The following is a 107,406-nucleotide window of genomic DNA, read 5'->3' on the forward strand; positions in this document are numbered from 1 at the left end:
TCTCATCCTCTGTTGTCCCCTTCTCCTCCTGCCCTCAATCTTTCCCAGCATCAGGGTCTTTTCCAATGAGTCAGCTCTTTGCATCAGGTGGCCAAAGTATTGGAGTCTCAGCTTCAACATCAGTCCTTCCAATGAACACCCAGGACTGATCTCCTTGCAGTCCAAGGGACTCTCAAGAATCTTCTCCATCACCACAGTTCAAAAGCATCAATTCTTCAGTGTTCAGCTTTCTTTAGAGTCCAACTCTCACATCCATACATGACTACTGGAAAAACCATGGCCTTGACTAGATGGACCTTTGTTGACAAAACAATGTCTCTGCTTTTTAATATGCTGTCTGCTGCTGCTGCTGCTGCTAAGTCACTTCAGTCGTGTCCGACTCTGTGTGACCCCATAGACGGCAGCCCACCAGGCTCCCCCGTCCCTGGGATTCTCCAGGCAAGAACACTGGAGTGGGTTGCCATTTCCTTCTCCAATGCTGTCTAGGTTGGTCATAACTTTCCTTCCAAGGAGTAAGCCATCTTTTAATTCCATGGCTGCAATCACCATCTACAGTGATTTTGGAGCCCCCAAAAATAAAGTCAGCCACTGTTTCCACTGTTTTCCCATCTGTTTCCCATGAAGTGATGGGACCAGATGCCATGATCTTAGTTTTCTGAATGTTGAGTTTTAAGCCAACTTTTTCACTCTCCTCTTTCACTTTCATCAAGAGGCTCTTTAGTTCTTCACTTTCTGCCATAAGGGTGGTATCATCTGCATATCTGAGGTTATTGATATTTCTCCCGGCAATCTTGATTCCAGCTTGTGCTTCTTCCAGCCCAGCGTTTCTCATGATGTACTCTGCATAGAAGTTAAATAAGCAGGGTGACAATATACAGCCTTGATGTACTCCTTTTCCTATTTGGAACCAGTCTGTTGCTCCATGCCCAGTTCTTTTTTTTTTCCATGCCCAGTTCTAACTGTTGCTTCCTGACCTGCATACAGGTTTCTCAAGAGGCAGGTCAGGTGGTCTGGTGGTATTCCCATCTTTTTCAGAATTTTCCACAGATTATTGTGATCCACACAGTCAAAGGCTTTGGCGTAGTCAACATATATATATTATGCATGTTCTTTTTCAGACTCTTTTTCATTGTAGGTTATTACAAGATGTTGGATATAGTTCTCTTCTCCTAGGGAATATTTCAAGGACTTCTTAGCTCTCTTTTAGGGGTCCAGCGACAGGCTGCAGGTGTAGGGCCGAGCGCCAGGACAAGTCCTCTGCCCCAAGGTAGCGTGGGGTCCCTAGTCAGGCGTTGTTTTCAAGGAGGACGCAGCACACCCACCAGGGACAGAAAGTGTGTCCCCAGGGAAGCCTGGGGACAGCTGAATGTGATAAAGAGCCCTTGTCTGCAGCTCCTGGCTGTCTGCTGATGGTGTGAACACAGAGAGGAAAAACGCAGCCCCGCAGAAGTACCGGGGCCTGAATTGTAACACAGCGATTACGCAGGGCAGCCCCAACTCCAAATTCTGGAGAAATGAACATGTTTTCAGGACAAAGAAGCTAAATTCATAAAGTATAGCTGGCACTGTGCCCATTGCCATGCTTTTTGGGCAAAAAAAGAAACCTACATATTCTACCAACTCTATGTGAATTTTTTGACCAATTTCTGTAACTCTTTTTGGAATTAAATATAGCACATGCTTTTAAAAATATTTTTTTTAAGATTTTTTTTTGATGTAGACCATTTAAAAAGTCTTTATTGAATTTGTTACAGTTTTGCTTCTGCTCTATGTTTTGGATTTTTGGCTGTGAGGCATGTGGGATCTTAGCTTCCCAACTAGGGAGCAAACCCATATACAGCCCCTGCATTGGAAGGTGAAGTCTTAACCACTGGACCGCCAGGGAAGGCCCTAGCATGTGCTTTTTAAACTTGACAAATAAAGTCTGAACAACACAGGGAACTATGCTTAATATCTTGTAGTAACCTATAATGGCAAAAGAAAAAAAAATATATATATGGCTTCCCTGGTGGCTCAGCCGTAAAAGAACCCACCTGCCGCACAGGGACGTGGGTTGGTGGCCTGGCAGGCTATGAGTCCACGGGGTTGCAAAAGAGTCAGATACAACTTAGTGACTAAGCAGCAACCAGCGCTCACTGTCCAACCCACATCCCCGTCAGGGTTCATCTGAGCGATCCCTTTGCCCCACTCACTTCTCCTAACTCCATGTGCTTCAGTCCCACGGCCTCCTCGCTGTTAACAGAGCCAAATGCAAATGGCCTCGGGGCCTTTGCACCTGTGGCCTCTCTGTCAAGAGCCGTCGGCCTTGGTTACCCCATGGTTCATTTTTCTCACTTTATTCGTGTCTTAGGGCAAAGCTTTCTGAGAGAGGGCTTCCCTCTCCACTCCTTTAAAAATCAGTACCCAAGGGGCTTCCCTGGTGGTCCAGTGGTTCAGACTCTCCCCTCTAATGCAGGAGCCATGGGTTCGATCCCTGGTCAGGGAACTAAGTTCCTACATGCCTCACTGCCCAAAATCCAAAATATAAAACAGAAGTAGTATTGTAACAAATTTAAGAAAGACTTTAAAAAATGGTCCATATCAAAAAAAAAAAAATCTTAACAAAATAATTAGTACCCAAATTGGCAGGACTAGTCAGGAGCTGAGCTGTGACTCAGTCTGGGTCAATCTGAAGCCACAATCTATGCTTACTGGGCGTCAGCAAACTCCAGTCCACTGGTGAAGTCTAGCTCAATGTTTGCTTTTATAAATAAAGTTTTATTGGAATACACACATACAAAAAATAAAATAGTACCATGGTTAGTTTCTCTATCAACTTCTTCTATTTTGCTTAATTGCAAATATCACCATAGGACATTATATTAGGTATGAATGTAGTCATTTAATAAATAGATCATGAACTCCTGATAGATACCAGCTGCATTCTAGAGCCTTGGGATAGAGTAGAGAATAAAACAGACAAACGTCCCTCCCTTTTTGGAGTTTATCCTTTAGTGAGGAAGCTGCAACATAAACAAGACAAATGAGTAAATATAGGGTGTGTTAATACCAAGGGTCAAAGATTAAAAAAAAAAATAGGGCAGAAAAAACAGTACAGGTTGTGATGACGGTCGACCTGAAATTTAAAGTAGGTGGCCAGTAAAGGCGACTTTTCAATAAGAATCTTAATGCTGGGAAGGGTCTAAGCTTTTGCCCCTCCATAGAAAGAAAGCTCCAGGAAGAAGGCACAGCCTCGTTATGGGTGGAGGAAGGAGAGAGCCCTTTTTTGATAAATCAGTTTATCATCCCAGTCCATGGGGTTGCAAAGAGTCGGGCACGACTGAGTGACTGAACTGAACTGAATTGAGTTTATCAGCTGATTGTCTGTCCCCTAGCGCTAGAATGAATGGTCAGGAGAGCAGGACTTTTATCTGCCTGGTGCACTGGTAAATCCTCAGAGCCTAGAACCAAGAGCTCCCACTAAGCATGTCTGAATGAATCAAACACGTTTATGCACAGTTTACAAATGAAGACATTGAGACACAGCAGTTTAGGAACCGCCCAAAGGACCCAGGTGCTCCTGGGTGGTGAACGCACTCTCTGAGTGACAGCGAAAGTCTCGGCTGCCGTCTGCGCTCACCGCTGCGTCCTCTGCTCCCCTAGGAGCCACCAGTTCTCTCTGAAGGTAAGAACACAAGGTACGCAGACTGAAGACTGAACTGGGCATCAGGAAAGGTGACGAAAAAAAGGAAAGAAAGGAACTCTCTGGATTATCTGTTTTAGTCCCAATTTTAAATTTAGATTCAGAAAGTCTAACACACATTCCCCAAGTTTTATTCGAAGATTATCTGAATTGAAGGCTGATGCGATCATTGCTTGGTGAGGAAAGAGTGGTTGGTCTTGGCTATTTTATACCATTGTGTGATTTTGGGCGATATTTCTCTCCATGACTCAGTTTATTTTGCTGCAAATAGAAAAGGTTGGACTGGATAATCCTGACATCCCTTCCCACTTTAATGGTCTCTTTTCTCTAAACATTAAGTCCTTGAAAATTTTGAACAACTCTTGTCCATTAGAGAGATAAACAATCCAATGAAACATGGGCAGAAGAATTGAATGGCTAGCTATTTTTCCAAAGAGGAAATGCCAGTGGCTCACAGGCCCATGAAAAGATGCTCAGCTTCACCACTCATCAGGGAAATGCAAATTGAAAACACAGTGAGATATCATATCACACCTATAAGAACAACTATCATCAAAATAACACAAATAACAAATCTGGGCAAAGATGTGGAGAAAAGGGAACACTTATACACTGTTTGTGGGAAGGTGCATTTGTGAAGCCACTACGGAAAACAGTGTGGAAGTTTCTCCAAGAACCGCCACGTAACCCAGCTATTATGTTCCCGGGTAAGTATCCCCAAACCCCACTAACTTAGAAAAACATATGAGCTCCAATGTTCTTAGAAGCGTTATTTACAATAGCCAAGACAGGAGACCAATCTAAGTGTCCATCAACAGAGGAGTGGATAAAAAAGATGTAGTACACATACACAGCCATAAAAAGAATAAAATTTTGTCATTTGCAACAACATGGATAAGAGCATGATGGATGAGCAACATGGATGGACAGCTTAATGCTAAGTGAAATAAGTCAGACCTAGAAAGAGAAATTGTGTGTGATATAATTTATATGTGGAATCTAAAAATTACCAAAAAAACTGAATATAAAAAAAGACAAGCAGACTCACAAATGCAGAGAACAAACGAGGGGTTACCAGTGGGGAAGAGGAGAGGGACCATACAGCGGGTAGGGGATTATACAAGCTGTTGGATATAAAATAAGCTTCAAGTATATATTGTAGAACATGAGGAATGTAGCTATTATTTTTATAATAACTATAAGTGGAATATAACCTTTGAAAGTTTGGAATCACTGTATTGTACACCTGTAAGCTATCTAATATTGTACATCAACTACATTTCATATAAAAATAAATAAAATAAAAATGAATACATAAAGAGACGAGTAGAATTTATCCATGAAAAGAAATGGACAGAAGAGTTCCAAGGAGAAAGGTATTTTTAATAAATTTTATTTTCACTTTTTCATTTTATATTGGAGTGCAGTCGATTAATAATGCGTTAATTCCAGGTGCGCAGCAAGGTGATTCAGTTCTACTCATGCATGTATCTATTCTTTTTTCAAATTCTTCTCCCATTTAGGTTTGTACATGTCAATTTGGGCTTCCCAGGTAGCTCAGTGGTAAAGAATTCCCCTACAGTGCAGGAGATGGGGGTTTGATCTCTGTCTGGGTTGGGAAGATCCCCTGGAGAAGGGCATGGCAACCCACTCCGGTATTCTTGCCTGGGAAATTCCATGAACCGAAGACCTTGGGATGCTACAGTCCATGGGGTCGCAAAAGAGTTGGACACAACTTAGCGACTGAACACCAACATGTCAATCTGAAACTCCCAATCCATCCCTCCCCCCACCCACCCCCCCACCCCCGAGAAAGGATATTTAAGAGAAGGTAACAGGGCATAACAATTTATGTGTTAGAAAAATGGTACTCAAGTATTAGGCCAGTAGCACTGGAATATATGGTGAGAAAGAGAGGCAAACTGGATGTTTGAAGATGCTAAGTTTCTGAGCTCAGAAGACAGCTTTCAACAGCCTGGTAGAAAGTTTGGACCCTATCTGATAAGTAGCAGAATGTATGCACACTTTCTACAGAAAGCCCACAGAGTTGTTCTATGTAGTTCAAGTTAGAAACAGCTTCAGCAACAATTGGTTTCTTGTCCTAAGATGCTTTCTTTAAGACAAGGTGAGAAAGAGACAGAGCTTTAAAGATTGATTAGAAGAATTATATGGATGTTAAAAAGCAACATTAGAAGAGCTTCTTTCTCCCTTCCGCTTTCTGTCCTGCGCCAGAACCTTGTAGACCGGGAGGCACGTGGTCCACACTCGCGGGCAGCTCATCCACAGGTGGGAGACACTGTTAACAGACTCAGAGTCGTATTCTCCAAGTCACTCGACAGTATACAGTCTAAGACTTAAGAGAGCAATTTCAATACGAAATTCTAGAATGTTCAAATTCTAGAAAGATAAAGCTAATTGTTAAAAAGAATCGCACACGTGTGTGGAATCCAAAGTGCCGCACACCGACTTCCTTGGTGGCTCGGTGCTTTTGGGCCAGGGGTTCTGAGTTCAGTCCCCGAGGAGCTGGGATCCCACACGCCTCGGGGCCAAAAAACCAAAAAGCAAAAAGCCCATAAAACCCAATATTTGTACCAAATTCAATCAAGACTTTAAAAATAGGCCACATAAAAAAAAATCTTAAAGGAATAAGATAAATAAAATAAAATACAATGCAGAAGAACCTCTCTATGAAACAGAATCAGACTCTGACTTAGGGAACAGACTGTTGCCAAGGCAGAGAGGGTGTGGGGGAAGGATGGACTCGGAGTTTGGGGCTGGCAGAGGCAATACCAATTACATATGGAATGGATGGGCAGCAAGGACCTCCTGTACAGCACAGGGAACTATACGCAGTGTCCTGGGATAAACCATAATGAAAAGAGTATAAAATAGAATGTGTGTACTTGTATAACTGAGTCACTTTGCTGTACAGCAGAAATGAACACAACACTGAAATCAACTATACTTTAACTTAAAAAAAAGGTTTTTAAAAAAGAGTTGCAGAGTTCTTTGAGCGGTTGCTTCAGTGGTAAAGAAGTTAAGGAACAGTAAAAGCTGCCTACTGAGCGCCCTTCCCCACCCCATCCCCCAACACCTCTTGTTTTCCCCTGCCTGCCTGCCCCCTCCTCCCACTCATTCCTTGCCAGGCTTTGCTGCAGCCATCTCCAAGATGTGCCAGTTTTTGCACAGTATTGCATTTCTTGAAGACTTACACATCGGGTCACCCATGTGTGCCCTTCATTTTTAACTGGAGATTGTGTTCCCCCGCAGACTTGTGCATAATTCACGCAGTCTGTAACACATTAATACTTCTACAATACAGTTTACAAAATTAAAGTATAGTTTCTAGTAACAGCTTGTAAAATGCACTAAGAAAATTGAGTAGAAATCCACTTATGAACAGATAAGTCAAAAAGAAAAGAAAAGGCTCTGGGTTTGGACCATATTTGAAATTGACCATTTTTATTTACTTAATAATTCATACTCCAGAAACCAGTATGAATTCATACTTTCGAATCTAAATACTTAACTCATATGAAATCCATACATTTGACTTAGGCCAAACCGAGTTACCTCTGTAAAGCAGAACGGAGAGAGTAGCCTGGAAACATATGCACTGCTGCTGCTGCTAAGTCGCTTCAGTCCTGCCCGACTCTGTGTGACCCCATAGACGGCAGCCCACCAGGCTCCTCCGTCCATGGGGTTTTCCAGGCAAGAGCACTGGAGTGGGGTGCCATTGCCTTCCCCAACATATACACTACAACCTGGAAAACAGATAGCCCGTGGGAATTTGCTTCTTGATACAGGGAGCTCATCCAGGGTTCAAGAGGGAGGGAACATATGTTTACTTATGGCTGATTCATTTTAGTGTATGGTAGAAACCAACACAATATTGTAAAGCAATTATCCTTTGATTAAAGGTAAATAAATTTAAAACATAATTTTAAAAGGCTATATTAAAAAAAAAAGAATGACAAAATTCTGCAAATGACTGCAACATCTACCATTATGTTGAATTTAGAAAAATCAAATTTGTTGTATTAGTCATTGCTTCAAAGAGGCAAAGCGATTATTGCATTGATGGTTTTGATGTGTGTGTGTGTGTGTCACACATATCAACATTTAGGTAATATACATGTACATATATTTTAAAAATAGTACCATTGCCTTGCTATAAGTAGTGAACTATTTTCAGAAGTTAATTAATTTTGCATATAAGCTTTATCTCCCCCTTCCCATTAGATCCTCTTATTTCCTGTATTTCTCATATTTAAACATTTTTTTGGGCCTCACAGTCCATTGGATCTTAGTTCCCTGATCAGGGATTGAACCCATGCCCCCTGCAGTGGCAGTGCCAAGTCCTAACCACTGGACCATCAGGGAAGTCCCTATATCCCCTTATTTCCTCAGCAATGACACTTACACCACTGCTGGGCTCTGCTCAGTCAAGTCCAACTCTCTGTGACCCCATGGACCCCAGCAGGCTCCTCTGTCCATGGGAGTTCCCAGGCAAGGACACTGGAGTGGGTTGCCATTCCTTCTCAGAGGATCTTCCTGACCCAGGGATTGAATCCGTGTCTCTGGTGTCTCTTGCACCCGCAGGTGGATTTTTGTTTTTAACCACTGTGCCACCTGGGAAGCCCAATGACACTCAAACTCCCTTGTTTTCCCCATTGTTCTTCCCTCTGCCTTCATGACTATCATTCATGTATTTTTAAATTAAAGCCTTCTTTTACTCACCTGCCCTCATATATTTTTTAGAATATATGCCTTACCTTCAAACTAATGAAAGTATTTAAGAACATCCCGGGTCTTACTTTGTGTGTCTTTGAACAATGAATATTTGGAAATGTCTGGAAGAGCACTGTTATAAAGGAAGGGCCACTTCACAAATTTGAAAACAGGCTCTGGAGAAATATAAGAATCAGAATGCACCCCTTTCAAACATAAATGATTATATCAGCAGTAAATGGCAGATGTTTTTCGGCAAAGTGGCTCTGAGAGATAACTATTTCAACTTTGTAAGGGAAAAAAATTCTATGTGATTAATTAATCCATTGCAGCAAAAACAAATTTTATTAATTTAAAGGGGAAAGTGAAGAAAAATAACCATTCTTCCTTGGAAATGAAATTATGTTATCCTAATATGTCAGGATGCTTAGATTTTTAAACTGTGTACATATTAAACTGATAAACATAGGTATGTTTATTTTTCTCTAGTGAGTTCTATTTTGCATGCATCTGAAAATATTTTGATAATATTACACCTTTATTTTACCGATAAAAAATTTTTCACTTCCTTTATTTTAGGTTTAAGCAATGATTAAGCTCTGTTCTGTATTATGCTAACAAAATTAAAATGAGTGAGTGAAATCAGTTGCACAAAAGTAAGTTTATTTAATAATTCATACTCCAGGAAAGAGGGACTATATGGGTGTGGATGGGAGTGTGTTGAAGCACAGGCTTTACAGGGGGATTAGAATAGAGGGGTCTCCCAAATATACTGTCTACCAGAGACCCCCTTCAGTCCGACAGACATATACAGACAGAAAGTGAGGCATTATGTGCAAAAGGAAATCAAAAGAAAGCTAGAGTGATAATAATCGTATCAGACAAAACAGACTTTAAAATAAAGACTATGATAAACGTCAGGGAAGAACACTACATAATGATCAAGGGATCAACCCAAGAAGAGGATATGACAATTGTAAACATTTATGCACCCAGCATAGGAGCGCCTCAGTACACGAGGCAAGTGCTAACAGCCACAGAAGGGGAAATCGACAGTTAACACAGTAATAGCGGGCTCTTTAACACCCCACTTACACTAATGGACAGATCATCCAGACAGAAAATTAATAAGGAAACACAAGAACCTTAAATGACACATTAGACTAGATGGACTAAATTGATATTTATAGGACATTCCATTCAAAAGTATACAGGGCTCTCTAGGTGGAAATGAATTCCCACAGCAGGAGAGGTAATAATAAATACACTTGTAATAAGAGGATATGATTTTCCATTTTTTTTTAGCATGAACCTAGGAAAGTATGGATTTTTTCAAAGCACCTCATTTTTTTTAAGCTATGTGTTTTAGCATTTAATGTACTTTTCTCCCCTTTCTTTTTGGAAAGACATTACACTAAAAGGGGCAAAGATATTTTGCTGAAGTGACTAGAGGGTGAAAGTTTTAGAAACAAAAGTTTAATTAATCACATTTGTACCTGTTCATCTGCATATGAGTGCCAGGAATTAGCAGCCCAGTTCTTTGACATAAACTGGGTTAATCCAAAGGATAATGAGCAGGTACCTTTAGGGGATTTCCCCCTGTGTGTTGATGCACATGTGACATTTTTCTGCACTAAAATTTTCAAAGTTGGCTAAATTACAAGTATGTCTAGTGATAAGCGCTGCATTTTTCTGTGGATAAATGATTAGCATTTGGAATCCACTAAAAAGCCCTATTATTGGGAGCTACTTATAAAGATCAGCGGAGGTGGCACCCCCTCGGGGATTCAGATCTAAAGCACCCATGCAATCTTACCTTATCAGGTCAGGACTAGCAGGAGCTGTATCTAAGCTTAAAAATATCTTTAATACTACAAAAGCATGCGTGTGCTCTAAGCTCATACTTAAGGAAACCTTGTACAATAAACTGTCCTAAGTGTAAAGAGATTAAGGTCCAGGTGATGGAGATGTGAGTTCAAACTCAACAAATCTAAAATACAAGACTTGTTCTCTTGATAAAAGAACCATAGTACAGGGCAAGCTTCATACTTCACTTATTTTTGAAAATATACATTTGGTGTAGAGAGTTCAGACTTTATCTTTCAGGGAAATACACATTATATTAACTTCAACAAAATCCAATGACATCCATGGGCTGCATAGGTTCAAAAGGACCCAGAAGACCTGAGTTTTTGCTCTAGCGCCTATCAGCTATGAAATCTTAATCAAATGATTTAACGTCTCAAAGCTCTATTGCACCAGAGAAAATGGATGGCTGCCAACTCCCCAGTAGATTTCAGGGTGTTTGGGTGAGGATTTGGTTAGCTGAGGGAGGGCAGGATCCATCACAGTTAAAAGGACTTTGGTACCAGGGAGACCTGAGTTTGATTTTTGACTTGGCTGATTTTTTAAAAAACAACTTTTTATTTTCTATTTGAGTCTATTACTGAGTGCACTGAACTGAACTGGTAGCCTACACTGCGATGGTTTCAGGAGCAAGTGAAGCAACTCAGTCATACATGTGCACATATCCATTTTCCCCCAAACTCCCCTCCCACCCGGGATGCCAGGTAACATTGAGCAGAGTTCCCTGCTCCCTTGTTACTTTTTAACCGAAGGACCCTGAACACTTAACCTCTCAAAATTTCAGTTTCATCTTCTGTAAAACAGGTATGAAAGGGTGGAGCCGGACTGACTGGTTATCTATATCTACCTGTGTGTGCGTCTGTGCTCAGCTGCTCGGTCACGTCCGACTCTGTGTGACCCCACGGACGGTAGCTCACCAGGATCCTCTGTCTATGGGGTTTTCCAGGCAAGAATACTGGATTGGGTGTCCATTCCCTTCTTCTGGGGATCTTCCCAACCCAGGGATTCAACCCATGTCCCTTGCGTCTCCCGCCTTGGTAATCAGATTCTGTACCACTTGTACCACCTGGGAAGCCCATCCATCTTCCCACTACTGGTTTATTTCTCAAGCAATCACCACATTGTGAGTTTTGGTAAATATTAATAAGGTAAAATGTTGTGGAGATCAGTATTTCACACAAGGGTGCCCTATTATTAATAGAAATAGTTTGAGAAAGATTGCCTTTTTAAAATGAGCCCTTCAAAGTATCAGCTTTACACCTACAGTTAAAATACTCAAGCAATTTCATAATTTTGAAGTTGGAGTATAGCAACTTGGATATTATATCAACATCTAATTTTTATTCCTAGAAGAAATCAATACATTGAAATAACAGAAAAATATTGTAAAATTAAAACGTATAAAAGCTGATTTCCTCCATCCTTTCTTCCATTTAAAGATGTATCCTTAGAGTTTTCATTTAACACCTAGAGGAGTAGTTGCTGAGGATACTGATTCATAGGAGTTCTTAAAAATCTTCACACCTAAAGAAAACTGAAGGCAGGACTCAAGTAGAAGCTGATATACTCATGTACAAAGCATCGCTGACAAGAATCAAATGCTGGACACAACCTACTATCCATCAACGGATTAACAAAATGCGGTTCTGTACACACAACGGAACACTATTTGGGTTTAAAGACAGGGAAAGTCCTGCCACCTCATGAATGAACCTTGAAGACACTATTCTAAGGGAAATGCGCCAGTCACAAAAGGACACATACCTCAATTCTACTTAAGTGCTTTGCTGCATGCATGCTAAGTCACTTCAGCTGAGTCTGACTCTTTGCAACCCCATGGACTGTAGCCCGCCAGGCTCCCCTGTCCATAGGATTCTCCAGGCAGAAATCCTGGAGTGGGTTGCCATTTCCTTCTCCAAAGGATCTGCCTGACCCAGGGATCAAACCTGCGTCTCTTGGGTCTCCTGCATTGGCAGGCGGATTCTTTATCACTGAGTCAGCTGGAAAATTTACAGAGACAGAAAGTAGAAGGGTGGCTGCCAGCCACTGGGATGGGGGATGGGAGGGGAGAGGGAACTTTTGTTTGAGTATAGAGTTTCAGTTTAGGAAGATGAAGAAGTTTTCTGAAGATGGAAGGTAGGGATAATTGCACAACAATGTGAATGTATTTGAAGCCACTGAACTATACACTTAAAAATGCTTAATTCCAGTTATGTGCATTTTACACCATAAAACATCTGCTATCTAATAATTTTCCGCATGCTTTTCTGCCTCCTTATATCTAAAACTGTAATTGCAATCTTCAGTTTTTGGTGTGAACATTCAATATCTCTAAAAAATCATTTGAATGGCTTAAACAGGGCATGGAAAGGGGAGTAAAATAGGTGATCTTCGCCTTGGATGAGTCCTCTAATTTCAATCCTTCTTTCCTAAGTTTAAAATAAATACATTTAATCCACATTAAGATAACCAAAAGGGTTTCTGGCTTTGCTTCCTCTTCTGCTAATGGATTTGGATAAAATGATTAATTGATTGTTTCAGCAAACCAGGAATTTCACAGAACCACCCAAATAGTTACTTATCAATGGAACTGGTGCATAGCTACAAACACCGCTTGTACAAATACTGCAAGTATCAGAGACTTTTGGGTCTTTTAAAGAAAGCACTATCTAGCCCAAAATAACATTCTTTGTATAAGGGCTTTAAGTTTTAATTTTCATATACACATCCTCAATCCACGCACAAACCTTAAGACTCAGCAAGTCCTATTCTAGCACATACCTTAGAGCTCTCTTGCCCATGTGTACCACAAGACATATACGAGGATATTTACAGCCACAGCATCCATAACTGCCGAGGAAATAACAGCTCAAAGTCAAAGAAGTTGACATGTTCCTGCTTATACTATACTTCTGTAAAAATGTAACTTCTCATTTTTATATCTGCAGGAATATTCTAAGTGCTGATTTTATTGTTGTCATTACATAAACATTCTATTAAAGTACACATTCAAATTAAAGCTTGTCTCTCCAGTGACATTTGAAACACTTGATCTAGACTGTGTGCTACTAAAGAATCCCGGCCACGGCCCTTTCAGTCATCTGTTACACGTGTTGCTCTGCCGTGTCCGACTTTTTGCCACCCCATGGACTATACCAGGCTCCTCTGCCCATGGAATTCTCCAGGCAAGAATACTGAAGTGGGTTGCAATTCCATTCTCCAGGGGAATTTTACTGATCCAGGGATCAAGCCCAGGCCTCCTGCATTGCAGGCAGATTCTTTATTGAGCCACCAGGGAAGCCCTCTGTCCGCTGTTATATGTTATAGTCACTCTCTTATATATCAGTTTAAACTGATACAAAACACGTTGCTTTGAGAAAAAATAAATTTAGCTGTAGCTCATTAATGTGGAGAAGGCAATGGCACCCCACTCCAGTACTCTTGCCTAGAAAATCCCATGGACGGAGGAGCCTGGTAGGCTGCAGTCCATGAGGTCGCTGAGGGTCGGACATGACTGAGCGACTTCACTTTCACTTTTCACTTTCATGCATTGGAGAAGGCAATGGCAACCCACTCCAGTGTTCTTGCCTGGAGAATCCCAGGGACGGGGGAGCCTGGTGGGCTGCCGTCTATGGGGTTGCACAGAGTCAGACACGACTGAAGTGACTTAGCAGCAGCAGCTCATTAATGAATACACATTCTTGATTTTCATTTAATAAGTGTCTATAGTATATTCTACACAAGAAAGATTATAATCCTAAAAACAAAAATGTGAAGAGGGATATTGCAGATAAAAAGGAAGAAAAAATTAGATAAATTAATTAAATTATAATAATGTAAACCAAAGTATACTTCTTGTCCTGCTTGATTAGGTCAACACATAAAACCAGTTTAGAAGACAATTTGCTCAACTTTTCTAGTAAAGGAGAAAAATGAGGACAAGTACAGTATGGAAGGGTTTTTAAATAAGACGTACTGACAGCTTATAATATGGTGTCTCATCAGATGACGTGGTGTTTTGACTGCATGGCTACAGAAGGGCTATAATTTAAATGCCATTAAAGACACATAAGCTCCAGCATGGAGACAGGAATACTGTAAAATTTTTTGCTCTGCAGTCACCATGCAGATAAAATCGTTCCTTTGATCTTGCAGTGCCAAAGTCCGTTGTCCAGAAGGGAAATGTCTTTGTGTTTCTGTCTTAAGCTAAGACAGGTTTCACTTTCCATCTAAGCCATTTTGTTAACGCCACATAAAAAAATGAAGTGTATTTTATCAGCAGAGCTTAGTCTTCTTCCATTGCTATTTTAGGTTACTGTATGATTATGTGCCGCTCAGAAGAGTGTGCCCAGAATACCCTCATCTGGGCTTAAAGCGCCAAAAGTCTAACCTCGAACGTCTTCACGGGGGCAGCTCTGTAGCTTTTGTGTCTGAGGAACTAAGAACACTGTAATTTTCTTCTTTTGCACACTTTTCTTCTTAAAGAAAAAGGACACATTTTGTTTATTAGACTCAGAATCACAAAAACACACACATCTGACCTTTGTGAGCAATGTTAGCAGCCAATAATCTGTAATAAAATCTATGCTCGGAACATTTGCAAAGCATGGTGAATTCTTTCCTGAGCAAGTCTCTAAATTATTTAAAATCTTGTGAAATGTTAACAATTTTTTTTACTTTAAACTGTAACTTTATATACTACATTTTAAGGGGAATATATGGTGTGGAAAATTTTTCATAATAGATTAATTATGCTTTATTCTTTGGAAAACCATGCAAAAGGAGTTAAATCACTGTGATTTTCACTTACTCCTGATGGCTCATTGTATAAGACCTGTTTACAATTATATCAAAAATCTGTATTGTTTTGGGACCATGGTACATCGATGATACTCCCCAGAATCTAGTAAACTTTAAGTCTTAAGCATTTATATTTTGACTCTTCTATATTAAAAAATGTGGAATAATCTTTTTTAAAAAATATATACTTAGTTGAAAATTCAGAATTTTGCAAGATTGAAACTAATGTTACAAACCTAATTCGTATCTATCTCTTTCTATTCCCATTGTACTTAATAAAGAGCTAGTTCAAGTTCCTCTTCTGGGTGAAATTCTGGGATGATTGAAACAAGTATGTTTAATGGCCAAAAATAACATTTTTTACCCTGTCAAATGTACGCTGTGAGGTGGGACAATACTGATAATAAACTACTGAAGTCAGGTTTGGAAAGCTTGAAAGCAAAGTATCTTCTGCATAAACAGTGTTTCTTTGATTTTTTTCTGCCTCCATACATACTATTATATCATGGCATAAGTAAATTCTAAAGTCCATTTTCTAATGAATAATTCCTTGGGAAATTAAAAGTTATTTAAAAAGTGTAAGAAAAATGTTAAAAAGCTTAATCGACACTGTTTCCAGCACAAATTCCGCTCAGAGTGAAACAAGTCTAATACACTGGGCATTCTGCAAAATGTCCAATCGACAACAAACAAGCAAAATCCAAATCCAGACCTGGAACCGAACTCCTCCTTAACAGCTGTTCTTCTCAGTATTTGAGAGAGTGGTTTGACTTCAGTAGAAACGGGGTGAAGGGGAGGGCTTTTGCTGCCTGTCCCAGCGTGGGGGCCAGTGGAGAGGTCTCTGTCGAAAGGCCTTTCCTAGCGTGTACTGCTACCCACCTGGCATGTTATGAGTGGACTCGGGAGTGTTACCCTCTGCTGTGCCAAGCACACACATCCTTCTGTGCATGTCCCCCATCAGACCTGGACCAAGGGATGGCGTCCCCACCTGCTGAATGGCGGCCCAAACTCTCCCGTGCACATGAACCCCTGTCCATTAAAAGTGCATCGATGGCATTTTACCTGAATCTCTGCACAACATAAATGCCGTGTGAAAACGCCATTAATGAAAATAATTTTGGTTTTATTGATTCTGAACATAATTCATCTATCTGTGAATGTCCAGGAACAACACAAAATTGATACAGAATGTCCTATGACTCAGTGTCTGCTGATGAAAAGTGAATTCTACTGAAGACAGTAAGAAAGGCAAGCGGCACAGATGGCAACAAAAAGCAATTGTAGAGAATACATTGGATATTTTGCATCTGATTCTAAAATTTTTTTAATATTCATATTACCATCTTTCTTAGAAACCAGAATTGTTAATGATTACAAGTATCAGCTCCAGGCAGACTGCAAAGCAAGATTTTCTAAAGTTGTAAAGGTAAACAAGCCATTTACTATGCAAACAAATATTGTTTTTATGGTTATTTAAACACTCACTCTACATTGGAGTATTGAAATCCTAGGAGAGGCACAGATCTTCTGATCATCACAGGAAGAGCTAGAAAAAATGGACAAAGTCCTTAAGCATATGTAGGATCAAGAGCATAGGGAAAATGCAGTAAACACGGTGCTCAATCATTTCTAACCAGAAGGGGAATCAGAGATTACAGTCACTAGAATAGAAGTCATAAATATTTAGAATCAACCCTTAAATTATGAGAGAGAGGATTAATTTCATCTGGTATAAAATTCCACAAGTAATAACTAAACAAAGAGAAACACTAAATTAGGTTGGAGCTGAAGGCCAATACAAATACTCACTGGGAAATACTGCTATGTTTTGGAGGAAATGTAAGAAAGAGAAAAATATATAGATAAAATGTGTAAACTAAATGCAAATCATCCATCATCGTATTTTTGCAGAGGTCTGCTCTGAATCAGAGCAGTCTTCAATCAGGTCTGCAGCAAACCAATTCAGTTTCAAGGAGATCCCTAGTAATAATTTTGATTAATGAGGTAATTGTAGGGTGTTACTAAAATCCATTTTATTCTCAACTTGCTGAATAGAAAGCACTAATGCTCTTACAATGAAGGTAATAATTATTTGTGGCCATTTCAATGATAAATTCACAGTAAATCCATCCAGTAGTTATTCTCTTCGATTCTTTAAAAAAAGATGAAAGCATTCTGATTGAACAGTATATAGATTTTATCAGTTCAAAACTTCACTGCAGATATTTCGTGAAGCCAAAGTATAGTCGAGCTTGCCCAGCAGTGAATAATTTTGCACTTCCTTTGGAGATCTCTAGCAAATCCATAAGGATCTGAAAAGTCTCTGTTAATGCGGACATTATGTGAGGCTCTCCAGCGCACAATGATTCCCACAGCACTGTGAGACTCAGGTCCTGAGCTTATATTAATTCATTTTCTTCCAACGATTTAGAGTACGACTTGAGAAAATGGCGGCACAGTGAGGTCCTCGGGTGAACAGACCATGGTGAGCACCGTGTGAACAGGGCCTCCATTAGCTCTCTCAGAAAGCACTCTGCACGTCGCACGGCTACATTTGGCACTGGCTCACCGTGTGCAGTGATGGCCATGAGGAGGAAGACAGTATCTGCTACCTCTAAGTGGTTCAGGTTGCGACAAGTTACTCCTTTGTGTACGGTTCCAAAGTGAGGTTGGTACAAAAGAGTGTACCCTTCAAGATCCAAGCTTCTTGAGCTGCCAGGAAAATCTCAAAACAATTAGGGCTCTTTGGAATGCGCGGTTAACTTCCTGCTGTAGGACAGGAACGCCAGCTGCTCCTGCAGCAGTGGGCCTCCAGACGTCAAGGCTGTGTGGATAGTGAGGTAATTGCAGGAAGGAAGGGATACAATTTTGTTATCACAGATTACCGTCCCCATTGAAAACCATGGCTACGGCATTAATATCAGTGCTTCAGAGGCACGCAGCGTGAACGCGAGGTCCCGGCGTTCAAGTGTGGAGGTTTGTACAGTTGCTGCTGTGCAAAAAGATGGGTCAGGATGATTAAATGTGGGAGCCAAAGAGAGGGAGCCCCCTCAAAGAGACAAAGAGACGGAGCCCCCCCCCCTCAGAGCTACAGGCTACCAGGCCTTATCAGTGAAAGTAGGTCTTGTAAGACCAAGAGCCAAATAACAAGGTTTAAATTTAATATAAGTGTTCTGGAACTATGGCTTGCCCATTGCATTAAGAAAAACAAAATGTTTAGACAAAAGATTAATTAATCAACAACTCCATTGAGGACTATCTTTGGTCATTAGCGACTGAATATGGGAAAATGGGTGGTGATTTTCCAGTGTTCATCCAAGAATAATCTCTTTCTCAATTTCTCCTGCTGTGTTATCAATAGACTACAAATGATCAAAAGCTCTATAGACTTTTAAAGAATATTTGTTGGAGTACAGTTGCTAAACAGTGTTGTGTTAGTTTCAGGTGTACGGTGAAGTGAATCTGTCATAAATATATATATATATATATATATATATATATATGCATCTTTTTTAGATTTTTTCCATACAGTTCCTTGCAGAGTATTGAGTAGCGTTCCCTGTGCTATACATCAGGTCCTAAGGACCTAATTCAATATTTTGGACCTAATTTATATATTGTAGTGTGTACATGTCAATCTCAATATAAACTTTTATTTCAAAGCTAGAATTAAGATGCCATATTTCTATCTGGGAATTTTAAACGACCTTCTTTTGGCGTATTCCACTGGCAAAACCAGTCTATATTTATTCCCAGATTATTAAAATTAATTAAAAAGTCAGTTTAACAATTTCTTGCCTTTCTGTCTAAGGATCTCAATTACTTATATGCTGAATGTAGAAAAAAAAATTTTTTTTTGACTCGTGGACCATTTTTTTATAGTCTTTATTGAATTTGTTCAATATTGCTTCTGTTTTATGTTTTGTTTTTTGGGCTGCCAGGCATGTGAGATCTTAGGATCGAATCCACAGCCCCTGCACTGGAAGGCGAAGTCTTGACCACTGGACTGCCAGGGAGGGCCCACAGAATGTTTTTTTAAATGCTGCTTGTAAGTGAACAGAACAGTCAGTGCTTTGGTTCACCTACGAACATGGCAGTGTCAAGGATGGGGTCTGCAAAGTGCTTGATTCTGGATTCATTCTACCAGCCATGAAGATAAAGTCCTTCTCATTTCCCCTCACTTCAAAAACTCTCTCCTACTAAAACACCCAGGTGTTCATGGCTTCTGTGGGCAATAGCATATTACTACTGGCTTACACTGAGCTAAGAGCAGTCAAATCACCTTTGCAATTCTTAAGCCAGGCCTTCCCACCCTGTAGAATTTTGGAGTTAGGACAAGACTATAAGCCTGTCTTGTTGAACCTGCCCTATTGTTTCTGACTAAGGCACAACTGATGGCATGATTCCAGGAGACCCTTGAAAATATTTTTTGAATCCTGAGTAATTTATTCAAAATATTATATTCCCTGGAGTTTAATAACATCCTAAAAATCATAAGATCTTACCAAGTGCAGTGCATTTAAGGTACAAAACATATAAGAACAAGAGCTAATGTGTACATCGGGAGGGGGAAGAATTTGAGGGTGAACAATGATAAATTCTTTTCTGACAAGTGGAAAAGCAATAATTAAGGGAAAATATGAACAAAATACTGACACCTAAGTGTTTGCTGGTGTAGGAAAACAAACTTTTACATTTTAGTAGGCATTTAAAAACGTTTTTAGCTAATTTAAATCCCTGTTTGAGAGTAGTGCATCCGTTTTGTTTTTAAGGTTTCCTGTCTTTCAATGGTACGTGAAGACTCTTATTAAAAACATTTGCTCTCATAAGTCATTCTTTCCAGTGCCAAAGATGATTTGGTCTATTGCCAATGAGTAAACCCAAATTCATACAACTCCTTTATTTCTTTATATTTAGAGCCTTTGCCATTTCCAATAAAAAGTTACCAAGTCAGACTGAGAAGCTCCATCTGAGGCTGAGCCCATCTCCAGGGCCGGGGATGTCCCTGGTCCTGGCTCACCTGATAACTTGGCAGAAATGCAGGTTCTCAGGCCCTGCTGACTAACCAGAAACCGGGCATAACACCCAGCAATTTTTATTTCAACAAGCCTTTCAACTCATCTGAGGCAATGAAATTCTGAGGAACTTTGACCTAGGACATCTGTGGTAATCAAAATGTTTCCTCAGTCACTAAACAGCAAGCAACAGTCTCATAGTATATAAGTAAAAGAAATGGCCATTTCTTTTACATTTCAACATATTTGCTATAAAAGTGTTTTGTTTAAAAAAAAAAGTGTTTTGTTACTTTTCACAATTCCCTTGTGTTGATAATTATCTCATATCCACACCCCCACCGTGTTTGCATGTTATTTATTACTGGGGAGCACCTTCACTGTAATTAAAAACATGCACATACTGAAATAAACATTGTCACTCTGAGCTCTTAGATTCCTTTTTAAAAAAAATATTTTTGAGATTCCTAGATTTTAGGTGCTGCAGAAACACTTGCATTACAGAGCTATTCTTCACCTGATACATACCAGTTGTTTATGCAGAGTTTCTACAACAGTATTGTGAAGAGCCAACCTAACTCATTTTGTAGTGAGATAGGAGAAGAAATGAAACATGTTTAGACAAGTGGTTCTCCGCCAGGGACCATGTCTGCAGACATCCATGTGGTGGGGAGGGAGCTACCCCATCTAGTGAATAGAGGCCAAGGATGCTGACAAAAACCCTGCAATGCATAGGAAATCTCCCACATCCATAATTATCTGGTTCAAAGTATCAATAGCACTTCTGTTGAGAAGTTTTGGCCTAGAGAAAAATGAAGTCATATTTCATCACACTAAATTAGTGATAGTCACTATAATTGGTGCTTGAGAAGACTCTTAAGAGTCCCTTGGACTGCAAGGAGATCAAACTAGTCAATTCTAAAAGAAATAAACCCTGGATATTCATTGGAAGGACTGATGCTGAAGCTGGAGCTCCAATACTTTGGCCACTTGATGCAAAGAGCTGACTCATCAGCAAAGACCCTAACGCTGGAAATATTGAAAGCAGAAGAGGGCAGCAGAGGATGAGATGGCTGGATGGCATCACTGACTCAATGGACATGAGTTTGAGTGAACTCTGGGAGACAGTGAAGGACAGGGAAGCCTGGTGTGCTGCAGTCCATGGGGTTGCAAAGGGTCGGACATGATTTAGCAACTGAACAACATCTATAATTTCCATGTTACCCACTTGGGAAGCCAAAGTCTTTCACCACAGCTGTACAACCCTGGAACCCTTTCTTATACTCAAAATCTCCAATTCCACACCAACCCTCAGGCCCCGAGGAGAGCTTTCCTTCTCAGCAGAGAAAGTACAGCTAATTATTACAGACCAGCATTGAATCCCCTTTTAGGAGCTCACATTTTTTTTGCATTGGCATTTTGAATTCTTGGCATGTTGCCTTGTGTGAATGTTCAGCTCTGTTAGTCAACTTCTTCTTTCCAAAAACATGTTATTTACTTGAAAGAAGACTTCATCTTGAAAAAAAAAACCCACCATTTACTTCACTATCTATAAGTTTATTGCTCTTAACAAGATTCTTTTTACATTTCATCTTTTTTCTCAATTTTCTTTATGATTGAACTCTATCAGTCAGGTTGATAAAATATTAAAGCATAGCCCAGTTACTAAACAAAACACATTTTCCATTAGCAAACATCTTTCAGTGGTCCTTTCAGCAATTCCTGCGACAGTTCTGAAAATGTTTTCCAAAGGCATGTGATGACTTTTTCTTTTGTTAGCCAAAGGATGTTTCTAGGCTTCTGTGGCTAAAGATGCCATTCAAAATGCAGTAGAATTGTGCGACATGAAATTTAACAGTGGACAGATGTTACTATGCATATATAATTTATCTGCGAGTACAAAGCACAGACTGGGAGCACTGTATTTCTGTGTAATCTGATTAGAATTTTCATGGAGCTACATCCTTGGACACTATCTCTAGAAAGCAAGCAGGTGACTCACAGCTGCACTCCACCGTTTCCGAGGATCGTAGGAAAGGCAATTCGAGGTAAAGCCTAATTAACTCTGCAATGTTTGATCCTGGATATCTTTAAGAAAAGCATAGTTCCCACCCACCTGCAAACTCTGATGTTAGCCATGAACTTCTTCGTTGCGTTAAGAAAGGAAATACTAAACCCCATTGCTACAGAATGGTACGCAGAACGGTGCGCAGGAAAGGTAACCATGCACAACCCTGTGTGTGCGGATTCCTCCCACTCTTTTCCTTAGATCCGCATTCTGTTACATTTCCTGCTCTCTGTTATATAAATTACCGGGCTTCCTGGGTGTCACTAGAGTTAAAGAACCTGCCTGCCAATGCAGGTTAGATGTAAGAGATGTGGGTTCGATCCCTGGGTTGGGAAGATGCCCTGGAGGAGGAAAATAGCATTCCATTTCTACACTCCAGTATTCTTGCTTGAAAAATCCCATGGACAGTGGGGTCTGGCAGACTGCCATCCATAGGGTCACACAGAGTCGGACACGACTGAAGCAAGTTAGCACACACGTTTGTAAATTATGACAGTAATAGAGACAACTCAGATCTTTATGCTGTTTCACTGAATTTGGAGTCCCTGAAACACATATCAAGATTGAACATGAAATCAATCCCCAAACTACTGTCTAAATCTTTTTAAAAAATTTTATTTCACTTAAATGTTTAACAAAGTTTGGAGACCGAAATTTATGCCCTGAATAAGCAGCGAGAGTTTAATTATAGAAACTGATAACCTCCTGATTTTTATTATTTCATCAAAATGCCCACTTTTAATGGAAGAGGTGGCTGTCTTTTAAATATTTTCATCAAAGTGTACTTTAAACTGAAAAGTTAACCAGCTTCTATCTATCTACCTATCTATAAGACTTGCATATTTAACCTTAAGACAGTGGGTCAGGCTTTTTGAAGGTCAGATCGTCTACTTGTTTAATTTATAAAAATACTAATTTGCAGTAACATCGATAAACACATTTCCATGTGACATTTTCAAAGATTAATCTGAGGAAATATTTCTTTTCTGAGTTGTCTGATATCCTAGACAAATTAGAAAGCCAGTTTAGGGGTATAATTAAAAATGTAAAAGCTTTGATTCTCAAACATATTTTGGGGTGTGCATAATATCTTTTTAAACAAGAAGTCTACTATGTTTTCAAGAGCAAACGGTATTTTCTCTAGAATCACCGACTGCCTTGAATAATGGGATCTCGCTGTTTATCTGCAGTAGATCCCTTCCCCTCTCCCTCTTCTGCCAGTTCTTATGAGAATACTCAGAAGTGGAAGGTAGGGATTTTTCTCATTCATTTTTTAGGAGCACAAGGTTAGTGATGGAAAAGAAGTTCTGTATTCCCAACATCCTTGGAACAACTTACCTTCTTTTCTTCTGGGAGATCCTTTTTGTTCTGATCGCAACTATGTGACTACGAGTAACACGCAATTGGGATACACAAAAGTCAAAAGGGTGTTGTACTTATACACAAAATGAATATTCATTCATGTGCGTAGTTTGTACATGGTTTACATACTTCATATGATGATTAAAGGACATTTTGTTCCGTGATTGATACCCCCAGGCAGCTTCAATATATATCGCCTACTGAATGATAGTGATATTTTATTGCAGATATATTTCCACGGTGGTATGTCTTCTCAAACATTTTTTATCCAGTCTTTGGAAAAATATTTTTCTTTTTCTAAAAATATGCAGAACTACAATTAAACCAATGGCACTTATACATAAGCAGAATGACTTTCTGGGCTTCATTTTCTTGGTTTCAATCTGAGAGACGTGTTACAAAATTTCTATGATTTCTACCGACTTTATGGCCCTATTAATTCCAATGGAAATATAAAAAGAAGGCCAGATCATGAATTGAAACACCCAGGATCACAGTGACTTATATCACCTAGACAGACACCTATATCTCACCATTTTGTGAGTGATCCTGTTACTATTATAATTTATTCTTCAGATCATGCCATCTACAAGCCAGACTGCCTGACATCCATATGTGCCTACGTGTTCTTGAAAACCATTCTGGGGGAGGGATTCTTTCTGAAAATCTACGGCCACAGCATTTTCGAAAATGAACAAGGTCAAGTGAGGACGCCTCTGAGATGCAGTGTCTTCTTTTTTTTTTAAAGTCTGTTTTGTTGCCTGGGAGGCCCCAGCATGGAGCAGTGGTCAGAGGCCAAGCAACTAGTGTCTTTGAAAAAAAAAAAAAAGTAAAAAGGGTAAAAACTGTGAGGAAGGAAAATAATACATGGAATTGTCAAAGACAGGGAGGGAATCTAAGGAAATGGGGAGTGGGAAGCAGAAACAGACAGGAACCTAGCAAGCAATCCCGACCTTGCGGAGGGTCTACACCACTGAGTCAGGAGTGTGCCGTCAAGTCCTTCCCAGACTCTGAGCCAAGTGACTGCCTCTTTAAACTGCCTCATCCAACAGCCGATTCAGTTGCCACCACAGAAATAGAAATTACAGCTTTCAACCCTTCATTTTATCCCTCTTACCTATAATCCTCTAGTTCCAGTCTGTCTGACCACTTGACAACGTTGTTGGTTTTTTTTTTTCTTTTTTAAATTAGCACGGCTTTGGGGGACCGCTTAAACATGCTTCACTCACAGACAACAGTAGATATCCCTCGAAACTCTTGATGAGGAAAAAAAAACAACCCTGCTGAGAACATAAAATGGCACAGAGAACTCACAGAACGGATTCTCATAATTGAGGCTGTCGTGTGTCTTATTAAAAGCCATCAATTTACCTGGAGGTCTTTCTTTAAAACCTGTTAAGATTCTTCACAGATTCTACATAAAGATTTTTTTTCTTTCTAAGGCTCACTCATCTCCTTTCACGTGTGTGTTGTTTGCTGGGTCCTTCAAAGGGCTTCACGCTTTACTTTCATATTTAAAAAGAGTCACGATGAAGGCCATTCTTTGAATGCAGTGCCTTCAGAGGAACCAAGATGCTTATTATAACTGCCCTGATGAGCCCGTCAGAGCCTCTTGTGACTCCCAGGCTCCTCTAATGTGTATTTAGGTGTCCTGCCGGATGGCTTGCCTAAGTGATGTGGCTCAGATTTGATGAAAGGATAGCAAATAACATCAATTATAAAGGACATATGTTAATGAGAAGAAGAAAAGAGAGAGGGAGTCTGGGGTGGGGGGAAGAAGAAATTACCCACAACAGACAGAACAAAGCATTTCAACCGAACAAAAAGAAATGCCGTACCTGAATCATGTCCTAATTTTAGGGCATGACTGTGTTCTTTAGAGGTATATGTCTTTGGAGACGTAACAGATTTCTTCAGCCTTTGTGGGACTAGCATTGAAGGTGTAGATCAAACCGCCTTCAGTTTCCTTTACGGACTTGTTGGTAATTTTGCCATGATCCCTGTACAGAACAAAGATACTATGTAAAGCTCAGGTCATGGAAAGCCAAATAGCTAAAACTGATTTTTATCTTTTTACAGAAATGTTCTCCAATCTGGCAATCCATAGAGATCTGCCAATTTTTCATATCCTAAATTTTCCCATTCTTAGGGTTACCCATTTAACCCAGAAAACATTGCATGCCACTCCTCCCCCGTAAAATAACAAGCAGAGACCCCTGAAAAGATAAAACAGATAGTTTTGCCAACCTCCACTAGGCTAATTAATTATAAGCATTAGTTTTCCTTTAGATGTACTTCCCATGTGTAAAAAGATTTTAAAATATTAAATACTATTAGCTCAATTGATAAATAAACCTAGATTTCATCCCCAAACCCATTAAATATATTTGCTTTATTTTTATCATCTAATTTCTCTAAAGAGACTAATTTATCTACCTAAATAATCCTGTGCTATATCTCTATCGTTCTTCTAGTCTACAATAATGCTTGAATTTTCAAAAATGGAAATGTCGAATGTGATTAAGCAATGTGGTCTCTTCCTTTCAAGTAAACTAAATGAAGACAAACAATGTGCTCCCCCCCTTTACTACGGAGCCAGAGAAGCCTGGCATCTTGTTGTAAAAAATACCGTACAAGACAGTGTTGTGGGTTTGTGAGTTTGTTGATCTTCTTCAGTTAGACAGTGCATTCCCTCTTTAGTAATGTATCTCTGTTACTTTTACTTAAAAAGACTACCCATGTTCTCTGTCCAGGTGACATGTGTTTCCTTCCCACACTTCTCTTCTATGCTCCTAGGCACTTGGGGTGAGGCTCTCGAGACAGTTCAGGGGCGCAGGCGAAGGATGAAGTGACAAGGAGGGGTGATGGGCGCCCACAAGTCTCCCCCTGCCACCACGAGGGGCCTCCCCAGCAGAGGCTGTGGGTGTGGCATTGCGGGGAGGCGCTTAGCACAGCTCCTGTTTTTAGCCAGGGAGCGGGAAGGGGCCGGGCTGGGGACCACTCTGATTCACGGGGGCTCACCCAGCTACTCTGTGCACATCCGCTTATAGGAGGCAAACCACTAACAAGTGGAGAAACAGTTCATTTAAAGAGATATGTCAGATATGCTTTAAGAAATTCAAAGTCCCAGTGTCAGCTTTAACATCACGGAAGGGTGAAACACTCTGAAAAGGCCACGCATACACACCCATCAACCTCTGAGGTATGGTGATGGCCGAGTTTCTTAACTGATTTATTTTACTAAATGTACAAGGAACTTCCTGTTTCTGTTCATGACACCAAATTGTTCTTCATGTGAAATTTAAAGTTTTCAGACAGGACTGGAATTTAACAAGCCCCCTGCCCCTATGCACACACATATGTCTGCATTTTGGAGCCCATGTGGCATTCGTAGGTTTACCCTCAAACAATTTTCTGTGATTGGCAAAATTCCTCCTATAATAAATTGCGAAACTGGGGCTCAGAGGCTCACTAAAATTACAGAGTGACTGAATATGCATAAAAAGTTGTGTGCCCAAAGGTGTGGAGAAAAGGGAAACTTCCTGCACTGCTGGGGGTGTACGTGGGTTCAGCCACTCTGGATAACAGTATGGAGGTTCCTTAAAAAACTGAAAATAGAGCTGCTGTGTGGTCCAGCAATCCTATTCCAGGCATCTACCTGTGGAGAGCTTGAGTTCAAGAAGATACACGTACCCCTGTCTTCACTGAAGCTCTATTCACCACAGCCAAGACATGGAAACAGTGTACATGTCTGACCACAGATGAATGGGTAATAAGACATGATGCACATATACAGTGGAATACTGCTCAGCCACAAAAAAGAATGAAGTCATGCTGTCTGCAGGACGGTGGATGGCCCTAGAGATGATCATGCGAAATGAATTAGAAAGAAAAACTCAAATACCACATGATATCATTTGTACGTGGAATCTACAGTATGCCACAAAGGGACCTGTCTATGAAGCGGATAGAGACTCACAGGCCTAGAGAACAGGTCTGTGGTTGCCAAGGAGGGAGGTTTAGGGGAGGGTGGAGTGGGAGGTTGGGATTAGACGATGTAAACTGTTTTATATATATAGGATGGAAAACAGCAAGGTCCTACCGTACAGCACTGAGAACTATATTCAGTATCCTGTGATAAACCATAATGGAGAAGAATGTCATAAAAGGGCGTATATATGTGTATAACTGAGTCACTTTGCTGTACTGTGGAAATTAACACAACCTTTTAAATCAACTATCCTTCAAATAAAAAAAAAAAATTTTAAATTATGCTCCCAAACTCCCAAACAAGCACTCCATTCACCTTATTCCCTTTTCGTGGCAAATAAGTGGGTACTAGGGGCAGTCAGATCATTGTTAATGCCACAAAGAAAACCTCGATGTTATGAACGCATGTTACAAATTTCCTGTATTTTGATTTGATTGGAAAGGAAAGCTAGAAAGTATACTGACTTGAATTTTTTAAAATTTACAATAAAGGGTTTGTGTGAAACATGTCAATGGTCATAGGACTTATCTAACACTCTCATTTTCCTTTCAGTCATCCTTAATTACACTATGCAGTTAATTTTTAGCTGCCTTTTCTCTCCACTATTCCTATTAATTAAAGAAGTATAAGAATAGCAAGAACTTGGAAGGGAGTGATAGAGGACAATAGGTGTTCTCAATTAAAAAAAATATTGCAAATTTTTAAAATTAAGACTGACAACTGCTATTAATTACATTTTAAGCTATTAATGGTCTGACACTTATTTTAAGCCCATCCTAAGTATTCCACATGGATTGAACCCATTTATGAAGAACAGAAAACCATTGAATGGTTGGGCTGGGGATGAAAATAGACTTAATTTGGGAGAGAAATGTTTACTAAAGGTTTCAGAGGAGCACTTGGTCAAAGCCCATGATATTTAAGTAAAACAAAATTCTACCAACTGGTTCGTTTAAATCTTATAGAGTTCTCTCCTGTCTAAAGGTGGTCCTGTGGTCAGTTTCCATATACGACTGAATGTGTTTGCATGGTGTATGAAATGAAAAAGATGTATAGAACAGTCTTTCAGACTCTATGGGAGAGGGAGAGGGTGGGATGATTTGGGGGAATGTCATGGAAACATGTATAATATCATATAAGAAACGAATCGCCAGTCCAGGTTCGATACAGGATGCTTGGGGCTGGTGCACTGGGATGACCTGGAGGGATGGTACGGGGAGGGAGGTGGGAGGGGGTTCAGGATGGGAACACGTGTACACCCGTGGCAGATGCATGTTGATGTGTGGCAGAACCAATACAATATTGTAAAGTAAGTAGCCTCCAATTAAAATAAATAAATTAAAAAAAAAAAGAAACACAAAGATGCACCAATGTTGACAATCTAAGAAGGCAGGTGGGGGAAGCCCCCTCCCTTGCTTTAAAGGATTATGATGAACTTTGAACTTTCTCTCTTTCTCTCTCCCTCTTTCTTGCCTTCTATAGGGACTTACAACAGATATAGAGTATCACTTGAAGGTATGTTCTAAATTAGTTCCCTAATTCACATTGTGATTTCTTTTTTTTTTCCTCTCACATTTCTCTTTTCAGCTCTGAAAGAATTTAGGGAGGAAGAAAAGCATGGGCTTCCATCGTAGTTGAGGATGCTCTTCTTTGTCTGCTGGTCCCAGCCTCTGCACCTACACACGCGGGGCACAGGGCGCGGCCAGGCAGACAGCACTTACCGTGAGATGCCGAGGGACTGTGGGAGCCAGGGGCTCACAGGCTGCAACTTGCATGCTTGGCAAGGCCCAGATGCCATGGCTTGAATCTCTAATAAACCACTTGCTGCCTCTCCAGTAATGATACCCTGAGGCTGCTGGGAGGGGATTCTTTTTATAGAAAACATACTCATAAGGATTTAATATTATCTCTCTGAACCCTTTGATTTAATAGAGTATTTTTTTTTTAACTTTCCCCTTTATTCTGTAGACCCGTGAACTGAACCAGGGTTAATTCTTGATGTAGCAGTAGGATGAAATCAACGTCTCTTTACTGAGCTCAAGACTCTTTTTCCTTTTGCACCATGTGCTTAAAAAGAAAAAAAAATAAAGTATCTTGCCACTGAATGTCTTTTTACAGACTGAAAAGACTTCTTAGGTTAAACAACATTTGTTAGGTTTTTGATGCAATCAAATGCAATTTCAATCTTCTTGAAAGATCCAGCCCTGCCTCTCGAAAATTGCACATATGTGTCAGCTTTCCATTTTTCTCACTAGTGTTTTACACATGAAGTCTATTTTCACTGAGAAAATGGAATCTTTGTGTCTTTGTCTCTGCACTCCCTGCTCTCAGGCATGTTCTGGCAGCAGCTTTGACTGTCTAAGCTCGGGGGGAGGGGCCTGGCCGTCATTTGTCAGCTCCCCTTTGCATCTGTAATTTCTGGCCACTCAGCAGTATTAGGGGGTCTCAGAAAGGGGGCGAGGAGCACGGGGTAGGGGGAGAGTTTGTCTCTGATGAAAGCTAAATTCTGCCTAAGTGCCCAAATTAACTACCAAAGAGAGAGAGGAGAGTCTGAAGAACTTTTATTGTGCTTTAATGCAAAAGGTTTTTTTTTTTTTTTTTTGGAAATGGCTAATTTACAAAATCGCACATGGTAACATTTTCAGATCTCAGCTGAGAAAGCCCCTGTCTGTATTCTGTTACAGTTTTCACTGCTTTTAGCTTGGCATTGGCTCATGAAACGATTTTAATTTTCCACCAGTGGCTTCTGGTTATTTCTGCCCTTCTTTCCTCCTAACGTAACTGACAGGTCAATTAAACATCTGCATTTTTTTAATCTGGATTTCCCCCCATAACTATTTTGCTTTTCTTCTAAAACTTCCAGATGTTTTGGCTCCTTTAGGATTTGAACGCATGCAAGTATATTTGCTCCTATTTCAAAGGCAGAGAGCTAGATGGACCGACCAGATGTTTCTCTAGGAAAAGCTTGGTAATACACCAGAAATCAGGTCAGTATTTTTGTTTCTTTATAGATAACTTTACACTGGAACCTCTCTTCCTGTCTTTGAGCACTTTACAATTTGAGTTGATCTTGGAAACATTTTTGTCAGCGTTTAGAGTTCAGACTTCATGCTGTGATCCGTTAATTAATCGTCATAAAGAACGTATCCAATTCTGTTATCTCAGTGTCTAGAGATGGGAATAGAAACTGCTGTGATTTGCTTTTTCTTAAATTATTATTATTTCTGTCTTTACCCCACCCCTCTGTGAGAGATAAGAGGTTGTAAGCTATACAAGGCAACAATGTATTTTAACTCCATTTCCGGCTTTGTACAAACATTAAAGGAATCACCAATGTCTTGCCTTGTCTGGAGGAGACTTGAAAGAGCCTCTAATGTACTTCAAGAAAACCTGCTTCCCATAATTAATAACAGGAAGCCGCGTAAACAGACATTTGCTGACACATGAAACCGAAACAGTAACATATACACAGAAACCTGGGAAATGCTGGTTATACAGAGGGCGGCTCAGTTGTAGATGTTTTTGAGTCCAGGGTAAGTGATCCTTCACTTTCCTTCACTTTACATTGCAAGGTGATCCCTGACCATTTAAACACACGCTCAGAATAGTCACTGCCCCCCCCCCGTTAGTATCTGGAAGTGCTCCTCATTCTCTTTTTAAGATTTAGGCAGAAACACATTCTTTCCTGGAATATAGATTTTCCAGAAGTAAATAGGAAGAAAGACAAACATTTCTTGTTTTTCAACATGATTTTGAAAATTTTGAGCCCATTTCACTTCTGGAAATGAAAACACTTGGTGGGAAAATCTTGGTGTGTGCAGGATTGCTTTACTGGGGAGGGGTGTATATTCGCAAGGTCTCAGCAAACTAAATGCACCAGTCGTTAGACAGAAATGAAGACCCCTGGGCCACTCAGCCCACTTGTCGTTACAGCTCCAGACCAGCTTCCCAGGGAAGTGATGTGTCTTTATTGTCCAGCTGTATTGCAGAGCGGGGACTGTCTGAGCTGAGGACTGACCTTGAACGCAGCAACCTGATGTGACATGTGGTTCCCCTGCTTCTTAGAAAACGCTGGGCTTGATTTGAATTGGGGGATTTTTGTACAGAGTCAGCTGCTCAGTGTGCAGTTAATTTTGAGGTACAAGTGACTTGGTCCTTGTCAGTGAGATTTTTTTGTTGTTGTTGCTATTAAATTTTAAAGGTCACCCTGAGAACGGTTCAGTGTAAAATTAAATTTCTTGGAATGTTTCTGGTTTTGTGGGATGAATAGGAGAATAAGGAATGATGGCAGAAGTGAGGAAATGCATGTGTTTTCAGATGTATTAGGGGATTTATTAAAGGATTAAGGATGCAAATTAAAGGATGCATTTTGACTAGTCTAGTGTAATAACATCTACACTATATCACCAGCCAGAGTGATGTACCTTCATGGTAAGTGCCCAGTGCGTCTCATCCTAGCACTAGAAAAATGCAGTGTCTTGGGTACCAGGATTAGAGGATTTTGCATCCACCCAACCGATCTCAAAACTGAAAGCCAAATGTATTGTTTTCTTAGGTAATCTGCAGTAGATATAAATTTAAAGCAGAGGTGTTATACTAAGAGCCAATTAGTTCCAGTTAAAATAAATATAAAGTGTTTCATGTTTTACATATACTAGGATGAAGCAAAGTAAATAGGAAACACTTTTATCTCCAGAATCTTCTATCGTGGAAACTGGAATCCATCCAATGGATATCTTAAGTTTAGAGAAACAACTGAGTTGGAGTGAGTGAAGCTGCGTTAATTGCAAGTGAAAACTAAGAGATTTTGTAAGCTGTAAAATGTCAGTGAGTTTGTAAAAGAGCAAGAAAGCTATGTAATGACTTAAAGTGATTAAAATTTAAAGTGTACCTATTTGGAATTTTTATTAAGTATAGGATGAACTATATATTGACTATTAGGAGTATACTATCTATTCAGAATAGTTTTGTAAGGAAAGCACAAGTTAATGAATTTTAAATTACAAACAAAATGTACTGTTCTCTTTGTTAGAGCCTATAGAAAGAAAAGGAAAGGCCAGGTAGTAGAATTATGCCATTTGAAAATTGATGCTTTGGAAAACAAAATATTTTTTCCAAAAATTTTAGCTGAGGATCTTCTTGGAAGATTTTCAGGTATGAATTATAAACTCTTTACTGTTAACCGTACATTTTAGTCATATGGAAACAATGATGATACATTAAAAAATAATGATTTTCACAGGCAGACTCATTATTGTACACCTTGTCACAATATTTAAGCTGTTCTTAGAAATGTTTCATCATAAAGATCGTGCTGATGATATGAGTTACATTGTTCAGTGAAGACACTAGAGCCTCCAAGCTAAGCTTATGCTTGTTCCTTAGGTCAGTTTGGTTGAACAGAACCAGCAAAGTCTGGTAAGAGTAATAGTTTCTCTCCTTTCCTGGACTTCATCAGAGCACACTGTCTTTATATGCACCTGAGAAAATCTGGTGTATTTATCAAGAGAACAATAAACTCACAATTGTGACAAAGTCAGTAAATCCTCTTGCTTTTGTAGGAAACTACTAACTAAAGTTTCTTAAAAGTGAGATATGAAAGACAAAAAAAAATTACAGATAGTAACCTCAGTATTATATGGGACACAGGTCAGTATTTCAAATAAAGAGCTAAAATATATAAAGCACACTTACAAGTTAGCCCTGCATAAACGTTCTAGGAGTAACGTCCTTTGGTTCAAGCGGTTTGTGTATGTATGTGAATTTCACTCCTCTGTCTGTTCATCATATAAATGTTCTCTTGATGAGTGCTCATCCCCCTTTTCCAGCTTCTATTTGCTTTTTAGGGAACTGCCTCGGGAAAAGCTGAACATCTATTTCCTGACTTCTGCTTTCCTCTCTTCTATTTTGAGGTGTGTGTATTTATGTATGTATTCAGGCCTTTGCAAATTTTCTTTGAAAGCTATTTCAGAGAGATAAACTATATGGATATGAATGGAAGCTGGCAGAGTTATTTATTGATTATTGAGAAACGGCTGCCTTCTTAGAGCTTTAGGCCTTACTGAGTCTATCCGGTACCCAGCAAGTTTCCATTACAAAGCTGGGAGATTTCTTTTGTGACTGTCAGGTGTGAACTGGGCAATGTCTGTTAAGACTTGGCTAGGAAAGAGTGCAGGGTACACGTTTTTTGGCAGAATTTGGCAGTTTCGACATGACCTTTCCTGCTCCCTCTTAAGCATCATCGCTAGGATCAAACAGAACTCTGAGACTCCTCCACACTTCTCAAAACAAGGAAGTGCTTCCAAACTTCAGCCAGGTTTCTGGAGAGCTTTCTGTCTTGCGTTTTGTGTGCTTTAGTTAGCCCATCTCGGGATACTTCCTGTCATTGTCATCTTTGTAAACACTGCGGCTTGTGATGCACATTGAACCCGTTGCTGGAAAACCTATTATTTTGTTCATAATGAGCTAGCAGCAGAAATGATTAAGATTGAAGGGCAGTTTTTAAGCACGTCCTCAAGCATGAACAAGTGACGGCTGTGAAAGACCGACCCTCCAATGAGGTAACAATTAAAATTGTCCTCGTAGCATAAATATAGGTCACACCTGGACAGTTGTATGGCCTATCAGTATTAGGAATGCTGAGTCTTCTGTCATAACAGAAAGGGCCTGTGATATAAAGATCGACCTCTTTTTATTTTATTTTTTTACTTTACACTAAGCGTGAAGAGTGAACTATCACTGCCACTCAATTAATGCTCTTCTTTTTTCTCTCCTGACCTACCAGTTACACGTCTTCTTCATTCAAAGGAAACCAAATTGGCTTTGCTGGAGGGGAAATTATGTTTATAAATTTTAATTTTAGAAAGTAAAAGCATAAAGTGTGTCTTGGCGGTTTAACAGGTCGAGTCTATTTCATCCATGATTTAGTTCTGCTTTATAAAATCTGAGGATATTTAATGGCAAATGTAATTTTAAAGTATAAGTTACATTTTCAAATGAACATGACTATTTAAATGAAAAATTTGAATGATGGTGCTTAAAAGAATTTCTAACTTTTAAAGGAATTGTGGATTTACTTATAAGTTGTTTAGAAAATCTAAGGGCATTTTGTTGAATTGTACTGGCTTTCAGATAAAAGATTTACTGAAACTTTAAAAACATGGGTCATAAATTTTCCATGGGAGAGACCTACAGCAATGCACAAGTGACTTTTTTAAGAACTGATGCTGGTCACTTCTACGTTTCTATTCCATGGGATAAAATATACCTAAAGTTTTCAGCTCACGGGTATTGAAGTGGCATTAATAGGCAAGTCAACTGTACAGACAGAATCAGACACAAGTAACCCCTGCCTGTTTCTGCGGATTCTTCATTCCCTAGATAGGTATCCATTACTGCTGTAGACAGGGTGTGTGCCCTTTCATTTGGCAGGCCCTGTTGCTTCCCTGGGGTCCACATTTCACAGGATGGGAATAGAATCAGCAACCATTTATGTATCTGGGAAAAATAGATGCATTGATGAGGAAAACCATAAATTCTTTTCCTTTTTGGTATGTTTTGCACTTCCTCTTGTAAATTCAGTGGCAACAAGCCATCCTCAAGCCAAATTTGGTACACGAATTTAATTTATAATTTCATATAATAAAAATTCTTACTTTAACAATGTGTACTAAGCAAACATTCAACACTGATTTTTTTTGGCATAAAGCACAATTAATTGCACATAATACAGCAATAATTTTTTAAATAATTAACTCCTCCTACAAAGTTAACATTGTTCAGATTGTGAAATTTATTGTCATTATATTATACAGAGAGAACTTCCTTATTTTTTATATTATCTGACTAAATTTCTCTGTGAAATTTATTTTCATTATATTATACAGAGAGAACTTCCTTATTTTTTATATTATATGACTAAATTTCTCTGTGTAATTTCAAGAGGAATTGTTTGGTTATGGCCTTAAAGCTCTATGAGAAAATATGTGTAAGGTGAATTACTGGTTTCATAAACTTAGATATTTGCGATGTTTGTGGTTTTGAGTGGCAATGTACTTTTTTGTTAATGGGATTAGAAAATGTTGGACCCCGGGACCTAACAAAAGGGCCAAATAACCATTTCACTGTGCTCTTCCTTCATGCTTAGTATAAGCGCTGAAAACAGAACAAGGAGAAACAGAAGACCCGGAGCATAATAGCCTCTGATTTCTACTCTTACATAATCTGTTGAAAACAACTAAAATAAGCCATTAGGGTTGAAGCTTGTCTGACTTTCAGAGAATCCAATAGGCAAAAAAGTGGGTCTGAAACTCAGTGACTCTGACAGGATAAATCATTTTATCCTACATACAGGGAATCCACACACCTCCATTCTAGCATCTTCTAAGACAGGAAGTGTCCCTTTAACATCTGTGTGGGAACCTGAAAGGTTTTCGCTGGAAGGCACCCTGCGTGTGTGCGCTCAGCTGCTTAGTCGTGTCTGATTCTCTGTGACCCTGTGGACTGTAGCCCGCCAGCCTCCTCTGTCATGGGATTCTCCAGGCAAGAGTCCTGGAGTGAGTTCCCATGTCCTTCTCCAGGGGACCTTCCCTACCCAGGGACCAAACTCGCATCTCCTGTTTTGGCAGGTGGATTCTTTACCACTCTGCCACCTGGGAAGGCCCAAAGGGGCCCCAGACACCCTCTAACCGATGAGACTGTTCCTAACAAGTGTGCAGAGTCATCCTGAGCACCCTGGGTGACCGCTCTTATTTAAATAGAGGCGCTCCTTTCTGTATCTCAAAAGAACCTTGCGCCAGTAAATATGGATGGAATGAAATCCCTGACTCACATCTGCAAATTCTCCTACTATCCAGGATTAGCAAAATGGTGAGGAACATGAAAAGAGATGACAGAACTCCTCTTTAATGAAACAAAAAATGGTTAAAAATCCCCTTTGGACACTTGGAAAAATACTCTTTTTTTTTTTTTTTTTAAATACTCATTTTAGCACAGGAAACTCTACTCGGTGCTCTGGATGACCTAAATGGGAGGAAAATCCAAGAAAAAAGGGATATATGTATGCGTATAGCTGATTAATTATGCTGTACAGTAGAAATTAACACAACATTTTAAAGCAACTATACCGCAATGCAGGAGACTACAGTTCGCTTCCTGGGTTGGGAAGATCTGATGGAGAAGGGATACGCTACCCATTCCAGGATACTTGGACTTCCCTTGTGGCTCAACGGTAAAGAATCTGCCCGCAATGCGGGAGACCTGGGTTTGATACCCAGGTTGGGAAGATCCCCTGGAGAAGGGAAAGGCTACCCACTCCAGTATCTGGCCTGGAGAATTCCATGGATTGTATGGTCCTTTGGGTTGCAAAGAGCAACTTTCACCTCTCTACTTCACTTTGGAAATTAACACGATATTGTAAAGCAACTATACTCCAATCAAAATTAATTTTTAAAAAAGAATAAATTGGTAGACTTCATCAAGTGTCATTATTTAGACCCTCAGCTGAATGGCAGGCCTTTCTTCAGATCATGTCACCTGAGGGCTTATTCAGGAGTCGGGTCTTCAGAGAACAGGAGCTGTGTCTAAGTTCTAGATTATTCTTCCTACCTCTAGGCCAAAATATGAACCACAGGACCATCCACAGATGCAGAATGCATTCCATTCAATTTGAGTTTCTGGAGGATGGTTGGGAAAGGGGAAGAAATAAATTCTTGACTCAAGAGGCCTAGAGTTTTTTCCGAGTCAGGTGTAGGTCTAGGAGAAATATGCAGGAAAAAGTCCAGTGGAGGAAAAATGACTCACAATATGTGAGGGGGAAGCCTTTTTAATGTCAATGTCCATATTTCTTGTTCAAAATATGGGTAATTGCATCATGCATTCTAAATATAATAGCAACCAAGACTCTCTAAGAACAGTTAAATTCTTATTCGAGAACAGGAAGGAAAGAATTGGTTAGAATCCTACTGTTTCAATTAAAAGCACTGTCTAGCACAATACTGCTATTACAATAAAACCTATTGTGGGCTCAGTTGTGTCTAACTCTTTGCAACCCCATGGACTGTCGCCCACCAGGCTCTTCTGTCCAAGGGATGCTCCAGGGAAGAAAATACTGGAGTGGGTTGCCATTTCCTCCTCCAGGGGATTTCTCGGCCCAGGGGTCAAACCCACATCTCCTGTGTCTCCTGCGTTGTAGGCAGATTCTTTACTGGCTGAGCCATCAGGCCTGTGAGAGGATTGGTTAATGACTTAGAGTAAACGCATAGGTGATTGAAAATTTTTTCAGGATTAAAAAAAAGACATCATTGGCTAATATTTCAGAATAAATAAATATATGTATCATCAAGAATAGCAACAAACTCACATTTGTACTCTTAGAAAGAGTTCTTTAAATGGCATTTTCAGGTAGGCTTTTAATAACATTTAAAATTTAGACACATATTTCAAAACAAGGCTGCAGAGGAAATATCACTCACTGAGTGTGAGTGCTACCCCACACAGTCACTTACTAGAATTGCTCAAATATAAATTATTGCATTATTGCTTGCAGCCTATAAAATAAGAGTATTGCTAAAATTCATTACCCCAGCCTTTTGAAAATAAGATGCTTGTGATTTTTTATGAAGTTAACCATTTAGTTAATATTCAGAACTTTTCCTAATGCTAAAAAAAATACTTTACATATGGCCTTTCTGTTCAAAATTCCTCTTAGGTATGCAGAAGACCACTGGCAAAACATGAGATTGAGTGGAAGGAACAGCAGCTTTGGAGCTCTGGGATCTGGCTTGCCTTCTGACACAAAGCCTGTCACCCAGGTATCTCTGAGAACAGGGGTTAATCCTAACAGCTGAGGCCCCAGAGAGGAAGGTGGGGCATGAGTGCCAGGATGCATTGTTATCACAGAGTCCCAGTAGAAAGGGAACTTTTCTTTCATCCACCTCTGGTAGAATCCTACTCAGTAACAGCCTAAAAGAGTAATGTGACCTTGAAAGTGAAAATGAAAATCGCTTAGTCATGTCCGACTCTTAGGGATGCCCGTGGACAATACAGTCCATGGAATTCTCCAGGCCAGAAAACTCAAGTGGATAGCCGTTCCCTTCTCCAGGGGATCTTCCCAATCCAGGAATTGAACCGGGATCTCCCGCGTTGTGGGCGGATTCTTTACCAGCTGAGCTACAATGTGACCTTGGTTCTAACAAAACGTATGCAGCATTCAGCCACTTCTCACCACTCCACAGCTACTGCCCTGACACCAGGACCTGCATCGCTTGCCTGGCCCCTGGCTCTACAGTAAGTGCCCTGTGTAAGAACAAGCTCCATTCTGAGAGAATGTTCATAAATCCAATTTGTTTGTAATTCCAACAAAGTTAGCTTAGGGACCCAGATAACACAATTGGCTATATAGTACTGTACTATAACCAGTTTGCTTGGGCTTCCCTGGTGGCTCAGATGGTAAAGAGTCTGCCTGCAGTGTAGGAGACTCGGGTTCGGTCCCTGGGTTGGAAAGATTCCTTGGAGAAGAGAACGGCAACCCACTCCAGTATTCTTGCCTGGAGAATCCCATGGACAGAGGAGCCTGGAGGGATACAGTCCATGGGGTCACAAAGAGTGGGACAAGACTGAACGACTAATGCTTTCACTTTTCTTTCACTGCAACAGGTTTATAATAGTTTTCACACAAATAATACATAAAAAGCAAACAAAAAATAAAGAAGACATTTCTAATCTGATAGTTCAGGACCTTGAATTAAGTACAGCAGCGGGCACGCAGGGGCTGAATCCAGTGAACAGGCAAGAAGGGTTACTGACTGGAGGAAGGAGAGGAGGTGAGAGACGGTGGAGCTGGAGGGTCATCAGTGACAGGAGACGGAGGACAAGCTGCGATGTCGCTCACGTCTGACGTTGATGGAATGCAGTTTGTATCTTGGAAAGTTGGCCACCTGAAGGTTCATATGTAGGGGACTTACTGTACTGTCCTAAATGACTCCCACACTTCATCACTACTTATCACCACCAGCCTAGCTGACCCTGATCTTCACACAGAAGCCAGAGGGACCCTTCTAAACCTAGATCCGAGTCACGTTAAGTCCCCTGCCCAAGCTCTCCAACAGATGCCTATCTTGCACAGAATAAAATCCCAAATCTTTAACTGTGTCCTGCAAGGGCCCTGCATGGTCAGCTACCCGCCACGTTCACACCGGCTCTTGCCAACCTCTGCCTGTTCACTCTGTTTTAACTGTGATGGGCTCTTACTTTTCCTCAAGAACCAAGTAACCTCCGTGCCTCTGGGCACTTGTACTCACTGTGCCCTGGTCTGGAAAGTTCCTCTTTGGATGTGGCTGCTGCTCCTACCACCTTTTCATCTAAGGCTCAGTTCAAAGACCACCTGTCCTAGAGGTCTTTCTTGATAGCCTTCGATGCAAACTCACACCCTGCTTACTGGCACCTTATTGATTTTACATGTATTTACTGTAAGCAGGGAATTTGTTTACCGTCATCTGCTCAGCAGCAAGAAGAGTGTCAGATTTAAAATATAACTAAATATTTGTTGGAAAAGAAGCTAATGCTAGGAGCAGAGGTTGAAGATTGAAGACAGGAGAAGGGGGCAGCCGCAGATGAGATGGTTGGATGACCACCGACTCGATGGACGTGAGTTTGAGCAAACTCTAGGAGATAGTGAAGGACAGAGAAGCCTGGCCTGCTGCAGTCCATGGGGTCACAAAGTTGGCCACAACTTAGCGGCTGAACAAACAACAAGATAGTTGTTGAATGAAAAAGTGGATGGAGAACAATTCATCTCAGAAGTGTTAGCCGTACATCTCTTAGGGTTGCATCCATTTCCTACATCCTATGGTCTGCTGCTGCTGCTTCTGCTAAGTCGCTTCAGTCGTGTCCGACTCTGTGCGACCCCATAGACAGCAGCCCACTAGGCTCCTCTGTCCCTGGGATTCTCCAGGCAAGAATACTGGAGTGGGTTGCCATTTCCTTCTCCAATGCATGAAAGTGGAAAGTGAAAGTGAAGTCGCTCAGTCATGCCTGACTCTTAGCGACCCCATGGACTACAGCCCATCAGGCTCCTCCGTCCATGGGATTTTCCAGGCAAGAGTACTGGAGTGGAGTGCCATTGCCTTCTCCATCCTATGGTCTACTCTTCTCCTAATCTTAAAATGGTACTTTTGTTTTATGTCATTTATTTCTCAAAGTTATTCTTTGATGAGCTCTTTATCTGTAGTTTTTAATGATTAGCACACAGAGCATTCTCCCATTCAAAGATTTTTATATTCAGCTTATAAAGAGAATTGGGACTGCTTGATTATGACAGTTTAGACAAAGAAAATTTAGTACGCTTAAAAGTGTTAGAGCTGTTTCAGTTCTAGGACCTGCTCTTGAATTTCTGTGAGGGTTTTTCTCAGTTCTTATCTATTCATTCTACATCACAATGATATTCACTTTGCACCTATTTAATGAAGAGTCCTCTTCTGAGTGACTGAGAGCCTACCTTCAGGGATTGTTCTTGTAAGAATGAAAAAAATAACACAAGAACAAAATGCAGACTGCCCTGAACGGTAGAGTGAGACTCTTAGTGTTTAAGGAAGGGACCAAGTTCAACAGAGCTGGGAGAGGTGGGTTGGAGATGGTGACGTTTGAGTTAGGCTGCATTTGGACATTCAGAGAAGAGCAGGGACGAGTCATTTCAATAGGAGGAAATAGCAGAAGCAAACCAGGGAGGTATATGGAATACAAACAATAGGCTCACATAATAATGGGAAACCTTGGTCCATTGCTGTTTACTCTGCTGTTTTAATTTTTTTCTGTGTAAGAGCACACTAGGTCTAATATACACATGGTCTAAATTTAAATGCACTTCTGTGTGCACTTGAAAAATACATTTAAAAAGATAAAAACATTCTAGAAAGTTTCCCCTAATTGTGTAACATAAAACAAAAAAGAGATCCTCAATGATCAAGGTAGATGAGAATATTCAATAAGTAATAATTACTTACTATTCCAGGCAATGCACACAAATCTAAATTTGATTCCTTGCAGGAAAAAAACATGCATAAAAATGTTAACCATTTTCTATAGTCGATGTCTTGGCAAATGTGCCACACGCATTAGACAACATTTTAAATGTGTTAACACTGTCAGGTCTTTGCTTGCGTGGCAAGATGCTTTGCCTGCATCTGCGTGTTGGAATGTGTTCCGTCACATTCATGCTGAAATGTGTATCCAGCGAATATAAACACGGTGAACTTGCTAAGAAACCTGGGGGTAAAACTGTTCTCCCAAGTCTACGTTGTGAGAGAGAATCAACATTTTATTCCCCATGTGCAATTTATGACTTAACAACTTTCTTGATCCATCACATCACTGGCAGATACACGACAAAGGAAGGGAATTCTGCTTTAGTTAGAATACCAGCTTTGTGCTTTTTTTCCCCCCCACCCCAAAGCACCTTTCAGTTCACGTGGTTTCAGCATTCCTGTGCAAAGTGGGTTTGGAGGCTTGCAGAGCAGTGATATCGGGTGTTGGGAACCAGGCCAGTGTCAACCCCTCAGGGACCAGCGCGCTCCAGAGACGAGCCACCTGAGTTGTCCCCACCGCGGGCTGCGTTCGCGGCGGAGTTTTCCAACCTCGAGAGCTACCTGGCGGGAAGCCGCGCTGAAGGAAGCGCATCCTCCCAAGGTGTCGGTGAGGAAGGCGGCAAGGACGAAACTAGCAGCTGCTGGGTTGGCGTTTCGTTAGCAGAACAAACACTCTGGGGAAAGCACATGTTCCACTTCATGCTGGGACCTTTGTTTAGTTTCCGGCAATGACGTTGTTCCCTCGTCTGAACTGAGGCCCGAGCTGTCCTTCCACGGTGCCCCTCGGATCCTGTCCCCTGCCCCCTGCTTCGTAATCCTCAGCGGGCTGCCAGTGTGTGAACGACGCTGTGTGTAGGGACAGCTCGGTGCGATTCCCGGCATCGAGCGCTGCGGGTGTGCAGACTGGGCTTCGCTGGAGAGCGCCATGCGGTCTGTTCCTCTGTCCACCCGGGACGGTTTGTGGGCCTCCTGTGGCAGACGGCTGTGCACAGGGCCTCCTGTGGCAGACGGCTGTGCACAGGGCCTCCTGTGGCAGACGGCTGTGCACAGGGCCTCCTGTGGCAGACGGCTGTGCACAGGGCCTCCTGTGGCAGACGGCTGTGCACAGGGCCTCCTGTGGCAGACGGCTGTGCACAGCCCCTGCAGCGCCTCTCGGGTCTCCAGCCTGCCGTCCACCCTGTGGACGGGCCGCAGCCCCCTCACCTGCGGCAGGAGTCCTCAGACACGTCTTTCTCTCTCCTTCTCCTCTTTCTTTTCTCTTTTCTCCTTCCCTTCCCTTTCCTTCCTTTTGTCTTTCTTTCTCTCTTCTTCTCCTCCCTCTTTTTCCCTTCTCCTTCTTTTCTCTCTCTGTCTCTCCACAGACCACCTACTGGTATCTCTGGGGAAGCCTCACTGGTCCCGGAGTGGTGACTGTCTTAAAGACGGCTCCTTGAATACTGAGCAGCCTCTTCAGGGGTGTTTGGCTGTGAGGCTCCTTGGGGAATCCTGTCTCTCCGAATGCTGCTGGAACTAGGTCAGGAGAAACCCGTTTTCTGTATTGGTTTCACCTGTGCACCAGAATTATCCCGCCACGTGGGAGGGGCTGTTCCAGGCATCACTAGAGCATCTCTAGAAAGTCTGTGCAGGAAGGCGGGCGGTTTTGAAGGTTATTTCTGCTCTGTGCTCAGCCACCCTGCTGGAAGCTGCCCCCAAGTTGGAGGGTTGGTCTCAGGGGGGAGGGCGAAGAGCAGAAGAGGGTGCAGGAGAGACAGGAGGGAGCCCGGGGTCCTGTCGGCAGTTGCTGCAAAGTTGTCTCCAGGCCCTGCGGAAATTCATGAATACTACGTGCTGAAACGACTTGGCTAAAGATGTTTTCTTCTCATGGTTATGATGAAAGACAAATATTTGGAGAAGACTTTTATCAAATATGAATCTCAGGCCACAAACTGTTCACTTGACAAATTATTGAGGGGGTTTTAGAAGGAGCCTTTTTAGTAGAAGTGTTGAACGGAATCCTTCATTAAAAGAAGGTGGTTAACGTGATGCTGAGGGCGGAGGGGCTGGCTTGGCTGGGGAGTTACCTGGCCTGCCCTCTAAGGTCAGAGCCCCATCTGGAAGCCCTGGGCAGGGTGGAGGGAACTTGCCTCTGGTGCAAATCCTCAAGGGCTCTCCCTGGGGATTGGTGACAGGGTCACTTCAGCCTTGGGTCCCCGCTTCCCTGTGGCAGATTCTCACCTTATCACCACATGTGTCTGGGTATTTGTCAGCCACTTTTTGAATATCAGTTTAGAGACAGATTCAAAGATGGGGTGTTTTATTTCACCTTAAAGCTACCTTTTCCTATTTATCTATTTTATATTCTACTTTTATGTCTTTTATGTATATCTTGCGCTTCCCTGGTGGTTCAGAGGTAAAGAATCCACCTGCCAATGCAGGAGGCTCAGGTTAGATCCCTGAATCGGGAAGATTCCCCTGGAAAAGAAAACAGCAAACCACTCCAGTATTCTTGCCTGGGAAATCCCATGGACACAGGAGCCTGGTGGGCCACAGTCCATGGGGTCACAAAGAGTTGGATGCAACTTGTCAAGTAAACAGCCACAGTAGTGAGAAAGACTTCCACGTGGAGTAATTCCAGCACCACAGTCCTCAGCTCTCTTCCTTCTGTTCCAGACGGGCATTTCATTGGGAAGTTTAGAAGGAAGAAGTGGGCAAGGGAGCCAGCAGATATCCATGTCTCTTTTGTGTGTGTGTGTGTGTGTGTGTGTGTGTGTGTGTGTCTGTCTGTCTCTCAATCACTTCACTCCTCCCCCTGAAGAATTGCTCCGCCTGCAGACTGCGCATCCCTGTAGGACCTTCTGCTTGCTTCCCAGCCCATGAGCTCTTAGGAGTAAGCCACAGTCTTCAAAACGATCATCAGCAGCAGTGATAGAGGTGATATTCTCTCTCCATCTGTTATACTTTTCATTTTATTTCAGAACTTGACAGGGGAACGGGGTTTGATTTCTTGAGAACCCAATCATCTAATGTATCGCTTGAAACAGAAAAAGCCTTGTCTTCTGCATGAAAACGAAATATCACTAACATGTATCTGCCCATGTTTCATGCTATTATTACCAACGCCCCGTTTTCTTTTTAAATGGTGACTCAGAGCTGTGTGTGTAGTAGGGCCTGCTCTGACGTATTCTCATTTTTTCCCTTTAAACCATACATATCAATGTATTCAATTAGAAGTGCCCATACTTCATTTTCTCTGGGGGTAAAAAGGATAATCTGTACCTAAGTTTGGATAATAAGTCAAATGATTACAGATTAAGAGTTTTGATGGCAAACACCTGTACTTCACCTTCCTTTGCTCTATGAGGAAATATAAATTTGGCCCAAAACGAAGCAAACAGTTGTAACGATTTTCTTGTTCTGCGTTTCAGCACAGTTGTGCTGTTGTGCAGAACTGACGTGTGCTGCCATTACAAATCCTTTCAATTCCTCATGACTTGCGGGCCCACGAGGCGCTGAGGTGGAGGCCGACGATTCCACACTATTACTGAATTATGATTTCTTTACCCTTCCTTGAATGTCCCCATTAATTCAGAGGAGGTATTTCCCTCCAATGAGAATAAGCACTAAAGCCAAGAGCGAAGTGACAGTCTCCCTTTTCCTTTGCTTTCCCGGCAATTGGAACCTCTGCACCACGCGTCTAGCATCCTGACGTTCAACCCTATAAAAGCAAGAGCAGTTGCGTCAGAAGTCTCGACACTGCGTGTACTGGGGGCCAGGAGGTGCTCTACAGAGCAGCTCCTGATGGACGACGCACAGCCGGCAGGGAGGGGGAGACTCGGGGGCACACCCTATTAGCTGCTCTCAGAGCTGCTGGGGATCCCTCAAGGAAGAGAGCAGAGAACAGAGTGCCAGGAGCCGCCTTTTGTTACCCTTGAAACCTCTGCAGAGGTGGCGCTGCATACCTGAGTCTCTGGCCATCTAGAAACACAGCTACTGTCTCCAGAAGCCTCACCAGCTTCCTTCTGGTTCCTGGTCAGAGGGCCCCAGCCCCCCTCAGGCTTCATGCTGTGTCCCTCTGCCACCTCCTTGCAATCCATTTTTAAAAAATTTTTAAATTTATGTTTATTGAAGGATAATTGCTTTTACAATGTTGGTTTGATTTCTGCCATACATCAACACGAATCAGCCATAGGTACACATATGTCCCCTCGCTCTTGAACCTCCCTCCCACCTCCCACCCTTTCTCACCCCCTAGGTTGTCACAGAGCCCCAGTTTGAGTTTCCTGAGTCATATTGCAAATTCCCATTGGCTATCTGTTTTACATGTGGTCTTAGGTAATACACTACCATCTACTCTCCATCTCACCCTCTCCTCCAACAGTTCTATCCATGTGGTCTTGGAAACTCACCTGGCTTGACATCTTTTTAGCAGTTTTCTTTGGCACCTAACCTCCCAGGACCACGCCCAGAGTGAATCAAAACTCCTCATGTTGATGTGGCAATTTCTAGGAAGTATCATCCTGTCTTCTGGCTCAAATATCCCGGAAGGTTAACTGTGGATGAATCAAATTCAAAACAAGTCCCTTCCCATCTGCTCTGTACCCAGAAGGGAGTAGAAAATAATGAAGGCAGTACTGATGGATGAGATGGAATTAGATGAGGCTTCAGTGGTATGATGAAAGCTCTAAGAAAGTAGACCCACATTTCAATGTGACAAGTGGCAAGGCTCACTTGGCCATTGGACCAATGACTCTGCAATCAATGTTCCATCAATCACTACTGCCACAAGACTCCAAGTCAATCCAGAAATCACAGCTTCATGTGAGTATCCAGTCTCCATCTGTCTAGGCCCACAGGCATCATGCCGTTGTTAATTCTACTGCTTGGAAATGATTTTGAGACCATTACTTTTTTGATTCTCAGTTCAGCTGAAAGGATTATACGGTATGAGGCATTCAATCCACAAGAAGAGCCCAGCTCTAATCTTCAGATTTTTGAGGTCAAACGAGGTGGGACTGAGCTGACCCAGAACACATGGTCAGTGTTTATGCTAACTGTCCTCAGACCATGGCATCCAAACTCTCAATAATATCATTGGTTTGATGAAGGTGGGTATTGAAATGCCAAGAATGACATGAAAGAATTCCAAGATTCTAGGTGTAATTAGAATGTATCTGAGTACTTCCAAATGCCCGTAAACTTACTGGAACAAATGTTCTACAGCAGAAGCTACTTGTTTGGTCACATACAAGATATTTCTGCGTGGTGTTTCTTTCCCTTCATGACATGGACATTCTCTAGGAATTGAGGAGAATATGACTGCAGTCCACTGATAATGATCTTTTGTACATTGTATTGCAGGCAATAGTCAAAAACCATGCCCTAGAAGAAGCAAAAAGGCCAAATGGTTGTCTGAGAAAAGAAGAGAAGTGAAAGGCAAAGGAGAAAAGGAAAGATAAACCCATCTGAATGCAGAGTTCCAAAGAATAGCAAGGAGAGATAAGAAAGAATTCCTTGGTGATCAATGAAAGGAAATAGAGGAAAACAATAGAATGGGAAAGACTAGAGATCTCTTCAAGAAAATTAGAGATACCAAGGGAATATTTCAAGACAGAAATGGTATGGACCCAACAGAAGCAGAAGATATTAAGAAGAGGTGGCAAGAAAACACAGAAGAACTATACAAAAAAGGATCTTAGTGACCCAGATAACCATGATGGTGTGATCACTCACTTAGAGCCAGACATTCTGGAGTGCGAAGTCAAGTGGGCCTTAGGAAGCATCACTGCGAACAAAGCTAGTGGAGGTGATGGAACTCCAAAGGAGTTCTACTGGAACCGCAGAGGGTGGCGCTACTTCAAATCCTGAAAGACGATGCTGTGAAAGTGCTGCACTCAATATGCCAGCAAATTTGGAAAACTCAGCAGTGGCCACAGGACTGGAAAAGGCAGTTATCATTCCAATCCCAAGTAAAGACAATGCCAGAGAATGTTCAAACTACCACACAGTTGCACTCATCTCACACACTAGCAAAGTAATGCTCAAAATTATCCAAGCCAGACTTCAATAGTACATAAACCGAGAACTTCCAGATGTTCAAGCTGGACTTAGAAAAGGCAGAGGAACCAGAAATCAAACTGCCAACATCTGCTGGATCACTGAGAAAGCAAGAGAGTTCTAGAAAACATCTACTTCTGCTTCACTGACTATGCTAAAGTGTTTGACTGTGTGGATCACAACAAACTGTGGAAAATTCTTAAAGAGATGGGAATACCAGACTATCTGACCTGCCTTCTGAGAACTCTGTATGCAGGTCAAGAAGCAACAGTTAGAACTGGACATGGAACAATGGATGGTTCCAAATTGGGAAAGGAGCACATCAAGGCTCTATATTGTCACCTTGCTTATTTAACTTCTATGCAGAGTAAAAGTGAAAGTGAAGGTCACTCAGTATGTCTGACTCTTGGCGACCGCATGAACTATACAGTCCATGGAACTCTCCAGGCCAGAATGCCAGAGTGGGTAGCCTTGCCCTTCTCCAGGGAATCTTCCCAACCCAGGGATCCAATGCAGGTCTTCCGAATTGCAGGCAGATTCTTTCTCAGCTGAGCACAAAAGTACATCATACTAAATGCCAGACTGGATGAAGCAAAAGCTGGAATCAAGATTTCAGGAGAAATATCAGTAACCTCCTATATACAGATAATATCACCCTTATGGCAGAAAGCAAAGAAGAGCTAAAGAGCCTCTTGATGAAAGTGAAAGAAGAGGGTGAAAATTCTGGCTTAAAACTCAATATTCCAAAAAAGAAGATCATGGCATCCAGTTCCATCACTTCATGGCAAACAGATGGGGAAACAATGGAAACAGTGACAGATATTAGTTTCCTGGGCTCCAAAATCACTGCAGATGGTGACTGCAGCCACAAAATTAAAAAATGCATGCTCATTGGAAGAAAAACTATGACCAACCTAGACAGCATATTAAAAAGAAGGGGCATTACTTTGCTGAAAAAATTTCTATATAGTTGAAACTATGGTTTTTCCAGTAATCGTGTATGGATATGAGAGTTGGGCCATAAACAAAGCTGAGTACCAAAAAGAACTGATGCTTTTGAACTGTGGTGTTGGAGAAGACTCTTGAGAGTCCCTTGGACTGAAAAGAGGTCAAGCCAGTCAAATCTAAAGGAAATTAGAACAGAATGATCTCTGTTCGTTTCCAAGGCAAACCATTCAATATCACAGTAATCCAAGTCTATGCCCCGACCAGTAATGCTGAAGAAGCTGAAGTTGAACAGTTCTATGAAGGCCTACAAGACTTTCTAGAACTAATACCCGCCCCCCCCCCTCCAAAGATCTCCTTTTCATTATAGGGGAATTGAATGCAAAAGTAGGAAGTCAAGAAATACCTGGAGTAACAGGCAAATTTGGCCTTGGAGTACAGAATGAAGCAGGGCAAATGCTAAAAGTTTTGCCAAGAGAACGCACTGATCATAGGAAACATCCTCTTCCAACAACACAAGACTCTACACATGGACATCACCAGATGGTCAACACCAAAATCAGATTGATTATATTCTTTGCAGCCAAAGATGGAGAGGCTCTACACAGTCAGCAAAAGCAAGACCGGGAGCTGACTGTGGCTCAGATCATGAACTCCTTATTGTCAAATTCAGACTGAAACTGAAGAAAGTAGGGAAAACCACTAGACCATTCAGGTACAACCTAAATCAAATCCCTTATGATTATACAGTGGAAGTGAGAAATAGATTCAAGGGATTATATCTGATAGACAGAGTGCCTGAAGAACTATGGAGGGAGGTTCATGACATTGTACAGGAGGCAGGGATCAAGACCATCCCCAAGAAAAAGAAGTGCAAAAAGGCAAAATGGTTGTCTGGGGAGGCCTTACAAATAGCTGAGAAAAGAAGAGAAGTGAAAGGCAAAGGAGAAAAGGAAAGATATAAGCATCTGAATGCAGAGTTTCAAAGAATAGCAGAGATAAGAAAGCCTTCCTCAGTGATCAGTGCAAAGAAATAGAGAAAAACAATAAATGGGGAAGACTAGAGATCTCTTCAAGAAACTCAGAGATACCAAGGGAACATTTCATGCAAAGATGGGCACAATAAATGACAGAAATGGTATGGACCTAACAGAAGCAGAAGATATTAAGAAGAGGTGGCAAAAATACACAAAAGAACTATACAAAAAAGATCTTCATGACCCAGATATTCATGATGGTGTGATCATTTACCTAGAGCCAGACATCCTGGAATGCAAAGTCAAGTGGGCCTTAGGAAGCATCACTGCAAAGCTCCTGGAGGTGATGGAATTCCAGTAGAGCTATTTCACATTCTAAAAGATGATGCTGTAAAAGTGCTGCACTCAATATGCTAGCAAATTTAGAAAACTCAGCAATGGCCACAGGACTGGAAAAGGTCAGTTTTCATTCCAGTCCCGAAGAAAGAAAATGCCAAAGAATGCTCAAATTACACTCATCTCACATGCTAACAAAGTAATGCTCAAAATTCTCCAAGCCAGGCTTTAAAGTATGTGAATTATGAACTTATAGATGTTCAATCTGGATTTAGAAAAGGCAGATGAACCAGAAATCAAATTGCCAACATCCGCTGGATCATCAAAAAAGCAAGAGAGCTCCAGAAAAACTTCTGCTTTATTGACTATGCCAAAGCCTTTGATTGTGTGGATCACAATAAACTGTGGAAAATTCTTTAAGAGATTGGATTACAAGACCACTTGACCTGCCTCCTGAGAAATCTGTATGCAGGTCCGGAAGCAACAGTTAGAACTGGACATGGAACAACAGACTGGTTCCAAATACAAGGAGTACATCAAGGGTGTATATTGTCACCCTGCTCATTTAACTTATATGCAGAGTACATCATGAGAAATACTGGGCTGGATGAAGCACAAGCTGGAATCTAGATTGCCGGGAGGAATGTCAATAACTTCAGATACGCAGATGACACCACCCTTATGGCAGAAAGTGAAGAACTAAAGAGCCTCTTGATGAAAGAGAAAGAGAGTGAAAAAGTTGGCTTAAACTCAACATATAGAAAACTAAGATCATGGCATCTGGTCCCATCACTTCATGGCAAGTAGATGGGGAAACAGTGGAAACAGTGAGAGACTTTATTTTTTTGGGCTCCAAAATCACTGAGATGGTGACTGCAGCCATGAAATCAAAAGACACTTTCTTCTCAGAAGAAAAGTTATGACCTACCTAGACATCATATTAAAATGCAGAGATATTCCTTTGCCAACAAAAGTATATCTAGTCAAGGCTATGGTTTTTCCAATAGTCATGTATGGATGTGAGAGTTGGACTATAAAGATAGCTGAGTGCTGAAGAACTGATGCTTTTGAACTGTGGTGTTGGAGAAGACTCTTGAGAGTCCCTTGGACTGCAAGGAGATTCAACCAGTCCATTCTAAAGGAGATCAGTCCTGGGTGTTCATTGGAAGGACTGCTGCTGAAGCTGAAACTCCAATACTCTGGCCACCTGGTGTGAAGAGCTGACTCATTGGAAAAGCCCCTGATGCTGGGAAAGATTGAAGGCAGGAGGAGAAGGGGACGACAGAGGATGAGATGGTTGGATGGCATCACTGACTCAATGGACTTGAGTTTGAGGAAGCTCCAGGAGTTGGTGATGGACGGGGAGGCCTGGCGTGCTGCAGTCCATGGGGTCACAGTGTTGGACACGACTGAGTGACTGGACTGAAGTGAATAATGACCTGACAGCACTTTGATGCACTGTTAGAGCAGTCAGTAATTACCTGATTAAAAGAGTTCCTTCAAATGACATGAAATAAGAAACCTTAATACAGATATGTCTATTTTTTTCTGAAAATGAATTGACACATTTGATTAACTGTTGAATGCTCATTTTCAAATACTTTGGGAATCAAGGAATATACTTTATCCCCAAATTATTTTGAATGTATATAATCGTTTTGAGGCTTCCCAGGTGGCAGTAATGGTAAAAAAAAAAAAAAAAAAAAACAGTCTGCCAATGCACAAATCGTAAGAGTCTGGTTTGGGAAGCTCTCCTGAAGGCGGGCATGGCAACCCACTCCTATACTCTTGACTGGAGAATCCCATGGACAGAGGAGCCTGGCGGGCTATGGTACATGGGGTCATAAAGAGTCAGACACGATTGAAGTGACTTAGCACACACACTGAATATAATCCAGTGTTTATTTGTATAATTCTGAGAACTTTACTCCTTTGGTCTTCGTATTGAAGATCAATTATCTTTGAAAGGCATTGAATAAGAACAATTTTTGAAAATGCAATTCTGCCCTTTGTCTAATTCCCAATTAAACTGACTAAAAAATATAATTACTTGAAATATCTCCTTCTGTTGCATCCTGCATACTTAAAATGTTGCTTTCCTCAATTTTAAGATTTTTATGATAAAATTTCTTATCATAAAGAAAAGTAATTTTCTATTTTTAACTTCATTCTATATTTTAAATAAAATAACAGTTGATTACCTTGAGTACTTTTCATTTTATTCTGAATCAACTGTACTATGAACCCCTTGAGGGTGGAGAAAAAGTTGTGGGGTTTTGATACAATCCTTCCTGTGTGGCCCTGTATTTAGAATAAATAACAGCTCAGTAAACAGGACCTGAATGAAAATACCACAATGATCTGGTTCCTATCTGTTCACCTCGACCATAATCTGTAAAATTTACCAACATCTCTTTTGCTCTCTACTCCTCAGGAACATAGTTTAACTTTACTCCTTCTGTATGTGGTAACACGCATGTTTCACTGAATGATTTAGAAATTGCTTCTGAATATGAGGTCAAAGAGCAAATGGGATGCAAATTATGGACAAGCATTCAGATATAAAGCTTCCTGACAAGAGTATAATGAGTCTTGCAATAACTATTCAACAACATTTGAAAGACCTATTAGAGCACTTATTTTTTCAGGAATTAAATAGTAGAACTTCTTCGGGAGAGCCAACATGACTTTAGAAGACAATTTCGAATTCATTGTAGAATTTCTCAGAAATGCAAAAGGATGCTGCTGACAGGAAACTCCCAGAGTAGCCTCCAGCCCATGGCTGTTATGGTGCCCTGGAGCCTCAGGAAAGGTTTTACTCTAGTAGACTCAAATTTCACAGAGACACACTAGATTAGTGTTTTAAAATAGTGAATACCTTCAAAGATATGTTGAGTGAATGACAAATACATATGGCAGGAATCCTTTCAGAGGTAGCATACAATAAAAAGCCCTCTACTGCTGTCTGTATAATGAATGAGTGTCTGCAGGGAATTTCACTACCTGACATGAACTCAAGAACTATTTTCTTTTCTTTTTTTTCAGAAAGCTGAGAACTAACAAGAAAATTTTCAGGCAATGAGTTATATTTCTCCTCCAAGAGAGAAGTTGATTTGAGTCAGAGTTTCACATCTAGAAATACCCAGTTGATTCTCGTTCCAGAATCATGAGAGAGAAAGTCTTATGAGTCCAACCAAGTCTCCCATGAAACCAAATTTCAGTTGTTTACAGAAACTTTCGAAAATGCCAGACAAAATTTTAGGGGTGTGAGGTTTTAGGACTTCTAAGTACACAATGTTAATCCTTGACAGAGCCCATTCACTCTGATTCAAAATTGAGATTGTCTGCATGTATTTCTTTCTTTTACCCATGAAAACATAAACTGTGCTGATGGCCAGTGTCTCCCCTGGTGCTGATGCTCAATAGACATTTTAGATTGATTATGAAATGGCTACATCATAGCAATTTGACAGCACTGTCCTTGAATATAATGTTCTTTTGTGAGGATCATCAGTGGCTATGTTCATTGGGATGGAGGCCATTATAGGCTGGACTTCCAGTTCACTTCATTTACTAAAATGCTCTGTGATTAATTTATAAATTTGGAACCACAACTAATGTACTTTTTTGAGGCTTTACTTCTATTAAGATGGAATATCAGAATGTGATATGTTGATTAGGGAAAGGAGATAAAAACAGGAAACTGATGAACCATGGGGAAATATGCCTGAGAGCAAACTGGTTTCATAAAACAAATATAATTGGCATGGAAACGAAGGTTGTCTTATGCACACAGGTCAAATTCTGTTACAGTGATGTTCAAGAGAGTTTAGTGCAGGAATTTTAGATAAATCAGTAAAACAAATGGGCTTCTCCATGGTGATTATGTATGTTCTATCTCAGTCTTTCTTGTAATAGAACTCATTAGAGAGATCGGACCTGCACATTTAAAAATTGATTACCCAAGATAATGTGAGATGGGCGGGTATCCTTTCTAGACTTAATCCCATCTTGCAAGTGTGAAATGCTATAATACATTGATGTTTACACACACACACACACACACACACACACACATACCCATTGCTTCATATTTTAGGACAATAAGGGAAGAAGAGCCAGGAAGTGAAGCAGTTAGATTCACAGGTGAACAGCCTGACCTTTGGGTTCAAATGTAGCCCCACTCCGCAGGCATCACGGCATCTTGGAGTTATTACTCAGTCAACCTGTTTCTAAGTGTCCTCGTTTCCAAAACAGGGATAATGAAGGGGGTGACATTATAGAAACGTGGATGAGAGTTAGATGCAGGGTCTATGGCCTGATGATTTACTGGATGTGAGCACTTAATACACATCCCTAGTATTGCCAGATGTATAGGGCATGTGTTGGTCTCTTTCCAACTGAGGAAATCGAGTAACAGAGGTGAAGGGCTTCTGTAGGAACTTTGATGTTTCTTACTGAAACAAGTTGACCCAGCTTTACCGTTAGCAGGACTTCTATCAAAGCTAATGTTATGAACCAGGCGGAATTGTGGTGCTTTCCATTTCCCTTTATCCACTCTTTTTAAAGAGACACCTGAGAAATGGAAAGAATTCTACCCTCTCACTCTACGTAATTTATTCCATGATTCTGGATTTCTGTCTTCTCTTTTCAGGCCTCAGTTTCTTTGTCACCTGGTAAGTCTCTAAGGCCTTTTTCTGAGTGAAAATAATATGAATTTACAAACTAGATAATCAAATTCTTGAGCTCTGATATTTAACTCTAATAAATAAATATCTTAAAAGAAAAAGTATCCACATTTTGATCATAAAAATATTGTTACATGTTAATCTATGCCTATTATTTAGGCCTGATATTAGGTCAGCTCTTCCTTTGGTTTAATATCCAATTTCAGAAAAAAGTTGTAATGTAAATTCAGATGCATAAATTCAAGTTAATATTGATAGTAGTTACGGAATTAAAGTTTTCTCTACCAAGTCCAAATATGACCATTAATAATGTGTTATGCATTAGTGTGTGTACATGTGGTGTATTGCATCACAGCTTCACATGACAGACAGTATCTAAATCTAAGTAAGTGTTTCTGAAATTCTACATTAAACACCTGTTTTACACTTTCAGCTAAGAAACTATGTTCTGGATTTAATATGATCTGCTGCTACATCTTTTATTTTTCTCTTTTATTTCTTCACTTCTAAAACTTGGACTTTTATGGTTACTTAAATACAATTTTTTTTTAAAGAAAGATGAATAAAACAATTGACATTTCCTCAATTTCATACTATGGCTATTTGATTCTTGATTTTTGTATGCTGTGGATATCCACAAAAGTGATTTAATTTGGATCTATTCTGTGTTTATACACTATTTTAGAGGCAGAGATGATTTTGATGGACACATAGGTTTAAGAAATCCGTTCCTAATTGCCTGCTTTATGAGATGATTGGACTCGTTGTTGATAATAATTTCTTAAAGGAGTAAATTAAGTCACTTGTATACACTTCAGTGGCTTCCCTGGCAGGCTACAGTGTGTAGGGTTGCAAAGAGTCGGACACAACTGAAGCGCCCGAGCGCATGCGCACACGCAGGCCGTAGCAGAGAAGAGCCCTCCGTGGTGTGACAGCTCTGCACGTGCCAAGTGATTCCTTGTGATTCATCCTGTATTTCTTATTCAACTCACTTGAGATGGTGGTTTCCTCTGTGGACTCCCATAAGTCCTGTTGAACTCTCACTTTTTGAACTTTTATTAATATCTCTGTATCTGAAATTTGAAGCTGTAAGTTCACTTCCTTTATATTTACTCCACATGGAAGTTCAGTGTATGTACACCACGGTTGTAAACTCGAGTCAACATAAAGCATCACCTGAGTTAGCAAGAGACTTTATAACTTACCTAAGTTGCTCATAAATAAATAAACCTGAGTAAATTTGCTAAAATTCAGGGTAAAAATGTTGGCAAGATTCCTCAACAGATTCTCTCAGTGATCAACTTCCCTATCACAAAAACAGTCGCAGGGCTAATTTGAAATACAATAACCTTTGGTAATACCTTGAGGGTGTCTATTATGTAACTCTTAGTTTTCCAAATCAGCATTTGGAAAACCCCCGAAATCATATCAGATGATTGCAGTAATAACAGTTAAGATCCATCCCATAGAGAATCCCCACTTTGTTGCGTAACCCAATGGTTCAAGGTTTTTGTGGAGTTAGCACAAAATATCCTATTCGAAAAGGATCTTCACAAAGAAGTGATTATGCTGTTCCCTGCCCTTACTGGTCTCATCAGTAAAATGCATCATCAGAGTCATCCAGCATCTTTTTAAACTACACAATTTTACATGTGATTCTTCACATCAGATATCAACTTATTCAGATGAAGACTACCCCTCAGAAGGTATGTAAAGGAATCAGACTTTACACAGAAAGGAATTTAAAAAGTGAAAATTAACACTTAAAAGGAATAGTCTTTAACAAGTATAAGTGTGTCTAGATTTTTTAAAAGATGGACCATTTGTCACACGTGTAACACACTGAGATAATTTTGAGAGCTCAGAATTCATCAAATTCAGAGTCTCAACTTTAGTTAATCATGTAGACATATGTCTCAGGACCTTGAAAATCTACTAGCTCTAATTCCCCCAAATTACTGATAGGGAAATTGAGGACCAAAAAGAGTCAGTCAGGTATTTAGTAAACATCTTTTTTACTTCTTACACAGTACCTTGATTTGCTGTGTGACTATGATGAGAAACAGACATAAGAATACTGAAAGATAGTTAATGAACTGACCAGAATTTTGGAGAAATAAGAATAAAAAAGACCTCAACAAATATCACCTACTATAAAGCTATCTAGGGGGAAGGAATACTGGTAGCTTAAAGGCTAAAGAACGTGATAGGCGGCTGAGAAGAAGAAAAGAAAGAAAAAGTCAAATAAATAGTCAATATGTTTGAAGCTCTTTCGGACTTATAATAAGAGAGCTTTTAAAGATAGCTTTCCATACTCTCGAATTCATTTTATACCAAAAATGTGATGTCTTTGAGAAAAGACCATGGGGTCACAAAGAATCAGACATGACTGGGAACATACAACAACAGCAACAGCAACATACAAAACTTATAAAAGAAATATATTTTCAATACCTTATGCAGCAATACATTCTTTTAAGAAATGATGCAGTCAAAATCACTATGCCATTTTTTTTAAGCACCTTAGCAAAAGACTTGGAATGATCTCTATTTGAGGGCTACAGTATACTCTGGTTTGAATCTGAAAATAAAGGTGGAGTCTTGCATAACTGCGTGTCTTTATCTTCAAACTGTATTAAGCCTAAATATTGTCTGGAGTAAATATTACTAGTGGTTGCCAGTTGTCTAATCTCTAATCTTAGCATATAGTTCATACATGCAAGTTGAAAATAGTTTAGCAATCTTAAGTATATAACCCAGGTATATTGGTTGCATCTTTTCCCTTTGGGAATCAAGATCTTGGATTAATTTTTAAATTGACTGTAGGTATCTCTCGATATGAGGTGGGCATGGCAACCGACTCCAGTGCCTGGAAGTCGGCTGGAAAATTGCCTGGAAAATCCCTATGGACAGAGGAGCCTGGAGGTTTACAGTCCATGGGGTCACAAAGAGTCGGACACAACTGAGCAACTAAGCACAGCACATCTCTTAATATAGGGCTTCCCTGGTGGCTCAGTGGTAAAGAATCCGCCTGCCAATCCAGGAGATGCGGGCTCAACCCTTGGGTCTGGAAGATCCCTTGGGGGAGGAAATGGCAACCCACTCCAGTACTCTTGCCTGAGAAAACCCCATGCAGAGAGGAGCCTGGTGGGCTACAGTCCACAGGGTCACCAAGAGTCAGACGTGACTTAGTGACTAAACAGCCCCAACAGCAGCTCTTGACATACTGCTGCCTAAACAATTAGTAAGGAAATGATAGGGAAAATGCTTCTGAACTCACTTTTGTGTTACCCTGAAGTTTTCCCTCTGAAGATTATGTTTGAGAGAACACAGGACCTTAAAGTTCTGATGTGGGTTTCTGCTTGGAGGCCCTCAGAGGGCTGTCTAAATGTGAAGGGGTCCCTGTAGAGAGGCCCTGCCAAGCAGTGCATGCAAATCCACAGTAATACTGTGTTCAAATTAAGATCTTGGTTTCCAAACACCTTCTCAGAAACGTGTCTGCTTCTTTATTAAAGGCGATCTGGCTCGAGAAGAAGAGTAAAAAACATCTACAATCAATGTTCATTTAACTATCACATCGCCGATATCGTCTTAGCAAATCCAGACAGAGGTAACTTCAGTGACTCCTTAGAATAACTTAAAAGAAGCATCCTAACAAGACGGTATGAGAACGTAAAATGTGAAAATTGATATTCATGCATGAAGCTACCTACAGCACGTTCTTTTTTATGAAGACAGTAAAATGAAAGCAATGGAGATAATACTGAAGTATAAAGCTATAACCAATCACCCATACCTTATGTGAAAATGGTTAAAGTTTAAGTCACTCAATTCTAAAGAATCTCAGTAAAAAGGATTAGGTGGGAGGCATATTTTCTCAGTTTCTGCAATCAAGGACGTTTTGTGGAGGCAAGGTAATGATCTCTTTTAACGTATTTAATCAGCATTGCATTGTGGTTTTTAGGCTAAAAATAAATAAGTAAATACTATTTCCAATGAATATGTGTGTTTGAAAATTTTTTGGTAATTTTAAGGTAAATTGAGAAAAAGCGAATTTAGGGACTTCATAACTGATAGTGTGTTCACTTTTTGCTTTTTCTTTTGCTACATTAGTAGGTGATTAAAGTATAAAAATGGAGATATGAAAATGACCTAGCAAAGGAAAGATACTGATTACTTCTATAACCAGAGGGATATCAGGAAATGGGAAGGGATTTGGAGTCCTCCACCGTGCATTTGTTTTATAATTGCTTGGAGTACTTAGAGGAAACTGTTACAAGTTATAAATCTTGGTTGTGGAAAGATGATGGTGTTTATTATATTGCTTTTACTTTTCAGTATAGTCTGAAATATTTGTAAATTGAAAATGAAATTTTCTCCTATTTTTTAAATTCTAACTAAAGAAGACATGTTTATATGTGATTCGTTTAGTGAAAATTTCAAAATTTCATTTGATTTCGTTTTCTTCTGAGTTCAAAATTTATATTTAAAATAAGTAAATTTATGTAATTTATAAAACTATCTGCTAAACAAAACACTCAGCAGAAAGATAAAATCCTAAATATTTTCAGTATATTCTGATACCTGAGGAGCTTTCTTTCCCCCTTTTATGTTGGTATCGTTTGTTTGGGGACATTTTATATGCTTCAATACAAGTTAACATTTTAGAGGCATAAACATGCCAATTTTATTCAAGATATCAATTAATGAATATGTATAATTTGGTTTTGTCTTATATTTATAAACACTATGTAAATACAGAAATACACTTCATGGAATGTTGGAGTAAGAAAAGTTTTACTATACTTCAGGCTAAAGTTCCATGGAATTTTGTGTTTCCTTTTCTTAGTTAATGCAATTTTTAAAAGTCAAACCAATCCTTTGGAAAAACACAAAAACAAAACCTGGAACATAACAGCCCCTTGTATCACTAAGAGTGGACATGTGAAAACTTTAAAGCAATCATTATACATGTTTTTCTACATTGGATTTGTTAGGCAGGAATCACTATTTTAAATATTCTTGCAAAACCTCCTCAAAGCAGCAAAGGGACCAAGTTGGTTTAAATGTAAGCTGCACCTGAATAGCCTTGGCTATAGCTACAGTCACTGTATTAATTATGAAAGGAATCGGATGTAAGTTTCCAGGTCCTGACTCTCTATTTTCACGTGGGCACCCTAGCCCCCGGATGGCCTGCACGCTCAGCTTATCTGTTCATTCACAGTCTGAAGTTTGCACACAGTTTGCATAACAGGAAAGTCCTTCCAGTGCTGTGGCACCTGGGCCAGGCAGGCACGGGGGAGCAGAGGTCAAGGCCAGCTCTTAATAAGCATTGACTCCACAGACTTCAGACTGTGAAAGCTCCAGACGACCCCCGCGGCGCCATCTTACAGCTCTGATTTTCTTCTTTTCAGGATGTAGTATAATCCATAAGTACAACCACATCACGAGCGGCTTAGTCTTTGTTTTTTATCTTCCAGTTTTGTTTTGTTTTTCCCCTCCACAGAGATTTAAGAAATTTTTTGTCCTCAGACGAACCAAAGAGTGGATTTCTTCATCGTCACTGTTTTCAGTTTAAATCTTTTTTTTTAATTTCCTTTTTTTAAATTAATTTTTATTGGAGAATAGCTGCTTTACAACGGTGTTAGTTTCTGCTGTATGGCAAAGTGAATCAGTGATATGTATGCGTGTGTGCGTGATCAGTCACTTCAGTCCTGTCCAACTCTTTGGACTGAAGGCTGCCAGGCTTCTCTGTCCATGGGATTCTCCAGGCATGAACACTGGAGTGGGTTGTGATGCCCTCCTCCAGGGGATCTTCCCTGACCCAGGGATTGAACCCTGTGTCTCCTGCATGGGCAGGTGGGTTCTTTACCACTGTGCCGCCTGGGAGGCCCCAGTCCTCTGTTTCAGGTCTCCTTCCCATCTATGTCACCACAGAGCACTGCATACGGTTCCCTGTGCTACCAGCTTAAATCTTCACGTCTTTTCAGGGCAAGATGTAGGTACTTTGTGAAGTGACTTACAACAACCAGAGCAGCGGCCAGTGTTGCATTTCCCCCCAATCCAGGTTAGTAACGTCTTGATAGGAGGCTAATGGTAACAAGGCAAATTGGTGAAGTCAGTCTCTTTAGCGAATGTTTTAAAGCAATAACCTTAGATACTTAAAACCTTAAATGGCATTTTTTGGTTCAGTCTGAGGCCCCATCCCTCAGAGGCTACATTTACATACAGGCTTCTGGATAATCCGGCCATAGGATGAACATGTCTCTAGTCCTCTTTTTCTGACACATTCTCCTCATTTTTGGATTATCTGGTCAGCTCACACTCTCCCATTCTGACGGACATAATCTGTTTCACACTTAGGTTCTGTTTCTCTAGTTCAACGTTTCCTGAGGGAGAAGTTAGGTCCTTACGATTGTAATAGTAACTTCCCTGCAGGAAAGACACCCAGTCACGTGTGCATTCCCAGGATGAACAGAGTCCCGCTCACGCGCATCCCTCGAGAGGAGCCTTCCACCCCCACGTGAGCACAGACCACGTGCTGGAAGCAGCGGCTGGCCAATCGAATTCAGTCTTATTGGCCACAGCCACGCAGAACTTCAGGATGCCAGAGACACCTGCCTCTGCAGGGACAGGTATTCTTCTGATGTCCTGTACAACCTGCTAGCCCCATTCTCCCCACAGTTGAAAAATATAGTTTAAGCCTCCTCTGTATAGCGCAATGAACTAACTACTCAGTATTTTGCAATAATCTATAAAGGAAAAGAATCTGAAAAAGAATCTAAATATATGTAACTGTCCTGTACATCTGAAACCAGTACAACATTGTCAATCAACTGTATTTCAATAACATATATATACGTACGTGTGTGTGTGTTTGTGCGCGTGTGCATGCTTTTTCTTGTCTGACTCTTTGTGGCCCCAAGGACTGTAGCCTGCCAGACTCCTCTGTCCATGGGATTTTTCAGGCAAGAATATATATATATATATATATATATATATATATATATATATATATATATAGTTTAAAAGTTACAGCTCTGAGTGTGACCCTTAGCTGGATAGTTCAGGCTGAGGCCACTACTACCCAAGCAGAAATGGCTGAGAACCTAGCACAGCAGGTGGGAAACCTCAAGGGTTGGGGTGTGTGCGAAGTCTGGGAAAAGAGCCTTGAGAAGGAGCGTAAAAACAGATCCAAAGGGGGTTCCCTGGAGAGCCAAGGAACCCTTGTTTCTCAAGGACCTCCATCCCCAACAGACCCTCACTGTGGTGTGGAACAGGAAGGGGGAGACATTTTACACAGCTCGCAGCTTTAACGTGGGTCACGTGTTCTCCCGAGCTGTCCCCTAAAGCGCCAGGACACACAGGGTGAGAGGCAGACGGACAAAGCTCCACCACGACCTCGCAGGAATACAAACACCCGCGTTCCCTTAGTATCTGCCATTACTTACGGTCCTGCAGAACCAAGAGCACGTCTGCTCTTCAGATTAACATGGAAGAAGGGAAGGTGGGAGGAGCTCAGAGTCCCATTTCTTCTTTCTTTTTAGAAACGTTTACCGGAGTTGTTCACAGCTATTGCATTGGTTTCTGCTGTACAGCAAAGGGAATCAGCTACAAGTATGCACGTACCTCCTCTTTTTTGGATTTCCTCCCATTTAGGACACCACAGAGCCCTGAGCAGAGCTCTCTATGCTATACCTAGATTCTCATCAGTTATCTAATGTATAGAGTTCTATTTCTTATTCACACCTGTTGTGGGTGTCTTAGGTTCAACCATCTGAAATTACAACACCAATATAATTTTAATCATTTTCCCCAAGATCCTGTTTTCCATCACCTCCTCTCACATACAGGGCTAAATTTATTGCTCATTCAAAGCTATAATTTAAAAATTAAACCTAACAGGTAAACATTATATATAATTTAATACCTTGACTCTGAATTATACTTCAATTTTCTGCTTATATTTTGACTTCCTCTATTTCTGACTATGTTTTAGAGTAGTGGGAAAAGAATGGACTAAACCACTATCCTATATATATATATTTTAATGAATTTTTATAATTCATAAATCAGTGGAAAAACCTTACCAGATATGAGCAAGATATAGTAAAAACATATACTTAATGGCATAGTGAGAGTTCTAATATTTTGGTATCACAAGTTGATTCAGATATATATATATGTATATATGGCATATATATGTACATATGACATTCATCTCAGATGACAGTCATCTCGGAAATTTAAATTATAAGGTTCAAAACAAATTGACTTGCATGCTTAGAACATGCCTTCATAGTTGTGAATCCCGTGGGTGATTCCATTTTAATTTTTATGTAATTTGGATGCAAAGAAATTCTAATTGACCTTATCAGTCATAAGGTGCATTTTTTTTTTCTTCAAACAGTTCCACTAATGTAGCTTTTGATGAGGCATCCCATTTTTGACAAACTAGTAGATTGGCTTGAGATCAAAGTTACCTGAAGCAGACTGTGCAAAGAATTCCAAAGAGACACAGTGCTGTTGGATGGCTAATAGAATTTCAATACCACTGATAGCTAATTTGCAATTTTTCTTATCTCTAGCATACATTTTAGAAAACATATCCCTTTGGTATGTGTTCCTTTCTATCTTTATTACTCCAAATAATCAGTTTCAGAAAGAAAACTTGTTTTCGTCTAACACTTTTACTATCCTGAAATTAAACTTTTCAAAACAGAACATCTCTGTGGTAATAAACGCTGAAGAAAACTGATTCAAGAACTTATTGGAAAGAAAAAAACTGAGAATTACATGCCCACTTTTACAGCAAATATGATTTGCTAGGCTATATGACTCTGCAGATTATATCCAATTCTTGATGTATCTTTTAATTCCAAGTCTAAACGAAATGTCCAGAAAAATACAGCTTTTCTTTATATAATAACTATATATATCATGAACCAAGAATTTTAGATAGTGGATATTTTCATGGTAAATTCAATATATATATGTATGTTCCAATAATGATGATTTATTCAAGTGACAAGGAAAATAAATTTAGCATCATCCCTCTTTGATCTGAATTCAACCAGTATGCTAAATCTCGGTGCATTTTTAACCAATAAATGGCTTTCCTGCTAGTTGAGAGACTACGGAAGTGCCTGAGAACTTAAAAAAAATGAATTATAATGAAACGGCAGAAACGGTCATCTCAAATAATTTGCACTGAGGATTAACTTTGCAGCTATATTAATATTAGTAAAAATGAAATATCTTTGACTCGTTTAGATTGGCTGGTAAGATGCAAACACAAAGACAAAACTGAGGCAAGGAGGCTCACAATGCTTCCACTATTTCTCCACTGGCCCTTCCTCTGCACATGGTCAATTAGAATTGAAAATCCTGTGCTGATTTCATTCGCTGGAATTTTTAAACAGGTCAGGAAGAAAGATGTTATTGAAAGGAAAATCTCATCTAAATAAGAAAGGAGCGCAGGGCCATCTGGTCTTAGCCATACGTATAAAAAGTTATTTCAGCTGAACTGCCGCACTGATGCTTCAAAAGGTGTGCCAAAAATCAACCCCAAATCTGTTTACTGTAAAATGTCCCCAACGTTCCTCCTTAAGCCTCCAAATATGCGATACACAGCTCATTTCCTATCTGTGATTCATGAGCCGCTCTGACCTCAGCGCCTCCCTGAGCTTCCCGGGGTCTCAGGCAGTAGCAGGGCGCTCAATCACTCCTCAGACACATCTCCCTCGTGGGGTATCCACAGGCCCGTGGACCTCTCGAAAATGGTGAAATGACTTTGATAGTTTTCCCTCAGATGGATTTAGAGTGCAGTCTGCATGGAGGCTTGGAAGGCTAAAACCTCAGGCTTGAAGCAACCAACCAAACCAGTTCCCCTTCTTTCCTCCTTGAGACTGGCGGTGGGTTCCTGCGCAGTCCCTGTGCGGTGCCCGCCTGGGCATCCACTCGGAACACTTCCAAGCCCTATGCCTGAAAGCTTAGTTTGAAAACAACAAAACCAAACCCAAATCTCTCTTTTCATGAAAAGAAATTACAAATTGAGACCACTTTCAGAAATCATCTTCCTAATGGTAAAAAACAGAAAAGGTTTAAAAAAAATATGTTTTTTGCCGTTTGCCAAGTAAGAGTCCTATGGTTCAATATAATAAAAATATTTTTGATATGAGGCATTTGCAAGAATTATACCATCAATACCTTCATTTAGCCAGTATTTGAGCACAGACTTAGTTAGCTGGCATCACCACCCAAATTTCATTGTCTTAAAATGTTAATAAACTGACTCCAGAACATCTTTAAAACTCTGGTTATAACATAACACTATTTTAATAATTATTTTTTGCCATAAGACTACGTTAAAATGTGTCCTTTACATCGACTACATGTGCTACATGCAGGTCCAAAAATATAGGATTGTAACATCAACACATGTTAAACAAGATTACAGGTTTCAGCTAGTCTTCTGATAAATAATTGAATTAGGTATATTCTATTCCAAGAAACACAAGAATCCTGATGGACCCCTGACATCAGATGTCATTGGTTGTTCTTGTGTATTTACTATGTTTGTTCTGCCATTTCAAATAAATCATTACTATTGTGTGAGAGGAATAAGCTGTCCCATAGTAAATTGTTCTTTCTCTGTTATGCTCTGAAAAACCATTTGTTCTTGAATTGGCGTTACGTAGTTCAACTATTTCAATCAAGTCCATTATCTTCTTTTCTTTGGAAGATGACTTTTTAGTAACATGTATTCCCAGCGGGCCATGCTCTGTTTTGCTTTTAGAAAGTAGGTGAAATTTAAATCCAACTATTTGCTTGTTTTTTTAACCTTTGATAAAAACAATTCTATAATTCATCCTCAGGCAAGAACTCCCCTATATGTTGGGAGATCCGTTTATGTAAAAATTATGGAGTCAGGTCCAAGAATGTCTCAGAAAAGTTATTTACTAGTTCACACCGGAGTCTTACCCCACAGAATGTCACCTAACTTGTGTAGCTTGCTCTTTCTAACTCAAAATGTGGTAGTTCTTTAGGCTGTATACTTTTATCAATAATCGTAACATGAAAGCAAAATAGAACGAGAACCTTTTCACTTGTTTTGAAAGAATCACATGTCACAGCAACAAAATGAATCTCATTAATTTGTGTTAAATAAATACTGCTGTTCGTGTACATGCGATCTGAAAACCTTTCAAAGTTAACCCTTTTTCAGTGTGCAAGAAATAAGCATTAAGAGAAAACTCCAAAATTAAAAAAATAACGTGTCAAATACTCAGTATATAAGAACGGGTAATATACCCAGTCATTCTATATTAATGAAGATTAATTTAAACTACAGACCAAAACTTGGTAATTAAGAGACGTTATGTATACACAGTTGTTCTGTGTTTATGTCTCAGATATGGCAACGGGCTTTGGTAAAATTACGAAACTTTGTTCTATTTGAGTTCAGTTAAAATAAAATCATGTACTTAAATACACACATCATTAAAAATCTGTGAACAGTCACTTGGTTATAACTGTATAGTGTAAGACCCATAAAATAGACTTGAAAATAAATACAAATGCTGTACCACCCCGCAAAATTTTAACCCAACTATCATCTACCCCAAAGTACACGAACAGAGCGTTACTTCTAAAAAATCATTTGTATAGGTTCTTCCCTCTCGCAATAAGTAAATAGTAAAAATGACTGAATAGGGGACAAAAATTTGAGTGGCAAATAAAAATCACCAAGTCATAACAGATATCAGAACCGCAGCATTTTTATCCACATGATTTCAAAATGCTCCACATTTCCACATCCTATTTACATCATTGAAATTCAGCCACCTCTGAAATGTTCAACCAGCATGTTAATCAGGCTGCCCAGGGTCAGGAAACTCTGCCTGACTGCATGTATCTTGATAAATATGGCCATCCCGCCCCACGACACATCTTCAAAAGAAAGATAGTTGCAAATAACATGGTCCTTTCCTGTGGGTGTCGGTTAACCCCACAAACAGGAGAACTTCCTATGGGCACAAACCCAGCAGACATTGGTGATTAGGTGATTGAAAATGTTGCCCACAAAGGCGAAATTTTATATGTGATGACATCACCAGCAAACCTGGGTTTCTCTGCGATAGAATGATATACGTGCCTGGCTGAGTGTGTCTCTGGGAGTGAGTGTGTGTGTGTGTGTGTGTGCGCACGCATGAGAGCGAGAGAGATGCTTAAAGAACAGCATCATCAGAAACCAGTATAACCTTCTGCAAGGTTTGCAAGAAATCTTTCCACAGACCTTTGACTTTCTCCGGATTGCATACGGCTCAAGTTCATTCAGAAATGCATTTCCTCCCCGCACCAGCAAACCGCGTTTTGTTTTGTGAGCACCGCTGTGAATCCTAAAATATCCCGGTGGGTCTGTGGAGATGCGATTTCTGTACCAAATGAGGCGTGGGCGTCTATGGAATAGGGTGTGGGAGTTCGGAGGGTCCCTGCGGGACGTGCATGGGCTCCGAGAAGACCTCTTGGTTTTGGAGGCAAGGAAGGGGTTAAAAAATCGAGGCCGTCTGGGGTAGGAGAAAGGGGATATTGTTGTCTTTAATCTTTCCGCAGTCTGTCTAAGACTTCCATCCCAGATCTGCAGAGCAGTGGGATAGGTCGGGCATGCACTGCACGCAGGCTCCTTGATTGTAGCGGGGGACCTGGCTGGGATCCAGACAGGCCGGGCTCTGTTGATCATTATGTCTGGCCTTCAGGTGTCTCGGCGCACAGTGGGCGGCGGTGGGGGAGGTGCGGATAACAGGAGCAGACAAAGAAAAAAAATGGTGTATTTAAAAAAGATGATGCGAAAATGTGTGTCCAAGTCCTCTTAAAAAAAAATGACTCCTACCGTCTTGGACTTTTATAATTAGAACACTCGCTCGGCTCTGGTGGATCTCTTTAAGCCATAATTAGTTATGTCTGGAGCCTTTGAATAATTCCCTTCCATAATTGATGGAGTTAATATTCTCTTTCAAAAATCAGGAGCACGGGGCTTTCTCACAAACTCCCTTTGGGCTGGAGGTTTTGCCGGTCCGAGTCTTCATCAGTGAAAAATCACATCGATGTGATTGACCTTTTAATTTCTTGGGAGACTTAGCGTATAACTTTTTAAGGATTTGGATGATTCTAGAAGTGCAGTCATAGTGCCTGGCTGGATTACCCTCACTGGATGTAAAAAAGAAAGCAGGAATGTGGGATCATTCCTCCCCATTTGTTTCTAATTATTTTATAAATAAAAAAGGTGCTTTGTATGTTGCTTCTGTTTGAAACTCCATCAAAAAAAAAAATCTCACCACGAATGTGACTTAGATGCTAACGGTACCCTTGTGTGCTAGTCAAGAAATCCCAAATTACTTTATTCTTTAAGCATTCTTCTATAAAGCGGCTTCCGCATGCTTCCTCCCCACCCCCACATCCTCCACCCTGTTAGGAATTTAAAAAAAAAAATCTTTATACACGGAAGCCTGGATCCCTAGACAGAAAGCTGTCTTTTTCCTCTGTCTTCACACTGGCCACTTTGAGTAGTCTTCCCCTTGTGCCCGGACTTGATTTCACAATTTGTAGACGAAAACCCTGAGACCAGTTCAGTCTCTATCACGATGAGAACATGAAAAGTGGTGGTTAAAAAATAAATAGAAAGAAAGCCCTGGCTTGAAGCCATTGTTCAGAATTTAAGAGCTATTTGCCCCCAAGTGTCTAAGCCGTCTTTCATAGCTAATTATAATAACTGTCAGATGTCTGGGGAGTGGATGGTACCCTCATCTGTGGAGTCAGCAAAGTTTGTCTTTTATTTTTCTTGGGGACAGATCAAATCTGATTAGGCATTAAGAGCGAAAAGAAGAGAAGTCAGTACATATGTGTGTGCCTTCATTTTTTTTTTCTTATGAACAAAGCAGCGTGCTGGAGCGATGTTTCGAGGGGCAGTCTCCTGCAGCTACTCTTGGAATGCCTGACTTTTATTTTTCATTCTTTCCCTTTCACAGAATCCAGCATGCAACAATTGTTTCTGAAACCTTTCCCTGCCAGCTGAATAGCCTTCTAGACACACATCAAAGAGTAGCTAAAAAAAAAAAAAAATCTTCACATATCGGATGCTTATGACAAAACTATTTTCGTCAACACACTGGACGGAGAGAAATGGATACTCACCATTTCCAAACGGTTATCTGTGCTGGTTCCTCGTCCCCGGAGGCACGGCAGAGGCGGCGGCCGGGCTGTCTGTCCTGCAGGTGCAGAGTCCCGGGGTCCAGGCAGGAGGGGGATAGCCAAGTGTTTCCCAAAGTCCCTCGGAGCTCAGGCACTTGTGCACAGGCATCTCTGGCTGCTCTGAAGCCTGTACTATCTGCAGTTCTGAATTGAACTAAATTACAGCCCATGTGAAAGACAGGGGCAGCGAGTCATGTGGGAGACACACAGCTACCCTATTGGCCACCGAGACCTAGCTTAGGCATTCTGCCTTCTCCTCCATTGGTGAATAGTTAAAAATGAAAGCGTCTGAGTCGTCCTCTCCAGCTTATTTGTCCTTTATGTGTGCAAGAATGACTGTAGGGTTTTACAGTGACAGAACTAGTTAAGGGAGCCACTGAAGTCATCCTCCAGAGGCTGCTGGGAGGGGTTTGGAAGCCCAGCTTTTTTAAGATGTTTTTTCCCTTTTTATCCCCCTGTCCTGCCCTTCTGTCTGTGATTTGCTCGTTTGCCTGTCAGGAAAACGTGTGTGTGTGTGTGTCTGTGTGTGTCTGTCTGTGTGTGTGTGTGTGTGTATGTGTGTGTCTGTGTCTGTGTGTGCGTGTGTGTGTGTCTGTGTGTGTGTATGTGTGTGTATGTGTCTGTGTCTGTGTGTGTGTCTGTGTGTGCGTGTGTGTGTCTGTGTGTGTGTATGTCTGTGTGTGTGTCTGTCTGTGTGTGCGTATGTGTGTGTATGTGTGTGTGTGTCTGTCTGTGTGTGCGTGTGTGTGTCTGTGTGTGTGTATGTCTGTGTGTGTGTGTGTGTGCGTGTGTGTTTTCCCTGATTAACTTTGGACATGACAGAAGGTAAATGTTCATCTCATTTCTCTGCTGAAGTCAGTTGTGTTTGGAAGCACAAAATCAATTTTTCTTCAATGATGAATTCTCAGAGTTGATTTTGATGTTGAAAGAAGCTTAATTGCAGTTCTCAACAGCCTAAATTGTCCATTAGTGACACCCAGGAATGGAATAAACTTTTTTGAGTGGCTGTTACAGTCTGGAGAAGTTGTGGCGGGGGATTATTAAAAGCTAACAATATCAAAGAAGCTTCAGCTAAGCAGGGAAGGAAAAAGATCCTTTTTCCAAAACCATTCCTTCATTTACTTTTTTGGATAATGCAAAATGAGCATCAAATGGGCAGGCAGAAGGTACTCTTCAGTTATCCCAGCATTATTTAATGCAGCTGATCCCTAAAACTCTCCAGTGCCTTTGCAAAGATTTAAGTGCGGTGGGGGGGGGTTCCCTTAGAGACCATGACATCACACCCTACCTTCCCAGGGTGAGAAGGCGAGCTCTCACAGATTGCACCTCTCTACTCATTTTCCTGGATTCAGGATCCACAGACCTGTGTACAACACGTAAAGAGGACAACAAAGCGAGAGGTGCCCGGGTGCTTTTCCTTGCAAACCTGCGAGGAGCCGGTCACTCTTGTCTGACTGCTACAGCAGCTCACAAGGTCAGTTTTATTACTTTCATTTCTCAGAGGCAAAAACAGACTCAGATGCTTTATAACCATGGGAATGCTTGATGAGAACCCCTATTGGAGTTTTGACCCCCATGTCAGCTTTGTCAACGAGAGATGTTGCCTTCCTGAATATTAATAGTGGTCCTCCCTTGCAGGCACCTTCCTGCTGTGTGTGCCGGGTAATGTGCCAAGCACCTCCCATCACCTACTTCCGTCCTTACGACAACCATGAGGTGTGATGTGTTCAGTCGCTCAGTCGTGTCTGACTCTTTCCGACCCCATGGACTGTAGCCCGCCAGGCTCCTCTGTTCATGGAATTCTCCATGCAAGAATACTGGAGTGGGTTGCCATGCCCTCTTCCTCTGGGGGATCTTCCCCACCCAGGGATCAAACCTGGGTATTCTGCATTGCAGGTGGATTCTTTACCACTGAGCCCCCAGGAAAGGCCAGTGAAGTAGCTCTCCTGTTGTCTCAGTATCAGACAACAGGAGGTGAGGATGATGCTGGTTCATAAAGTGGGTGATTGGTGGCACTTGATTCGAGCCAGCTCTCCTCCAGTTTATACACCACATGGATTCTCATTAGGGTGTTGAATACATTTTATTAATTCCCTTTCTGGTGTGGCACATTTGAATATTTCACATGTATGGAGAATTTCCACTGTATTCATCCAAGTGTGTTCGGTTCAGACCTACATATTACTGTTAAGTGACTGTACGTTGGCTTTAGTGGAACAGCTGAGGAGCATATTCGCCTTTGGGCCCCCTCAAAAGGCCTCAAATGTCCTGCAGCAATAGAAGCTTCCACGTTTATTGAAGGCACAGATTCATCCAGGACGTTGGTCTGGGCCTTCATGTCCTACGACTGGTCTAGAGTTTGAAACCCATCAAATTGTAGGATAAGGCAAACCCTGGATCCTTTTCCAACATTGAGGGCCCTTGTGGAGTTTCCTGAATGTATCCCCCACTGTAGCCCAATCACACGAAGTAAAGGAAACTTCCATTCAGACCACCTGGCCTTGGGGGATCTGTTTGGAGGCTGGAGGTCATCACTTAGCATGTTCACCTGAGCTCTGGAATATATGGATATATGCCACCGCCCAAAGCAAAGGACTGCAGGCTAGGTTAATTGTAGGTGAGTAGGTGAAATTAGGGGCTTCCCAGGTGGGCACTGGAGGTAAAGAATCCGCCTGCCAATGCAGGAGACATAAGAGACACGAGTTCAATCCCTACGTCAGGAAGATTCCCCTGGAGGAAGGCATGGCAACCCACTCCAGTATTCTTGCCTGGAGAATTTCATAGGCAGAGGAGCCTGGAGGGCTACAGTCCATGGGGTCACGAGGAGTCCGACATGACTGAAGCAACTGAGCATGCACACACAGGTAGAATTAGAAGATCATTTTTGTCTTAATTTTGAACTTTCCTTGAGTGGTATTGTTTCTCCACTTTGTCACCACCTCCTGCCATCCAGAATTCAGTTCTAAGCCTGCCTTCTCGTATAGAACCTACATGATCCTATTTTCACTAAGGAAGTTTCTTCACTTAATTTATTTCAAGGCTGGGCAGTATCTCCCTCTTTTCTAATCCCTCATAATGCTTCTCATAGTAGAGATGAGATAAATATGTGTTGATGTTGTTTTTTGTCTTATAGTGATCAATTCCCAAGCAGTTACCCAATCCGAAACACATCCAGCGAGATAACACTGAGGTGTTAAAAACAACATTTTAAAATAGAGCCTAATGAGTGAGGCTGACACTGGAGAATGAGGAGGGAGATGCTTTTGAGATCACAGAGTCTCCCCAGGATTGGTGGGGATTACTCATGGGAACGCTGATGCCCACTGAGCTGAGGTTCCCAGTGTTGGGACACGTTTACTTAACTCCTCTTGACCACTATCTATCAACGTCTCCCGTCCTTCCCACTCTCTGGGACCAGGCCTCAGGTTCTCGGATTTCGTCTTCATCCCTCACCCTGCCGCCACCTTGGTTTCGTTGAGTGTTCACAGGGCAATGTATGGAACGGTCCGCCACCTCGGTTCACTGACCTCAGTTCTGATGACACCCACCTCCACTCCCCGTCCAGTCACCCCTGCCCATCCCGTAGAGGTTAGGACAATTTGCGTCTGAAACTGTAAAACGAGCCCGCCTGCTCTGTAACCACCACCTTCAGCCCTGCCAACCTGATCACTGCTGCCCCCGGTTCTGCTGCCTCCAGTTGTTGGCCCCTCCGCTTTTCTCCTCATCTGTTATCCACCTGCACGTTTCACTCCCTTTCCTCTCACGCTCCTTCCCCGTGAGAGCCCACCCTTTGTGACTCTCTACAGCGCAGTCAGTGTCCTCAGCTCTCTCGCCCTGTTTCCCTTCTGATGCCCCATTCTGCCCACCACCATTTTTTTGGATTATTCCAACGGGCGACCTCCTCTAGACTGAGCTGAGATTCTAAGAGCTACTAAACAGAACTCAAACTTTAAAGGGTGTGGCTATAAGTGCATGGTGTCCACATTTGCTAGTTCCTGCATGCCAACCCCTGTTCGTCCACGCAGTCCCTTTTCTCATCGTCCAGGGTGCTGTGCACCTTCTCTCCCTCTCGGAACACCCGTGCAGCCGCTCACTCCCTCATTCCAGAAGCAATCTCTTCCTTTGGCCTCATAGATTCCTGGGTTTCTTTCTCCCCTTTTACGTCGTCTTGCTCTCTTTGGGAAACCACGCTTCTGCTTTTTGTTTGTAGTGTGTTTGTACTTTCTCAGAGGCTCTGTTCTCTTGTCAGGAATTCACCCCCATGGCTTCGGCGATGACTCTGCACATGCGATTTCCATCCTTCTAACTGCGGCCTGGACGGACCTCTCTCCTGAGCTGGGGACTGCCGATCTATCACGTCTTTCCCCTGAACCTCCAGCAGATAATACCTCACAGCCAATACATTCACCATCTCTCCTGATCTAACTTCCATTGCTTCCCGTCTCTGTGAACAGAACCACCAGCGGCAAAGACAGAAAAGTCGGGCACACTATTTAATCTTCCTCGTCTTTCCCCAGGCTCATATCAGCTCATCACCCTGTCCAGGTGCCTCTTGAATCCGTCCACCTGGCTGCATATCTTTGCTGGTGACTGTGCTTCAACATCTATAATATTTCAGATCAGACGTTCCCTTTGCCTCTCTCCTGGCTCACCCATACTCCATCTCCACTCCTGTAAGAATCTTTGCTCAAACCTGCAGGGTGTTTTTTTCAAACTTTTTTGATATGGATCATTTTTAGAGTCTTTGTTGAAATTTTACAATTCTGCGTCTTTTTTTTTTCTTAATGTTTTGGCTTGTAGATTGCAAAGCGTGTGGTTCTTAGCTCCCTGACCAGAGACTGAACCTGCGCTACCTACATTGGAAGGCAAAGTCTGAACCACTGGACCACCAGAGAAGCCCCTAAACTTGCAGTCTTTTAAAGGGAATGCTTCAGCGGTCTCTCCTGTCCTTAAGGCAAAACCTGAAGTCCTCAGAGGAGCTTGTTTCTTAACCTCCTATTTTATCTAGAAAAAAAAAATGCATGGGCATGTTTAATTTTACCTCACAGTTTACAAATGCTACTATAAATAACACACATTAAAATTAAAGCACATGAAATTTTAAATAAATTTAAAAATTAAAAACATAAATTGTACATAATGAATACATACATTTAAAAATTAAAATCATAAATTAAACTTGGTTCCCCAACCCTTTGAAATCTCTGAGTAAAACTGATGCATCAGCAAAGCACTTCATGTGTCCAATGGTTTGGCAAGCACTCCAGGGAACTCACATCCCAGTTCTAGAGTATAAAGACACAGTGGCTTCAATACCTTTCTTCTGAGGGAGGCTTGAAAGCCCATTCACACACGCACAGGGACTGGGTTTCTTTTCCCCTGGCTTAAAATCTGTTTCTCTTGAAACTCTAGAGGAGTTCTGAGAAGTCTGAAAGATTCTTACATACTTCCCTCCCTTCCAGGGGGCTGTAAAAGTGAGGGCTTCCTACATTTAAAAGAACTAATTGAAACAATGAGGTTGGTCAAGTCACATGGCTTTCTCATTTTCTAGATTCCCCTTTCCCCTGCATGCCCAGGATAAGTGAATATCATGGGGTTTATCTTCCAGAGAGACCTTAAATGCAATAGGCTCTCTGCACACCTTGCCCTGCTGTGAGTGTCCAGACCGCTGTTACCACTCACATCCATTTCCGTACCTGCTTTATCTGGTCTCTCTGATTCTACATGTGCACGCGTTCCCACTACAAACTGTGCCCCATGGAGCAGCTAGTGTTTAAAATAAACAATGTAGCACGGGCCTCTCCAGTGGTCCACTGATTAGGAGTGTGCCTTGCAATGTAGGGTGCACCAGTTTGATCCCTGGTCTGGAAAGATCCCACATGCCATGAGCCACAGCTACAGAAGCCCACGTCGCCTAGAGCCCACACTCCACACCTAGAAGAGCCACCGCGTGGGAAGGCCGTGCACTGCAGCTAGAGAAAGCCTGCCCGGCAACCAGGACCCAGGCAGACAAAAGTAAAACAAATAAATCCACCAACTACAAGGAAATGGTTCTGCGGGTCCTCAGAAAATAAATAAATAAAATATACCATGTCACTTTCTTGCCTAGAATTCTCCAGTTGCGTCCTGTGACTTTCCTGCTGACCTCCTGATTCCCTACTGTGACCTGCAGGACGCACCCTCACCCTACTCCCTACTCCTGTTCTGGCCTGACCCTGACCTCACCTGGAATCCACCTGCTCGCCCGGCACGGCCTCGTGTCGGCCTTCCCGGCCTTTCAAGCTCTCCTCCAGCTGCGGGGCGAGCTGTCCCCTCTGCCTAGGGTGTCCCCCCGCCTCTGTCTGCACAGACGGCTCCTTCACGTCATCCGTGCTCCTCTTCAAAGGCCACTGCCCACAGAACACTTCCTTCTAGACAGACACTTATGTATTGACTTATCTAAGTTGACGTCTGGTTTTGCTTTCTGTTTGTTGAATGTAATACTTTCAGAACATCTCTCATTTTACTACACTCTTCTATTATATGTCTCCTCCCACCAGCACATAGACTCATACTTTTCTCCCCTTGCTTAGAACACTGTGTTGCATAAAACAGGCGCGCATATATTTGCTGAATGAATGAATGCATAAATAACTATAAATATAATAAAGTATAAAAATAGTTTATTTGAGGGGAATCACCTAAGTTTATCAATAAAAAAATTATTAAAGTCGTTCCATAGTGAAGACAATAGAGAAACTATTGTATAGCTAAAAGCTAAAGTCACTGTACTGATTAACTAAAATATATTGCTATTGAATGTTCAGTGAACTATCTAAGATTCTAATGTGTCTGAAATTAGTAGTGATTATGGTTCCAAGTTTGAGCCCCAGTGTTCTAAGTATAGTGTAAGATAACCATGAAGTATATTCATTTACACAGGAATTTGTTGAGAAAACAAAATTGAATAAAATGCCCAAATGTGACAGTGATAAATGTAAAATAAAGACTAATCAATGAGCTTGTGATTATATGTTTGCTCCTTCTTTCTAAGTTGTAAGCATGTGCTTTTATAATTGTTCAAGGCCAATCATGTAAAGTAACAAAAAGTATATCTATATTTTTGTCACTTAAAGATATTTCTTGGCACATTAAAAATGTCAATTTCTATTTCAACTTACTGAAGAAAAATCTATGAAGGAATGAAAGTTATAGATGGCAGAATTGAATCTTCTAAATTGCATTGTTATTAAATAAGCCCAGAATACACACCATATTATAAATCCTAAAATGTCTTTAAGAAAACACACTCACCTATAACAACCTCTTCTATTTATACAGCATTCAATACATCTCAAAGATCTTTCATATCCCCTGTTAGGTTTGATACTTAACAATAGCGCAGTGAGGAAGGCAATACAAGTATCGTTATTCCCTTTACTGCATAGAGAGAAACTGAGATCTAGAAAATTTGTAGATTTGTTGTAACTGTTGCTCAGTCGCTCAGTCCTGCCTGACTCTCTGTGACCCCATGGACTGAAGCATGCCAGGCTTCCCTGTCTTTCATTGTCTTTCAGAGTTTGCTCAAATTCATGTCCACTGAGGCAGTGATGCCATCCAGCTATCTTATGCTCTGTCACCCCCTTCTCCTCTTGCCCTCAATCTTTCCCAGCATCAGGGTCTTTTCCAATGAGTCGGCTCTTCGCATTAGGTGGCCAAAGTAGTATCACCTCAGCATCAGTCCTTCCAATTAAAATCCAGGTATGATTTGTGGTAACTCCTAATGTAACATAGAGACAGCACAATGTCTCTGCTCGCCAGCACTTACAACCATAATGACCGTGAAAATGTGAACATTTCTGTATCTCAGATATGCAGACAAATTACTGGATGCTGTTAAGACTTCTAACTTGGCCTTAAACTTGTATCCTGAAGGGGAGGGTACTCAGACGGTTCTGCGCTTCACACATTTATATACAAACTGTTTTCATTATAAAATTAGCTCTTGGTATTAATTTTGTTTGTTTGTCATGGGTGGTCTGAATCTTGGGTGGGAAAATTGGGATCAGATGAAAAATGAAAGCTGTCTGAACAGGAAGTGTCTGCAGAATTCTGAATTTACAATGAGCGCACACTGGGCTGTGTGGTCAGCTCTTAAGCAGTTGGGCCAAACATACTAAAAAGGGTGTCTCTTTTTTCGTTTTCTGAACTCTGAAACAGACAAACTTTCTCATTAGCTTAGATTTTTAGCTTTCAGTGACCGAAATGCTTTTGACTTTTCTTGGTTTATTATCTTATTTTGAGTATGAGGACCGTATTTCCTATAAGTATGTAAAAGTTAAACATTCAGACATAAAGGATTTCCCAAATATACACATGATTCATGTAGAACAAAGTAAAGAAACTCACTATTATGATGTTTCAGTTTTCCTGTGGCTGTGTTACGATCAAGTAGAAAAGGAGAGAAAAATAGACTGATCTGTTGACTTAAATCTCCTAATTTCCAATGCCTTAGCTAATGAAAGACAAAGTACAGTTTCTGTCTTCTTCCAATTATAGGGAAACAGCTACATAGCATATGACCTGTGAACGGAAACTCTTTTAGACTCAAATTCAGCAAAACAAAATATTATTATTGTCTAGTCTCAGGTAACAAGAACAAAATTTTATTTATTTAAAAGAAAAATTACTTTATTAGTTTCAACTTTACATATCAATACCTCCTTTGAGTGTATCTAGAAGCCAAACAGGAATGGTCTTCTGAAATTCATGTCCATGTGAAATACCTGGAACTTCGCTGAAATGCAAATACAGATTCTGTAGGTTAGAGGTTAGACCTTAGCTTCTGCAAGTCTGTTTAACAATCTCCCAAGTGAAGACGGTGCTGCTGGTGTGTTGAGCACATTTGTATGAGCCAGGCTTGTATCAAATTAATACCTAAGAGAGAAGTCAGCTACCCTGTAAGCCCGGGACCATCTTCAGTGAGACCGAGTTCCTTCCATCTCCTGTCTTCGTTTTTCTCGTCTTTTGTCAATTCTCACCCTCGCCCTCCATGCTCTGTCCTATTTCACTGGCAATTGACAGAATGTGATACCTCCAGAAGTTGCCAAAGTTCAGGCGATACTTTTAAGAAGGGTCTCAGCCATCCTTCTCTGAGCCTAAGCTGCACACCCATAAAATAGAATCTGTAAAAATTTACTTGAACCCCTCCACAGCAGCCTCCTCAAAATCCTGCTCCCTTATTTAGCTATTTAAGGTGTTAAGTTTATCTTTCATCCACAACTTCAACTCTGGAGTGCTTTCACTAAGCTCTTGGATTGTGGGGCTCAAAAATAGAAATCATTTTGCTCTGTTTTTGTTTGCTTTTATGCTAAAATGAATGTAAAAATAACCTACTGGCTTTCTGAAATGTTTGCTCAGTGTTCTGCTGGCTTGATTTTGTTAAAGAACATTCCTCAATAGTGTTGTTCTAGTAGAGCATGGCTGTGTGAGTAAGTATAATCAAGGGAGACATTTATCCATTGGGTATCCAGAGGAGGACATCTTAGGCAACGGCTACTTGGAGAGGAAGTATTATGATAAAAAGTGCGATTGTTTTATGACCTTCAAATAAGACCATTAAGTGACTACCTAGCACGCTGTGCTCTTGGCATCCGTGTCTCTTCTAATATCACACATATGATTAAGCTGTTCTACCTTCCTTGAATAAATTGAGTATCCATGTAATTGCGTGTGTGAAATTGTAGCACAGTGAAATGTCAGGTTGAAGTATTTTAATCCTGTTTGAGGGGTTGTAAATATTTATAGAAGCTTCTGCTTAATGTCCTTTTAGTCTTTAGTCTTCCTGGGTCCACCTTTTACAGACTTTTTTTTTTTTTCTCTTATATTCTTATTTATCTTCAAAAATATCTCTCAGGTCATGATGACAGGCTTGACATTTTACTGAATGAAAGCAAGTGTTTTACAGGCAATTAACTTTAAGAGATTACCTTATTGAACCTGGAAAATAAAATAGAAAAGGCTCAAGGAACCCGAGTTCACTCTACAACTTCAGCCTCTTAACCTAGGTAAGTGCATGGCTTTTACAGACACCAAATTACCCAGTAAGGTCTTCAATTATGAAAATTGTTAGGCCTTCCAGACATCACATTACATTTGAGCTGTATCTATATATTCGATTCCAACTCTACTCTCAACTCTTGGGTGGCCTAAAATTGAGATAATTAATTAAACCCTTTGAAAAGCATCTGCCTTCCACATTTTGTCTTGGATGAAAGAAATTATTTCATGCTTTACTTACGGAAAGTTAATACCCAAAGGCTGCATATTACCACTGTCTCAAATTAGAACCTACCAAATCTGAAAATTGGCTATTCACATGCAATCTCCTTTAATAACTTATGAAAATTTAAACTAAATTTTGGATTAATAATTTATGTAGAAAGTTCCACCAGTGAGACTCCACATTTCTAAGTTTTAGAGTGAGCAGTGAAAATATCAGTTAGGAAAGTGGGTTGTTGGATGCGCTCTTTCGAAAATTGTTATAAAAGACTTGAAAAACAAGGGGAAAAAATCCTTCTTAGGAACTTGTCTTAGAGTGATATATAATGAGGGTTTCTTAGGTCACGCTAAAGAAACTCCTGCCTGCTGGCACAGGAGACTTAGATGGATTTCATCCCTGGGTGGGGAAGATCCCCTGGAGAAGGAAAGGACAACCCACTCCAGTATTCTTGCCTGGGAAATTCCATGGACAGAGGAGCCTGGCGGGCTACGGTACATGGTGTTGCAAAGAGTCAGACACGACGGAAGTGACTTAGCACATACACAGATTTTATAAATGCAGATGCTTTAACCTCTGTGCCACCAGGGAAGCTATATATATATATATATATATATATATATATAGGAGAAGGAAATGGCACCCACTCCAGTACTCTTGCCTGGAAATTTCCATGGACTAAGGAGCCTGGAGCCTGGTGGGCTACAGTCCATGGGGTCGCAAAGAGTCGGACATGACTGAGTGACTTCACTTTCACTTTCATGTATATATATATATAATAAGAACAGTACATTTTTTGAAAGGAACATTTAAAAAATGGTTCATTCATTTAAAAGAATCATTCTACCACCTTCCATGAATGGATCATTTTTTTTCATGTGTACGGGGGTGGAGTGTGAGGGGAATCTTAACATTAGTTGGCGGCTTTAATGGGCAATTGTTATGTTGGAAACTTCCAGTTTGAGCTTTTGCATTAGAGATGGGCTCAGGGAATGAAAAACCAAATGACAAAACTATGCTTCTTAGTCAGTGGGGACAGAAATGACTCTACAGTGGCTACAGCCGGCAGTGAAACGTGTGGGAACCTGAGCTGTGGGTCTGGATAGGAGAATAAGAGAGGAAAAGAGAAAACTTGGACCTTAAACTTGAGTACTAAGGTGATTGTAGAAGCGGTCCTTAGGTTGACAACTACTAGATCCAATACCAGTCCACTCCCTCAGCCAAGGGCACCCAGAAGGTCAAGAAGATATGGAAATCACACAGGAAGGCAGGTCTTCATTCAGGGCAGACCTCCTGCCTGCAGCTGGAGGTGGGAATATGGCAGTTGCTGGGTGGATGGTCTTCCCAGATCTCTAGGAAGCTCCACTCACACAGTTGTGTCTGGAGCAGTCGTCTTCTTAGTATCCAGTTTATGACATGGGGGTCCAGGTGTGAGAGCTGATCTAAGCCCAGTGAGTCACAGTCCTTAGGAATTTGAAGTTGTGACTACGATTTCTGCTTCAGTTTATAGACTAAGAAGGAAAGTCCCTTTGCAGCAAGAATATATCCTAGGCAACAAGGTCAATCGTGAGCAGGAATAGAGTGATACAGAGCCTGCAGTGTGGATGGCAGATTTCTAGAATTTTCTACAAAGCCATAGTCTGCTTCTGTCTGAACACTCAGCGGCAGTCTGACCACTGGGCTTCTTGATCTTTTCCCTTCAGTCCTCAAGACCCCCGTTCCTGGACTGAGATCTGATGTGGCCTGGCCACAGGAAAAAACTCCCATTCTAGACAGAGCCTGTGCAACTTCATATCATAACCATCAAATCAGTGTAAACAAGCCTCATGTCCCGCTAACTTATTTGTGTACATGCTCAGACGCTCAGTAGTGTCCAACTCTTTGCGAGCCCATGGACTGTAGCCTGCCAGGCTCCTCTGTCCATGGAATTTTCCAGGCAAAAATACTGGAGTGGGTTGACACGCCTTTCTCAGGGAATCTTCAACCCAGGAATCAAACCCACATCTCGTCTCCTGTGTCTCTTACATTGCAGGCAGATTCTTTACTGCTGAGCAACTAGGGAAACCCGTGGGACTTATTTAACAATCTGCATTTTAATAGAAAAAGACACAGCCCTTTTCCTGGAGCAACTGAGGTGCGGTCCTCCTCAGACACTGTGCAAGGCCTCCCTCTATCCTTTGTTTGTAATATGCTCAGTAAGACTGAGCCAGTCAGCTACCAGGTGTTCATTGCGAATGTACTCTTTCCCAGCACTCGCAACCATTGGGAAAATAAAAGGGAGAATAATGCCTTTCCTTATCTCACAGGAAAAAGATAACAAGGTATAAAATCACTGAAATGCATCCTTAGGCTTCTTTCTTTTAATTCACCTGTCTTGGCCTCACTGAGCGGCGTACAGGAATCTTCCAGTTCCCCAACCAGGGATCGAACCTGCTCTCGCTGCCATGGAAGCGTGGGTTCTTAATCACGGGACCACCAGGGAAGACTTAGGCTTCTTTTAATACATTGAATGATATAATAAGCTACATACCTAACCTAAAAATGAGAAGCAGAGAAGACAGTTGTGACACCAAGGAGTCCAAGTGCAGTAACACTAATATCAATGTTCTCAAACCCCAGGGAACATTGCTCTCCCAGCTGTCTTAGGACGAGTTCCTTTTGATTTTTGATGTTTTCTGGTGCCTGTAAATGGTAACATCATTCCGTTCTTTGGGGAGCTTCTTATCAATGACCCATCGTTCGTCTACATCTTTTCACATTCACCAATTCTCTCTCAGAAATACAGGGAAATCAACTCCTACAGGAGGGAGGGAAGTTCAGATAGCACAGATTCATCTGATTCTGAGTTTCATCCCTAAATTAAAGGTTTGCCAAAATGTTCAGGGTTTTACAAATAATAAGATATCACTTTTCTTATTTGCTTATATTCACAAAAACAAAAGTGAGCTCAAACGTGTCATCCCCTCCCCAAGAATTCCAATGACGAGGGCTTTTCTTTCTCCTTCTTCCCTTTTTCCCCAAAGTCACATCCCCTGCAGCCCTGACTCATTCCAGATTGCTGCAAACCTTGTTCTCTTCAGAGCCTGGCTATGGAATTCATCCAGACCTCTACCTCTCAACTTGGACGTCCATGCACTCCTGGTCCTCCCGTGCTCTGCAGTTTTAGGGAGAAGAAAAGTGTTAAGACCCCTCTGTAGTCACGAGCAGAAGTTAAGCTATGATAAATCATTTTGTAAGGAGACACGTCTTCCCGCTGTAATACTTCTAAAATTCAGAACTGCAAAATATATTTGAACCGCCCTTTTCTGCCATTTTCCAGAATATTAGGGCATCTAATTAAATTATGCATGCTGCCTTGACCAAATAAGGCCTTTGCTTCATTTTAATGGGGAGTGACATTTATTTTCCTACCCTAAAAGAATTCCATGGAGCTTTCGTTGGAATAAAGGTTAATTTTATCTTTAATATGGTAACTCTATAGACATCACCATATCATTTTTTTTTTCAGATTAGCCATCTTAAAGAGGTAGATTTTCCTTACCTGCATCTTAAAATTAACAATAGATTTGACAAGTCACTTCAACTTTTCATCCTGGTTTTACAGCATATGTTCTTGTCGTATCCCCAATCTGGGAACTGAAAATGTCATTTGAATGCACAATTGAGAATCAACATAATTATTTTAAATGGGTTCTTTCTATGTTTCAGATGACTATTGAAATTTGTACAATGGGGTCAAATTGCAATTTACAAACTTTTGTGCATTTTGAAAGTGATTTCTTTGGCAGTGATATGTTTTCACCAGATGATGAGGATGACTGTAATCCTCTGCTGGTCTGAATTTAATTTTAGTCATTTTTATTCATGATATTCTAACCCACGGCATATTAAAGAATATGTAACTTCCAAAAGTGCTGAATTCTCTCTGAGATGCAGTTTATCCACTGTTAAATACTATACATCATAAGCAAACAATTCATGTAGAAAAATGTGCCTGTTCTTTGGAGGGAAGTAAATAGATAAGCTGTCCAAGGTACAAGGAAATAGAGCATAGATAATGCAGGTCTGAGATATTCTCTTGCTTAAGTGATGCATTAAATCAATATTCTGCAAAGTCTTTTTCTTGTTATGTTATTTACTTGGATACTGTCACAATTTTCCATTAAATTGTCTCTTTCAGAAGAAATATTTTTTCCCAGTTCCCAATTACATTTGAGCATGTATTCTTTAAACTCTTTCACTATATATGCAAATGATCAACTATTTCCATTATGTCACTCTCTGCTCAAAGACCTTCCATGGTTCCCTATCGCTTGTCACATCCCATGTAACCATTTTTGCCTGATTTTCCGAATCTGCAGTACCTGCATCTTCTTATAACTATGCAACATTATTTTCAAATGTTAGCCTGTGTTTCCCTGATACAGCCAAGTCTGCTTCCTATGATAATATACATATATCATGCTAGTCTCATGAACCATAACTTTATCCTCTTCCTCCTCCTCCTCACGTTCTCATGTAGTGTGTGTGTGTGTGTGTGTGTGTCTGTGTGTGATGCCTTTTCTCTTCACCCCTTTCTTTACCCTTTAAAGGCTAAGAACCTTTTTTCTAAAGTCTTCTCTTACTCCCTCAAAGATAACTGTCATCTTTAAAAAGTCCTGCACACGTAGGCCCACATAGTCTCTAGCCGCATAATGTAGGCATTATTATATTTTTTTATTCTAAGACCCATTATCATATATCAGGAGGTTTATGACGTCTAGTCACTTGGGATAAATGAAACCAGCATGGTGAATACTTGTCCACTCCTACCCATATGCCCGAATCAAGAGACTGATCGTATCCTAACCCCAAAACTCACTTCTCCTTATCCTACTAAACTGCCTGTATCACATGGGTGATTTCTCTGTGGTTAAATTCCATGGACTAATTGAGAGCATCATGAAACACCACAAAACATTGGCAGGAGTAAGATAATAGGAATCAATAAGTTCATGCCTTAAGTTGCTGTGCTGGCTGAGGGTCTGTATCACTCTGAACTGATCACTTCTCTCTGTTTCCTTAAAGTTTTGTAGTTCCTGACAATAATTTATGGTTCTTTATCTTTCGAGAAGATGATAAGACACAGAGGACATACTTGGCAGTTAAAATATTTTCCGTAGGAACGTGCTAATTCAAGTTAAGATTATAAAGAAGTCTGGCAAGTCAATTTGGTTTATGTACATTGGAACTTATGAAGAAATACATAACTGGTGACACCTGTCATGAAATCTTCAGGTAAGAACTAAAAATGTTCCCAGCACAGATGGTTATTGAAAAATATTTCTTCATGAGTAAATAACCTAACTTTAAACCAACAGGGTATTATACTATATGCAAGAACGAAAAGGCAAGGCATCTGTGACAAATGCATAAACTGAAGTTCAAAAATAACGACCATAATCCATACATGCTAATAAGATTATATTTTGTATCATTATTTCAGCCACTCCTGAGTGTTCAGTGAATGCCTCAAGATAAGGGTAACTTTGCTCCTGCCCCTGAAAAATGGTCAAAACACCTAGGTTCCCTTGGAAAATATTTTTTAATATTGTATTTAGCTTTTTTCCCCAAAGTAATAGGCCAAGTAGTGGGGCTGATTTTGAGTTTCAATATCTGGAACCTGCGAATACTACCTTAAATGGTAAAGTGAAGTTGCTCAGTCGTGTCTGACTCTGTGCACCCCATGGACTGCAGCCCACCAGGCTCCCCTGTCCATGGGATTTTCCAGGCAAGAATGCTGGAGTGAGTTGCCATTTCCTTCTCCAGGGGATCTTCCCAATCCAGGGATTGAAGCTGGGTCTCCTGCATTGACCCAGGACACTTTACCGGGTCAGATGCTTTACCGTCTGAGCCACCAGGGAACTTGAATGGTGAAAGACGTGATTAAATATCTTGAGATGAGGAGTATCTTGAGATTATGCAGGTAGAGCCAATGTAATTACACGTGTTCTTATGAAAGAGACTGACAAGGAAATTTGACACAGGCAGAAGAGAAGACACACACGCACGCACACACACACACATGCACACACACGCACACAGAAGAGGTGATGTGAAGATGCAGAAAAGGAGTGATGTAGCCACAGCCAAGGGATGCCAGCAGCCAGCAGAGGCTGGAAGAGCAGGGGCAGGATGTCACCAGGCCTCTGGAGGGGGCGTGGGCCTGGCTGACGCCTTGATGTTGGCCTGGGGCACTGCTTTTCTGACTGTTGGTCTCTAGAGTGCTAAGCGAATGCTAAGTTGCTTCAGTCGCGTCTGACTTTTTGCAACCCTATGAACTGTAAGCCGTGAGGTTCATTTGTCCCTGAGGCTCTCCAGGCAAAGATACTGGAGAGGGTTGCCATTTCCTCCTCCAGGGAATCTTCCCAACCCAGGGATGGAACCCTCATCTCTAATGTCGGCTGCCTTAGCTGGCAGGCTCTTTACCACTAGCACCACCTGGGTAGAATGTAGCAGCATACCTTGTTTTAAGTGACTAAGAAACAAGTTAGACATGATAGGAGAGCTGTACTAGGTTTCATAACTTATTTAAACCATCCAATCATTCTTATGCATAATTTAAATTTGGTGTATATTATTTGTATTTTATGCAATATTTTGCATATTAAGTATATAAAGCATTGATTTTAAAATTGAGAATTATTTTCTCAATCATAGAACCTAACTAGACAAGCTTAACTGTAGAAATAAGTGAAAGTGTTAGTCACTCTGTCGTGTCCAACTCTATGCAACCCCATGGACTGTAGCCTGCCAGGCTCCTCTGTCCATGGGATTCTCCAGGCAAGAATCCTACAGTGGGTTGCCATGCGCTCCTCCAGGGAATCTTCTTGACCCAGGGATCAAACCCAGGTCTCCCACATTGCAGGCCGATTCTTCACCATCGGAGCCACCTGCAAACCCCTAATTTTGTGGTAAGAACCCTCAAAGAAAAGTCAATACCACCATAGAGGGCATTGCTATGCAAATACATGCTTTTTATCAAATCTGATGATAGGAACAAGAATTTTTTAATGAGGATAACAGGGAAGATTTGATTACAAACCACAGATGCAGGATGTATTTTTTAAAAAAGAAATGTTTCCAGCAGAGTGCTGGTAAATGTTTGACTCTGGAAGGTGGGTAACAGAGAGCCAGAAAGAGTCCTGATTTGCAAAATGTGTTGATTTCCGTGATGTAAAAGTACTTAGTAAGACTGATCTGATGTCACTGGACAAATGTATAGGAGATATGAAAATTAGCCCCTGCAAACCTGTCCAGCTGGTTTTAATTCCAACCACTAGATAATTTTCACTTTTACCCTGGATTTCAAAATGGGTATCCTGGAAGTGGGCTTAGAGCGGTTGATTCTATTCAGAGTTTATTTTCACACATTGTTAGCTGTTTCTGTGAGTAATTATCTGCGTGCTATAAAAAGTGTCGAGCAATGCCCATGAATAAATAAAGCTTTGCAGAGACAATGTCAAAACAACCCAGTAACTAGACTGTATACTATTATTGAATCTTTTTTTTTCCCCCTGAAAAGACACTGTAGAGGGAGGAGAGACCAATTTCAGGCAGGTTCAGAAGGCTTCGTGTTAAGTTGTGTCTTTGAGTTAGGTCTTTAGAAGAAAAAAAGTCCAAGTGATAATGAAAAAAAAAAACAAAAAAAACCCCTTAACACTTGATTCAGGGCATGAAGGGCAGGGAACTTTGAGTGGAAAATGAAACATTTGACTCAAATGCTCCAATTATTTTAGGGTGATAGCTCCAGTGGGGGTGTGGGGGTTCGGCTGGCGTGGGGAGCAGCTTTGCATCGGGAGGGCTGGTTTCGAGGGCACTGTAGACACGGCTGTCTGGAAGACCTTAGTCCTGTTGTCGTAGTTCAGTTGCTAAGTCTTGTCTGACTCTTTTGCAACCTCAGGGACTGCAGCACACCAGGCTCCTCTGTCCTCGGGGTTTCCCAGGCAAGCATACTGGAGTGAGCTGCCATTTCCTCCTCCAGGGAATCTTCCCGACCCAGGGACTGAAGGCATGTCTCCTGGGTCGCCTGCATTGGCAGGAGGTTTCTTTATTGCTAACACTACCCAGGAAGCCCCATTTCCTCTTATGTGCTCTGCCTTCCTTTCTTTCTGTTGAGCCAACTTTCTGACCTGTACTATTTTCCTTCTCTCTAAAAAACAGGCAACAAATTCCTTCCATTTTTTTGTTTGTCTGAGAAAGACTATTCACCCTTCCCTTCGAAGGAGAATTTCACAGGGTACAGAATTCTAGGTTGATGGTTTTGTTCTCTCGAAGCTTCAACTATTTCACCCACCCTCGTTTCGCTGTGTGGTTTCTGAGGAGGCGCTAGATGTAATGCTTGTTTTTGTTCCTCCATGGGTAAGCTGTTTTTCCTTCTCTGGCTCCTTTCAAGATTGTTTTCTCTGTCTTTGATTTTCTGTTGTTTAAAAATAATATGCTGGCGTGTAGTCGGTCTGTCTTTGTATTTATACCACTTGGTGTTCTCTGAACTTCCTGCATTTGTGGCTTGGTGTCTGACATTAAATTTGGAAAACAGTCGGTCACTGTTTCAAATACTTCTTTTTCCCTCCTTTTCTTCTCCTTTTGGTATTCCCATGATGCACATGTTACACCTCTTATAGTTGTCCAGCATCCTTGGACATTCTGGGCTTTGTTTTGGTTTTTCCTTCTGGCTCTCTTTTCAGTTTGGGGATGTATATTCTGGTTCAGGGAATCTTTCCTCAGCTGTGTCCAGTCTGATACTGAGTCCTTCATGGGGTTCTTCACTTCTTTCAGTGTTCAGATCTCTAGCTTTGTGTTTCATCCTTAGAATTTCCATCTCTCGGCTTGCATTGAGTATCTGTTCTTACCTGCTGGCTACTTTACCCACGAGTGTCCTTGGTGTATGAACCAGAGCTGTTTTAAATCCCCAGTCTGTTCATTCCAACATTCCTACCTTGTCTGACTCTGCTGCTTGCTCTGTTTCTTTAAACAGTGGTATTTTTATATCATGGCATGCCTTTTAAATATTTTTATTTATTTACTTATTTTTTGTCTTTATTATTTTTTCTCCATTTTATTTATTTATTTACTTTACAACATTGTATTGGTTTTGCCATACCTTGACATGAATCCGCCGTGGGTGTACATGTGTTCCCATCCTGAACCCCCCGCACGTCCCTCCCCACCCCATCCCTCTCTTCTGAGAGCCACAGTGACACACAGAGTAAAAGGAACTGTGTACCATGGGTGTACATGCGTTCCCCATCCTGAACCCCCCCACCTCCTTCCCCACCCCACCCCTCTCTTCTGAAAGCCACAGTGACACAGAGCAAAAGGAGCTGTGTAGTCAGGCATTAGGTGAGGTGGGATGGGTTTGACATGAATCTGCCATGGGTGGTCCCCATCCTGAACCCCCCCACCTCCCTCCCCACGCCACCCCTCTTTTCTGAGAGCCACAGTGACACAGAGCAAAAGGAACTGTGTAGTCAGGCATTAGGTGAGGTGGGATGGGAGGCACATCAGTCCTGCGACAAGGGCTCAGTCTTTTAAAGCCGGGCCCATGGGCTGTGAGCTTCACAAGTGCGTCCAGGGCTTTACCCTTCTTAGGTGAGATTGGATAGCTCGAGGGGCTGTGGATGGTGACTGTCCTTCCCCAGGGCAGTGAGGCTCCGATGACACCCAGCAGATCTAAGCTCTGGGGGATTAGTTTCTCCCCAGGGCAGGCCTTGTTGAGGACAGAGCTCTGCAGTGGTCCCTTTTCACTTCTCCTTGCTGGAAGCCCAGTGGTTCCCCACCCTCAACCCCCATGATATGGAATCTGGTCAACCTCCTGGAGGTAAATCTCACGACACTGTGCCCCATTACCCGCAACTGGGTTTTTAACTCTCAGTATTGTCTGCACTGAGCCCCCAGAAATTCATCAATTACAGACCAGGATTTTCTACCCACGGCTCGGGGTTCCTGAGGCCATTTCTGCTTAGGAATCACTGTGACTGTAAGCTATGACCCCCTGGATTCATCTGTCTCTCCAAACTCTGGGCCAGCAGGTTGTCCTCTGTCCTTCCTGCTCTTTTGGATTTGAGAAGAGCTGTGGATTTTTCAGTCTGTTCATTTTTTTCCCAGTTATTCCTGGGTCAGAGTATCGACAGCCAAGCCCCTCACATTCAGAACCAGAAACCAGGAGTCCACACACAGCAGTGGGGTGGACACAGTGACCCAGCCTCACACAGCCTGACCCCAGCCTCTTTGCTCTGCTTCAGTTGTGAGAGGATCCACCTGTGGGGTCCTGTGTGGTGCCGCCCCATGGAATGATATTCTGGGGAACATCCAGGAAGCATTTGTAGAGCAAATCCAGCACAAGAACCATCTAAGGGGCAACACAGGGGGGACCCCAGGGACTCAATCAAGCTCATTCATAACTCAAAAGGATGAGGGGAGGGGCGAGGGGTGGATATCCTAACAAAAGTAAGTGTTCAGAAGCATCTTGCTCTTAAAATATGCGTTCAGAAAGTTGAAATTAACATTCCCCACTCAACATCCCAGCTAGAAAATACCAAGAGAAAATGAAGGGAGGCAAAATGAGGATCCTCTTCCCTCTCCACCCCATCCTCAGATCTCAAATCCAGACTTTAAAAGATGATGACATGAGTGTCCCAAGGGAGGAGGGCAATGGCCCAGATTAGGGTTCTGCCCAACTGGGACCTCTTGGTGTAAAAATCATAATAATCCTCTGATCAGAAACATTATCTTGTTCCCCAGTTATTCATGTTTAATTTTAGCCAGAACGACAGGTGTGGGGCAAGCCTGGCTGGAGACTGTCAAGGGGGATTCTGCTGAAACCCAGCAGCTGAGCAGGGGTCCTCCCTAACCCCACCCACATGCAAGGTCCACTGAAGAAGATGCCAGCATTATATAGCCGGAAATCCTCTTCAAGCAAAGGGATTCCAGTTAACCAGCAGAATCTGAACCAGGTTTCCTAGTCTGGGTCGACAGAGATGCCATCACCAAGTTCATGTGAATCTCCCAGGGTACGTAGCTTTTTTGGGCAGGGTACACAATAATGGTTGATCCAACCTGATTTCCACCTGCCATCACATGTCTTTGTCTTCTTGGACTGGAATTGGATGAATGTGTTAGTTGTTACCAGGTCCACTAGACCCACGGTTGGTTCCCTATTTCTCTAGAATTCTCAGTTGCTTGAGAATTCTCACTTGCTCAGTTCAGTTGCTCAGTCGTGTCCGACTCTTTGCGACCCCATGGACTGCAGCACACCAGGCCTCCTTGTCCATCACCAACTCCCAGAGCGTACTCAAATTCATGTGCATCGAGTCGGTGACGCCATCCAGCCATCTCATCCTCTGTCGTCCCCTTCTCCTCCCGCCTTCAGTCTTTCCCAGCATCAGGGTCTTTTCCAGTGAGTCAGCTCTTCCCATCAGATGGCCAAAGGAATGGAGCTTCAGCTTCAGCATCAGGCGTTCCAACTGTTGTTTGGAACAAGTCCTTTCTCTTGTTATTTAGCAGTTTTCCAGTCAAACTTACGCTAAGAAGATGCCCCAGCTGAGTGTATTCACTCATCACATCAAAAATATTTCTAATAGTTTGGGAGTTGCAACCTATTACTTTATTTTCTTGTAAAAAACTTATAATAAAACAATTGGGAGTTAAGGTTTATGATACTTCTTGGTATTATTTACTTTTGGCATTATATAGTACTCTGATACACGAAATCAGTACTGAAAATAAAGCTGTTATTCTTTAAACAACTGTAAGTATCTACTTGTAATTATTTTATTTGTTTGAATATGAAACTTAGGAAAATATTCTGAAAGGTCAAAGATAATAAAAGGATTCTAACAGTATTTTCTAAAATGCTCAATTTACCTCTTGTTGAGATGTTCCTCAAAAAATATTTTACTTTAGGAAGGTTGTATTTTAAATGGTATATTCCATGTAGATTATCTTCCAAACTGAATTATTGATAATGCTTTGTTTTTGCTACCAAAAGTGGATGCATGTTTATATCAATGTACTTGCACATACACATATCATTTGCTACTCAAATATTAGTAATTTCCAGGACAACATATGATTTTACATTCAGAGTCTATGAGTTCAGATTGTCTAATGATTTGCATGAGACCATGGTTCTCCTGTAATAATTGTAACAGTAACTTTGATTTTTACATACTTTTAAATATAGGTGGGGGTGGGATGCCAAAAAAGCATCCTTCAATTATTTTCAAATAATTATATGTTACCCAGATGTACTTTTCTATAGCAAGTCTTGAATATGAAAGGGTTTTTAATGTCAAGAATTTCTTTTTCTAGGCATTCTCATCACTTGGTATCTATAGCAGACTGAGTGAATTCTTTAATCATAATTTTACCACCATACATCTATTACATTATCTTGGAAAAAAAGTGAACATTTTCATGCTTCTTAACGTGTGGTCACATGATCACTTTAGTACGGCTTTCAGTTTGCCCAAGAGTCCTGCTCTGGTTTTTCCCCTAATTGGATCTCATCCAGTTAATGTATGACCCCTTTTAGCCCTTGTAATATCTGTTCCATAATGAGCGGGAGGGAGAGAAAAAAAAAAAAACTGTTGAAACTCTATCACATAGTAAGTATAGCAAGAAGATGAGGTGGTTAAATGTAACATGTAGCATTACCAGCCAGTGATGTGAAACGCCCACTGTAAGCCTGCACTCCTGCGGCGGGGAAGGGGGGCTTCCCTTACCTTTCCCATCCATGTAAGAAAATACATCTCAGGTTTTCACTATATGGAGGAAAGGAAAGGGTCATAAATTACAGATTAATATGTATTTCATAGTCTTTCCCCTTTTTCTCTTAATGGTTTATAGTGGAGACCACGCAAGTATGGATTAATTTAAACTACTTGAAAATCTGGTTATGCATTTTATGAAATCAGACATTCGTTTCTGTAGAGAAAACAGTGTATAGTGACGGGATCAGCTTTACAGGCAGGACTCCAACGCTCTCATGTAATTTTCATGCAGGACAAATTCAAATTAGCAAAACATCTTATAAGATAATAGAAAAAGAGATTGTCTGGATATTTTAAATTTCAGCTGGGCAAAAGGCACTGTAACAGTGATTCTGATGAGAGGTTGGGTTTGTGCTATTTCACTTGCTTTGGCATGCTTTCAGATTCTCATCCAGCTAGGCTTATCTTCAATCTGGAAAAGGCTGACGAATATCATTAGAGGCAAACTGGAACTCACATTGCATTATGACAAATGTAAGGATTTTTTTTCTTTTTTTACTTTAAAATGAATTCAGATTTGCATGATCAAAAGTAATCCGAGAAGGCACTAAAGTAACTTTCAAACATGACTCCAGGACCTCCAGCGAAAATTTAGAGAAAGTGGAAATGTTACCATACAGTTAAGAAACATAATTGTACAGTTTTTTATGAAGGATTAAAAAAGAAAGGATTTTGGAAACTACAGACTTGCAAATTTGATGTGAATTCCTGATAGTAACCAAGAACAAATGCCCAGGAAAAAAAAAACAAAAAACTGGACTGATGACAAATCACAGGAAGAATGAATGACTGAAAAGAAGCCTGAAAACAGGTTGAAATAGAAAAGATGGCCAGTAGGACACAGGGCAAGAAGGAACTCTCCGCAGAAGAGGTCACGTGGGAGAAGAATTAGATTGTTGCTTGGTTCCTGAGGACAGAGCCTGGACCACAGCGTTGGCAGGAAAAAAAAAGTGATAGATTTACCAGTCATTGGAGCGCTTTGTAAATGTAGTGGGCTGTGAGAGTAATGAGAACCCAGTTGCTTGGAGTTTAAGCAGAAGTTGGATAAATACACTTATGTTTTAAAATAATAACAACCCCCTCTCCACGCAAAGTACTTCCTGCATCGTGTCCCCCCCGGTGGCTCTGTGGTAAAGCATTTGCCTGCCAATGCAGGAGGCATGGGTTCGATCCCTGTTCTGGGAAGACCCCACACACCCACACAGCAGCTAAGCTGTGAGCCACAACTCCTGAACCTGTGCTCTAGAGCCTGGAGCCCACACAGCCTGGAGACCGAGCTCCACAAGGAGAAGGCACCACAGGAAGAAGCCTGAGCCCTGCAGCTGGAGAGGAGCCCCTCCCGCTGCAGCTAGAGACTAGCCGGTGAGCAGTGAGGACCCAGAGCAGCCACAGTAAATAAAACAAACAGATAAAATTACCCCCCCACTGAGACGCTGCCTGCATTTTGTCAGATGAGGGAGATGACTTCTCAAGTTATTCTTATTTGAACTCATGTCAGCAAAATATTTCCTGTTATTTCATTTTCAACTATCTCTAAATTTTTCTTTACATTAATTTCATTTTGATGGTGAGATTTTTAATTTATTAAGTGTAGATTATGACTTAGCAGGTAAGGGACAAATCACTGGGTTTTTATATCTTCACAAATGATGCCTTCAGAAAAAAAGGAATTTTTTCGGGGGGAGGAGGGGGCATTCATTTTCTGGTTTTGTCCTATGGCTAGTCATATAGATATTCATATTACTTCACACAAACTAGGAATATAAGAATTGTTAATACTCAACTTTATTATTGACTTCTTTGAAAAACACCCAAAAAGTGTAAAGAATGAAAGAATTGAGATGCAATCCTTTTGAGAATATTTTTAGGGCTTGGGCTTGAAGCTGTTCTGCTGCTGCTGCTGCTAAGTCGCTTCAGTCACGTCCGACTCTGTGCGACCCCATAGATGGAAGCCCACTATGCTCCTCTGTCCCTGGGATTCTCCAGGCGAGAATCTGGAGTGGGTTGCTACTGCCTTCTCTGTGAAGCTGTTCTGCTGCTGCTGCTGCTAAGTCGCTTCAGTCGTGTCCGACTCTATTCGACCCCATAGGCGGCAGCCCACCAGGCTCCCCCGTCCCTGGGATTCTCCAGGCAAGAACACTGGAGTGGGTTGCCATTTCCTTCTCCAATGCAGTAAAGTGAAAAGTGAAAGTGAAGTCGCTCAGTCGTGTCCGACACTTAGCAACCCCATGGACTGCAGCCCACCAGGCTCCTCCATCCATGGGATTTTCCAGGCAAGAGTACTGGAGTGGGGTGCCATGTTCTAGGCAGTGTTAAATAGTCTCCAGAAAAAAAAAGAAAAGATAAAACTCTTTATTCGGTCACAGGATCATAGGCTGCCTGACCACATGGTTGGAATCTCAAAGTTAATTGCTTGTGGCTCCCTGGCCTCTGAGTTAACTGTAGCAAGGAACACATTTTGAATGGTCTAAAGAGAAGTGCTACCTGCAGCTGGGAATCCTGCTGTGTGCAGCTGTCTCTGCCACCGGAGACCAAGTACCACCACGACCCCATCTTCTCTGGCCGGTAGTAGAGGAAAGGCTCTGCAATCAGATAAACAAATTAGTATATCCCTGTCCTGGCACAAGAGGATGCAATGGTAGATCGTGAGGAAAGCAGTGTGAGAAGGAGAAAAATGAATCCAGGCTTAGAATCAGAGTCTAGGCCAATTCTGATGAGACTATCTAAAAATTTTCCAATTGTTCATGGGTGGGTCTCAAGGTAAAGAAAGCACAAAACTGAGTGATATGCTTGTGCGGGTGTCTTTTTATGAAACCGAAGATTCCAGGAGCAAGAAGCGGGTGTTGTTTTAGTGGGGGCTGGGGGAAGAAGACCAAATATAAACATGTGGATTTTTAGATGCTTGTGAAGCATTCATGAGGATCTGTCAAGTGAGATCCATGAGTCTGGCATGGAGAATTATCTTGGCTGCAGAAAACAAATTTAAAAATCTCTCTCTTTGTGTGGTATTTAAAGCTTTAGAAAAGTATATGATCAGCTGGTTGGGTTTAGAGAGAGAGAAAGGAAAGCTGACCTATAAAAAGGTAGATGGATAAGGTTCACATACCTGCGACGTTCACATACCTTCTTTTTGAAGGGGTTTAATCAGAGACAAGGATACAAAATTTGGCCAAGATGTCAAGATAAGAGCTGAATCTCTTCCCCAGTCTCTTCTGAATGGACCCAGGAGAGCAAGTGAATTCCAAGCGTGGCCAGACTGGACAGATTAAAGAGTTGACAAGACTAGGTTGGAATGAAATCCCACCCATGGAGTGGGCTTGGCACCAAGACACTGACTCAGTTGCAGGAGATGGGGATTTTAGTCTGGGAGGCACACTCACACACACATACCCCTCCACCATCCCCCATCCACACACACAGGCCAGCACACCAGGGGCAGAGCGTAGCAGAATCAGGAATGGGTTGTGATGGGTGGAGCTTAGTAAGAAGCTGTTGGCTTTGATGACCCCAGGACAGCCACAGCTGACTAGGAGGAGTCAAGCCTTGTGTGACCCTCCCTTCCTGCTGGCAAGTCCTCAGTGCCCAGGAGTTCAGCACAGAGTCACTGTCACAGGTTCTGAATTCGATGACTAGATAATGCTACCATTCTCGCTTACAGAAGAAGTCACCTCGGCACGTGGATCGCAATGTCCACCAAAGTGGACATCACATCTCTGCATCCCAGGGACCCCTCCCCGCCCTGTGAACATAATTGTTCCTCTTCTCATCCTCCACCCCGAAAGCACTCGAGTTGATAACTTCATTGTCAGGCAGCTCATATCCTTTGCCCCACAAAACCACACCAAGAGTTTCGCTTCACACCTACAGTAAAATCCACAACCTCAAGGGCTCCTAACATTCAGGTGCCTGGCCCACCATCCCCCTTCATGGTATCCACACCACCTCCCCTAACCTTGGGGACAACTGCCCCGCCTACGCTTAGCTGCTCTAACGTCTTCCTTTGGTGTTTTGCTTATTTGCTTACTCAGTTCCCTTTACACTGATTGCACTCGACCCTAGTCTTAAGGCAAGGCGTGTCCTTCCCTCGGGTTTCAGCATAGATGTCTCTTTCTCAGTGGGGTCTTACTGAACTTCTTACTTAAAATAGTCCCCTCTTTTAATTCCTCAGCTCACTTTGTGCTTTGCAGCGGTCTGTGTACCACCACATGTTGACTCGCTAAATATCTCCCTCATCATTAGACTAAGAGCTTCATTAAGGGCAAGAGTTATGGAGTTTCTATTCACCATTATATTCTCAGTATTTGGCATATGGGATATTAACATTAAGTAATAGCTCCCAAAAGAATAAATAAATACATGAAGAAGTGAATGAGTGAATTAACCCACAAACAGAGGAAAAATCTTTATCGTTAACATCTGGATTTTTAGGGCATGAACACAAGCCATAGGCAACAATAGTAGGGTTCAGGCAATCGACTTTTTTCTGTGGTGTGTGAGACTACAAAATGTCGTTAATAGGCCTACTTCAGTAAGTAAAGTGTCATGACAACATCTGTTCCTGAATTCTGATGTTTTTGAGACTTGATTGAGATGTTTTTTTGTATTGTTCTAAATTTTAAACTATAGTTATGATAGCTAATGCATTTATATTTTAATTGATCTAGAAATTTACTTTTATTTTCAACATGTTATATCCAGCCAATAAGGAATAATTCATTTGTTTACTCTAGACCGAATGTGATTCTAATTTAACAACTTACTAAATTTCCCTACTCCTTTCAGAATTGAGAAAACTTAATTGTTCTCTTTCTTATAACAAATTACTTGTGAATTCCAACTTTAGTCTGAGTTTATTATTAAGAAGCAAGAACAGATATGTTTGGACAGTAGATTCCGCACTGTTTCCAGTTTTCAAAACTAGTTTTCACATTAAATTTATGTGAAGGAGCAAGAGAAGCGAGTGAGGAATGGGGCCAGTGTTTTGCTCTGGGGCTGATAATACTTGTAGGAATAGTTGTTATAACGCCTGCTAAAATCTGCGGTCTGAGGAAGAAAAAGAAAACATGTCAACCACTTTTTGGTTCAAAAGAAATTTTCTTTGAAGTCACAGTCATCTTGACTTTTGTGCATGCTAAGTTATGTCTAATATATAACAAGGACTTTAAATGATGTTAAATAATGGATAAGAGTCTTGTCATTTCAAAACTCAAACAATGACGTAGGCAGTCTTCACTCGTGCATATAGCCCCAATATGCACGGATCTCAGTAACTGTGGTTTAGTTATGTAACACTCGTCCCCAAATGACGTGGCTCAAATTTCAGTTACCAGGACGTATTAACTGTGAATAATGGCACAGAGTCACATTCCGCTGCCAGCTTTTCAGTTCACAAACCACTTTCTAAATAACAGACGCAAATCATGTTCACGAGTGCCCAGCCATGGGTTGGCATCTGGTCACCATGCATCCATCTATGATATTATTTGTCCACACACAGACAGGAGAGTGTGTAGCTGTGTTTCTTCCTTGCCTCCTAGGGATAAATACACGTGATGTTTGACAAAGCAAGTCATCAAAAGAGAGACAGCAAAAGGTGACATTTCATTAAAAAAAATGCAATAAGATCACACTGGAGTGAAATTTGCACAGACGGAAGCATGGATGAGCACTATAGAAGCGCGGGGTGGGCACCACTGTGCGTCCAGAGGGGCTGAGTAAGGGTGAACTTACCAACACGAGTGAGAAGGATGTGAAGATGATGATAAAGGTGAAGATTTCCTACAGGAAGAAGCACCGGCAAAGAATTCATATTCAAGGAATTTTCTGAGATAGTTCATGACTTTGAAAACATCAAGGGTAAAATGTCGGAAGGTGAACCAAACTTAGGAATATGAAGACTCATAAGACGTAGAAAAGCTTTCTGTGTCTTACATATATGCGACATTATGGTCTAGGATGAAGGCAAGAACTGTTCAAACTACTGCTGAAGATGGTTTACAATGAAATGGGCGCATGCTCAGTCGTAGCCAACTCTTCGTAACCCCATGGACTGTAGCCCGCCAGACTCCTCTGTCCATGGAATTCTCCAGGCAAGAATACTGGAGTGGGTGGCCATTTCCTGCTCTAGGGGGTCTTCCCGACCTAGGGATCGAATCCAAGTCTTCGGCATCTACCACATTGGCAGGCGGATTCTTTTACCACTCCTAGTCTTTTAAATTACAGTGCTATAAATAAATATTAATTGCACTGTTTTCATTTCCCATACATTTATAACTAATAAGAAGAGGTATTAATGTTTTAGAGAAAAACTTTGAAAATGATAAGAAAAATCATAATTTTCCCATTGATTATTAAGATCACTTTGTACAATTTCTGTTTGTGCATCTTATCCATAGTCCGATACTCTAGTGGAAAACAGGGAATGCCTGCACTAATTTCTTTACTGCATGTGAGTGATCAAGAATCAAGTTCAGTATATTTTATCAAGTAACAGGTACTGGGTGGTTTCATTATCACTAACCACACTTACACAATAAAGAGTCCCCAGTTTTGATATGGTTTGGAATTTACAGATGGCCTAAAATTAAGACAATTACTAATAAAAACCTTTTAATATGAACAATAACTGATCCACATTTCAGGACTAACAAAGTCCATGGAGTCTGATCACATATAATTAGAAAATATATCACATTGCAATGCTGAAAAAAAAAACTAGGAAGCATAATTGAAGCTTTGAAAGACATATGTAGAAGTTATAATTTATTATTTTGAAAAAAAAAAAAAAGATTCATTCACATTTTTGCCTGTACCAAGAAAGATTTCATAATTTTGGGGGGAAAGTTATAAAATATTATCAAATCTCCTAACTATAAATAAATTAATTGTGCAAGGATTTGTTCCAGTTATAGAAGCAAAAGGATAAACTAGTAATACATTTCAGGGTAAAGAAGCACAAACGACGGCTTACGTCAGCCTTTGTATTGGCCTAATGTGCTAAGTTGCTCAGTCGTGTCCGACTCTTTGCGACCCCAGGGACTGTAGCCCACCAGGCTCCTCCGTCCATGGGATTCTCCAGGCAAGAATACTGGAGTGGGTTGCCGTGTCCTCCTCCAAGGGATCTTCCTGCCCAGGGATCGAACCTGCGTCTCTCATGTCTTCTGCACTGGCAGATGGGCTCTTTACCACTAGCGCCACTTGGGAAAGCCGTGCCAAGGCTGGAAACGAAACGGAGCTAAGATGGTTTAAGAGACTATGATGAACAGTTTGGATAGAATTAGAAGAACCAGTGAGGTCTGCTGAAGCAGCCAGAGATTAGCAAAGGTGAGAAGCCTTTCTCACCCTTGGTATTAAGAGTCGACTCTGTGTTAACAGCCCAGTGAAGGGACAGGGCGCACTGCCCCAAAGCCTTGGTCCTGGAAGACCCAGAAACACGGCCTAATGCAGAACGAAAGACGTTCAGACCTGATTCTCCTCACAGTCTTGTGCTGGTGGACTCCATGGGCTAAAACCCACTGGGAGAAGACAGCCAAGAGAACCCATGATAAACCCATGATGAAGTCAATACTCCAAGGCCCTAAGCAGGTCAGACAAAAAAAGTTTAGCTCCAAGACTGTCAAACGGAATAACCATCGGAACAACCTACATCATAATCAGACCCTACAACACCCTCTCGTGCTGCTAAATTCTGCTTCGGAAGAAGACTGAAAAGCATCTAAGGATTTGAAAGAAAGCAGACCCCAGTTCAATTCCTGGGTCGGGAAGGTCCGCTGGAGAAGTGATAGCCTACCCACTCCAGTATTCTCGGGCTTCCCTGTGGCTCAGCTGGTAAAGAATCCGCTGGCAATGCAGAAGACCTGGGTTCGATCCCTGGGTTGGGAAGATCCCCTGGAGAGGGGAAAGGCTACCCACTCCAGTATTCTGGCCTGGAGAATTCCATGGACTGTATAGCCCATGGGGTCATAAAGAGTTGAACATGGCTGAGTGACTTTCACTTTCAGGCATTTAGTAAACTCTACTTGAATTCTAGAGAAAAAGTGTTACAGTCTTAAGGAGATGTGATCCCCACTTTACTACTTAATTTTGTTTAATCTGCATTTCCCCACTTCATTTAAGGTATTGGTTTTCTATATGCAATTTTTAAAAATTTAAGTTGACTTGCTGCATTTTCATTTTTTATTCAGTTCAACAAATTGTCTTTCATTTTCTCTTCTTAGCCTCACAGCATGCCGGACCTTAGTTCCCTGACCAGGGATCAAACCCCTGCCACCACCTCCACCCCCACCCCCCGCCCTCCGCCTGCAGTGGGCCTGCCCGCAATGGAAGCGTGGAGTCTTAAACGCTGGACCACCAGGCAAGTCCCCAAGGTATTGTTTTATAAGCCTTCATTTTAAGACACTCATAGGCACCAGTTTGGGGTGTTCAAAGATACATGCAAAAAAAGTGAAATATAATGGCATCACAGAGAGGAGTGGGACCTTGCTGTCAGCCCATGAGGAGGTGGCCATCGGATGCTACTTGTTCTGTGCAGTTATTACAGGTGAGCGGGCATCGCATCTCGGAGAGCCGGGGCAGCCTGTTCAGATGTAGGGAAGCAGGAGGCCCCACGGGTCTTTCTTAAATGAGCAAGTATGTCAAAACCCCAGAGCACAGGGAAAGAAGGTGTTGTGATACAGATTTGGAGGACACACACCCTTCTGCAAAAGGTGCTGCCTTTTGCATCTTGAAAGAAATGTTGGATTTTATATTTTCAGAGGAAAAAAAAATGGAGAAACACTGAAGTGTGAGAACCAAGGGAGAACTAGTTCCTTTGAAAGCTTGCTCTGCTGGTCAGATAGATTCTGCCTTCTGAGCAATAAAATGTTGGAGCCACTTAATTCAGGATTAAATTGCTGTTACTCTGGGGGTAAGAACCTGAAAAAAAATAAAGCCCTCAAATGGTGATTATGTTGTTTCTATGATGATAAATAATGGCTCCTAAAGTGCTTTACAATGACCGGGTCAAAGATTTAATTAAAAACTATAAGGAGCGAGCTTCACACGTTGCACCAGACCTAATGTTTGCCAATGGCCACAGCATCAGTCTTGAGGTGTCAAGACAGAGCTCGTGCAACAGGGTGGACAAGCATGACTGCCATTTGCAGCTCCACATTCGTGTGATCTGGGGCTTCTGACACATCCGGACTCTAAGGAAGGGAGGAAAAATCGTGTGGATACTAGACCTGATATGCAACGCCGGATCTCTGGCTCTCCTTGAAGAGGACATGCAAGAATTTGCTGATTTATATACAGGCAATTCTCTGGGCAACGCACATGAGAATGAATTCTGAGGCAACAGAAGGAGGAAGGCAGAGAGAATTTTACGTAAGGCTGGATTTACCAGCTTTGGTGCCCTCAGCAGGAAATCTAGACACAATGGAGAGTACAAGCAGCTGCGAGGAGTTCAAATTCCTTGCTCCTTTGTTTGGGCTCAGAAGTAGAGCACACTCAGTGCAGTTGCTACCTGGGACACTCATTGATAAAATGTTGACATTATAAGCTATTGATACTATGTATAAAATAGATAACTAATGAGAACCTATCCTACAGCTCAGGGAACTCTACTCTGTGCTTGGAGGTGACCTAAAGGAAAAGAAATCCCCCCAAAAAGGGACACATGTGTATACACATAGCTGATTCACTTTGCTGTATAGCAGAGAGGAACACAACCTTGTTAAGCAACTGTGCTCCAGCAAAGATTAATTCAAAAGTAAAATGCAGAAGAGACTCCATAGACTTTGGGGACTCTGCCCTCTTCAAAGAACTACATACCCTTCCCTCCCCTGGACTTCATGTCTTTTAATGGTGAGGGTATACTGTTATCTTTGAAAAACAATTTTGTGAAAATTTCCGAGAGGCCAAGGATGCTGATGGTAGATGCTGTGGCTGATTTCATCAAGAGTGAGAGGCATTGCTCCTGCGGGCAGCGTGGTGAAACCTTCACTTGGGTGGGAGAGGTGACCAGGAGAGGCAGCAAGAGGGTCTGATTGGCAAAGAGCCATTGATTCGAGCATCCCAGGTGGCGATAGTTGTAAAGAACCCACCTGCCAATGAAGGAGACGCAGGAGACACAGGTTTGATCCCTGGGTTGGGAAGATTCCCGGGAGGAGGGCATTGCAACCCACTCTAGTATTCTTGCCTGGAGCATCCCCTTTACAGTGGAGCCTGGCGGGCTACAGTCCATAGGGTCGCAAAGAGTTGGAAACCACTGGAGCGACTCAGAGCAGCACAAACGTTCCCATCTACATAAATGAAATGCAGATGTTCCACTTATTTTTAAGTGAAGCACAGAACAGAAACCATCTGGGCTTTACATCAGCAGCTTCAGGTACTTGCGATACTCGAGTATCTGACCCTCATCTCTACGGCTGTCTGCTTCTGTGGGCGAAATTCCCGGGACAGGACCGCTGTCGGTGGAGGTAAAGTCCATCCCTAGGGGAGGACGGGACGCGGTGGCCTTCGGGCAGTTGGTTGAAGCTGATTCAAGGGGGTGGCTGTGAAGGGAAGATGCTGAGAATAGGGTGTAGACAGGATGGAGACGGCCTTGTTTACGGGCTATTCTTTAGAAAGATGATAGCTCCTGGCCCTGTTCAGGTTCCCATAGATAAAGAGATGGCCTGGGGGAAAGAGGAAGTTAATGGTGTACTATCTCTGCAAAACAGCTGGTGAGGCTGGCATGCTCTAGGACTTGACCTTGGATATAAGGAGAAGGAATGTTTCCTTTAAGACAGGAGGAAAGACAGGACAGGCTCCTCTGTCCATGAAATTCTCCAGGCAAGAATACTGGAGTGGGTAGCCAATCTTTCTCCAGGGGATCTTCCCAACCCGGGGATTGAACCCAGGTCTCCTACATCACAGACAGATTCTTTACCATCTGAACCACCAGGGAAGCCTTGAGAGTAGATACAAATATATGTAAACGTATATAGGTAGCATTAGGGATGCTGGCTGCCAAGTCGCTTCAGCTGTGTCCGACTCTGTGCGACCACAGAGACGGCAGCCCACCAGGATCCCCCGTCCCTGGGATACTCCAGGCAAGAACAGTGGAGTGGGTTGCCATTTCCTTCTCCAATGCATGAAAGTGAAAAGTGAAAGTGAAGTCGCTCAGTTGTGTCCGACTCTCAGCGACCCCATGGACTGCAGCCTACCAGGCTCCTCCATCCATGGGATTTTCCAGGCGAGAGTACTGGAGTGGGGAGTCATCGCCTTCTCCAAGGGATGCTGGAGCAATGCCATTTCAGGCTGTTTCACTGCCCTCTCCTCTTCCTCAAATCCTCCTGACCACATTCAAGGTTGCCTGAAATTCTGGGTTTTAATCTGATGCTGTGACTTCATTTCTCCAGGTTTGAAATGCATTTTTTTCTTTATCAGTCATGTTTATCTTAGTTTGAATATTTATTAGAAATACTCCTACTGGAAGTTTTGAATGTGACTTGTTTAGCGAATGACCATCAGAACCACATGTAGTTGTCAACAATTTATTTCCAGAATACCTGTAAGGTTTTACCCTAGGGAAATTGGGATTGGCATAAAGACAGATGAAGGGCATCAACTCAGACCAAGGGATGTCTTTTTCAGCTGACCGGTGTTCTTCCGAGTGCCTATCTTATATTGGCTCTCAATGAATATTTGTTCCACTATCGAGACAGGAAACGCTGCTTGACAGTTTTATGAGGTAGACGAGGAGGCTGTGAAAGGTGATATATGCAAAAAGTGTGGAGTCAAGTGTGGAGTAAAAATAAATATGTTCAAAGCAAAGGGCAAACGTGTGGCACAAATAAAGAGTGAAAAAGGAAGAAAAAGATAGAAACCGCAAAGACAATTTCTGTTTTACCTGTAATTCTCGGCAATAATATCTAAGAGTTTTAACAAGAGCTCCATCCACTTTCTACCTCTCAATCTACAGATTCCAAGTGGAGCTGGGGACCCAGGCACCTTTGCCACAGGCTATGACTGGTACCCGAGTTTCCTCTTGGATCTCCACCGTGGATTCGGGCCGCTCCAGTCAGGACACACGTGAGCTGTTTGTTGTTCAGTTGCTACGACACGTCTGCCTCTTTGTGACCCCATGGGCTGCAGCAGGTCAGGCTTCCCTGTCCTTCACCATCTCCCTGAATTTACCCAAATTCATGTCCATTGAGTCGGTGATGCCATCTAACCATCGCATCTTCTACCACCCCCTTCTCCTCCTGCATTTCATCTTTCCCAGCATCAGGGTCTTTTCTAATGAGCCGGCTCTTCTCATCAGGTGGTCAAAGTATTGGAGCTTCAGCTTCAGCATCAGTCCTTCCCATGAGTATTAAGGGTTTATTTCCTTTAGGATGGACAGGCTTAATCTCCATGCAATCTGAGAGACTCTCAAGAGTCTTCTCCAGCATCACAATTTCAAAACATCAATTCTTGGTGCTCAGCCTTCTTTATGGTCCAACTTTCACATCCATACATGACTACAAGATTTCTAGGCAAATCCAGCCAACATTTGACTACTTCACTGATCATCCATCTTCCATTTTAATGATAAGAATCTGAAAGTAAAGCCGAATCACCTATTCCTGAAAAGATGAGAACTTCAAAGGTTCACAGAAAACACAGGCTGGAATGACAGGGGGAAAAGCTGCAAATTAGGAAAATGACTGTGCAGGATGAATCCCATGGGTCAGAAAACTTGATCTTTTCCATAAAACTCTTGTGGTGTATCTTTTCTTACCCCATCCCATCACTTCCTTCGATAAAACGGTATGTAATTTGCCCAGTCCTGACCTTTGGTAAATAGACCGACAGTATAGCATAAACTCATTGGGAAATTTTAAATTATGAGAAAAGTGGTAAAATGATGGATTTTAGAAAATGGACTATTTCTGCTTTCATGTAAGCTCAATGAAGGCAAAGCGTGTGTCTGTCTTATTCACAGATATGGTCTCAGTCTCTAGCATAGCACCTGACTCAAGACAAATTGTCAGTAAGTATTTGATGAATCAACGAATGAGCTGTATTTCATAAAATATAATCAGTAAACATCGTAAGCAAGCAACCGGGCCAAGTACTAAAAGGAATGGGAAACTGAGTCTCCCATCTCCTCGATGGTGTACTGGGAAGAACATAGGAATTACAGAGCTGGGAGATGAAGGTGGAGACCCTGGGGCTGGGCAAGTCTCTCAGCCTACTTGAGACTCAGCTCCTTGATCTGTGAAACAGGGGCCAGTAGGCTGAGTCCCACTGACATCCCATGGATACTAAGTGATGATGTGACTTCTGAGATTTCTCCTCCAAAGCATCTGTGGTAGATTGAATTGTATATTGGCCAACCCAATATCTTCCCAAGTTTTAACTCCCTCTTCTCCTTACAAGAGCATCACACATCCCTTCCCCAATATACTCTTGGTGACTTGTTTTGGCCAAGAAGTGGGAGTGAGCTGCAATTCCACTCCTGGTGCACAGGCATTTAGCAGGGGAGGCTTCTAGAAGGAGCAGCACATTTCTGCCCTAGCTCCTGTCCTCTGCTGCTGCTGCTAAGTCGCTTCAGTCGTGTCTGACTCTGTGCGACCCCATAGACAGCAGCCCACCAGGTTCCCCTGTCCCTGGGATTCTCAAGGCAAGAACACTGGAGTGGGTTGCCATTTCCTTTTCCAATGCATGAAAGTGAAGAGTGAAAGTGAAGTCGCTCAGTCGTGTCCGACTCTTAGCGACCCCATGGACTGCAGCCTACCAGGCTCCTCTGTCCATGGGATTTTCCAGGCAAAAGTACTGGAGTGGGGTGCCATTGCCTTCTCCTGTCCTCTACCATCCTCCAAAATGCCATTCCAACAGCCTGATTCCTGGAATAAAAAGCACAGAGAGCAGCCCTCATTCATAGAAGCGAAGACGCAGAGCCTCCCGGCAGCCCCTGGTGTCTGCTGTGACAGTGAATAGTCACTGTGGCAAAGCTCTGCATGTTTAGCTCATTTGCCATGCAGAATGAGCTCCTGAAATCTGGCTAATGGGGCCGCTCAACCTCAAAGGCCAGGAAACATGTGCCCCTCCAGGACAGAACTTTAACCGGAGGGCCTGAGGCCCAGAAGTCCTGTAAAGTCTTATGCTCTCAAGTAGACATTAATTTCATATGTAAGTCCACGGCATTTTGGAGAAAGAAATGGCAACCCACTCCCGTATTTTTGCTTGAGGAATCCCATGGATGGAGAAGCCTGGAGGCCTACAGTCCCCAGGGTCGTGAGGAGTCGGACACGACCGAGCAACTAACGCTTTAACACACCACGGTATTTGCTTCTGTTTAAGTATCCAGTGTTTCAAAATGAGAGTAACATCATGGGCTTCCCTGGTGGCTCAGATGGTAAAGAATCTGCCTGCAGCGCGGGAGACCCAGGCTCAATCTCTGGGTCGAGAAGATCCCCTGGAGCAGGATAAGGCATCCCATTCCAGTATTCTTGCCTGGAGAATTCCAGAGACAGAGGACCATGGTGAGCTACAGTCTCTGGGGTCCCAAAGAGTTGGACATGACTGAGTGACTTAACACTTTCACTTTCCAAATACATGCGCAGGTGGAACATCACAGATCTTGTGAAATTCACAACTCAGTGAAACTGTTGTGCAGAGGGTTCTTTTCCCCCTAAAATAGAATACATTTGTACTTACAACATTTTAAAATGTACAACTTAAACATTTTGAAATAGAAAACTTAGGAGATAGCTTGATTTTAAAACCATGCATACAGCAAAAACAACTTCCATACATAAGCAGGGCTGGCAGGCAGGTGTGTGTATATATGCATGCTTACAAGGACGCAAGTTAGTGTAAATTGTTCAGTAGAGATCTTTTTTTTTATTCTTAGGATTTGTCATTGTACTGTCTCTGCAGGAAAGCAGAATTACAACAGTTTTTCATAGAAGTGAACTATTTTCAGTGAAAAAATGGGCAGTGGGTATTTCGAGCTTGAGTCAGCCATGCCTGTGTGGAAGCCCACTTCTGCTTTGAAAATGGGCAGTTATTTCTCTCCTTTTTATTCTGGTTTAACAGATTTACTGAGGGACAATTGATGCACAATACCTGCACACATCGAAGTGTACAACTGGAGGTTTTCTCATGTACTTGTTGTTGCTGCTCAGTCTCCCAGTCATGTCTGGCTCTTTGCAACCCCATGGACTGCAGCATGCCAGGCCTCCCTGTCCTTCACCATCTCCCAGAATTTGCCCAAGTTCATGTCCATTGCATTGGTGATGCCATCCAGCCATCTCACCCTCTCACACCTTTTTCTCTTTCTGCTCTCAATCTTTCGCAGCATCAGGCACTTTTCCAATGAGTCGTCTGTGTCTCATGTATACACACCCATTAAACCATAACCGAAATAAGATAATAAACATCCTTTCCCCCCCAAGTATTCTCAAGCCCCTTTAATATCGCCCTCTGGGCACTTTCTGGGTGCCCCTGGGGACTCAGACAGTAAAGAATCTGCCTGCAATGCAGGCGACCTGGGCTCAATCCC

The 107,406-nt window shown here is 41.5% G+C and overlaps 1 long non-coding RNA gene across 1 annotated transcript; it reads right to left on the reverse strand.

Moving 5' to 3' along the window:
* Nucleotides 1–930: 930 nt before the first annotated feature.
* Nucleotides 931–69,723, reverse strand: LOC133228206 (uncharacterized). The gene is made up of 2 exons (XR_009730125.1): nt 68,766–69,723; nt 931–25,521 (listed from the first exon to the last, which is right to left on the reverse strand). It is a non-coding gene; the product is annotated as an uncharacterized LOC133228206 (long non-coding RNA).
* Nucleotides 69,724–107,406: the final 37,683 nt, after the last annotated feature.

This window comes from Bos javanicus, chromosome 16, assembly GCF_032452875.1.
Source record: "Bos javanicus breed banteng chromosome 16, ARS-OSU_banteng_1.0, whole genome shotgun sequence".
In the NCBI taxonomy this organism is placed as follows: Eukaryota; Metazoa; Chordata; class Mammalia; order Artiodactyla; family Bovidae; genus Bos; species Bos javanicus.